Consider the following 126,263-nt stretch of genomic DNA (forward strand, 5'->3'; position numbering starts at 1 on the left):
GAGGGACTTGGATGCAGTTTGGAAATCACTCTGCTGTACTGTGCGTTGGTCCTGTCCGCTGAGGGCATCTCTGTCAGATTAGGAATATGGTGACCAGCAGTGAGCAGAGATGGACCAGCACAATCCCAATCACTGAAAAGGTGTAAATGTTCCCGCTTGCTTTCAGTCTAAGTGTTAGTGTGGCTCCCGTCTTTGTGAGTAGTGTGAGGCTTGGATTGGATGTGATTGTACCTGAAGATTTTTCTACATCCTGAGTGCTGGCATTATGTATTTTCATCTTTAGCATGATTCTATGCTTTTGATTTGCCAGCTGTGCCCCGTACTCCTTGAAATTGAACCTCTTACCATACCGTCCGGTGATACGCTCAATCCAATTAAGGTAAGACTTGGTCACAGTGAAGACTCCAGGCCACCGCTTCTCACAATCGCTAACCCAGCTTACCGACCCTATTAAGAAATACTGTTGTGTTTCATTGACTTTACAAACTAAAGGGCCTCCACTGTCCAGGTGACAACCGATGGTCTCATCTTCATCGAAGTCCATGCACATCATTGTTGGTTGGAGATTGCCACCGAAAACTGTAGCATTGCATTTTCTGAAGGAGATAATCCTCACAGGGGCTTCCTGCAGAGTGTCCGTGGTGTCTTCGCCTGTCTTCATCCAGCCTGTGATTTGACAGTCGATCCAGATATTCCCAAAGAAGATCTCATCATTTGGGAAGCACACAGGCATGGCATATCTTCCAAAAATGATGCGCTCACTCACTCTAACCAGTGCGAGATCATTTGCCCCTGTCTCCTCATCGAATCCTTCATGTAAAATGATGCTCCGAGGATTGGAATAGTGTACCCAGGTTTCCGGTGTCAGTTGCTTGTTCAGTCCAATGACCACCACAATCTCCTGCAGGGACTGTGTTATTGGCGGCATGAAGCAATGGGCGGCGGTGACAATCCAGAATTCATTGATGATCACCCCACCACAGAAGTGCTTGTTCTCCAATGCCAGCTCAATGCTCACTTGCCAAGGCCAGATACTGGACTGGGTTTCCCCTGGGAAAAGTTTGCTGTTATCCCATCGGATTCCACACGTGGCGCGGTTCGCAGTCAAAAACGGGACAGCCAGGAGAAACATCAAAATTGCCAGAGCACGGAGCGAGACCAATGTCATCGCGTCTTTGTCTTAACACATTTTCCTTTTGGTCATAGAGAGGCAGTTAAGCCTTTCAGACGTGAGGCCAGTTTGAGTGTTTTGGCTTGTATTGCTTTGGGTGTGTGCTCTATTCTGTAACGGGGGGGGGGGGTGGGGGGTTGCTGGTGACATGATGATGAATGAGTTTTGCATGAGCTGGAGGTTTGTGTTTGTGAGGTCACACCTCTTTAATATAGAGAAGGTCATGTGATCAGTCAGCACATGATGACATCACTGGGAATTATGATGTCACTGCAGGAGATGCTTCATAAATTGAAGCTATTTGGATCTTTCTTTCTTTTCATTTCAACCCCCACCTGCCTCCATAACCAAACCTCCATCAATGTCATGACTATTTAATCTTACCCTATCAGTGACTTGCACTCTCACCTCTCAGGTGGAAAGAAGGTCATGGATTCAAACCTCATTCCAGAGATTTGAGCAGAAAGTCCAGGTTGACAGTTGCTGGGAAACTATTGGAGAAAATTCTGAAGGAGAGAAAGGCTTGGGTTAATTAGGGATAGTCAGCATGGCTTTGGCAGAGAGAAATCAAGCCTAACAAATCTAAGAACATTTTTCAAAAATGTGAACAAGTGTTTGGATGAGGAAAGTGCATTTGATGTAGTTGATATGGATTTGTCAAAGCGTTTGACAAGGTCCCACGTGGGGTATTGATCAAGAAGGTTGAAGCACTTGGAATTCAAGAAAACTTGGTGAGATGAATCCAAAACTGGCTTCGCAATAGGATGCAAAGGATGGTGGTAGAAGGCTGTTCGAGTGACTGGAGGCTGGTGTCTAGTGGTGTACCACAAGGTTCAGTACTGGGACCCTTATTATTGTTATATACATAAATGATATAGATGAGAATGTGGGGGGAATGATAAGCAAGTTTACAGATGACACCAAGATTGGTAGGATGGTTAATAGTGTAGGTTACAGGAAGATATGGATGGGTTGGTCAGATGGGCAGAGCAATGGCAGATGGTATTTAACCCTGATAAGTGCACGGTGATGCACTTTGGAAGAGGTAAGAAGACAAGGGAGTATTTAATGAATGGCAGGACATTGGGAAGTTCAGAGGAACAGATGGATCTAGGGGTACTTATTCACATATCCCTGAAGGTGGCAGAGGAGGTGAATAGGATAGTTAAGAAGACATGAGTGACACTTGCTTTTATCAGTCATGGCATAGGATATAAGAGCAAGGAGGTAATGTTAGAGTTGTACAGAATGTTGGTTAGGCCACAGCTAGAGTCCTGTGTGCAGTTCTGGTCACCTCACTATTGGAAGGATGTGATAGCACTAGAGGGGGTACAGAGGCTGCCTGGGATGGAGAATTTCAGCTATAAGGAGAGACGGGATAGGCTTGGATTGTTTTCTCTAGAGCAGAGAAGGCTGAGGGGGGATGTGATTGAGGTGTATAAGATTATGAAGGGTATGGACAGGGTGAGTAGGGAGCAGCTGTTCCCCTTGGTTGAGGGGTTAGTCACGAGGGGGCAGAGTTTTAGGCGAAGGGGCAGGAGATTCAGAGGGGATTTGAGAAAAAGACTTTCACTCAGAGGGTGCTGGGAATCTGGAATGAACTGTCTGGGAAGGTAGTGGAGGCCGGAAACCTTACAACCTTTAAAAATTATCTGGATGAGCACTTGAAACATCTTAACATTCAAGGATATGGGACAAGTGCTGAAAAATGGGATTAGCGTGACTTTAGTGGTAGTTATTGTTGGTGCAGACCCGATGGGCCGAAGGGTCTTTTCTGCACTGTACGACTCTATGACATCCCCAATGCCGGTACAAAGGAAGACTTTCCCTGTCAGAGGGTCAGTACTGAGGGAGTGCTGCACTGTCAGAGGGTCAGTACTGAGGGAGTGCTGCACTGTCAGAGGGTCAATACTGAAGGAGTGCCGCACTGTCAGAAGGTCAGTACTGAGGGAGTGCTGCACTGTCAGAGGGTCAGTACTGAGGGAGTGCCGCACTGTCAGAGTGTCAGTACTGAGGGAGTGCTGCACTGTCAGAGAGTCAGTACTGCACTGTTAGAGGGTCAGTACTGAGAGAATGCTGCACTGTCAGAGGGTCAGTACTGAGGGAATGCCGCACTGTCAGAAGGTCAGTACTGAGTGAGTGCTGCACTGTCAGAGAGTCAGTACTGAGGGAGTGCTGCACTGTTAGAGGGTCAGTACTGAGAGAATGCTGCACTGTCAGAGGGTCAGTACTGAGGGAGTGCTGCACTGTCAGAGGGTTAGTACTGAGATAATGCTGCACTGTCAGAGGGTCAGTACTGAAGGAGTGCTACACTGTTAGAGGGTCAGTACTGAGGGAGTACTGCACTGTCAGAGGGTCAGTACTGAAGGAGTGCCGCACTGTCAGAGGGTCAATACTGAGGGAGTGCCGCACTGTCAGAGGGTCAGTACTGAGGGAGTGCCGCACTGTCAGAGGGTCAGTACTGAGGGAGTGCCGCACTGCCAGAGGGTCAGTACTGAGGGAATGCCGCACTGTCAGAGGGTCAGTGCTGAGGGAATGCCGCACTGTCAGAAGGTCAGTACTGAGTGAGTGCTGCACTGTCAGAGAGTCAGTACTGAGGGAGTGCTGCACTGTCAGAGGGTTAGTACTGAGATAATGCTGCACTGTCAGAGGGTCAGTACTGAGGGAGTGCTACACTGTTAGAGGGTCAGTACTGAGGGAGTACTGCACTGTCAGAGGGTCAGTACTGAAGGAGTGCCGCACTGTCAGAGGGTCAATACTGAGGGAGTGCCGCACTGTCAGAGGGTCAGTACTGAGGGAGTGCCGCACTGTCAGAGGGTCAGTACTGAGGGAATGCCGCACTGCCAGAGGGTCAGTACTGAGGGAGTGCCGCACTGTCAGAGGGTCAGTACTGAGGGAGTGTTGCACTGTCAGAGGGTCAGTACTGAGGGAGTGCCGCACTGTCAGAGGGTCAGTACTGAGGGAGTGTTGCACTGTCAGAGGGTCAGTACTGAGGGAGTGCCGCACTGTCAGAGGGTCAGTACTGAGGGAGTGCCGCACTGTCAGAAGGTCAGTACTGAACGAGACCTGCACTGTCAGAGTAGAATACTAGCATTGCCCTGCCCTGTTGGAGGGTCAGTAATAAGCGAGCAGTGCCATGTTGGAGGGGCAGTACTGAGGGAGCGCTGCACTGATGGAGGGGCAATGCTAAGGGAACAGAACACCTTCGAAGGGGCAGCACTGAGGGAGAGTTACTTTTTCAGGGTGGGAGTACTGAGGGAGCACTGCACTGTTGGAGGGTCAGTATTGGGCAAACGCCACACAGTCATAGGTAGCACTGCATTGTTGGAGAAGCTGAACTGAGGGCATGCTGCATTGTTAAGGGGTAGTACTGAGGAAGCACTGTAGTGTGATATAGTGAAAGGTCACTCGATTGCCCCCTGGGGTGAGAGGATTGGCCCACAATGAGAGGCTGATTGGGCTTATCTCATTAGAACTTAGAAGAATGTGAAGCAATCTCATTGAAACCTGCCATTATGTTTTGTAAAGCAATGCATCTCTGTGTGATTAGTCACATGACATGCTGTGACATCACCAGAGGCAGTCATGGGTTTTTATCTCTCTTCCTGGACTCCATTCAGGCAACACCTTATAAATAAAGCTGCATTGGGTTGTTTGCACAATGTGGCACCTCAGAAATCCTTTCTCCTTGTTGTCAAATTGGTCACATTACACAAATACAGCAAGGAAAAACTGGCGACGAGGTTGATTTTAAACAGAAATTAACCAGGTTCTGAAGTTTTTCTTTCAAACCGTGACTTTGGCGTAAAACGGAGTATCGACATCGGGAAGACAAAAGATAAAAATAATTCAACGCCTCGGCTCTGACGCAGGTCGGAAAAAGACCCTCCCATGCAAGAAGACCTTGAGTAGATCAAGAAGAATGAGGAGCGAGCGAGTGAGCGTTTACCTCCATTGTCACATAGAAGGACATTTATGACCTTGATAAGAGCAGTTTTTGTTCTGTGGTGAGGCCAGAAACTTGACTGGAGTGATTCATGAGTTCTGGGAAAGATGGGAACAGAATTTGGAAGTGATAGTATCTTCAAGGACCTTGAAGGGGAAAGAGAGGTTGGAGATGGAATGGTAATTTGCAAGGATGGTGGGGTGAAGTGTTGTTACTTTTAGGAGAGGTGGGCAGGCATAGGGAGCGCACAGACAGAACATTCCCTGTAACACAATGACCAGCCCCCGGTGACTACAGCTCGACTCACTCAGCAGTGTTTTAGATGAGCTGAAATCTAGAAGATTGGGGCCAATGTGGGAAGCACTAGAATAGCTACACCGGGAGGCAATAAAGATAACGATAATGCTTTCAACAGCAGATGGACTGAGGCAAGTGTGGAGTCAGGCAATCTTACAGTTGGGCATATCAGTGGCTCTGGTAATGCGCAGATATGGTGTGGAACATTTGGTTTGGCCTGAGACTGCAGTCAGGGAGTGGGATGCGTTATGGTTCAGGTCAGAAACTCCAAAGTGTCTTATGGAGCCGCCTGGATCATAAGTTTTGCATCTTGAATTTGGTTAGGATAAGCATGATATGTTTCACTTCAGGTGTGATTCAAATGACCCACTGGGGAGCTTTTATCAAACAAAGTTTATTTAAGAATATAGTTAACATGTGTAGTAAGAAAATTAGCAAGAACTTTTATCAATTACAAACAAGAAACAGAACAACCACTAAAATGTATAACCCTTAACAAATATATCTAATGTGTTCCAATCAAAACCAAAACCTTCCATAGACAAAACCCTTTAAACAGGTTCAACACGGCAAAGACTAATGCTCACGTGATACAGGAAATTGAGTCCTTTGGTTGAAGTCTGCCGTCCTCTGGATTCACTCAGAACAAATTAAAGTCAAAACAGCTCGTCAGAACCCCAGGGAGAGACTCTCTGGTCAAGTTACCAACTGCAGAATCTTTACTGTGGGAAGGTAAGACCTTTCTTTCAGATAACTAGCAGAGTTTTCTAAACAACAGGGAAAGAGGGAAAACATTCCTTTTTAGCTTGCTGTCCCTTCTAAAACTCAACTCTAACTGCAGCCAAACACAAAATGAAACCTTAAACTTACTGGAAAAAAACTGTCCAAAAACATATGACTGTCCTCTTAACAGTGCAGGATCGTAAAACTTTAATCCCAGAGTAAACACCAAGAACCTCATTTAAGCCACTTAAGTAGCAATAATAGGACATGTCCAGTCAAGCCAGCAACAATGACATCACTGAAATTGTGACAGCTGCAGAAATCATGATTTAAAAAAAAATCTCCTGAAGGTATACTAACGTTACAAGTGGCATTCATGGTATGTGCAAATCTACCCATTTATTTCAATTTGTCCTTTTGTCTGCAATCATTTACTCATGATTACTTACTGTTGTGTGAGGGGAGTTGCACAGGTTGAAGGCAAAAGTTTTGATCCCTAAGATAGGAAAATGGCAAAAAACAAAAATAGAAAAATAGAAATCTTCACTGTAATTGGTTATTCCTCTAATTAAACCAGAAACTCAGTGAAGGAGACATTGCAAAGATATTTATTAAATATTTTCTTTCTAATTAGACATTCGCTCAGGAAACTGCTTCTGAATTTTCAGCTGAAATTATTGTTTGGTGATTAACCCAAAGAGAAGGAAAGAAAGTTTGGATTAAAATGGAGAGAAAAGAGACAAAAAGAAAAAGTCAAAGAAGATATTTACTTAAGTTTTCTTACTTTAAATTTCCAGCAACAGTTAAGTTGTTGCTTGGTGGAAAAATTTGAATATTACAGAAAAAAAAGACATGTTACTGAAGCTTTTTATTTGCACTGATCAGGCCAACCGCATAAACATCAAATCCCAACCCATCACAACAATTCCCTGTAGTATAAATTGTTGTGAATATTTGAAATTTGACATTTTTGCATTTGTCCTGATGAGTGCAAGATGAAAAACTTTGGCAATGTGTCTCTCTTTACAGCAGTAACAATTAAATTCCAAAGGAATGAGATTCCACAATAGAACATAGAACATAGAACAGTACAGCACAGAACAGGCCCTTTGGCCCACGATGTTGTGCCGAGCTTTATCTAAAGATTAATTTTCAATGTGATTGTGTGTGTGCGGGTGTGACTTAATGTGTATCTGAGTGTGTGTGTGCCTGCATGTGCGACTGTGCATGTATGATTTTGTGTGTGTGTGTCTTAATGTGTATCTGAGTGTGTGAATGTGTGAGAGTGTGTGTACACGATTGTGTGTCAGCATTCATGATTGCCTGAGTGTGTGTGTGAGTGTATGTGTGTGGGTTTGTGTGTGTGAATGTGTGAGAGTGTGTGAGTGTGTGTGTGTGAGTTTATGTGTGTATGTGTGCGTGAATGTGTGTATGTGTGTGTGGTGAACCATCGTTGGTTACCACTGTGGGTTGTTTCTATGTTACTGTTGGGTTAGGGTGTTGCCACTGTGGGGGTTGTATAATGTTGTTGGGTTAGGGTGTTTACCTGTGGTAAATGTTGTTATGGCACATCCCGGTCGGGCCCCGCCTCCTGGGGAGAGGTATAAGACCCTCTGCTCCGGCGGGACCCCTCCAGTCTGAACTGGTGTACTCGTGTTAGTTAGTTCCATTGTTTGCTAATAAAAGCCTTCAATAGCTGAAGCCTTGCTCCACGTGCTTGATTGTCGCGCATCAGTGTGTGAGTGCATGTGTGTGTGAGTGTGTGAGTTTATGTGTGTGAGTGTGTGTGTATTTTATAATTGTCTAATGTTGGGGTACTTTCTTATCTGATATTTATACTGTGAAAGTTCTGGAAAGTTAAGCAATATTTATATTAGATCTCATTGTGTAGCTTGTTTTTATTAAAGTATTCCTTTAAAACCAACTGTCCGTGTGTCACCTCCATGACTATCTCAGTCTTCTACCTGTAGGTGGCAGTGTACCAGGCCATTGAATGGCTGCTAATGTAGACAAACACAAACTTTTCAGCTGAGTTTAGTGCATATTGCTAAATACAACAACGCCCTTCCCTAGTGAATTTCTCAGCGAGACATTATTAGCGTGTAGCTTCTGGAAGAACAGGGCATCTCAGACAGCAACTTCCTGATTTCCACATTCATATTGGAGCGAGAGAGAGAGAGCAGTGTCCACATCACCGTCACTTCTGCAAAACCCAGTCTGATGTGATCTCTCATCCACCAGATGGTGGTGTTGTACACATTAGAATTCAGCATCAAGCCAACTGGTCTATACTGGACTGCATGTTTTAACAAGTCTCCTCCTATCCCTCCATCTCATACCATCAACATTGCTATAATAGCATAAGATATTAAACTTAAGAAATTTCTGTTCCTTTCTCCTTCATTTATTTATGTAACTTGCTTTAAATGCGTCAATACTATTCACCTTAACTGCTCCCTGGGGTAGAGACTTCCCCATTTCTCCTGAATTCCCTGTTGGATTTGTTGCTTACTCTGTTATATTTATGGCACCTAATTTTTATTCCCCACACAAGTGGAAACATTTGCCCGATATTGATCTGCTCCAACCCCGTCATAACGTTAAGGACCCCTGGTCAGGTCACCCCCTCAGCCTCTCTCTTCAGCGTGTTCCTGGTAGGCATGGCCTCTGCATTTCTGGTTACATAGGGCGTCCACATCAACCACAGCAGCGAGAAGCCACAAACACAAAATGAGTGAATGCCCAGACAAACTGTTTCTGCCCATATTGTCTGAGGGGTGAATATTGCCAGTGTGTGCATCTCTGTAAGTAAACGCACCAGATTCGTGCCAGATTCTCTATGGTTACTCATTCTGCTGTTTCTTGATAAGCTGTGCAATTTCCTCCAGAAAGGAATCAAAGTAAAAGTTTATTTATCAGTGTCACAAGTAGACTTAGATTAACACTGCAATTAAGTTACTGTGAAAATCCCCCAGTCACCACACTCCGGTGCCCGTTTGGGTGCACTGAGGATGAATTTAGCATGGTCAATGCACCTAACCTGCACATCTTTTGGACAGTGGGAGGAAACTGGAGCACCCGAAGGAAACCCATGCAGACATGGGGAGAACGTGCAAACTCCACACAGACAATGACCCAAGCCAGGAATCGAACCCGGATCCCTGGCGCTGTGAGGCAGCAGTGCTAACCACTGTGCCACTGTTAAATCACCCCCAGTCCGCAACCTATGGTCATCTGGGACTGTGGTGACGTTACTTTTTACCTATTTGACCAATCAAATAGTTAGCATAAGAACTAGCCCCCTCGAGCCTCCTCCGCCATTCAATAAGATCATGGCTGATCTTTTCGTGGACTCAGCTCCACTTACTCGCTCGCTCACCATAACCCTTAATTCCTTTACTGTTCAAAAATGTATCTATTCTTGCCTTAAAAACAAACGAAAGGGTTCACTGTGATACAGATTAAGAACACTTTGTGGGAATCTCTGGAATTAGGGTGTTGGTCCCTCAGAAAGAAATTGCAATTAAAGAAAACATTGATATCACTGCTTTCATATTGTTGAGAAATCCTCCAGTCCTGGTAACCGGAGTATGGCAGATAATGGTGAAATTAACGGCCAGTCCATCTGATTTGGATGAATGATAAGTATTGATCAGGAAATCGGGAATAATTCTTCTGTATGAGCTATAAGGAGAGGCTGGGCAACCTCAGTTTGTTTTCCCTGGAGCGGCGGAGGCTGAGGGGAGACCTGATGGAAGTCTATAAAACTAAAGATAGAGTTGGCAGTGAGAATCTTTTTTCCAGAGTTGAAATGTCTAATACTAGGGGGCACGCACTTCAGGTGAGAGGGAGAAAGTTCAAAGGAGATGTGAGGGGCAAGTGTTTTACACAGGGGGTGTCTGGAACATGCTGCCAGGGTGGTGGTGGAGGCAGATACGATAGGGGCGTTTAAGGGGCTTTGAGATAAGCACATGAATATGTAAGGAATCGAGGGATATGGACCATGGACCAAGGACAGGCAGAAAAAATGTTAGTTTAACTTGGCGTCATGTTCAACACAACATCATGGGCCGAATGGCCTGTTCCTGTGCTGTGCTGTTCTATGTTCTTCTTTCTCAAGTGTCATGAGTTCTTCTGCATCCACATGAACAGATAGACAAGACCTCAATTTAACTTTTCATCTGAAAGGTATCACGGTGGACAGTGGTATTAGGAGGTGGCATCAGCATGGATGATGGGTTGAAGTTTCTGGAGTGGGCCAGGACTCCACGATCTCCTGACTTCAATGAGAGAGAGCCACCCACTGTCTCAAGCTGACAATATTTTGTATTTTTTTATGGAGTTGGCCAGGATTTGTTAATGATCCTTAATCACCCTCGAGAAAGTAGCGATGAGCTGCATTCTCAAACCACAGCTTTCCATCAGATATCAGCACAAAAATGATCAAACTATCTACCTGACCCAACATAAGCAAGGACAAATTGGTTAACAGCTGTTTAAACTTCCTTTACAATGGATGCTCTTTACAAGATGGAGCATATGGAACAAACTTGAGAGACCGAATGGCCTGCTCCTATGCTCAATTTTGAGAGTTGAGGATTTCTACTGTGATCAGTGTGTAGACATGTCATAGAATCCCATAGAATCGCTACAGTGCAGAAGGAGGCCATTCAGCCCATCAGGTCTGCACCGATCACAATCCCACTCAGGCCCAATTCCCATAACCCCATGCATTTACCCGAACTCGTCTCCTGACACTAAGGGGCAATTTAGCATGGCCAATCCACCTAACCAGCACGTCTTTCAGACTGTGGGAGGCAACCGGAGCACCCGGAGGAAACCCACGCAGACACGGGGAGAACATGCAAACTCCGCACATACGGTGACCTGAGGCTGGAATTGAACCCGGGTCACTGGCGCTGTGAGGCAGCAGTGCTAACCACTGTGCCACACACATTGCACAGTCAATAACTAATAGACAATTTGAAGCATCCCAAACATGTTGGGTAGCACGTCAGAAAGGATGAAAGCAGCGAGTTGTGTTACAGCTCATTACATCCCTCATTACTCTGCATCTCTCAATTAGGAATGAAAATCTTTGCACAGCAAAACCACAGAAAAACCTGAAACCCAAATACTGTTCAGAGGATCTCAGAGATCAGGAAAATATTGAGGAGATAAAGAATTGGTGACATAGCAGAGTAGCTATGGAGCTGGACTAGAATTCCGGAGGCCCCAGTGATGAGTTCTGACTGAAACAGGAGGGGAATTTAAATCCAATTAAGTAAAATCCAGAATAAAAACCTAGTAGTTTCAGTAATGACGACCATGTAACTAGTCACTTGTTGTAAAAACACACCTGGTTCACTCATGTCCTTTAGGGAAGGAAATCTGCGATCCTTACCCGGTCTGGCCTACATGTGACTCCAGACTCACAGTGATGTGGTTGACTCTTAATGGTCCTCTGAAATGGCCCAGCGAGACACTCCATTGTCAAGAAGGTGCCAACGGGCAGGGTTGCAATGGGCGGACAATTGGCTGCCAGCTACTTCACTCCAGTGCCAAATTTGAATTCCACCCCAATGGTCTTTCAGCGAAGCAGGGTCAGAGTGCACGGTAAGAATTACATTTAAAGACGGCACAGTGGTTAGCACTGCTGCCTCACAGCGCCAGGGACCCGGGTTCAATTCCGGCCTCAGGTCACTCTCTGTTTGGAGTTTGCATGTTCACCCCGTGTTTGCATGGGTTTCCTCCGGCTGCTCCAGTTTCCTCTCACAGTACAAAAAGATGTGTGGGTTAGTTTGATCAACCATGCTAAATTGACCCAAGTGTCAAGGCATTAGCAGGGTAAATATGCGGGGTTACGGGAATAGGGTCTGGGTGGGATTGTGGTCAGTGCAGTCTCGATTGGCTGAATGGCCTCCTTCTGCACTGTAGGGGTGGCACGGTAGCACCGTGGTTAGCATTGCTGCTTCACAGCGCCAGGGACCTGGATTCGATTCCTGGCTTGGTTCACTGTCTGTGTGGAGTCTGCACATTCTCCCCGTGTCTGCGTGGGTTTCCTCCAGCTGCTCCAGTTTCTTCCCACAGTCTGAAAGACATGCTGGTGAGGTGCATTGACCCAAACAGGTGCCAGGATGAGGCAACTAGGGGAATTTCACAGTTACTTCATTGCAGTGTTAATGTCAGACTACTTGTGACTAATAAATAAACTTTAAAAGGGTTTCTACGATTCTATGAACTATTACAAAATGTGTTTGCCAAACATTTTTTTAAAATTTCAACAATACCCCTTTAAATCTCCCGTGCTGACAGAGACAGGCGGCACTAGGACCCATGGAGAGCCTATCTATGTTCCCCTCTCTCTGACCACAGTAACAGTGACTGATTATTTCCCCCTTGCTTTTGTTCAAACCGCAGACATGCAACGCAGAGTCCTGCCCTTCTGGCCAGTTGAGGGCTCAGCCTTTGTCATGTCCTGTAGCAGTTGTCCAGATCTGGCAGCCAATTCCCAGCTCACAGCATGGATCAGTGTTCCATCCTGGTGAGGTTCCTCAGGCAGGTACAGCGCAAGAGGAGCAGCGGCGAGGAGAGCATTCCAGGGGAATTTCTGGTAAGTCTATCGGTGCGTTTACTGTGCAAAGAGTTTTGAAGGGAGCCAGCACAGCGCACGCAACAAGTGCCGGGCTGACTGGAAGCCAAGGTAGAGAAGAGGCTGCATGGGGTGGGCAGAGGAACTGCTTTCCCGTCCAGTGAGAGATCTGAACCAGGGGACCTCCTGAAACTTCATTCATCAGAATGTCTGTTTCCCCTCTCTGAATGACTGACAGAGGAATACATTTCCTGCACCGTCAAAAGAACATAAGAAAGGTTTTTTTCTGCAGTGGGTCATGGAGCCATTCCGGCCCAGGATGAGGCCATTCAGCCCATTGATTTCATGCTGGCTCTCTGTGGAGTCAATCCCATTTGATGACCTGTCTTGTAGATGTTTGGATTGGTGGCCCAGTCAATTGAGTCAGTTTTTCTAGGGGAAAGAGAAGTGAGTACTCTGAAGGACTCTCAATAATTGGAGGGTTACCTTGGAATGTTAATAATTGCTGTGGGTGTGAGAGTGTGTCTGTATATACAGGGAATCTTTGTGAGTATGTGCCAGACCTTAGTGAGAACCACATCTGGAGTACCGTGTACAGTTTTGGTCACCTTAAGGAAGGATATAACTTCAATGGAAGTAACTCAGAGAATGTTCACTCGACTGATTTCTGGGATAACGGGGTTATGTGGAAAAAAGTTGGCACCGGAGCGAGGCGACTTCTTGCAAGCTGTGCCCAGCATACCTTCTAATTCTATCTTTTACTCTCGTTCGATGTTTCTCAAACTTTATTCTAATTCTTTTAAACTCTCTAACAATGCTTTAATGCAATATCTTTACCTTGCATTAAGTTGATCTTTCTCTACACCCTAGCTATGACTCTAACACTACATTCTGCATTCTCTCATTTCCTTCTCTATGAACGGTATGCTTTGTCTGTATAGCGTGCAAGAAACAACACTTTTTACTGTATGTTAATACTTGTGACAATAATAAATCAAATCAAAGAGTGAACAGTTTGGAGTTTAGAAAAATGAGAGGTGATCTTATTGAAACATACAAGATAGTGAGGTGATTGTGAGTGGATACTGAGAGGATGTTTCCCCTTGTGGGACAGTCTTCAACCCATTAAAAAAATTAGGGGTTTCCCATTTCCGACTGAGATAAGGGGAATATTTTCCTCTCAGAGGGTTGTTAGTCTGTGGAATTCTCTTCCACAGACAGCAGTGGAGGCTGGGTCATTAAATATATTCAAGGCTGAGTTATACAGAGTTTTGATCGACAAGGGAGTCGAGAGTTAGGGGGGACAGGCAGGAGAGTGGAGTTGAGGCCACAGTCAGATCAGCAATGATAAAGAACAAAAAACAAAGAAAATTACAGCACAGGGACAGGCCCTTCAGCCCTCCAAGCCTGCACCAACCATGCTGCCCCGACTTAACTAAAACCCCCGACCCTTCCGGGGACCATATCCCTCCATTCCCATCCTATTCATGTATTTGTCAAGATGCCCCTTAAAAGTCACTATCCTATCTGCTTTCATTATCTCCCCCGGCAGCGAGTTCCAGGCACCCACCACCCTCTGGGTAAAAAAACTTGCCTCATACATCTCCTTTAAATCTTGTCCCTCGCACCTTAAACCCCTAGTAATTGACTCTTCAACCCTGGGGAAAAGCTTCTGACTATCCACTCTGCTCATGCCCCTCATAATCTTGTAGACTTCTATCAGATCGCCCCTCAACCTCCGTCGTTCCAGTGAGGACAAGCCAAGTGTCTCCAACCTCTCCTCCTAGCTAATGCCCTCCATACCAGGCAACATCCTGGTAAATCTTTTCTTATCCTCTCCAAAGCCTCCACATCCTTCTGGTAGTGTGGCGACCAGAATTGAACACTATATTCCAAGTGTGGCCTAACTAAGGTTCTATAAAGCTGCAACATGACTTGCCAATTTTTAAACTCAATGCCCCGGCCGATGAAGGCAAGCATGCCGTATGCCTTCTTGACTACTTTCTTCACCTGCATTACCACTTTCACTTTCATCTGTACACCCAGATCTCTCTGCCTATCAATACTCTTAAGGGTTCTGCCATTTACTGTATATTTCCTATCTGTATTCGACCTTCCAAAATGCATTATTTCACACTTGACCGGATTAAACTCCATCTCCCATCTCTCTGCCCAAGTCTCCAACCGATCTATATCCTGCTGTATCCTCTGATGGTCCTCATCGCTATCCACAAATCCACCAACCTTTGTGTCATCCGTAAACTTACCAATCAATCCAGTTACATTTTCCTCCATCTTATCAAACGGCAGAGCAGGTTAGAGGGGCCAAATGGCCTATTCTTAAATCTCCAGTGTCAATCATTATCGTTTTTTTGAGGTGCTTCCACACAGAAAAAGGCCTGAAAACTCGACCTTTGGAGTTAATCTTTGCAACAATCCTCCTCTACAATGTAAAGATAATGTGAAATTCTGGTCAACGTTGGTCCAAACCTTTTTTAATCAGGACTTTTGTCTGAATATAATTTTGTCTCTCCATAGCGTTCTCTGACCATCTGAAAGGGGTTTGAAGATAGTTTTGAAGATAGGTTACTGGTTTATTTTTAGTGCTTTTGTAGTGTGTGACTGCTCATAGACGGCTGTTCCGTATAATGGAGGGTAGTTCAAAACGGACATCTAGGCTACAGGGACTAACAGACAATCTAGATGAATCATGTAATCTGGCTAAGAATGTAGAGAATCCAGACTCATGAAAATATCTCTTGCAGTCTTATATATATATGTGTGTGTGTGTATATAAAATTATATAGTACTGAATAGCTCATGCTGATAAAGCAGACAAGACCATTTGGCCTATTGTGCAAGTGCTAGCCCTTTGAAAGAGCCAATCACAGCGCCAGGGACCCGGGTTCAATTCCCGGCTTGGGTCACTGTCTGTGTGGAGTTCGCACATTCTCCCCGTGTCTGCGTGGGTTTCCTCCGGGTGCTCCAGTTTCCTCCCACAGTCCAAAGACGTGCAGGTTAGGTTGATTGGCCTTAGTATCAAGGGGATTAGTTGGGTGAATATGAGGGGTTACGGGAATAGAGCCTGGGTTGGATTATGTTCGGTGCAGACTCGATGGGCCGAATGGCCTCCTTCTATGATCATTTAGATCCATTCCCCTGTTCTTTCCCCGTGCTCCTGATAGTTTTGTATTTATCCAGTTCAGCTTTGAAAAATTACTATTGAATCTCCTTCCGCCGTCGTTGGAAGGGATATCGATTCGCCAGAATGTTAGTGGGGCTCCAGTTATAGGGAGAGATTGTATTCCCTGGAATATAGAGGGTTAGGGGGTAATTGTGATTGCAGTTTTTAGGGTTTTGACAGGAATTGGTAGGTGTGATAGCGTGACCCCTTTGAGGGGGCGATCGGTCGTGGGTCACATGACCAACCCAGGACCTATCGAAGCAGAGTGTGCAAATCATGGTTTATGGCGTGGTAGAGCATGGGTCTATCAAGAAGAGACTCAAATTGCAAGCAAAGGAATCGAAGGGACAAGAACTGTATCTGAGCTGAGCTTGTACATATTGCGTTGCTGCTGGTGTTTAATAAATCACCATTGTGATTTAAAGCTACCTTATCTCGTATTATAGAACAACAATAATAGGGTAGATAGAGAGAAAGTTTCTGCTGGCAGCTGTGTGTAGTGCCAAGGGACATTATGTTCAAAACAGACAATTCTGGAGAAAATTTGCAAAGCAAGTCTTCAGGCAAAGACTGTTGGAAATGTGCAACATTCATCCATAAGAAGCAATAGATGCTCAATTAATGATTTTAAATCAGAGATTGATAATACATAAACATATGAACTATGAGCAGGAATAGGCCACTCATCCCCTTGAATCTGTTTCCCCATTCTATAAGATCATGGTTCATCTGTTTGTACGGCATGGTGGCACTGTGGTCAGCACTGCTGTCTCACAGCTCCAGGGACCCGGGTTCGATTCCTGGCTTGGGGCACTGTCTGTGTGGAGTCTGCACGTTCTCCCCATGTCAGCGTGGGTTTCCTCCGGGTGCTCCGGTTTCCCCTCACAGTCCAAAGATGTGCGGGTTAGGTGGACTGGCCATGCTAAATTTCCCCTTGGTGTCCCAGGATGTGTAGGTTAGATGGATTAGTGGGGTAAATGTGTGAGATTGCGGCGATAGGGCCTGGGTGGGATTGTGGTCGGTGCAGACTCGATGGGCCGAATGGCCTCCTTCTGCATTGTTGTGATTCTATAATAAGCCTCTTTTTCATTCTTTAAGCCAAAATGGATCATTTCACATTTGCCTACAATGTGATCCACCTGCCAGATCTTTGTCCACTCATTTAAACTATCTATATCCCTTTGTAGCCTCCTTATGTCGTCTTCACAACTTACTTTCCCATCTATCTTTGTGTCATCAGCAAATTTAACAAACATCCCTTCAATCCCTTCATCCAAGTCATTTATATAAATTGTAAAGAGTTGAGGCTTCAGCAATGATCCCTGTGGCACACCACTAGTTACATCTTGCCAACCAGAAAAATACCCATTTATGCCTACTCTCTGTTAGCTAGCCAATCTTCAATCCATGCCAATGTATTACCCCCTACACCATGAGCTTTTATTTTCTGTAATACCCTTTGACATGGTACCTCATCAAGTATTTTCTGGAAGTTAAAGTACGTCTCCTTTATCCACAACACATGTGACTCCTTCAAAGATCTCCAATAAATTGGTTAAACATGATTTGCCTTTCACAGAACCATGTGGACTTTACCTGATTGCCTTGAATTTTTCTAAGTGCCCTGCTATAACATCTTTAATAATAGCTTCTTAACTTTTCCCTCTGACAGATGTTAAGCTAATTGGTCCGTAATTTCCCATTTTCTGTCTTCCTCCCTTTTTGAATAAAGGAGTTACATTTGTTATTTTCCAATCAAATGGAATTTTCCTTGAATCTAGAGAATTTTGGAAAATTAAAACTAATACATCAACTGTCTCACTGGTCACTTCGTTTAAGACCCGAGGATGAAGCCGACCCGGGAATTTGTCAGTCTCAAAAGTTTGCTCAGAACCCACTCCCCTGGTGATTGTAATTTTCCTGAGTTCCTCCCCCACTTCTTTCCATTTCCTGATTTACAGCTATTTCTGGGAGGTTATTTGTATCCTCTATAGCGAAGACTGTTGAAAATACCAGTTTAATTCATCTGTCATCTCCTTGTTTGCCATTATCAATTCCCCAGACTCATTTACTATAGGATCAACACTCACTTTTTTAACTCTTCTCTTATTTAACTATCTGTAAAAGCTCTTACTCTCTAGCTTTATATTTCTAACTAGCTTTCCTCGTACTCTAATGTTTCCTTCCTTATTAATCTTTCTTGGTTGTTCTTTATATTCTGCCCAATCTTCTGACTTGCCACCCATCTTTGTGCAAAAATATGCCTGTATTTTAACTTTGATATGGACTTTAACTAGTTTTAGTTAACCATAGATGATGGGTCCTTCCCTTGGAATTTTTCTTTCTCTTTGGAATGTGTCTATTCTGTGTATTCTGAATGATCTCTTTAAATATCTGCCCCTGAGTTTCTATTAACCTATCCCATAACCTCATTGGCCAGTTCACTTTAGCTGGCTCTGCTTTCATGCCCTTGTAATTGCCGTTATTCAAGTTTACATTTATAGGGAAGCCTTGCTAACATTTTACAGGGTTTTGATGAAACCACACCTGGAGTACTGTGCTCAGTTTTGGTCTCCAGATTTAGGGAAGGATATAGTTCCTCAAAGCCTTAACATACAGTAGTTGTCACCACCCTCCTGTACTGCAGTGAGACCTGGACTATGTCAGTGGTATATAAGAGTGCCAGAGAAATGTTATCAGCAATGCCTCCACCACATCCCCAAGATTCAATGGGAGCCACGGCAAGCAAACACTAGTGTATCTCTTGAAGCCAGCTCCACAGGTCTTTAGATAAAACTCCTGAAAAATCAGTTTTGATGGACTGGACACTGTGTCCAAATGGTCGAAAACAGTGGCACAGTGATTAGCACTGCAGCCTCACAGCGTCAGGGACCTGGGTTCAATTCCAGCCTCGGGTCAATGTCTGTGTGGAGTTTGCACATTCTCCCCGTGTCTGCGTGGGTTTCCTCCCACAGTCCAAAGATGTGCGGGTTAGGTTGATTTGCCATACTAAATTGACCCTAGTGTCAGGGGGATTAGCAGGGTAAATGTGTGGGATTACAGGAATAGGGATCTGGGTGGGACTGTGGTCAGTGCAGACTCGATGGGCCGAATGACCTTCTTCTGCACAGTACAGATTCTAAACCATCTCCCCCTGCAGGTCCTGTTTTCTCAATTCTCAAATGGTCAATATTCCAGGGAAGGACAAAGAAAATATTAGGCTTAGGCGCACTCTTCTATCCCTCAAACTGAATGCAAAATTCAATGATATTAGGATCACTGCTACCTTGGGGTGCCTTCACTATGAGATTATCAATTAATCCTATCTCATTGCACAATATCAGGTCTAGTATAGCCTGCTCCCCAGTTGTCTCCAAAATGTGCTGCTCTAAGAAAACTCTCCTTAAAACATTTCATAAACTCCTCAGCTGGGTTACCTCTGCTTACCTGATTTTTCAAGTCTATATGTAGATGAAAACCCCCATGATTAATGCCATACCTTTCTGGCATGCTCCCAATATCTCTTCCTTTATACCCTGTCCTACTATGTGGTTACAATTAGGGGGACTCTCGATCACTCCCACAAGTGACTTCTTAGACCATAAGACATAGGAGTAGAATTCGGCCACTCGGCCCATTGAGTCTGCTCCGCCATTCAATCATGGCTGATATATTTCTCATCCCCATTCTCCTGCCTTTTCCCCATAACCCCTGATCCTCTCATTAATCAAGAACCTAAACCTCGTGCCGTTATTATTTCTCATCCCAACCGAAACCACTTCTACATCCAGGTCATCCCTCTCTAATGTGCTAACACCATCACTAATTAACAAAGCCACCCCTCCACCTTTTCCTAGCTTCCTGTTCTTCCTAAACGTCAGGTACCCTTCAATATTCAGGCCCCAATCAATGCCATCCTGTAGCCATATCTCTGCAATTGCTATCAGATTGCACTCATTAAGCTCTATTGTAACATCAGTTTGTCGGTTTTGTTTCGAAAGCTTTGTGTGTTTAGATACAAAGCCTTTACGTTTGTTCTTTTATTGTTTTACTAACTTCTAACCTTATCTGCTGATTTACTCTTAAATTGGCGCACTCTGTTCCTTCCTGTCAAGGCCTGTTTATCATTTCCCAGATTAGGTAAATTCCTCTCCACCCTGAAGAGATGTCTCGATCACTGCTTCTGGACAGGAAACACAGCTTCAATACAACACTCTCGCTCCATGCTACAGAGAACAGTGTCAATCCCCCTCACCATACTGTCCCCTACTACCACTACACTCCTTTCTGCTTTCCCCCATTTGAATGGCTTTCTGTATCATGGTGTCGTGGTCAGTTAGCTCATCCACCCTGCAGCCCCCATTCTCATCCCAACTAGCTGAAAGAACCTCAAACCCGTTGGACAATTACAGAGGCTAACACGCCTGCCTTCTGGCTCCCCTTACCTGCCTCAGCTGCAATCACACACCCCTGTCCCTGACCGCTTTCTAAGCCAGAAAACCCTTTCCTAAGGTGTGTGACCCACCTCCTGAAACAGTGTCCAGATAACTCTCTCCCTCTCTGACGTGTCGCAGTGTCTGCAGCTCAGCCTCCAGCTCAATGACTCTCAGCCGAAGTTCCTCAAACCGCAAACACTTACAGCAGAGGTGTTTGCCCTGGATCACAATGTTACCCAGGAGCTCCCACATGCTGCAGCCTTAGCACATCACCTGTCCTGCCATCCTCTTGTGTTTTAATCATTTAATTGAAGTATTTATTTTCTTTTATATATTTTCTTAATCTTACCACAAATTCCTGTGCTTTTTTAATCCTTAAAAACAGAATGGAATCATAGAATCCTACAGTGCAGTAGGAGGCCATTCGGCCCATGGAGTCTGCACTGACCACAATCCCACCCAGGCCATATCCCCATAACCCCATGCATATACCCTAGTTAGTCCCCCTGACAGCTAGGGGCAATTGAGCATGGCTAATCCACCTAACCTGCACACCTTTGGACTTTGGGAGGATACTGGAGCACCCGGAGGAAACCAACGCAGACACGGGGAGAACGTGCAAACTCCACACAGACAGTGACCCGAGGCCAGAATTGAACCCAGGTCCAAGGCACTGTGAGGCAGCAGTGCTAACCACTGTGCAGCCATGCCGCCCATATGGACCTTAAACCCTCACCGAACAGTTAGCTTCTTCCTTCATAGTAGAACAAGAACCAATTCATAAAGAATGAAAAAGTTAGAAATGAGAAGGAGCTCCTCTTTCTAAACTCCCTCAACTCGCCAAACTCCAGCACTTCATTCAAGGTCACAATTCAATTATATGTTTATGCTGCACAAGGGTACACTGTGAAGCCAAGTCAGGTAGATGGGGTTAGGAGACTAGATCAGCCACAAGAACACAGTAAGATCCAAGGAAACAGGAGCAGCAGGCAGCCATGTGGATCTTTGAATCTGCTCTTCCATTCATTACGATCATGGCCGATCCTCGGATCAGCTTCACTTTCTCATCCACTTCCCGCACATCCATTGATTCCTCGTTCCCATGTTCCAGATTCACCAACCAAGGGAAATAACTTCTCAGTATATCCACCCTTCAGCATCTTATTTGCTTCAATCAGATCACCTCTCCTTCTTCTAAACTCCCGAGAATGTAGACCCAAATATTCAGCCTATCATCTTAGGAGGGCCCCCTCACCCCGGGGTCAATCTCGTGAACTTTTGCTGTACTGCCTCTAATCTAAGTCATCATCGCCATTGTTGGTTGTCCCTCAATTCGAAGGTGACATCTTCTCGAGGTCACAGGTTTCTGCAAAGCGTCTTCGTGTGACTGAACAGGCCAATTAATGTCCCAAAGATATTTGAGAAATGGGGCAGGACGTTCCATGAGATATTGGGATTCTGGAGTGTAGAATTTGCTTCCTTTTCTTTCCTTCTCTGCCTCATCATTAAGATGTTGTGACTCAAAGCGTGGTGCAGTTTCATAGAATTATACAGCACAGAAGGAGGCCATTTGGCCCATCGAGTCTGCACCAACCACAATCCCACCCAGGCCCTATCCCCATAAGCATTTGCCCTAGCCCTGACACTAAGGGACAATTTAGCATGGCCAATCCACCTAACCTGCACATCTTTGGGCTGTGGGAGAAAACCAGCGCACCCGGAGGAAACCTACGCAGACACGGGGAGAACGTGCAAACTCCACACAGACAGTGACCCAAGCTTGGAATCGAACCCAGGTCCCTGGCATTGTGAGGTAGCAGTGCTAACCACAGTGCCATTATGCCACCGTGGATGGACAAATGATCCTCATTTTGAATGCTTGGTAGCAAGTTCCTCCCAGTAATTAATGCCAATAATGCCGTGCTTCCAGGAGATCTTCAGAGTGTCTTTGAAGTATTTTCTTTGTCCTCTCCTGGGATAATAGTCATTTGAGAAGACAGGACCTGCTGGGGAGATGGTTTTCGCCATCTGGGCACAGTGTCCAGTCAATCAAAGCTGATTTTTCAGGAGTTTTACCTGAAGACTTGTGGAGCTGGCTTCAAGAGATACAGTAGTGTTTGTTTGACGTGGCTCCCATTGAATCTTGGGAGTGTGGTGGAGGCATTGCTGATAAAATTTCTCTAACACTCTTATTTATCACTATCACAGTCCAGGTCCCACTGCAGTACAGGAGGGTGGTGACAACTACTGTAAATTAGGACTTTGAGGAACTATATCCTTCCTTAAATCTGGAGACCAAAACTGAGCACAGTACTCCAGGTGTGGTTTCATCAAAACCCTGTAAAATTTTACCAAGGCTTCCCTGTTCGTGTCTTCCAATTTCCTTGCAATGAGGCCAATATGCTGTTTACCTTCCTAACCACTTGCTTTAACTGCGTGCGAACTCCCTGTGTTCCTTATACAAATGTGCCCAAACCTCTCTGAACATCAACATTTTCAAGTTTCGTGCTTTTTTATTTTTTAGTACCAAAGTGAATAACCTCACACTTCACCACACTATAAACTACCTGCCACCTTTCTGCCCACTCACTTAGCTTTGCCTATGGGTGGAAGGTTCTCTAAACTTGGCAAAACGACAGTGGGTGGACAAAGCGGGCTTGCATGGCTTTCTCTGCTGTACCATTCGGGGCTTGAATAAAGCAGCAAGAAGCAGGTCCCAAGACATCACGCAGACAGTGGGGACCCCAGAAGCAAGGGTGCATCATCACCCCGTGAATGATATTATTGTTTGATTAATTACGTTTCCTTTGACATTTTGATTTTTTTTACAGTGTGTCATTTTCATTTAGTTTACTGATCTTTTAAGTTATATTCAAAAAGAGCATATATAAAGAGAGTGAACTGGGACACTGAGTGCATAGTTAGGAGGCAGAGATCTATAATGACGCATCCTACGAATAAACCTAGTATCAAGGAAAGGATCAAAGTCACAGGCGAGATTTTCCAGCCTCATGCGCCCCAAGACCGGAAATTAACCCCCTGAAGTCAATGTATCTTTAAATGGTCCACCGAATTTTCTGCCCCCACTCGCTACGATTCCCGTGGGGGGCTGGATGGGAAAATTCCAGCCCTTGTTTCACACTTTACCATCTGGCTTCAATCCTTCTGCTCCTATTTCCCACCATCTTTCACTGACGTGGACGCAGTCGAATTTCTGCAGGAAACACAAAAATAATCATAAAACATAAATTTACAAAGACTGCTCCAAATTAGCTGCTGACGGAGATCGCACGGTTACATTGAAGGGGAAGTTAGAAGCAGACAGGAGGGAGAATGGAGTAGAATGAGACAGCAGATTAGTTGTGAAGACGTAATTAGATTGTAAGGAAGCTCTGGTGTATCAGCCCCGGCAAAGATATCAAACCACTATCAGGTTTCCTTGAAAGGATCCCCAGACTGCTAATCTTTCCTAATAGCTACACACTCTCGATTCTGCTAACATCCTTGGTAATCTTTTCTGTAGCTTTTCCAGGCGGGCAGCACGGTGGCAGAGTGGCACTGTGGTTAGCAGTGCTGCCTCACAGCGCCAGGGACCTGGGTTCACTTACCGGCTTGGGTCACTGTCTGTGCAGAGTTTGCACATTCTCCCCGTGTCTGCATGGGTTTCTTCTGGGTGCTCCGGGGTTTCCTCCCACAGTCCAAAGACGTGCAGTGGATTAACCATGCTAAATTCTCCCTCAGTGTACCCAGACAGGCGCCAGTGTGTGGCGACTGGGGGTTTTCCACACTAACTTCATTGCAGTGTGAATGTAAATCTACTTGTGACTAATAAAGAAACTTTACTTTCCAGTATTTCAGTATTCTGTTTCTGTTCTGCGGCCACATCTCCAGTTATGTAAAATATGCCACCAGTTACACACACAAACAGTTCTTCCTGTTTTGGTTTGGAATTATCTAATCAACGTGTCTTAAGAACAGCCTTTCCAAACCTCCTCAGAGTTCAATCAGGGCAAACTGGCGACTTCCTCACTCATTGGCTTCAGAGCTGGTGAGAGCCCCGCATCACCGCCATTCAGGAAGTTCCACTGTATTGAGTGCTGGTCAGCCATTAATCGGGCAATGGTGAACCAAGGATCAAGAATCCCTGGGAGGTGGGGGGAGGGGTGTGTATGTCCTGTCCATCAAGAGCTATTGATCAATCAGAGACCACCAGCTCTTCATTGATTGGCAACATCACTGGATAGGCGGTGTCTGCTGTCCACCCGCGGTCTAGAGTCATCACTAGATCCTGGATCACCCCCTCCCCTCCCCCCCGCCACCCTCCACCTAAAGCTCACAAGCAAACACACCAGGGCTTTGGGCTTCCAGCAGGGCAAATTGGGCGACACGGTGGCACAGTGGCTAGCGCTGCTGCCTCACAGTGCCAGGGGCCCGGGTTGAATTCCCGGCTTGGGTCACTGTCTGTGCCGAGTCTACAGGTTCTCCCCGTGTCTGCGTGGGTTTCCTCCGGGTGCTCCAGTTTCCTCCAAAGATGTGTGGGTTAGGTGCATTGGCTGTGCTAATTTCTCATTCAGTTTACCCAAATAGGCGCCAGAGTGCGGCGACTAGGGGATTTTCACAATAATGTAAACCTACCTGTGACACTAACAAAATAAAAGAAATACCCCACTTGCCATTGGGTGAATACCAGTGACAGTGGGTTAAGGCCCTTAATGGACATTAATTGTCTACTTTAGGGCTGCCGTTGGCTATGGGACAGAAGGGCCATCTACAAACCTTTTGGCCTCAGATTTAATCGGGTCCCCGCCCATCTGATTAAATGCTCCCAAACACACCCAGGGAGGGGGCATTACATTCCACCCGTAGGGACCACACCAGCTAAGGGTGGCATGCAAACTGAGTTTAAAAACAAACTTGCGGAACCAATCAACAGCACTGCCCTGCACCCCCTACATGTCCAAACCCCACCCACCTGTATTATGTTCAGTTGTCCAAACACTGGAATGAATTCAAAAGAACATTGAACACTGTATAAAAAATTGAGTCCATTTTAAATTCACAGATCCAATCATAAGCACCTTTCCAGACTCAATGGTCAGGATTTTACGAACTCACTCGGACAAGACTCGTAAAATCCAGCCCAAGGCCAACGGAGAATTCCGTTCTGTGAGCCTGGATTCGGGATGGGCTAGGCGATAAAATTCTGGTCAATGTGGCATTAAATTCTTTGGTATAAACACTGAAATTAATTAACAAGAGCACCAGCCAATGTATGAACAATTTAATCCACTTGAAACCACTTTAAAATTAAAATCAAATACTGAGTTTATAAGTTTAGAAACTTTTACTTGAGTATTGCTGAAAAAAGGTCATTTTGTCAAAGCTTTTTGTCTTGCGCTCATCAGGACAATTGCAAGAATACCAATGTCAGGGGTAACAACAGCTTTATACTGTATGAGAAGATGGCGTTGATTGGTTGGCAAGTGGACTCTGACTGGTAGAGCTGGTAAGAAGTTTAACAACACCAGGTTAAAGTCCAACAGGTTTATTTGGTAGCAAAAGCCACACAAGCTTTCGAGGCTCTGAGCCCCTTCTTCAGGTGAGTGGGAATTCTGTTCACAAACAGAACTTATAAGACACAGACTCAATTTACATGAATAATGGTTGGAATGCGAATACTTACAACTAATCCAGTCTTTAAGAAACAAAACAATGGGAGTGGAGAGAGCATCAAGACAGGCTAAAAAGATGTGTATTGTCTCCAGACAAGACAGCCAGTGAAACTCTGCAGGTCCACGCAACTGTGGGAGTTACAAATAGTGTGACATAAATTCTGATTCTAGGATCGCATGATAAAGACTCAGCACATCACAAGTAGAGCTGTTGCCATGGAGAATGCACCAGTTAATGGTGCCTGACAGTTAACTGCCAAACATTGTTTGAAAATTTAAACCAGGCAGCTTGACACTGATTGGTTAAAGCATTGCCCTGAGGAATAAAACAGTGAATGGCTGTCACGTATCCTGTTTAAAACGGGCACAATGTGCAGACAGAAAAAGCACGTACACACACATTGCGTATAAAGTTGTTGTTTCCACTGACATTAGCATTCTTGCGATTGTCCTGATGAGTGCAAGACAAAAAGCTTCAACGTAATGTATTTTTTTAGTAACAATCAAGTCCTGCATTGCCAAACAATGATTGAACTTTTACTTATTCTGCTAGGCTATACTTATAATATTGTAAAATACACTTTACCATTTATTTCATTTAAGTATTTTGAAATTCATTTCAAGACTTTTCTATGTTGACTTACAATAAGTTGAAGGTTGTATAAATTCATAAAGGCGATTAAAAAGTCTGAAAGATTAAAAGTAGTTTAAAAAATGCTTAAGAATGTGAACAAATATGCACTACAACATTACAAGGTTGCTGACCTCAAGGGGAACGTGGCCTCAGCACTCCTGGACCTCACCAGTCCCTCTCATTGTTCTCTCCAATGACCATTGCAATCTGCAGCCAATAGAAACAGCCCCTAAAGCTCCAGCACAAAAAGATAAGGCCGTAGTTTAAATTGTAGCCAACGGTGTGTGCCCAAATTCCAAGCAGAAGGTGGCGCCTTCAACAATGTAGTCCTGCAGTTGGGATGTTATCTGAGAATCTGTGCTCCCGTGCTGCAGTGGGTCTTGAACTTATGATCTTGAACTGATGCTTCTCAATTAATCACTGATTGTTGGTTGAGCGAATTAGTTTCTGGCTCTGGTAGTGCAATGGTAGAGGCTTTTCCAGTGTTCTTCCCTGCTATGTTCCTGTTCTGATGCCGTATCCACTCCGTCACCAGGACTGTCTCAGCCCTCATTCAAAACATCCATAATAATATTGCCAGACTTCACTACTCCAATGCTATACTGACCAGTCTAACGTCTTGTTTCCTCCATAAACTTGAACTTATCCCAAATGTTAATGTTCATATCCCAGCTCACACCAAGTCCTGTTTACCTTTCACCCCTGTTTATGATGAGTTACATTGACTCCAGTTCAAGCATCAATCACCTCAATATTAAAATTTCATCTTTGTTTTCAAACTCCTTGATAATCCCACTCCCGCTCTCTCTTTGTAACCTCCTCCAGCCTGACAACCTTTAATATCTCTCTGCTCCTCCAATCTTGGACTCATGCGTGACCTGGATTTAGATTGCTCCATCACTGGTGGCCATGTCATCAGTTGCTAGACTGTAAACTCCTTCACTAAACCTTTCCACCTCTCTCTCCTTCTTAAAACTTGCCATTGTTGCCCAGTGGGTCACACTCTCACTTCTGAGTTAGAAGGTTGTGGATTCAAATCCCACTTCAAAGACGTGGGTATAAAAATGTAAGTGTCAAACCACAGTGCAGTACTGAGGGGGTGCCGCACTATTGGATGAGGCACCTTTTGAATGAGACGTTAAGCCAAGTTCCTGCCTGCCCTCTCAAAGGGATGTAAAGTTTTCATGTCACCAGTTCAGAGAAGGGTAGTGGAGTCTCCCCTAGTCTGCTGGAAGCCTATGTAGGGATGAGGAAACAAGGTTCAGATAGCTCGATTGAGGGTTACAAGTTAGCAAGGAACGAGCTGAAAAAGGAGCTTAGGAGAGCTAGGAGGGGACATGAGAAGTCCTTGGCGGGTCGGATCAAGGAAAATCCCAAGGCTTTTTACTCTCATGTGAGGAATAAAAGAATGACCAGGGTGAGGTTAGGGCCGGTCAAGGACAGTAGTGGGAACTTGTGTATGGAGTCAGTAGAGATAGGCGAGGTGATGAATGAATACTTTTCTTCAGTGTTCACCAAGGAGAGGGGCCATGTTTTTGAGGAAGAGAAGGTGTTACAGGCTAATAGGCTGGAGGAAATAGATGTTCGGAAGGAGGATGCACTGGCAGTTTTGAATAAACTGAAGGTCGATAAGTCCCCTGGGCCTGATTAAATATATCCTAGGATTCTTTGGGAGGCAAGGGATGAGATTGCAGAGCCTTTGGCTTTGATCATTGGGTCCTCGCTGTCCACAGGGATGGTGCCAGAGGACTGGAGAGTGGCGAATGTTGTTCCTCTGTTTAAGAAAGGGAATAGAAATGACCCTGGTAATTATAGACCCGTTAGTTTTACTTCGGTGGTTGGTAAATTGATGGAAAAGGTCCTTAGGGATGGGATTTACGACCATTTAGAAAGATGCGGATTAATCCGGGATAGTCAGCACGGATTCGTGAAGGGCAAGTCGTGCCTCACAAATTTGATAGAATTTTTTGAGGAGGTAACTAAGTGTGTTGATGAAGGTAGGGCAGTTGATGTCATATACATGGATTTTAGTAAGGCGTTTGATAAGGTCCCCCATGGTCGGCTTATGATGAAAGTGAGGAGGTGTGGGATAGAGGGAAAGTTGGCCGATTGGATAGGTAACTGGCTGTCTGATCGAAGACAGAGGGTGGTGGTGGATGGAAAATTTTCGGATTGGAGGCAGGTTGCTAGCGGAGTGCCGCAGGGATCGGTGCTTGGTCCTCTGCTCTTTGTGATTTTTATTAATGACTTAGAGGAAGGGGCTGAAGGGTGGATCAGTAAATTTGCTGATGACACCAAGATTGGTGGAGTAGTGGATGAGGTGGAGGGCTGTTGTAGGCTGCAAAGAGACATAGATAGGATGCAAAGCTGGGCTGAAAAATGGCAAATGGAGTTTAACCCTGATAAATGTGAGGTGATTCATTTTGGTAGGACTAATTTAAATGTGGATTACAGGGTCAAAGGTAGAGTTCTGAAGACTGTGGAGGAACAGAGAGATCTTGGGGTCTACATCCACAGATCTCTAAAGGTTGCCACTCAAGTGGATAGAGCTATGAAGAAGGCCTATAGTGTGTTAGCTTTTATTAACAGGGGGTTGGAGTTTAAGAGCCGTGGGGTTATGCTGCAACTGTACAGGACCTTGGTGAGACCACATTTGGAATATTGTGTGCAGTTCTGGTCGCCTCACTATAAGAAGGATGTGGAAGCGCTGGAAAGAGTGCAGAGGAGATTTACCAGGATGCTGCCTGGTTTGGAGGGTAGGTCTTTTGAGGAAAGGTTGAGGGAGCTAGGGCTGTTCTCTCTGGAGTGGAGGAGGCTGAGGGGAGACTTAATAGAGGTTTATAAAATGATGAAGGGGATAGATAGAGTGAACGTTCAAAGACTATTTCCTCGGGTGGATGGAGCTATTACAAGGGGGCATAACTATAGGGTTCGTGGTGGGAGATATAGGAAGGATATCAGAGGTAGGTCCTTTACGCAGAGAGTGGTTGGGGTGTGGAATGGACTGCCTGCAGTGATAGTGGAGTCAGACACTTTAGGAACATTTAAGCGGTTATTGGATAGGCACATGGAGCACACCAGGATGATAGGGAGTGGGATAGCTTGATCTTGGTTTCAGATAAAGCTCGGCACAACATCGTGGGCCGAAGGGCCTGTTCTGTGCTGTACTGTTCTATGTTCTATGTTCTAATAGTTATCTCTCAAGCAAGATCACAAAAATAGATTACCTGGTCAATATCACGTTGCTGTTGTGAGACCTGGCTGATGTGTTTCCTGCATTGCAACAGTAACTATGCTTCAAAACTTTTCATTGGCTGTAAAGGATGTCTTGCGGCATTTAAGTTGCTTTATGAATGCAAATCTACTCACCTTCCTCTACCTTTAACCAAGCTTTTGGTCAACTGTCCTAAAGTCTCTCTATATGATTCTTCAGTTGTTGTTAGATAATACTCCTGTATTTGCCTTGGGATGTTTTACTACATTAAAGATGCTATATAAATGCAAGTTGTTGATTTTACTCCAAAGTGAAAAAGATGATTGCCTATAACTGGCACTCGTCCCCTTTAAAGGGTTTAAAACGATTGAAGTGTTTAAATTATCAGGTTGTATTGGAGGTTGTTAGTGAGGTTCCTGGTTAACAAAAGCCTTTGTGTAAAACAATAAGTATAAGCTTCTATCAAAATGTAATTGATGCTATTTTTGATGTTTCTAAAATAAGCTCAGTTTATAGAATGCTACAACATAGTTTCTTGTCCTTGACTTCCTTTCAAAGGGGCCAGTAGTTTGCTAAATGCCTTTCAAAAGCAGAAAAGAGTTTGTGTTTGATCTTGCATCACCTGTACTTTTTTTTAAATCCATAGAATGGGTTACTAACCAACTAGCCATGCTAACTATTTGATTGGTCAAATAGGTAAAAGGTAAAGTCACCATAGTCCCAGATGACCATAAGTTGCTGACTGGGGGTGATTTAACAGTAGCACAGTGGTCAGCACTGCTGCCTCACAGCGCCAGGGACCTGAGTTCGATTTCCAGCTTGGGTCACTGTCTGTGTGGAGTTTGCACGTTCTCCCCGTGACTGCGTGGGTTTCTTCCCACATTCTGAAAGACGTGCTGGTTAGGGTGCATTGACCTGAACAGGCGCCGGAGTGTGGGAATTTCACAGTAGCTTCATTTGCAGTGTTAATGTAAACCTTACTTGTGACTAATAAATAAGCTTAAACTTAACTTGAGATCACCACACCTCAGGCGAGAGGCAAGGTTGAGAAGGCCTTCATGAATAACCTCAAGTGGGTATAGGAATTGAATGGTGCTGTTGGCATCACCGTATTATGAACCAGCTGTCCAGCCAACTGAGTTAACTGACTCAAATAAGGTCTACCACACATCCTGTGATGAAACTATTGTAATGTGGTTCCTTAACCATCTCTTCAATTCAGAATCCTGTATGCTGTACCTGCACAAATAATGTTCCCCTCCTCACCCAACTCAACTGCTGTACACTCAAAGAGAGGCACTGAAAGGTGTGAACCTAAAGATCAAGGAGTTCAAATACATAATTCCCCAAAGTATGGGGACAGATACATAAAGGTACGAGAAAAAACCAACAGCAATAGAATGCAAGATTTAAAGATGGCAGAATTCGAGAAAGATATTGGTCATGCCAAAGTTAGAGCCAATTTGGACAGCCCATTATTGAAGAATAATGAAACCATTGAGAGTGAAAACTGTAGATTCACCTGGAAGATACCAGAGATGGGGAATAGAGTTACAAGAGAGACCTTGGAAAACGTGACTATGCCCATTAGAGAGAATAAGATTAAGATCAGATGGAGTAAGAGAATTTTTAAATCACCAAGTGTTTTGAAAAAATTGTTATTTTGGAGGAGTCGGTGAGGAGGAGTCATCAATTTCAATTTCTTCACTGTGGGAATGAGAGGAGAGATTAAGGGAAATTTGTTTACATACAGAAGGTTGATGAAGCAGAAAAAGACCAGTCATCTGTTAGGGGAAAATCACAGAAATCCTACAGTACAGAAGGAGCCCATTCGGCCCATCGAGTCTGCACCGACAGCAATCCCACCTGGGCCTTATCCCCGTAACCCCACATATTTACCCCACTAGTCACTCTAACCTACGCATCCCGGGACACTAAGGGGCAATTTACCATGGCCAATCAACCTAACCCACACATCTTTGGAGTGTGGGTTAGAAGCCGAGGAAGATACAGAGCTACATGGAAACACCAGGGCAGTGGAGTTCGTTTGGGATTAATGTCTCACAGAGGTGGAACGGTCGCACTCGGTGATATTCTTAAGTTTGGTTAATAGTGGAAAGTAGGTGGTGTTGCATTGGGGACCCATTCCACTGTCGACAGCCTTTCAATCAGGTTCAATAAAAAGGAAACTTGAGTGGGCTGTGTAATTAATGGCCAATTCAATATTAGCCAACTTATGCCATGGTAATAGCTATTCACCCCTTTCGAAATGAATGGCCTCCTGTACTGTAACTTGAGGAGAATTTATTATGGGGAATAGAGCAATGGCAGAGAAGCTAAATGTTTATTTTTGACTGTCAACACTGAGAAAGATAAAATAAATCTCCCAAGATTAAATCTTCAATGGAATAGTGAAAATGAGGAATTGAAGAAAATTAATATCAGTAAGGAAGTTGTTTGGAAAAAATAATGGGACTGAAGGTTGATTAATCCCCATGAAGTGTCTGGTGACCTTCTTCCCAGAGTGTTGGAAAATGTTGCTATGGAGGTAGTGGATGCATTAGTGGTCACCTTTCAAATTTCTATAGACTCTGGAATGGCTCCTGCAGATTAGAAAGTAGCAAATGTAACCCCACTATTTAAAAAAGGAGGGAGAGAGGAAACAGGAAACTACAGACCTATTAGTCTAACGTCAGTCAAAGGGAAATTACTGGGATCCATTTTAAAGGATGTGATAACTGAACACTTAGATAATATCAGTCTGACTTTGCATTGTCAACATGGATGAATGAATGGAAAATCATGTTTGATTAATCTGTTGGAGTTTTTTTAAGGATGTTGCTCACACAATTGACAAACTGGATGTAGTATATTTGGATTTTCAGAAGGCTTTTGATAAAGTTCCCCACATGAGGCTGATTAGCAAAATAGGAGGTAATATCTGCCCATTGAAGTAGTGGAGGCTACCTCGTTGAATATGTTTAAATCACGGGTAGATAGATTTCTGATCGATAAGGGAATTAAGGGATATGGGGAGCAGGCAGGTAAGTGGAACTGATTCGCCTCAGATCAGCCATGATCTTGTTGAATGGCGGGGCAGGCCCGAGGGGCTAGATGGCCTACTCCTGCTCCTATTTCTTATGTTCTTATGTTCTTATATGCTGGCATGGATCAAGGATTTGTTAACAGGCAGAAAACAGAGTAGGAATAAATGGGTCATTCATATATAGGCAGGCTGTGCCGAGTGAAGTAATAAAAGGATCAGTATGTGGGCCCCAGCTGTTTACAATACACCAATGATTTGGATGTGGGAACCAAATGTAATATTTCCAAGTTCACAGATAACATAAAGCTAGGTGGGAATGTGTGTTGTGAGGAAGATGCAAAGCGGCTTTAAGAATATTTTGACAGACTTGGTGAATAGGCAAGAACATGGCAGATAGAAAATAATGTGGAAGAATGAAGAAGGGCAGCACAGTGGCACAGTGGTTAGCGCTGCTGCCTCACAGCGACAGGGATCTGGGTTCGATTCCCGGCTTGGGTCACTGTCTGTGTGGAGTTTGCACATTCTCCCCGTGTCTGTGTGGGTTTCCTCCAGGTGCTCCTGTTTCCTCCCATAGTCCAAAGATGTGTGAGTTAACTGGATTGGCCCTGCTAAATTGTCCCTTAGTGTCAAAGGGACTAACTAGGGTAAATACATGGGGTTATGGGGATAGGGCATAGGTGGGATTGTTGTAAGTGCAGACTCGTTGGGTTGAATGGCTTCCTTCTGCATCACCTGGAGAAAAGGTTTAAGTTAAGTTTAAGTTTATTTATCAGTGTCACAAGTAGGCTTCCATTAACAGTGCAATGAAGTTACTGTGAAAATCCCCTGGTTGCCACACTCCAGCACCTGTTCGCGTACACTAAGGGAGAATTTAGCATGGCCAATGCACCTAACCAGCACCTCTTTCAGATTGTGGGAGGAAACCGGAGCAGCCGGAGGAAACCCATGCAGACTCCGCACAGGCAGTGACCCAAGCCGGGAATCGAACCCGGGTCCCTGGCACTGTGAGGCAGCAGTGCTAACCACTGTGCCACCGTGTCATCCCACTACCAGTATCCACTATGAACAAGATGAGCTAAATTACCTGTTTCCTAGTAATAGTTACAGATTCGGTCAGTAGAATTGGAAACTCATATGAACCCCTAGTTACTGTCTGAAGGTTTTGGTCTGAGGAAATCCTGCAGATGTCCAAGAGTTTGTAAACTAAGAGAATCCTGCTTCCAAAGGATGTAATTGCAAGAGGAAGGCTTTGCTAATGCAAGTTCATATGGCACCAGTTTATAAATCTGTCTGTGTTGTTCACCCTAAACTCCCGCAGAGATTGAAAAGACAGTCAATGAAAAACAAGAATGACAAACTCTATCCGGCGGGTCATGCAGAGAAACAAGACAACACCAAGAAAAATCGCTACAAAGATATTACGCCTTGTAAGTCAACAATTTCCATTTCAAATGTCCTGGTGCTTTTCACAGGCCGCTCTGATCCTGCTGCATTCCAGAGAACTTTTCCGTTTTTAACTTCTGCTCAATGTTTCTCGCCTTGAAGTCATTACCAAGGATCTTGAGTAGCTTGCAGAGAGAGAGAGAAACTCACTGCATTTGGAGGGTATCATTGGATGCCTAGTCATACAAGATGGGCTAAATTTGAAGCACTTGCTCTAAGGCCTGGGTTCTCACGCCGGGATCGATAGTGCAGAATCTGGACGTTTCACAATTCTGACTGGGGGAAAAATGCCCCAGAAGTAGGGATTTTCGTTCCGGGATGGTGGGGTTGTCTGTAAGCTGGGCATGATGCCCCTGGAACGAGTGAACAGGCTGCCAAGTGTGGAGGTGGGCTGGTAGTAGACCTTCATCTGTGTTCTGGTATTCTGCTGAAGCTTTTTTAAAACTACAGTAAAACATTAAAAAACCCTCCAGCTTCACCCCTCATATCCCTTCAACCTCCCCTCCCTTATCCAAGCTAACCAATGCCCCCCACACCTCCCCCCAATGGTCCTTCATACCCTCTGTGACATGTCATGCCTCTCTGCCCACCCCCCGTAGCCCTTATGCCAACTTAGTGCCAACTCATTCCCACCCATTTCCCCACCACCACCCTTTGCCCTAACACCTACCATGCCAACTCATGCAGTATCCACCATGGGCAGATCTCAGGGGCCATGCTGAGATAAAGTAAAGTGAAAGTATCTATTGATGAATTCAATATTTATTTACGAAACCGTCTCAGTCATAAAAACGCATTGCTACATTTGCATTCCTTCAACTACATCCTTATAAAAACAAACATTTCATTCAAGTCATTACTCCCCAATAAAAACAAGCTTCCAAATTCACAGTCCTACTTCAAAGAGTCTATAATCCCTTGAAGTTGTCAATCAAAATGTGAAACTAAAGGCGCCTACTGTGAAAATTGATGGTTGTAAAGTCAGTCATGCAGCACTAATCCAGTAGCAGTAGCTCTTAGGCTTGCTTCAACAGACAAAGTGGGAGAGCAAGCAATGATCTTTTTAAACACCCAGACATTTCTTTTCAAAGATTTGAAGTGCAGGAGTATTAAATGCCTTTGCCAGTTCCTTTTGACAGTTAATAGGTTTATGCATTTTGATGAACATTCATGCCTATTTTTAACAATCCCAAAGGCACCTACCCCAAAGAACACCTCACCTGACCCAAAGGTGTCCTGAGAGCATATCCAAAGTGATAAACTACCTCTCTAAAAGCATATCCCACCTCTCCAAAGGACTCCACAAATTTCAGACCAGCCCCTACCAGGGCTAACTTTCACTTGGCGTGTTTCAGACACATCTGCTGGAATATTACCATCTCGCCTGCCCGAGGCTCGTAAGATCCCGTCCGAGGCCAACGGAGAATGTCTTTCTGCGAGCCTCACCCGCCCTTCTGAACCATTTTTACCAGCCCAATTCTGGGGCGGGCGTGCCGGTAAAGTTCCGTCAATCAGCTCACCAAAATCACATGAGTGGAGGCAGCCATTGATTTAGGTTAGTAGCTGCCTCTGCAAGATACGCATACGTGAATCCTGATCCAGGCCCATTCTTGCCTCCACGAAAATGCAAGGCTCCATGTCCGAGGTGAGACTTCCAGCTTTCGGGCTTGTCCACCATTTTTGCAATGATGGAGAGCACCTCTACCAGGCCTAACAGTTCAGTCAATGTTTCGGTAATGGGGACCTTACCCTGTGCAGGATGCCAGGGAATGATTTTTCTTTGCATTTTGACAGAATCGGGCAGAAGGTTAAAATGTTAATAATCTGAAAATGAAGGCAACCTACCTCAAACCTGCATACTTGTTGTCAAAGACATTTAATATTCCTGTCCTTCAAATCTTTGAAAAAAAATGTCTGGATGTTTAAAAAGATCTTTGCTTGCTTTTTCACTCTGTCTGTTGACATAGACCTAAGAGCTACTGCTACTCGATTAGTGCTGCACGACTGATTTCACAATCATCAGTTTTCACAGTAGGGTGCCGTTAATTTCACAGTTTGATTGACAACTTCAAGTGGTTATAGACTCTTTGAAGTAGGACTGTGAATATCTGAAGTTTATTTTTATAAGAGATTAATGACTTGAATGAAATGTTTGTTTTTATCAGGATGTAGTTGAAGGAATGCAAATGTAGCAAGTGGAACCAGGAAGGGAGGTTGAAATCATTATTGAGGAAGTCTGCGTGCACCCATTTGACAAGATTTCTATTTTAGCCCATGCTGGATAGGGGCCACTTTGGAATAACACCAGACAATGGACCCAGAAAACATACATCATCTTTCATTGCCGGACATTTCTAGTGCGAGGTACCATTTTCGGGGCTAGTAAAAGTGGTTCAGAAGAGCCAGATCCATCAGCTAATTGAATTTATGGTACTGCTTGTGGGCCAATAGGAACAATAGTGTTTCCTCCTAATCCAACATAGTTACCTGTAACCAAGCTCTGCCTCATATATATATAAAACAAAAGAACAAAGAAAATTACAGCACAGGAACAGGCCCTTCGGCCCTCCAAGCCTGCACCGACCATGCTGCCCGACTTAACTAAAACCCCCTACCCTTCCGGGCACCATATTTCTTTATTCCCAATAAGGCTTCATGTATTTGTCAAGATGCCCCTTAAAAGTTATGATCGTATCTGCTTCCACTACCTCCCCCGGCAGCAAGTTCCAGGCACCCACTACCCTCTGTGTAAAAAACAACTTGTCTCTTACGTCTCCTTTAAACCTTGCCCCTCGCACCATAAACCTATGCCCCCTAGTAATTGACTCTTCCACCTTGGGAAAAAGCTGCTGACTTTCGTTAGGATCATTTAAGACTTATCTAGATAGTCACATGAACAGACTGGGAATAGAGGGATACAAACGGATGGTCTAGTTAGGAACACATGATCGATGCAGGCTTGGAGGGCCGAAGGGCCTGTTCTTGTGCTGTATTGTTCTTTGTTCTTTGTTCTTCATCCACTCTGTCCTTGCCCCTCATAATCTTGTAGACTTCTATCAGGTCTCCCCTCAACCTCCGTCGTTCCAGTGAGAACAAACCAAGTTTCTCCAACCTCTCCTCATAGCTAATGCCCTCCATACCAGGAAACATCCTGGTAAATCTTTTCTGTACCCTCTCCAAAGCCTCCACATCCTATAATATATATATAAGTGCTCCAATGTAATAAGATGGACACCAAACTATATCTGCCCCAATCATCAATCCTGCCTGATCACTGATTCCTCCACAGTCACCAATACCCTAAATATCAGCAAACACCTCACCTACCCAATCCTCCCAATCTTCACCCTCCACCTCCTCCCCAAAATCCCCATCTTCCTCCCAGATAAAGTTAAAGTTTATTTATTAGTCACAAGTAAGGCTTACATGAACACAGCAACACAGTTAGTGTGAAATTCCCCTAGTTGCCACACTCCAGGGCCTGTTCAGGTCAATACATCTAACCAGCATGTCTTTCAGACTGTGGGAGGAAACCGGAGGAAACCCACGCAGACACAAGGAGAATGTGCAGACTCCACATGGACAGTGACCCAAGCCGGGAATCAAACCCGGGCCATTGGCGCCGTGAGGCAGCAGTGCTAATCACTGTGCCACCGTGCAGCCATACCCAAGCCTCCCTCTAGTCTCTCCCTGCCTAAGAATGAGCTTCATAAACCTCCTCCACCCACCCCCACTATCACCTCTAGCCCCAACCATTAATCCTGGCTGCTCCTATGTTGCTGCCCTCCTGTTGCAGGATTTTCTCATTTGACAGGCAGCCAAACTACTCAATTTGGCCGTCTTTCACGCTGGGAGCCAGTGTAAAAAGCATGTGAGGAATTAAAACTAGTGGACGCCCAATGAAATGCTGACCCCATGACTGAAACTTGTACAAAATGTGTATAAGATGTGAACATTTCTGAATTTGAATGGAATGTGTTTTAGTTTCTGATCACTCGCTGTCTGTCAGTTTGTGGATTTTGATTCTTGGAACCTGGTAGCTTCCTTTCTGTGATCACTGCTATACTTGGCACCAATGTCGAGTTACCCTCAAGCTGAATTTTATCCTGTGGCTTAAAGATCTGAAAAGATAACACATCTGTGAATATATACCTGTGGTTAAGAGCCTCTTTTCCCCAAATGATGGAAATAATTGATGCAACTACACTTAGAATACTGAGTATGGTTCTGGTCACCACTGCACAAAAGAATAAAAAGGTGGCACAGTGGTTAGCACTGCTGCCTCTCAGCGCCAGGGACCTGGGTTTGATTCCTGGCTTGGGTCACTGTCTATGCGGAGTCTGCACATTCTCCCCGTGTCTGCATGGGTTTCCTCCCACAATCGTGCTGGTTAGGTACATTGGCCATGCTAAATCTTCCCTCAGTGCACCCGAACAGGCGCCAGAATGTGGCAACTAGGGGAGTTTTACAGTAACTTCATTGCAGCATTAAGGTAAGCCTACTTGTGACACTAATAAATAAACTTTTTTTTAAATATTGTGGCTATTGAAAGTTTGCAGAAGAGAACGAGCAGAGTGATTGAGGGACTGGATTGTGAGGAACATCCATGTAAATCGGACTTGTTCCCGGTGGAAATGAAGCTGTGAAGAGGCCAGCTAAATGTTATTTTTAAGATTCTAAAGGGACTAGATAACAAGCAGTGGACCCAGATAACACTGGGTCTGAAGGGGTTAAATTATAAATTAATTTGTGTGAGTAAGTGATCAACCAATGGATCGGGGAAATGCTGGAAGCAGTTAATACAGACTCAAATACAGATTAGACCGATTTCTTTCAGAAAATAATACTTGGGGCCCCAGTACCTGAACACTTCGAGACATGACGTGCAGTGAGTGTAACGTGCGCGAGAGGAACAGATGACTTTAGACCTACGGGCTGGAACTCTCCCATGCTGGGAATTTCCAGTCCCGCTGCAGTGAATGGAGTTTTGGCTGAGCGCCAAAGCTCTCCCCCACTGGGGTCTCTCATCACCTCATCTCTGGATCTGTTGGAGACTCATTGATAGAGTTTGATCACTGTGATTAGTCAATACCTGCAGTATCATTTGGGGTGGCACGGTGGCACAGCGGTTAGCATTGCTGTCTCCCAGCACCAGGGACCCAGGTTCAATTCCGGCCTTGGGTCACTGTCAGTGTGGAGTTTGCACATTCTCCCCGTGTCTGCGTGGGTTTCCTCCGGGTGCTCTGGTTTCCTCCCACAGTCCAAAGTTGTGTGGGTTAGGTTGATTGGCCATGCTAAGTTGACCCTAGTGGCAGAGGGATAAACAGGGTAAATGTGTGGGGTTATGGGAATAGGGGCTGGGTGGGATGTGGTCAGTGCAGACTCGATGGGCCAAATAGCCTCTTCTGCACTGTATGGATTCTATGATCATTGGCTTGGGCTGACAAGTGGCAAATAACATTTGTGCCAAACAAGTGCCAGACAATGACCATCTCTGACAAGAGAGTATTTAACCATCACCTCTTGACATTCAATGGCATTATCATCACTGAATCCCCCACTATCAACATCCTAAAGATTACTGTTGTCTGGAAACTGAACTGGCTTAGCCATATAAATACTGTGACTACAAGAGCAGGTCAGAGGCTAGGAATCCTGCGGCGAGGAACTCACCTCCTGACTCTCCAAAGCCTGTCCATCATCTGCAAGGCACAAGTCAGGATTGTCATGGAAAACTCCACTGCCCAGGATGAGTGCAGCTTAAGCAACACTCAAAGAGCTCCACACCATCCAGGGCAAAGCAGCCCGCTTGAATGGCAACACATCCACAAACATTCACTTCCTCCACCATCAACACAGTGACAGCAGTGTGTACCATCTACAAGATGCTGTGCAGGAACGCACCAAGGCTCTTTAGAGAGCACCTTTCAAACCCTTGATCACTACCACCTAGAAGTACCTAGGGCAGCAGATACCTATGAACACCACCACCTGAAAGTTCCCCTTCAAGTCACTCACCACCCTAATTTGGAAATACATCGCCGTTCCTTCACTGTCGCTGGTCAAAATCCTGGAACTCCTTCCCGAACAGCACCGTGGGTACATCTACACCATATAAACTGCAATTGTTCAAGAAAGCAGCTCACCGCTACCTTCTCAAGGGCAATTAGGGATGGGCAATAAATGCTGGCCTAGCCAGTGACGCCCACTTCCCATGAATGAATAAGAAAAAAGTCATGTGACTACCAGAATGGTGGAAGGTGAACGAGATGGAGTCTGGTCTTTCATTGTCTAGCCTGTGTTTCTATGACATTGTAACAAAGAGCCGTGGGTGCAGATTGTGGAAGGCTCATAGAGTCATAGAGGTTTACAGCATGAAAACAGGCCTTTCGGCCCAACTTGTCCATGCTGCCCTTTTTTTTAAACCCCTAAGCTAATCCCAATTGCCCGCATTTGGCCCATATCCCTCGATACCCATCGTACCCATGTAACTGTCTAAATACTTTTTAAAAGACAAAATTGTACCCGCCTCTACTACTACCTCTGGCAGCTTGTCCCAGACACTCACCACCCTCTGTGTGAAAGAATTGCCCCTCTGGACCCTTTTGTATCTCTCCCCTCTCACCTTAAACCTATGCCCTCTAGTTTTAGACTCCCCTACCTTTGGGAAAAGATATTGACTATCTAGCTGATCTATGCCCCTCATTATTTTATAGACCTCTATAAGATCGCCCCTCAGCCTCCTACACTCCAGAGAAAAAAGTCCCAGTCTATCCAGCCTCTCCTTATACCTCACACCATCAGGTCCTGGTAGCATCCCAGTAAATATTTTCTGCACTCTTTCTATTTTAATAATGTCCTTTCTATAATAGGGTGACCAGAACTGTACACAGTATTCCAAGTGTGGCCTTACTAATGTCTTGTACAACTTCCAACAAGACATGCCAACTCCTGTATTCATTGTTCTGACCAATGAAACCAAGCATGCCGAATACCTTCTTCACCATTCTGCCCATCTGTGACTCCACTTTCAAGGAGCTTTGAACCTGTACCCCTAGATCTTTTTGTTCTGTAACTCTCCCCAATGCCCTCCCATTAACTGATTAAGTCCTGCCCTGGTTCAATCTACCAAAATGCATACTCAACTCTGCAATAACCTGTTCACCAGACTCCAGATGGGAACTTATTGTCCAAGCATCATGTCTGCCTTCGGAGCCCTTTCAGGAGATGATTCTACTCCATTCCAAAAGCTTTATGCTGTTGGATAATCTATTTCATGCGACCCTGGGTACATAGTCATTGGTTCACTGATTTTAAATTTCTGAAATTGCCAAGTTGATGGAAACAACAGCAGTCTCTGTGTTAAATAAGTCGCTTAGCTCCTCTTAGCTCAATGGGCATAGCAAGGAAATGGAAAATGTGTGTTGGGTGTGTGCGTATGATTTGCATTTTGTTTTTCAGTTGATCACAGCCGAGTGCAGCTGTCACTGATAATTTCCGACAGTGATTCTGATTATATCAATGCAAGTTTTATCAAGGTATGCATTTTCTAAATGGAAATAGTGCTGTAAAATAGCCAGCGCCTTTCAGTTGAAACCATCGCCAATGTCGCTATAGTTGGGGGAGGGGAAAGGTGTTTTTCACCCGCAGGTGAAAGTAACAAAGTCTGGAAAAACCAAGGTTCTTTTTACCGCAGAGAAAGTTAAGAGGAGATTTAACAAGAGTTGTTCAAAACTGTGAACTGTTTTGATCGAGTAATTAAAGAGAGACATTTTTCAGTGGCTGAGCTTGGCAAACAGAAGGTATAAATTCAAGACAATTGGCAAATGAGCACACGGTGACATCAGGAAACATTACCTTACTCAGTGAGTTGTTGTGGCCCAGAATGCACTGCCTGAAAGAGTGGTGGAAGAAAATGCAATAGTAACTTTCTCAGTAGAATTGGAATAAACATTTGAAAGGAAAATGGTTAAGGGCAGGCAGGGTGGCACAGTGGTTAGCACTGCTGCCTCAAAGCTCCAGGGACCTGGGTTCGATTCCTGGCTTGGGTCACCGTCTGTGTGGAATCTGCACATTCTCCCCATGTCTGTGTGGGTTTCCTCCGGGTGCTCCGGTTTCCTCCCACAGTCTGAAAGACGTGTTGGTTAAGCACATTGGCCATGCTAAATTCTCCCTCAGTGTACCCGAACAGGTGCCGGAGTGCAGCAACTAGAGGATTTTCACAGTAACTTTATTGCAGTGTTAATGTAAGCCTACTTGTAACAAATAAATAAACTTTAACTTTTGTTGCAGGGCTATAGGGAGAAAGCAAGGGAGTAGGACTAAGTGGACACATCTACCAAATTACTGGCACAGGCATGATGGGCCAAATGGCCTCCTTCTGCGCTGTATCATTCCTTGATTTCATGAGTTGCAACAATACACTAGAGACAATAATTAGAAATGAGGAAACATAAAGGTAGAGACAGTGGCATAGTGGTATTGTTGGTGGACTAGTAATCCAGAGATCCAGGGCAATTCTCTGAGGGCCTGAGTTCCCACCACATCAGATGGCAAAATTTGAACTCAATAAAAATCTGAAATTAAAAGTCTACTGATGATCATGTAACCATTGTCGATTGTTGTAAAAACCCCTCTGGTTCACTAATGTCATTTAGGGAAGGAAATCTGCCGTCCTTACTGGTCTGGCCTGAATGTGACTCTAGAGCCGCAGCAATGTGGTTGAATCCTAAATGCCCTCCGGGATGGGTAATAAATGCTGGCCAGCAAAGCCCACACCCCATGAATGAGTAAAAAAAAGACAGGACAGGATTGGCAGTTAATTATTGCAGTCTAGAGTAGGGCATGGGGTAACTTAATCAGAAATAATAAAATGGATGTAGCAGAATGAACTTAACTAACAAAGATATAGAGACAGAATCCAAATGGATTAAGATAAAGGTTAAGAAAGGATCATTCACACAAAGAACAAAGAAAGAACAAAGAACAATACAGCACAGGAACAGGCCCTTCGGCCCTCCAAGCCCGCGCCGCTCCCCGGTCCAGGATTGAATCCTGAATCCAGGATCCCCGCCCAATTTTCCAGCCTATCTACATACCAATATCCTATCCACCGAGCTGTCCCTCACAGCTACAGATTCATTGCAGACAACCAATTGGTGGAAAGATTATGGAGGGAGAAATTTGTAGGAAAATATGACATGAGGAAACATCATAGAATCAGAATCATTGGAGGTTTCAACTAACCACAGATAAACTGTTGGAGAGAAGGAGTGACAGCGGAGAAAGGGATGGAGTTTTTGCATTGTGTATAAGATGGCACAGTAGCACAGCGGTTAGCACTGCTGCTTCACAGCGCCAGGGACACCGGTTCCATTCCCGGCTTGGGTCACTGTCTGCGTGGGTTTCCTCCGGGTGCTCCAGTTTCCTCCCACAGTCCGAAAGACGTGCTGGTTAGGTGCATTGACCCAAACAGGCACCGGACTGTGGCGACTAGGGGAATTTTACAGTAACTTCATTGCAGTGTTAATGTAAGCCTTACTTGTGACTAATAAATAAGCTTTAAACTTTTACCCAATACGTAAGAAGCCCAACAAGAAAATAAACATTGTCGGACCTGGTAATGGAAAATGAACCAGAGCAGATAAGAGAAGGGGAGCATCTGGTAATAGCGATCATAATATTATAACATTTATAAGACAAAGATAGAAAGACAAAGGTAGTAGTAATAAGATCAAAGTAATAGACTGGACTAGAAGCCAACAGTAAGGGAATAAAAGTAGAGCTAAGGATGATAAACTGGAAAAAATTGAGAAATAAAGAGATAAAACAACAGTATGCAGTAATTCAAAGAGAGATTAATGGAGTTCATGGCACATCATGTGAAAGCCATCGTATCTGATAATGAAGATCGCTTTCCAGTGTTACGTTAAGGATTTTCTCCATACTTTGTACACCTCTTGGTTACCTGTTGGAAAAGGACCAAAAACTCACAACCTTCTAACTCTGAGGAGCAAGTGGTGCTGGCTGAGCCAGGCTAACATTCACCTCACTACAAACCTCAGAATAGATCACCACACCTCGAACTAGATAGCTAGCAAAATACGTCCTTTGCTATGATAAATTCCGTGACTTGTAGTTCTTTTGATAAAGCATGTTTTACAACAGCCAATTTAATATGGGCAGCATTTCTAAATATTTTTGTCTCAGGGAGTGTACGGACCAAAAGCCTACATAGCAACGCAAGGTCCTTTGCCCCATACAGTGTCGGACTTCTGGAGAATGCTGTGGGAGTATAATGTCCTGGTAAGTTTTATATTTGTTCAATCTAATTCTTGAATTCCATACTGTCTAAAATTTGTAAACTTCAAGCAAAATATCGTGATTAAACAATATTGCAGTTCTCAATGAAAGCAAAATACTCCAAATGCTGGGAATCTAAAATCAAAAAGAGGAAAGAGTCCCCAGTAAGAAAGAGACGGAGTTATAAGGGCAGCACGGTGGCACAGTGGTTAGCACTGTTCCCTCACAGCTCCAGGGACTTGGGTTCGTATTCCCGGCTTGGGTCACTGTCTGTGTGGAGTTTGCACGTTCTCCCCGTGTCTGCGTGGGTTTCCCCGGGTGCTCCGGTTTCCTCCCACAGTCCAAAGATGTGAGGGTTAGGTTGATTGGCCATGCTAAATTGCCTCTTAGTGTCCCAGGATGCGTAGATTAGTGGGGTAAATATGTGGGATAACAGGGGTAGGGCCTGGGTGGACTGCTGTCTGTGCAGACCCGATGGGCCGAATGGCCTCCTTCTGCACTGTTGGGATTCTATGGAATTCTATGAGTTAAAGTTTGAGGTCAATGATCTTTCATCAGAATGTTAGAAATATAACTGTGGTTTAAGGTAAATGCTAGTTTTTATTGTGTAATTTTGAATATTGAGGATTCTTTAATTAGAATTAATTCTCTGGCAAGGTCTGCGTTTATTGCCCTTCCCTAGTTGCAATGAATTGATTCACCTAGTTAGTTACTGAGGCATTTCCGAGAGTAGTTAAAGGTTAGTTGTGTTGGTGTGTGTCTGAAGTCAGGGTGAACCCCCTCCTTAAAAGATGTTGGTGAACGGGTTGGGGTTTTATGATACACTGACAGATACACTGGTCACTTTTTCTGTGAACAGAACTCCCACTTATCTGACGAAGGAGCAGCGCTCCGAAAGCTAGTGGCTTTTGCTACCAAATAAACCTGTTGGACTTTAACCTGGTGTTGTGAGACTTCTTACTTTTTCTGATACCAGTTCCCTATTTTGAGATATTTTTTTTAAAACTGAATTCACATTCTCAAGCTGCATTGATGGGATTTGAATTCATGTCCAGATTATTAATTCAACAACAGTCCAAAGGGTGACACGATGGCACAGTGGTTAGCACTGCTGCCTCACTGCGCCAGGGACACTGGTTTGGTTCCCGGCCTGGGTCTGTGTGGAGTTTGCACGTTCTCCCAGTGTCTGCATGGGTTTCCTCCGGTTGCTCCAGTTTCCTCCCACAATCCGGAAGGTGTGCTGTTAGGTGGATTGGCCACGCTAAATTCTCCCTCAGTGTACCCGAACAGGCGCCAGAATGTAGCGACTAGGAGATTTTCATAGTAACTTCATTGCAGTGTTAATGTAAGCCTATTTGTGACACAAATAAATAAACTTAAAAAGGATTGCAGGGCTGTGGGGTAAGAGCTTGCAGAGTGGGGCTAACTGGATAACTCGTTCAAAGAGCTAACACATGCATGATGGGCTAAATTGCCTCATTCTGTGCAAGATGAATCTATAATGCCACTATAATCACCGGCCTAACCTACCTCCACAGGGCCGAGTCTGTGTGAGGGTTTATTGGCTCTTTTATTTAAAGCTTATGAACAAATCGCAAAGTCAGGAATCTGTACAAACTTCATAAAAATGAACTCCAACACTTGCTGGGACTTTACTTGGTATGGGATAATTCTGTTGTGTTCTGAACACAATTCGCAACGTAAAATGAAGCAATTTCTTCATAGAATCCCTCCAGTCCAGAAGGAGGCCATTCAGCCCATCGAGTCTGCACCAACCACAATCCCAATCCCCTTAACCCCTAGCTAATCTTCCTGACACTATGGGCAATTTACGATGGCCAATCAACCTAACCTGCACATTTTTGGATTGTGGGAGGAAACCGGAGCACCCGGAGGAAACCCACACAGGCACGGGGAGAATGTGCAAACTCCACACAGAGAGTGACCTAAGCCGGGAATCAAACCCAGGTCCTTGGCGCTGTGAGGTAGCAGTGCTAACCACTGTGCCACCGTTTTGTTGCTTTATGGACTTCTGGATGAGTACATGGGATTTAATGGGATTGAGGGCTATAGATAGGCCTAGAGGTAGGGATATGATCAGCGCAACTTGTGGGCCGAAGGGCCTGTTTGTGCTGTGGCTTTCTATGTTCTATGTTCTATGATTAGATCTGAGTTTCTGGAAGTCTTGCAAGATGAGTCAGAACTGAGATCTTTGTCCAGATGCACAGTTGAGAAATGACAGTGAAAAGTCTCCAGCCACTGTGCCAATTGGTCAATGCATGTCAAAGCATTGCAAGTTGCTGCACAAATTGATGAAACTGGGCAAGGAGCAGTTAAAGAGGAACCCTTCCCCTGTATGTTTTTGTATCATGGTTTGCTGCTTATTACATGGACAGTATGATAAATGTTATGATGTTTTCATTTACGGAACTACAAATAGAATTGTTTTTATTAAAAAGTGCAATGAATTTGCAGAATGTTCAGGACATGAGCCTGTCAGGAAAAAAGTTTTGGCAGAAGTGATGGTAGCCAATTCCACAACTTCTCTTTTTTTAATTTGTTGGTACGGATGTAGACGTCACTGTAGGATGGAGGATGTAGGCGTCACTGGCTAGGCCAGCATTTATTCCCCTTTTAATGGAGCTTCCACATTCTTTGTTCCTGGTTTTGAGGTTTAAAAGCAAGAAATTCAAATGATAATTTAACCCTTTTTGCAACACTGTGCAGTAACCCAGAGCCCACTTTCACAACTCAACTTACTTTTAGAAAATCAGGAAATAAAGAATTGGTCGCAGGTGAAGTGACCATGAAGCTATTGGATTTTTGTAAAATCTCATGTGGGTCACTAACATCCTTTAGGGAAGGAAACCTGTTGTCTTTGGTTTGATTTGATTTATTATTGTCACGTGTATTAGTATACAGTGAAAAGTATTGTTTCTTGTGTGTTATACAAACAAAGCATACTGTTCATAGAGTACATAGGGGAGAAGGAACGGAGAGACTGCAGAATGTAGTGTTACAGTCATAGCTCGGGTGTAGAGAAAGATCAACTTAATGCAAGGTAGGTCCATTCAAAAGTCTGACGGCAGCAAGGAAGAAGCTGTTCAGGAGTCGGTAGGTATGTGATCTCTGACTTTTGTATCTTTTTCCCAATGGAAGAAGGTGGAAGAGAGAATGTCCGGGGTTCTTGGGGTAATTGATTATACTGGCTACTTTTCCGAGACAGCGGGAAGTGTGGACAGAGTCAATGGATAGGCGGCTGGTTTGCGTGATGGATTGGGCTACGTTTACAACTCTTAGTTGGTTCTTGTGGTCTTGGTCAGAGCAGGAGCCATACCAGGCTGTGATACATCCAGAAAGGATGTTTCCTATGCATCTATAAAAATTAGTGAGAGTCGTAGCAGGAATGCCAAATTTCCTTAGCCTCCTGAGAAAGCCTTCATCCAGTCTGTCCTGTACATGACTCCAGTCCCACATCAACATGGTTGACTTTTAACCACCCTCTGAAATGGCCTGCTAAGCTACTTAGTTGTATCAAATCTTTATCACCGTTTCAAAAAGAAAGCAACTCAACGCCACTTTATCAGGTCAATTAAGGATGGGCAATAAATGCCAGTATTGTGGCGCAGTGGGTAGTGCCCCTGTCTCTGAGCCAGAAGCTCCAGGTTCGAGTCCCACCTCAGGACTTAATGGCCAAGAAAGCTGCGTCAATAACGCAGTCAAACAAGTTGAGTGTGTCAACCTGTAAATCCTTCCAAACACGCCAATGGCTGGCGGTAAGAGCAGGAGAGACTTCTGGTCAGCCACACTTGACGAAGAGTGGCACCACTCGAGCTATAAGCCTCTCGTGACAGACCAGCGACTTGTTCCAGGAAAAAAACCTCACTCTGAAAACAGACGAAAGTCTGCTTTGTGTACCACTGGGTGCAGGAAGTGAAACAATGATAATAAATACCAATATTACCAGTGATGCCCACATTCCAAAAATGAATAAAATAAACAGAGTTCTTCCCCTTTTTATAATTTTGCTGAACTTCCTTACTATTTATACAGGAAAATCTTGGAAGTTAAAGTAAATTGCTAGTATGACTGACAAACTGTAAATGTGTAATTTCCTGAGATGTCATTGCCAGTACAGGGCTTGCTAACAGTGGGTGAGTTGCAGAATCAGGCCGAACCTCCATCACACTAACCCATCGAGGCTCCATGTCACCAGTGAGAGTTTGCGGAATTATCCCTTTGTTGTTCATATCTAAACCCAAAGTCCATAGGGGAATGACCACCTCCCAGTGACCTCAACCATGGCATGGGATCAGTTTCCGTAAGGAAATTTTAACTTTCTCGCATCAACCTCGACACCATGACTCCAAGTTCCAGATTATTGGAGACAAGTCAAAACTTTCTTCAGCTCACTGCCGACAAGTTCGAAGTTGTTGAAACAGGAGGAGGCCATTCAGCCCATCTCTCTCTCAACGTCAGTAAAACAAAGGAGATAGACATCTACTTCAGGAAGCGTAGTGGTGGACATGCCCCTGTCTACATCAACGGGGATGAAGTGGAAATGGCCAAGAGCTTCAGGTTTTGTGTAGTCACAACTAGTCCTGGTCACTCCACTCCAACACTACAGTGAAGAAAGCCCACCCATGCCTCTACTTTATCAGGAAGCTAAGGAAATTCAACATGTCCGCTACAACTCTCACCAACTTTTACAGATGCACCACAGAAAGCATTCTTTCCGGATGTATCACAGCTTGGTATGGCTCCTGCTCTGACCAAGATCGCAAGAAACTCTGAAGGGTCATGAATGTAGCCCAATCCATCACGCAAACCAGCCTCCCATCCATTGACACTGTCTATACTTCCCACTGCCTCAGAAAAGCAGCCAGCATAATCAAGGACCTCATGCACCCAGACATTCTCTCTTCCATCTTCCTCCATTGGGGAAAAAATACAAAAGTCTGAGGGCATGACTCAAGAACAGCTTCTTCCCTGCTGCCATTAAACTTTTGAATGGACCTACCATATATTTGGTTAATCTTTCTCCACATCCTAGCTATGACTGCAACATTACATTCTGCACAGTCTCATTTTCTTCTCCCCTACATACTCTATGAACAGTTGGCTTTATATAGCATGCAAGAAACAATACTTTTCACATGTGACAATAAATCAAAAAAAACATTATGGTTGATCAACTCAGGCCCCATCAGATGTTCCCCAACCCCTAATCACGTGTCAGGTCCAGACTTTACATGAACACTTCGTAGCTTGGGTGCACCTGTTTGCACTGACTGTAATTTTTACCCTCTGGAGTGATAAATAAAAATATAAATTTATATCAAGACTTGATCAGGCTGAGGCCACAAGTGTGGACCATTCATGTTCCATTCAATTCTCAGCTTTGCACAGAAGCCTTCATCCATCCCACACCCTTCTCAAATAATGCTGTCCTTCTGTGAATTGTTCCCTGTGACACTAAAGGCCTCTTTCATACCTTTGTTATCTCCAGAATTGATTCGTTCACAATTTGCTCTTGATCTAACCACAGGAAATCTCCACTCTATTTGCACCTTGTCCAGTAGTCCAATATTAAATCCTACACACTCTGTTATCCTATTTCTAATGATCTCCATTAGCTGTCCAGCCCTCAGTGCATCAATTCCAAAATTTTCACCTACACATTCATAGCCTCGACTCCCTCCCTCAGATTTGTCCCAATTCCCCCTTTGCTCCTTTGATTTTTATCTGTACAATCCACCTCTCTTCTCCCCCCCATCCCCTCCCACCCCCACAAACAACCATTGCCTTCAGCCACTATGACCCCATACTTCACAATGACGCTCCCTACAAACCTTTTCCTTTGCAACATATTTCCAAATTTAGAAGCATTCTGAAACGTATTGAGAGCCCAAAATGTTCCTTCCAATTGCTCTTTTGCCTCATCCCCTTAGAGATTGTTTTCCTTTACTGGGGAGACAATGGCACAGTGGTATTGTCACTGGGCTAGCAATCTAGAGACCCAGAGTATTGCCTTGGTGACACAGGTTCAAATCCCATTACGGCAGATGTCGAAATTTGAATTCAATAAAAATAAATCTGGAATTAAATGACCATGAAACCATCATAAAAATCCATTTAGGTCACTAATGTCCTTTAGGGAAGGAAATCTGCCATCCTTACCTGGTCTGGCCAGCAATGTGGTTGACTCTTAACTACCCTCTGAAATATAGTAAGTCACTCAGTTCAAGGGCAATTGGGGATGGGCAATAAATTCTGGCACAGCTGGTGATGCCCACATCCTGTGAATGGATTCAAAACAATATATATATTACAGAAACTTTTACTTCTTTTAACTCCACGTTGGCAGCTGATGCATGTCTAAAGATTGGAGCCCAATATTAGAAACTGTCACTTTGATGTGTTTGTTTTTCCTTTGCTCTGTCAGGTGGTCGTCATGGCTTGTCGAGAGTTTGAAATGGGACGGGTAAGTTGGCATTGCACACTGTGTCCCACCACTGCCCAAACCCCCATCCCTGTGCGGAGTCTGTACGTTCTCCCCGTGTCTGCGTGCGTTTTCTCCGGGCGCTCCCACATTCCCAAAGACGTGCTGGTTAGGGTGCATTGGCCGTGCTAAATTCTCCCTCAGTGTACCCGAACAGGCACCGGAGTGTGGTGACTAGGGGATTTTCACAGTAACTTCATTGCAGTGTTAATGTAAGCCTACATGTGATAATAAAATAAACTTTGAAAGTTAAAAACTTACACACACACACACACACACGCAGACATACACACGCAGACACAGACACATACACATGTCTATTCTTTTAGCCTTTTGAACAATTGAAAAAAATGTATGATTTATTATTCAAAGAAGTGAGGCCTCAGCTGGAACACTGTGCCCACTCCTGAGCATCAGACTTTAGGAAGTGTGGCGAGGGTGCGGCTGATTTACAAGAATGTTAACAGAGAGATGAGAGACTTCAGTTAATGTGGAGACACTGGAGAAGTTGGAATTATTCTCCTTAGAGCAGAGAAGGTTAAGAAGCAATGTAATAAATTATGAGAGGTCTTGACAATATAATAGGAATAAGGATCGGTGCCCCAATGGACAAATACTTCCAATGACAAAAGAATCAGAGAGAGGGGTAGGGAGTTGAATTTGTTTTACATAGGGTGGAATTCTGCCACTTTTTTGGCAAAGTGTCATCTCGGGGGTTGGGGGTTGGGGGGGTGGGGAGCAAAGGGTAGAACACCGGCAGCATTGGTGGGTTTTCCTGTCGTATTTTTAAATTGGTGGACAAATAAAATGTAAAGGGCGGGTCCCGTGACGTCATGCTAACAAGGCAGGTTCTGAGTGAGTCTGTCCCACCAGCAACTTAGGTTTCTGAAATATTGGAGCGCTGCTTCTAAAGTGCGCCCAGATGTAAAAGATTAGAAATTGAAAGGTCCCCACCTCAATGCAACCCTCCCCATCCCAGCACGGAACTCTGCCCTCCTTTCCCCCCTCCCCCACTCCCCTGGCACTTCTCCCATGGAACTAGAACCTCCCCCAACACCAACACAATGAAAACCTCCCCCACACAAAAACAGAACCACACCCCTCCCACCCCCATGGAACCCCCTCCTGGCACTGTCTGGGCACTGTCCCCGGCATTGGCTCCTGGCACTGACCCCTGGCACTACCCATAAAGAGTCGGGATTCCAGTTAGGTCATTGGCCGTGGGTGGAGACAATCGATCGGGGAAATCTTGTTGGTGTAAAAGCCATTTTGGGATCATGTCCAATTCTCTGCCCCATGGCTATTCCTGCCCCCCAAAAACAGGAGCAGAAATTCCCCCCCAGAGTTTTTTAAGTGCATCTTGACACACACTTTACCCTTTCTGGAGAATATTGGTGGAAGGATTCCTGTGCTGATTATCCATCCATTGAACCACATCATGACCACACCTTCCATGACCAACAAGTCTTGATTCGGAATGTGAACCCTGAGCTTCTATTCCAGAGGCTGGGAACACTACCAATGCGCCATAAAATCTTCATATTTTACACACTGAGTTTAATGGTCTGGAACGTGTTGCCTGAAAGAATGTTAGAAACAGGGGACTTGGATAAATATTTGAATGGGGAAAATAAATTCCAGGGGGTGGCAAAGGCGCAGAGGACAAATTGGTTAACTTTTCAAGAGGCCAGCACAGGCACCTTGGGCTGAACGGCCTCCTGTGCTGTATTTTCTCTGACTTATGTCTGTCTTTACTTTTTTTAGAAAAAATGTGAGAAATACTGGACAGACACCGGAGAGGATCCATATCGAACTGGGCCGTTCTGTGTTATTTGTGTGAGTATTTTAACAAGGGGTGAATTCTCTTCCCTCTGAATGGAAACACCATATTATCAGCTCCCTGTTTATAATATTCTCGATGACTGTCAGAAAGCATTAGGGGGCAGTGCCCATTCTATCACAAGGTTTTGGTAGGCTGTAGAAATGGGCCAGGAGCAATATGGAGCAGGGGTAATTAATAGGAGTAATTAATTGGGAGAAAACCAACTTTCATCGGATGAGAATGGATCTGAGTCGAGTGATTTAGAATGGCAATTTGCCTGTCGTATGAGGAACAGTCTAGGACTCTGGGTCTGTACTCGTTGGAGTTTAGAAGGATGAGGGGGGATCTCATTGAAACTTACAGGATACAGCGAGGCCTGGATAGAGTGGACGTGGAGAGGATGTTTCCACTAATAGCAAAAACTATAACCAGAGGGCACAACCTCAGACTAAAGGGACCATTCTTTAGAACAGAGATGAGGAGGAATTTCTTCAGCCAGAGAGTGGTGAATCTGTGGAACTCTTTGCCACAGAAAGTTGTGGAGGCCAGGTCATTGAGTATCTTTAAGACAGGAATAGATAGGTCCTTGATTAATAAGGGGATCAGGGGTTATGGGGAAAAGGCAGGAGAATGGGGATGAGAAAAATATCAGCCATAATTGAATGGCGGAGCAGACCCGATGGGCCGCGTGGCCTAATTCTGCTCCTAAGTCTTATGGTCTTATAGATGTTGGCAGAAAGGACAGTGGCTGAACAACGAAGTACCTTCAGAAAGATAGTATTGCAGATGATGTCAAGGTAAATTTCCTTGAAGGGGAATAGAAGCACAAATAAACCCAGAGGATCTGGATGACGGGAGAGATGGAGGTGAAGATGGAAGGAAGAAGTACGTGTACGACAGATGTCAGGTAGCAAACACAACTGAGAATCAGGCTGAATATAGAAGGACCAGGGGAGAAGTCCAAAAGCTAATGAGTGTGAGGTGATTTGTTTTGGCAAGAAGAATATGGAGAGACAGTATAGAATAAATGGGGAAAATCTAAATAACCTTGGTGTATATGTAGGACCTTGGTGTATATGTAAATGAATCTTGAAGATGGCAGGGCATGTTGGGAGAGCAGTTAATAAAGCATATAGTAGATTGGGTTTCATTAATAGGCGCATTGAGTACAAGAGTAAGGAGGTCATGTTGAACTTGTATATGACACTAGTTCATAGAAATCATCGAAACCTTACAGTACAGAAAGAGGCCATTCGGCCCATGAGTCTGCACCGACCACAATCCCACCCAGGCCCTACCCCTACATATTTTACCCGCTAATCCCTCTAATCTACGCATCCCAGGACACTAAGGGGCAATTTTAGCAGGCCAATCAACCTAACCCGCACATCTTTGGATTGTGGGAGGAAACCGGAGCACCCGGAGGAAACCCACACAGACACAAGGAGAATGTACAAAACTCCACACAGACAGTGACCCAAGCCGAGAATCGAACCCAGGTCCCTGGAGCTGTGAAGCAGCAGTGCTAACCACTGTGCTACCGTGCCGCCCATAGTTAGGCTTCACCTGGAGTACTGTCTCCATATCTGGGCCATACTTGAGGAAGGATTTGAAGGCACTGGAGAGAATACAGAGGTGATTCATCAGAATGATCCCAGGAATAAACAACTGTAGCTATAGGGATAGAGTCATAGAGTCACAGAGGTTTACAGCATGGAAACAGGCCCTTCGGCCCAACTTGTCCATGCTGCCCTTTTTTTTTTAAACCCCTAAGCTAGTCCCAATTGCCCACATTTGGCCCATATCCCACTATAGCCATCTTACCCATGTAATTGTCTAAACGCTTTTTAAAAGACAAAATTGTACCCGCCTCTACGACTACCTCTGGCAGCTTGTTCCAGACACTCACCACCCTCTGTGTGAAAAAATTGCCCCTCTGGACCCTTTTGTATCTCTCCCCTCTCACCTTAAACCTATGCCCTCTAGTTTTAGACTCCCCTCCCTGAGGGAAAAGATATTGACTATCTAGCTGATCTATGCCCCTCATTATTTTATAGACCTCAAGAAGATCGCCCCTCAGCCTCCTATGCTCCAGAGAAAAAAGTCCCAGTCTATCCAGCCTCTCCTTATAACTCAAACCATCAAGTCCTGGTAGCATCCTAGTAAATCTCTTCTGCACTCTTTCTAGTTTAATAATATCCTTTCTATAATAGGGTGACCAGAGCTGTACATAGTATTCCAAGTGTGACCTTACCAATATCTTGTACAACTTCAACGAGACTTCCCAACTCCTATATTCAATGTTCTGATCAATGAAATCAAGCATGCTGAATGCCTACTTCACCACTCTGTCCACCTGTGACTCCACTTTCAAGGAGCTATGAACCTGTACCCCTAGATCTCTTTGTTCTGTAACTTTCCCCAACGCCCGACCAATTGAGTAAGTCCTGCCCTGGTTCAATCTACCAAAATGCATCACCTCACATTTATCTAAATTAAACTCCATCTGCCATTCGTCAGCCCACTGGCCCAATTGATCAAGATGCTGGTGCAATCCAAGATAGCCTTCTTCCCTGTCCACTATGCCACCAATCTTGGTGTCATCTGCAAACTTTGGTCGATTGAAAAGGTTGAGTCTTTTTTCCTTGGAGAATAGAAGGCTGAGAGGAGACTTGATGGAGATATTCAAGATCCTGAGGGGATAGGGTAAGTAATGAAAAACTCAAGAGAGCATCAAGAACTAGAGGACACAGATTCAAAATAATGGACAATAGGAGTAAAAGTGATGTGAGGAAATATTTTTTCGCCCGGAGGGTGGTTGGAGTCTGGAATTAACTTCCTGTGAGGCAGGTTCGATTGAGGTATTCAAAAGCAAATTGGATTGTTACGTGAAAAGAAAGAATGTGCAAGGTAGCGGAACTGGGTAGGATGCTCTTTCAGAGAGCCAGTGCAAACTCAATGGGCCAAATGGCCTCCTGCTGCACTGAAAAGATTCTGTGATTCTGTGAAATTTGTTTTTGCTTGCAATCAGGAAACAATGGTTTATCGTCTTTATTGTAAAGGTGTTGGAGTATAAGAGTTAGCAGTTATGTACAGCTTTAGTAAAACTACAGCTGGAGTACTGTCTACAGATCTGGGCCGGAATTCTCCGGCCGATCAGACCCCGCCGGCACTGCAAGCGAGGACGGAGAGTTTGGCACTCAGACTTGGGACCAGAGAATCCCGCCGGCGTGAATGGTTGGGAAATTTCGGCCCTGAAATCCACACCTAGGGAAGGATATACTTGTCTTTGAGGGGATGCCACCAAGCTTAATAGAATTGACTCATGGGATGGGAGGGTTGACCCATGAGCAGAGATTTAGTGGAATCAGCCGATATTCTCTAGAGTTTAAAAGAACGAGAGGTTAACTGATTGAAATTTATCAGTTCTGAGGGTCAATTCTGAGAGGCTGTTTTCTCTGGTTAGAGAGTCTACAATGGGGTTCACAGTCTCAGGATAAAGGGGGCGGACATTTAAGACTGAGATAAGCAGAGGTTGCTTTACTTAGAGAGCTGTGAATCTTTGGAATTCTCTACCCCAGAAAGCTGTGAATACTCAGTTAATGGAAAGGTAATGAAAATGCCCATTATATTTACAAAAGCACAAAGGAAGACAGTTATTTAATACTGAGCTTTATATTTACTGATGGGGTTCCCCACTCTGGATATGTTCCTGGAGGGTATATCACATATTAAAATTTTAGAATGTTCGAATTTTAAAAGGGGAACTGGATGAATATTATGAAAATGAAAGATGTACAGGACTACAGGGAAAGAGCAGGGCAGCGGAACTATGGGGCGGCAAGGCAGCACAGTGGTTAGCACTGCTGCCTCACAGTGCCAGTTCGATTCCTGGCTTGGGTCACTGACTGTGCGGAGTCTGAATGTTCTCCCTGTGTCTGTGTTCCTTCAGGTGCTCCGGTTTTCTCCCACAGTCAAAAGACGTGCTGGTTAGGTGCATTGGCCATGCTAAATTCTCCCTCCATGTACCTGAGCAAAAGTCAGAGTGTGGCGACTAGTGGATTTTCACAGTAGCTTCATTGCAGTGTTAATGTCGGCCTACTTGTGACACTAATAAGTAAACTTAAACAGTTCCCTTCACTTTATTAATGTTCACTCAGAGTCTCTCTCTCATTCTGCAGGAAGAAGAGAGGACCAAACCGGAATATATCATTAGAACATTGAAAGTTCAATTTCAAAATGTAAGTAATATGATTAAAGGAATTGTGGTTAAATTATTATGATAAAAACACACAGTGGTCACCATCAATCTGACATTATTAATTCTTAAGCTGCTGGTTTCTTGGGACACACAATTTTCTTTAACGTTTTCAGCACAGGTTATGAAACATTGATATGGTCACTAATGTTCGAGTGAAAATATACTGGCTGCTATTACTGTCAATTCAGTGAAGTCATAGAGTCATAGAAGTTTACAGCATGGAATCAGCTCCTTCAGCCCAATTTGTCCATGCCGCCCCTTTTTTTTAACCACTAAACTATTCCCAATTGCCCGCATTTGGCCCATATCCTCCATACCCATCTTACCCATGTAACTGTCTAAACGCTTTTTCGAAGACAAAATTGTACGTGCCTCTACTACTACCTCTGGCAACTTGTTCTAGACACTCACCACCCTCTGTGTGAAAACATTGCCCCTCTGGACCCTTTTGTATCTCTCTCCTCTCACCTTAAACCTACACCCTCTAGTTTTAGACTCCCCTATCTTTGGGAAAAGATATTGACTATCTAGCTGCTCTATGCCCCTCATTATTTTATAGACCTCGATAAGATCACCCCTCAGCCTCCTGTGCTCCAGAGAAAAAAGTCCCAGTCTATCCAGCCTCTCCTTATAACTCAAACCATCAAGTCCCAGTAGCATCCTGGTAAATCTTTTCTGCACTCTTTCTAGTTTAATAATATCCTTTCTATAATAGGGTGACCAGAACTGCACACAGTATTCCATGTGTGGCCTTACCAATGTCTTGTACAACTTCAACAAGACGTCCCAACTCCTGCATTCAATGTTCTGACCAATGAAACCAAGCATGCTGAATGTCTTCTTCACCATTCTGTCCACTGTGACTCCACTTTCTGGAGCTGTGAACCTGTACTCCTAGATCTCTTTATTCTATAACTCTCCCCAGACCCTATCATTAACTGAGTAAGTCCTGCCCTGGTTTGGTCGACCAAAATGCATCACCTCACATTTATCTAAATTAAACTCCACCTGCCATTCATCAGCCCACTGGCCCAATTGACCAAGATCCTGCTGCAATCCTCGAGAACCCTCCTCACTTTCCACTATGCCACAAATCTTGGTGTCATCTGAGACCTCACGAACCAAATTGTCTTACTAAGTCAAATTGTACATGAAATTGTAATGACTTCAATCAGGCCATTGAGGTTGGCCTATAGGAGTATGAACTCCCTGATCAAGGAGCCAATTGATGGGCCAATCAGGGAGTCTTTTCCTTGTATTTAACTGAGAGTGTCAGTTCCTCTGGCACTCTCGAAGGTAGACTGCTGCCTGATCGCACTCTGTGTACTGCTGCTGGAATTGTAAATAAAGGAATTTTGATGAAGGGACTTCTGCCTCCGAAGACTTATTACAAAAATATAAAACACAAAATATAAATCTCTGTCCTGCTCTTTCTCTGACTAACCCTCCTCTCTCTTAGTGTCCATTTTCTACCTTTTCAAATCTTATTCTCCCACTCACTCTGCATTCTTTCTCTTTCACCTTGATTTTAATCTTCCCCCCATTTCCCTCCAACCCCCACCTCGTTCTCTGAGCCTAACCTCTCCTGATGTTCTGTCCTCCCATCCTGTCCCTCCTCACCTTGTGTTGTCATCCACACTCTCACATCCCCGGAAGACTTGGGGAAAAATGAATCTTCAACACTGGCCTATCGCAATGACTTTCCTCTCCTTCCACGCCTTTGGAAACGGTACAATGCCAGCTGAAAAAGAACTGTCCCGTCTAATCCCACTTCCCAACTCCTGGTCCACAGCTCTGTAAGCGACGGCACCTCCAGTGCACATCCAAGTGATTTTATGAAAGTGACCAGCATTTCTGCCTCTACTGCCCTTTCAAGCAGTGAATTCCAGACCCTCATCACTCTCTGGGGGGGAAAATATACTCCACAACGTCTGTTTAATCCATCTGCCGATTACTTTAAATCTACGCCCCCAATTATTGACCCCTCAAGAAAAATAGATCCTTCCTATCCACTCAATCCAGGTATATCATAAATTTAAATAATTTGTAAACTGCCATTCTTGCTCAGTCACGCTGACATGTGACTCCAGACCTACAGTAATGCGATTGACCCTTAACTGCCAATCAAGCCACCCAGTTGCACAGGGAAGCACAATAAATGTTGACCTTACCTGTGACATCCACATGGCATGAATGAGTAAAAGCAACGCAGTCATTTACCAAGTGCCTAGCTTCAGCCTACATATTCCTACACAGTGTAAGGTTTGGTAGCCTTTCTCTGGTGCTCTCGGTGCTTTTCCTATCTCTGCCGTGTTAATTATATTTCATTGCAGTACAGCCTTCAGACCAATGCAATCCAATGCCAACATTCAGCTGTGTTGTGTTAGACACTTTTCACTGAAGTCTGTGCCTGTGTCTAAAGCAGTGGTGGCTGTAGCCTGTGGTTTATCAATGAATTCTATTGAAAAAGTACTGCAACTTAGACCGTGCTGTCTATTTCTAATCCAGATCTGTCGGACTGTGTATCAACTCCACTATATCAATTGGCCGGACCATGGCGTTCCATCTACAATAGATCCCATCTTGGAGTTGATCAAGGACATGCGGAATTATCAGTCGCATGATGACATTCCCATCTGTATCCACTGCAGGTAAACAGCACAAAGGATGACTGACAGACCATAATAAATATACAGGACAAGCTCAAGGCCAGTTCACATTACTCTCCAATAGCTTATGGCTTGTCAGAGGGGAGAAACCCAGCAGTGAGAGAAACTCCCTTGGCAATATTTCATTTTCCGCTGTTGTTTCTACACAACCTAATAAAAAAAGCTGCTTGTGGTTTACCCTCCCTATACTGGCTTACTAGCCCTGAACCGTTCTAATCAATATTTGCTGCTTGTCTGGGTTGGGAGAATAGCATTGTAATTTTAGTTCTGATCCCCTGATTTATATTGTCCGAATTTAATTTCAAAATTCCCTTTTCCCCACTCAATCTTTATTGCCTGTTCCTAATTGACCTTCAGAAAGTGGTGGTGAGCCAATTCCTTGAACCACTGCAGTCCATGTGTGAGGGAGTTCCAGATTGTTGATGCAGTGTCAATGAAGGAATGGTGATATGGTTCCAGGTCAGGATTGTGTGTGATTTGGAGGGGGAAGTTGGAGCTGATAATGTTCCCCTCTGCCTGTTTTCCTTGTCCTATTGAGGATGGAGAGGGCAGTGGGGTCATTCAGGGTGGGCATGGTGGTGCAGTGGTTAGCACTGCTGCCTCACAGCTCCGGAGACCTGGGTTCGATTCTCGGCTAGGGTGACTGTGCGGAGTTTGCACATTCTCCCCGTGTCTGCGTGGATTTCCTCCGGGTGCTCTGGTTTCCTGCCACAGCCCAAAGAAGCGCAGATTTGGTGGATTGGCCATGCTAAACAGCCCCTTAATGTCAGGGGAACTAGCTCGGGTAAATGCATGGGGTTATGGGGATAGGGGCTGGGTGAGATTGTGGTTGGTGCAGACCCGATGGGTCGAATGGCCTCCTTCTGTACTGTAGAGATTCTATGATTTCTATAATTTCATTATAGGGGTAGAATATTCACTTAATGCACACGCGACACATCTGCTCAGTCTTAAGGACATGTCCGGGTTGCTTGCTGCAGGTAAACAAAGATCTCCTAAATACAACAAATTCAACTTGAATAGAGTCCCACTGTCTTTGTGATACAGTCAAGTGACTTTCACTGTCTGTAAATCCAATCAGAGCGAGCCGGCAGCAAACAGAATGGTGGGTGGGCGAGAAAAGTAAGTTTTTAAAAAGAATTCCTCTGGACCTCACAAGGAAACTGTGAGGCAAATTCTATCCCCCAATCTCCCAGCCTCCTGATTGGATGACTTGCTTTACCTTGTATTGGGAATGACCAAGGGCATTTCTTCAACATTAGTGGCATTTAAGGGGCAATTAGATGAATACATGAATAGGATGGAAATGGAAGGACACGGACTCTGTAAATGCATACGGTTTTAGTTCAGGCATCATGATTGGTGCAGGCTCGGAAGGCTGAAGGGCCTGTTCCTGTGCTGTGCTGTTCTTTGTTCTTTACATTGAATGAAGTATCAGCCCGGAGTCTGACGTCCTGAAACCGGGATTTGGAAACTGTGGCTCCGGGCGCCCACAACCAGGAACAATAACTCTGCCACCAAACCCATCTCACACTGAAATAATCCTGGCCCTCGCTGAGGAGAGCAATGGCAGTTTTATGTGGGATAGGAATGGTTGTCCTCTGTTTGACCCTCTCCTAATGTGTGTCTCTAACTCTCCTCTATCTGACAGTGCTGGCTGTGGAAGGACGGGGGTGATCTGTGCCATTGATTATACCTGGAAGCTGCTGAAGGATGGGGTAACGTTATCTTTTTATCCTATTTGCATACGTGAAGCCAGTTTGAGTAGCGTCTCTGCACCACAACAAGGAACTGAGAGATCTAAAAACGCACTCGGCTAAAATGTCTCACTGGGACCTTATTGAGGCTCTTTGATTGGAAAATGTTTGAAGTAAATACATTTGTTGCAAGGACAGCTGGAGAAATTTCTGAGAAACACATCAGTACATTTGTTCTCAACTTCCCTGATCACTTTACAACCAAGGCCACAACATAAGAATTTAAGAAATAGAAGCAAGGAGTAGGCCATTTGACCCCTCTGGCCTAATGCATCATTCAGTAAGATCATGGCTTCCCTGCTGCTATCACACTTTTGAATGGACCTATCTCGCATTAAGTTGATCGTTCTCTACACCCTAGCTATGACTGTAACACTACATTCTGCATTCTCTTCTTTCCTTCTCTATGAATGGTATGCTTTGTCTGCATAACGCGAAAGAAACAATACTTTTCACTGTATGCTAATACATGTGACAATAATAAATCAAATCAAATCAAAGGTTAATCTTCTATCTCCACTCTACCTTCCCACCCAATTCCCTAGAGACATAGAGTCATAGAGGTTTACAGCATGGAAACAGGCCCTTCGGCCCAACTTTCCATGCCACCCTTTTTTTTAACCACTAACCTAGTCCCAATTGCCCGCGTTTGGCCCATATCCCTCTATACCCATCTTACCCATGTAACTGTCCAAATGCTTCTTAAAAGACAAAATTGTACCCGCCTCTATTACTACCTCTGGCAGCTCGTTCCAGACACTCACCACCCTCTGTGTGAAAAAATTGACCCTCTGGACCTTTTTGTGTCTCTCCCCTCTCACTTTAAACCTATGCCCTCTAAGAAGTCTCACAACACCCAGGTTAAAGTCCAACAGGTTTATTTGGAGTCACGAGCTTTCGGAGCACTGCTCCTTCACCAGGTGAGTGGAGACATATGTTTCACAAACATATATGTTCTCACTATGCCCACCCCAGTCCGAGGCCGGCATCTCCACATCTGTGCCCTCTAGTTTTAGATCATTAGGATTGTCACACAGTCTCAAATTCTCCTGAATCTGAACTTCTCTTTCTCTCCCCTCCCTTAAAACAATAAGAACAATTCACATCTTTTCACACCAAATCTCTATTTTCTTTTCACTGAGAGTGAGGGGTTTGATTCTATTTCAAAGACAGAGTCAGTGCTGATGAAGGACTGTCCCATCCTGTGAGGGGGCAAATTTATTAGAGGTTTTTTGAGGGTGTAAACAGTAGGATAGCACCCGTAGACACGGTATACCTGGATTTCTGAAAGATATTTGATAAGGTGCCACACCCAAAAGATAATACACAAGATAAGGGCTTGTGACTTTGGGGTGATATATATATCAACAAGGATAAAGGATTAGTTAGAGGACTAAGGAAGCAGGGTGCATTTGTACAAGGAACAGAGAAAATTAACATGTCGACACAACAAGAAATTAGGAAGGCAGTTAGCATGTTGGCCTTTATTGCAAGGGGATTGGAGCACAGGGATAAGGGAGTCTTGCTGAAATTGTAAGGAGCTTTGGTGAGATCACATCTGGAATACTGGCGCAGTTTTGATCTCCACATTTAAGAAGGATATACTTGCTCTGGAGGTGGTACAGCAAAGATTCATCAGATTGGTCCTTTGGATGAGAGGGTTGTCCAGTGATCTGGATTTCAGAAGGATGAGGGGTGGGATCTCATTGAAACATTCAAGATTCTGAAGGGGTTTGACAGGATATATACAGAGAGGTTGGCCAGTTGCCCCTACAGGAGGCAAGGAAAGAGGTGGGCAGTCCTCAGAATTTGGCTGGTTGGCATTAAGACCCATACCCAATGTTTTCCAGTCTCCACCAGAAATAGATTCTGGGTGAGAAGGCCCATAGTCGACCTTGCTGCCTGCTTTATACAACTTCAGCATAACCTCCTTGCTCCTGTACTCTATGCCCCTATTAATAAAACCTATATAATACTATATGCTTCATTAACTGCTCATCTCCACCTGTCCTGCCAGCTTCAATGATCTCTGCACAGATACACCCAGGTTCCTCTGCTCCTGCACCCCCTTATAATTTTACTCCTTATTTTATATTGTCTTTCCATGTTCTTCCTACCAAAATTCTATGAAAATGCATCATTTCACACTTCTCCGCTTTGAACTTCATCTGCCCCCCCCCCCCACCCCCCTCTATATCCTTTTGAAGTCCTACACTGTCCTCTTCACAGTTTACAAAACTTTGTACCATCCGCAAATTTTGAAATTGCCCCCTGCATACCAAGATCTACATCATTATTATATATCAGGAAAAGTAAGAGTCCCAATACAGACCCCTGGGGAACACCAATGCAAACCTTCCCCCAGCCTGAAAAATATCCATTGACCATTCTCGCTGCTTCCTATTAATCAGCCAATTTGTTTGAATATCTGGTTTGAACCTGACTCCACCACCCACAGGAAGTTCATTCAAACTGAACATTTTTATTGATGTTTTTCCATTTCAGATAATTCCAGAAAATTTCAGTATTTGTGACTTGATTCAAGAGATGAGAACTCAGAGACCATCGATTGTACAAACCAAGGTACTGGTGAAGTTATAAAGGGTGTACGAGAGGTCCAAGGAGCATTGACGTGTCAGCACTTTACAACAGGATCATAATATCTTTCCTTTTCTCTTCCTTTTCTTTGTTTTGCATTTCTCTTTCTTTATAACTTTTTCTCATTCATGCTTGCTTCTTCTTGCTTACTTTCTCTTTTACATTTTTTCACGGTGGCACATTGGTTAGCACTGCTGCTTCACAGCGCCAGGGACCTGGGTTCGATTCCCGGCTTGGGTCACTGTCCGTGTGGAGTCTGCACGTTCTCCCCGTGTCTGCGTGGGTTTCCTCCGGGTGCTCCGGTTTCCTCCCACATTCTGAAAGACGTGTTGGTTAGGGGCATTGACCTGAACAGGTGCCGGACTGTAGCGACTAGGGGAATTTCACAGTCACTTCATTGCAGTGTTAATATAAGCCTTACTTGTGACTAATAAATAAACTTTAACTTTTCTCTCAGTTTTCTCTCTTTCTTTTGCTATCCCATTCTCTTCCTTTCTCTTTTTTCTATCTCTCACTCTTTCTCACACTTTTACTTCTCTTTATCTCTTTTCTTTACTATCTTCTGCTCTTTCTCATCGTCTCTCATTCCCTTTTGTTCTGGACCTTGTTTAAAAAGCTGGCTTTGGTGTTGATCAGACCTCTGTTCTTTTGTCACCAGTGGAAAAGTTTAATGTTCTTCTGCGTGCTGGAGGTTGCTGTTGGGGTGAGAGTGAAGCAGCTTTTAACATTGATATTGATATGTTTTTTTCACTCTGGATGGAACTGTTCAGAAGTTAAAGTAGTAAAGTGGAAAAGACCTAGACTTTAATATCTGTATCAAATGACTTAGTGCTTTACGCCTTAAAATAACCTTTACACCCAAAATAAAATAGCAGTTCCACAAGTTGTTTCGGATGATAAAACTCTTTCATGTGTGAGCTTCCTGCTCTGTATCTGAAAATAAATCTGGCTAAGCAGCGTCACTCTTACGGAAAGGTGACTTCAGCAGAAACTTGACTCAAACTGGAACATTCGACACTTCACACCTTGGACTGAACCTGCCGCCTGCCTACCCTTCCATTCACTGAAATATCAAACCTCGAGGTGTGTTCTGTCTCAGCACTGCTGAGCTGAATCAGGACAGCCATAGAAACTAGAGGAGGCCATTCTTCCATCCCACCCACTGCCCTGCATGAAAGGAACATGGTTCTCTCCCAGGAGTTTTGACTTGGGGCCAGGAGGAGGCCATTCAGTCCCTCAAGTCTGTATGCTGATCTGTCTCTCACCTCCATTTACCCACTTTTGCCCCCAATCCCTCGATAATTTTATCAACAAAAGTCTATCAAACTCAAAGGAGTGGCACAGTGGTTAGCACTGCTGCCTCACAGTGCCAGGGACCTGGGTTTGATTCCCGGTTTGGGTCACTGTCTGTGTGGAGTCTGCACGTTCTCCCCGTGTCTGTGTGGGTTTCCTCCACGTGCTCCGGTTTCCTTCCACAGTCTGAAAGACATGCTGGTTAGGGTGCATTGACCCGAACAGGCACCGGAGTGTGGCGACTAGGGGAATTTCACAGTAACTTCATTCCAGTGTTAATATAAGCCTTATTTGTGACTAATAAATAAACTTTACTTTACTTTATTGAAAGATCCAAATTGTCCCCACAATGTTATCAGATGCAGAGAAATTTGAGACGAGAATTCATGTCCAGAGAATCCAGGGAGATGGGAATAATCCATAAAGCAGAAATGAGATAGGAGATCAGTCAAGATAGTATTGAATAGGGGAGCAGGCTCAAGGGACCTTATACCTTCCTCCTGCTCTTTTTGTTCTTATGGAATAGGAAAGGCCATTCAGCCCCTCTTTCTCTCTTCGAGTCATAGAGGTTTACAGCATGGAAAAGGGCCCTTCGGCCCAACTTGTCCATGCCGCCTGTTTTTTTAAACCCCGAAGCTAGTCCCAATTGCCCACATTTGGCCCATATCCCTCTATACTCATCGTACCCATGTAACTGTCTAAACGCTTTTTAAAAAACAAAATTGTACCCGCCTCTACTACTACCTTTGGCAGCTTGTTCCAGACACTCACCACCCTCTGCGTGAAACAATTGCCCCTCTGGACACATTTGTATCTCTCCCCTCTCACCTTAAACCTATGCCCTCTAGTTTTAGACTCCCCTGCCTTTGGGAAAAGATATTGACTATCTAGCTTATCTATGCCCCTCATTATTTTATAGACCTTTATAAGATCACCCTTCAGCCTTCTACGCTCCAGAGAAAAAAGTCCCAGTCTATCCAGCCTCTCCTTATAACTCAAACCATCAAGTCCTGGTAGCATCCTAGTAAATCTTTTCTGCACTCTTTCTAGTTTAATAATATCCTTTCTATAATAGGGTGACCAGAACTGTACATAGTAATCCAAATGTGGCCTTACCAATGTCTTGTACAACTGCAACAAGACATCCCAACTCCTGTATTCAATGTTCTGACCGATGAAACCAAGCATGCCGAATGCCTTCTTCACCACTCTGTCCGCCTGTGACTCTTATCGAATTTAGTCATGTACTGTACAGTCTGAGGCTCACAAACCCTGGCAACGCAGCCCTTGAAGCCCAGGCAACTTTTATTTGACTTTATTCATTCATAGGATGTGAGGATGTGTGCATCGCTGGCTAGCATTCGGCTAGCGTATTGCCCATCCCGATCTCACTCCTATATTGGGTTGACATTTTCCACTTGCTGGCTTGACCTGTTGGAGATTCCCAAGGTTTGGGGCAAGGGCTGCTTTTAGCTTTGTCGGAAGCCTCATGGTTGATCCTAATCAGAACCCCAAATTCTGTCAGTATCAGCAACCGGAAATCTCTCGAGGTTCATGAGTCAGGGAGTGAAAGCTAATGTTGAGGCCTCCAAGGCTCTCCAAGTTCCCATGAAGATATTAAACGTGGACAAGTGAATGAGTAAATTGAATGATTCGGGTTCTCAGTGAGGAACTGCACCCACCGGGAGTACAGGTTGTGTATTTAAGTCCTGTATTCTGTGCTCCCCAATTCCTTTCTTCCTGTCTGATTTACAGCACTTTACCATCGGCAGCTTAGGCCCGAAGCCATGGTATTTCTTCCATAAACCTGTCCCCCTTTTTATCCCCCTTTAATCTATCTCTTTGTCCAAGCAGTTGGCTAAGTGTCCGAATATCTCCTCATGTGGGTTGGTATAAAATTCCTGTCAAATCACTGTTAAGCTCCTTTTTTTCTCCATAGAATCCCAACAGTTCAGAAAGAGGCCATTCATAGAAATATAGAAGATGGGAGCAGGAGGAGGCCATTTGGCCCTTCGAGCCTGCGCCGCCATTCATTACGATCATGGCTGATCATCCAACTCAATAGCCTAATCCTGCTTTCTCCCAAAACCTTTGATCCCATTCGCCCCAAGCGTTATATCCAGCCGCCTCTTGAATACATTCATTGTTTTGGCATCAACTACCTCCTGTGGTAACGAATTCCACAGGTTCACCACTCTTTGGGTAAAGAAATGTCTCCTCACCTCCGTCCTAAATGGTCTACTCTGAATCCTCAGTCTGTGACCCCTGGTTCTGGACTCCCCCACCATCGGGAACATCCTCCCTGCATCTACCCTGTCTAGTCCTGTCTGAATTTTATAAGTCTCTATGAGATCCCCCTTATTCGTCTGAGCTCCAGCGAAACAATCCTAACCTAGTCCATCTCTCCTCATACATCAGTCCCGCCATCCCCGGAATCAGCCTAGTAAACCTTCGCTGCACCCCCTCCTTCCTCAGAAAAAGAGACCAAAACGGCACACAATTCGGCCCATCGCGTCTGCATTGACTCCAACTCTTGTGGAGTTCAGGATATTCATTGATTTGCACAATCAATCATGTCTATTTAATGGACACTTTTTAAACTTTAATCATGGGTCTCTGATTAAGAGCATTGTGTGGTTTTGTGACTTGCATAGTAAGAATCATAGAATCCCTACAGTGCAGAAGGAGGCCATTCAGCCCATTGAGCCTGCACCAACCACTATCCCACCCAAGCCCTATTCCCGTAACCTCACATATTTACCCTGCTAATCCCCCTGATACTAGGGTCAATTTATCATGGCCAATCAACCTAACCTGCACATCTTTGGACTGTGGGAGGAAACCGGAGCACCCAGAGGAAACCCATGCAGACACGGGGAGAATGTGCAAACTCAACACAGACAGTGACCCGAGGCTGGAATTGAATCTGGGTCCCTGGCACTGTGAGGCAGCAGTGCCAACCATTGTGGCATCATGCCATTAAGGTTCTAGAGGTGTGACGTTGATACAGCAACTTCCCATTTTAACTCAAATAGAATTAAGCGGCATTATTTCCTGCAGACTGATCCACTCTGAAAACCTTATTCTCCATGGTAATAGATATGAGCTGAGTTCTCACCACTGCACAGCTGAGTTGTGGCCATTAACTGTACAATCTGGATTAATAAAGCACCCTGAGTACAGTAACTCATCACAAGATATTTCACAGGAATGATTGTCAAACAATATTTGACATTAGGTCAAAGAAGGAGAAATCAGGGCAGGAAGTCAGAAGCTTGGTCACTAAGTGTTTTAAAGAGTGTTTTCGGAGAGGAAGGAGAAGTAGAGAGATTTCGGGTGTGAACTCCAGACCTTTGGCCTTGGCAGCTGAAATTCAGGTGCAGAGACTTTAAAGGGTTAAATTAAGAGGACAGTTTACTTAAAATTGGTTTGTTTCCCTTGAGTTTTGAAATTTCCAAGTGACGGTTTTCAAGACGGTTATAGTGATAAAGGACTGCGGTAAGGTGGGCTGAATGAAACTATTTCCTCTGGTGGGACAGTCCAGAACAAGTGAAGAGATTTTCATGCTTATTCTTCAATGACAGTCCAAAGATGTGCAGATTAGGTGGATTGGCCATGCTAAATAGCCCCTTAGTGTCAGGGGGACTCGCTAGGGTAAATGCATGAGGTTATAGTGCGATTGTGGTAGGTGTAGACTCGATGGGCCGAATAGCCTACTTCTGCACTGTAGGGTTCTATGATTCTATCTTAGATTGCTGGCTGCTGTACAGCTAAAATCCAGAAAGTTCCAGCCCGTTAACTGAAACATCTCAAACTCTGAGGAAGGTTGGAACTCAAATGGAAATGGGTAGGAGGTAGGAAAAGGGAAGAACAACATGATTTCTGAGTGTTTGTGTGTATGTGCATCTGTGTATGTTTGTGAATTTCTGTGTGCGTGCGTGTGTCGGGTGTGCACGCGTGTGTCGAGTATTCGGGCGTGCGTGTGTCAGGCGTGCGTGTGTCAGGCGTGTGTGCATGTAGTTCAGTATCAAATATCAACCAATGATTTAATGGCCTTTTCTTCTTGTTTAGATTATAACTTGACCAGAAGTGCACAGTTAGTAAGTCTGTTGCGTTTCTCTATTGCAGGAACAGTACGAGCTGGTTTACAATGCAATCAGTCATCTGTTTGAGAAGCAGATAGAATTCCTGAATACCAACACAAGCTTCTGTGAAGATGAGGTGAGCTTATGTCTTCCTTAGAACCATACAACCTTTGAAAATACTTGGGCACTTGAAGTATTATAACATCCAAGGATACGGGACAAGGATATGGAAAATGGGATTAGTGCATCTTCAGGGGCAGATATTGTCTGTGCAGACTTACTCAATGGGCTGAAGGGCCTTTCTGCACTGTGTGACTCTATATTAGTTCTGTGCTTTGTTACTGAATTTTCCACTAGAGTCTCTTCAGCAACCCACACTTTGAAATCATCACTTGACATATTTCCAGTTTTAGACCCATTCATGATTTCACAAACCCTGCAAGACTCCATTACCTTCCCTGTTTAGAATCATAGAATCCCTACTGTGCAAAATGAGACCATTTGGCCCATCAAGCCTGCATCGACCACAATCCCACCCTGGCCCTATCCCCGTGACCCCATGTATTTACCCCACAAATCCCCCTGACAGTAAGGGACAATTTAGCATGGCTAATCAACCTAGCCCGGACATCTTTGGAGTGTGGGAGGAAACCGGAGCACCCGGAGGAAACCCACACAGACACGGGGAGAACGTGCAAACTCCACACAGACAGTGACCCAAGGCTGGAATTGAACCTGGGTCCCTGGCACTGTGAGGCAGCAACGCAAACCACTGTGCCACCCCCAATTTAATTGAAAAGAGGTCCAATTCTGACATCCATAATCGATACAGTCTCCACCATGTACCACACCAACATTTAACACAGGCAGTGGATTGCGTTGCACAGAAAGCGATGACCATTATCCATTTGCATCAGCTTCAGGTTTAAAGTTGCTGTATTTAGTCTTTAAGAGCTGTTTATTTCAGACAGAAACAATTCTGTTACTCGCTATAATAAAAACAAAGAATGCTGGAAAAACGCAGCAAGTCTGGTAGCATCTGTGGAGAGAGAAAACAATTAATGTTTCCAGTTCCTGTGACTCTTTTTCAGAGTCATCTTTTGTTCCAGATTTCCAGCATCCACAGTATTTTGCATTTATTTCAGTGTTACTCGCTAGTTTGCACTGTGTTAAGATGCACTGAATACCAAGCAAACATAAGTTAATAACACAACAACAACATGCATTTACATAGCACCTTTAACATAGTAACCTCCCCACTCAAAACACTTCACAAGAATGATGACCAGACAATATTAGACTTGGTCAAGAGGTAATTTTCAAAAAATGTCTTAAAGACAGAGAGAGAGATTTGATTTTGATTTGATTTATTATTGTCAGATGTATTAGCATACAGTGAAAAGTATTGTTTCTTGCGCGCTATACAGACAAAGCATACCATTCATAGAGAAGGAAACGAGAGAGTGCAGAATGTAGTGTTACAGTCATAGCTAGGGTGTAGAGAAAGATCAACTTAATGCAAGATAAGTCTATTCAAAAGTCTGCAGCAGCAGGGAAGAAGCTGTTCTTGAGTCAGTTGGTACGTGACCTCAGACCTTTGTATCTTTTTCCCAACAGAAAGAGGTGGAAGAGAGAATGTCCGGGGTACGTGGGGTCCTTAATTATGTTGGCTGCTTTGCTGAGGCAGCGGGAAGTGTAGACAGATGGATGGGAGGCTGGTTTGCATGATGGATTGGGCTACATTGACGACCTTTTGTAGTTCCTTGCGGTCTTGGGCAGAGCAGGAGCCATACCAAGCTCTGATACAACCAGAAAGAATGCTTTCTATTGTGCATCTGTAAAAGTTGGTGAGAGTCGTAACTGACATGCCAAATTTCCTTAGTCTTCCGAGATGAATGGGATGAAAAGGTTTAGGAAGGAAATTCTAGAGTTTAGGGAGAGCTTCAGGGTTTAGGGTTCAGGTTTAGAGTTTAGAGGCATAGAACAATAGATTATCTACAGTGCAGAAGAAGGCCATTTTACCCATCGAGTCTGCACCCACTCTCCAAAAGAGCATCTTACCCAGACCCTCCCCGCTGCCCTATTCCCGTAACCCCATGCATTCACCATGGCCAATCCACCTAACCTACACATCTTTAGGATTTAGAGTCTTGGGTTTAGGTATAGAATTGCACAGTTTAAAGTTCACAGTTTAGGGATGAGGGAGGAAATTCAGAGTTTCGGGTCAAGGCAGCTGAAGGCATGACCATCGATGGTGGAGCAAGAGGCTAGGCTCTCGGAGGGTTGTGGGGCTGGTGGAAGTTACAGTGATGGGGAGGTGAGGCCATGGAGGGATTTGTAAATAATGATGTGATGGATTTGCTGGACTCTGAGCCGGTGTAGTCCAGAGAGCGTACGGAGTGATGCGTGATTGAAACCAGGTGCAAGTCAGGACATGGGCAGCAGAATTTTGGATGAGCTGAAATCTATGACGGGCATTTGGAAGGCCAACAAGGGATAGATTAGAATAATCCCTCTTTAACCTTCAATTACCTTTAGTGGGTTTAAATCCTTCTAATCCCCTCTAAATGGTATGTGTGGAGTTAGAGTTTGTATAAGCATTGGTTAAATAAAGCTGCTGTCCAGAGTAAACCCGGGAACACCTGCTCCAATGGCCGCTTATACAAAGGGAACATTTTTGTCAGAAGTAGTGGACTGACGTAATCAATGCTGTACTGAATATGGCATAAAGTGGGCAAATCGTGTTCACATGAACATGCTCAGTATAAGCAGGGGGAACCTGTACCTCTCATTCCTCACAAAATTCGCTGTCCCTTATCCATGACTCCATAACAAAGAACAAAGAAAAGTACAGCACAGGAACAGGCCCTTCGGCCCTCCAAGCCTCTGTTGATCACGATGCCTGCTTAAACTAAAACCGTATGCACTTACGGAGTCCGTATCCTTCCATTCCCATCCTATTCATGTATTCGTCCAGTTGCCCCTTAAATGACGCTATCGTACCTGCTCCCACCACCTCCCCCAGGAGCGCGTTCCAGACATTCACCACCCTCTGTGTAGAAAGCTTGCCTCGCACATCTCCTCTAAACTTTTCCCCGCGCACCTTAAACCTGTGTCCTCTAGTACTTGACTTTTCTACCCTAGGAAAGAGCAGCTGACTATCCACTCTGTCCATGCCACTCATAATCTTGTAAACCTCTATCAGGTCACCCCTCAACCTCCGTCATTCCAGTGAGAACAAACCGAGTTTATAAGTTTTCTATGATGCACTGTCCAGAATTTCACCATGCCCCAATCGAAGCTAACCAATATCAGATACAAATCCACCCCCCCATCCCCCCAACTATTTTGAAACCCTTTTCCTCGATGTGTTTCTGGTCAGAATATCTCCACACTCTCAGATCCTCCCTCGGGGGTTGTATTTTTCAAATCCCATTCTCTGTTGCTCAATCCTGGGAGAAAATTGTTTCTGAATTTCTAATGATATGTTGACAAAACAATAGGGCAAATTTTCTCGTCCCACCTGCCATGGGAATCGTAGCGGGCGGGACACTGACCATGCAAAGGTTCATTGATCTTGGGCGGGATTTTCCAGTTTCAGGGCAAGCGCAGCTGGAAAATCCCGCCCAATGGGTATCATGTTTCAGAATTTGATTACATTTTTCTTGCTTGATTTCCTTTCCAGGCAGTTCAATCTCTGCTCCTTTCCCTGGAGAATCTACTCCACCTTTTCCTGGTTAATGAGATGCCAGCTTAGCCGGTCAGGCAACATCGGTGAGGAGAAACAGAGGAAGGAGGTGGAAGAGAGAATGTCTGGGGTGCATGGGGTCCTTAATTATACTGGCTGCTTTGCCGAGGCAGCGGGAAGTGTAGACAGAGTCAGTGGATGGGAGGCTGGTTTGCGTGATGGATTGGGCTACATTCATGACCTTTTGTAGTTCCTTGCGGTCTTGGGCAGAGCAGGAGCCATACCAAGCTGTGATACAACCAGAAAGAATGCTTTCTATGGTGTATCTGTAAATGTTGGTGAGAGTCGTAGCTGACATGCCAAATTTCCTTTGTCTTCTGAGAAAGTAGAGGCTTGGTGGGCTATAGTGTCGGCATGGGGGGACCAGGAAAGGTTGTTGGGTGATCTGGACACTTAAACGCTTGAAGCTCTCGACCCTTTCTACTTCATTTCCATTGATGTGCATAGCAGTCTATCGGGCGTTAGTTGTAAATAACATGCTTTCTCTCAAAGTATCCACTCAGCTTCTTTGGGAACATACAGCGCTGGCAGGGTGACAAGTGCTTATTTTTGTAATGCCTTCTATTTGTCAACTTCCTCCTTGAATGAGCTGCTGCAGAACAGCGCAAAGGGCTGTGGTTTCTGCACAGTGCGAGTCTTCTATGATTGGTAGGCAGACACGCATGCCGGATGTGGTAAAACAGATGGTAAGCAAATAAACAGTTCTGCTGGAGAATCAGCCCTGTACTCAAAAGCAGAACATTTATATTTTAACGAAAAAAACATGAAGTAGCTCTTCTGTTGAAGTCTTTACTTTAATCATTTTCTAACGCTGTCTAAGATTTGCCATGGGGGTATGGCGAGGCAGTGGGGTGGCTTGGGGAAAAGCCAATGTGCTAAGACTGCGCCACAGCTCTCGGGTGCAGAGAAGGGTCAGCAACTTCCGGATCAGCTCCTGGGATTAAACTGGCCAGAGTAAGACCAAAATGAGAAACATTAAGTTACCTTTGTAACAATCAAATAACCTGTAAAATTCTCATCAAAGTCTTTTCAAATCTTCAGTCGGATGCACAGGTTACAACCAGCCAGTCAAACCGCAACCAAAGATTGGGATCTGTGAGATGTTGAAAGATGAATCCGCTGTTTACAAAACACGGGAGATTAGGCAAGGAGCATTTCAAATAGACTATTTTTCTACATTTTTAAAAAACTTTAATTTGTTAGTTGCCAAGGTGTTGGGAGCAAGAGGAAAATGTACAGGTGAAAAAAATCATCCATAGAGTTTATCTGCCTTCCAATTGGTGGAAAAAACAAGTTACAACAAGAATGGACCAATCCCTGGAGTTCGGGAGTGAGGTGATGGCTGTAGGTCACATGATGAGACCTCCGGATATACAACCAATCAAAGTTGGCATTCCTGGTGTCGAGGCCAATACCCGGTATACATAGCACTCATGCACTACTGTACCCCCAAACCCCTACACTGCTATACCCCAAAATCCCTACACAGCTGTACCCTGAACCCCTACAATACTGTACCCCAAACCCCCTACACTGCTGTACCCCAAAAACCATACACTACTGTACCCTGACACCCCTGCACTGCTGTACCCCGACACCCCTGCACTGCTGTACCCCAAAGCCCCTACACTACTATGCCCTGAACCCCCCTACAATACTGTACCCCAAAACCCTAAACTATTGTACTTCAAATCCTTACATTGCTGTACCCTGAAACCTCTACGCTACTGTACCCTGAACCCTCTACAATGCTGTACCCCAAAACCCCTGCACTACTATACCCCAAAATCCCTTCACTGCTGTATCCTGAAACATCTACACTACTGTACCTCAAAACCCCTACACTACTGGAACCCAAAATGCTGACACTACTGTACCCCAAAACCTCTTCACTGCTGTACCCTGAAACCCCTACACAACTATACCCCCAAACCGTACACTACTGTATCCCAAAACCCCTACACTACTGTACCCCAAAACTCTACACTACTATACCCCAAAACCTCCCCACTGCTGTATCCTGGAACCCCTATACTACTGTATCCTGCAACTCCTACACTACTGTACCCTGCAACCTCTACAATACTGTACCCTGAACCCCCCTACACTACTGTACCCTAAAACCCCTACCCTACTAGACCCCAAAACCCCTGCAATTGTACCCTGCAACCCCTACAATGCTGTACTCTGAAACCCTTCCACTATTTCACCCTGCAACCCCCATACTACTGTACCCTGAAACCCCTGCACTGCTGTACCCTGAAACCCCAACACTACTGTACCCCAAAACCCCTAAACGGCTGTACCCTGAAACCCCTACACTACCGAACCCTGAAACCCCTACACTACTGTACCCTGAAACCCCTACACTACTGTACCCTGAAACCCCTACACTACTGTACCCTGAAACCCCTACACTACTGTACCCTGAAACCCCTACACCACTGTATCACAAAACCCCTACACTACTGTACCCCGAAACCCCTACACTGCTGTACCCTGAAACACCCTACACTACTGCACCTCAAAACCCCTATACTACTGTACCCTGAACCCCCTTACACTACTGTATCCTGAAACCCTGCACCACTGTACCCAAAACCCCTATACCACGGTATCCCAAAACCCCTACACTGCTGCACCCTGAAACCCCTACACTACTGTACCCTGAAACCCCTACACCACTGTATCCCGAAACCCCTACACTACTGTACCCTGAAACCCCAACACTGCTATACCCCAAAACCCCTAGACGGCTGTACCCTGAAACCCCTACACTACCGAACCCTGAAACCCCTACACCACTGTACCCTGAAACCCCTACACCACTGTACCCCAAAACCCCTACACTGCTGTACCCTGAAACTCCTACACTACTGCACCTCAAAACCCCTATACTACTGTACCCTGAACCCCCCAACACTACTGTATCCTGAAATCCTGCACCGCTGTACCCCAAAACCCTTACACCACTGTATCCCGAAACCCCTACACTGCTGCACCCCAAAACCCCTACACTACTGTACCCTGAACCCCCTACACTACTGTACCCTGCAACCAATGTACCCCCAAAACCCCTACACTACTGTACCCCAAAACCCCTACACTGCTGTAACCTGAAACTCCTAAACTACTGCACCCCAAAACCCCGACACTACTGTACTCCGAAATCCCTATTCTGCTGTAACCTGAAACTCCTACACTACTGTACCCTGAAACCCCTACAATACTGTACCCTGAAACCCCTACACTATTGTATCCCAAAACCTCTACACTACTGTATCCTGCAACCCCTACACTGCTGTACCCTGAAACCCTTACACTGCTGTACCCCTGAAACCCTACACTTTTGTCCCCTGAAACACCTACACTACTATACCCCAAAAAGCATACATCGAGATACCCTGAAGCCCCTACACTACTTTACCCCAAAATCCTGACACTGCTGAACCCCCAAACCCCTATACTATTATAACCTGAAACACCTACACTACTGTACCCTGGAACCCCTACACTGCTGTACCCCGAAACCCTGACACTACTGTACCCCAAAACCCCTACGCTACTGTACCATGAACCCCTTCACACTGTACCCTAAAACCTCTACACTGCTGTATTTTGAAACCTCTACATTGCTGTACCCCAAAACCCCTACACTACTATACTCCAAAACCCCTCTACTACTATATCCCAAAACCCGTACAATGCTGTATCCTAAAGCCCTACACTACTGTACCCTAAAACTGCTACACAACTATATCCCGAAACCCCCACTCTATTGTACCCCAAAACCCCTACACTACTGTACCCTGAAACCCCAACACTACTATACCCCAAACCCCTACACTGCTTTACCCCAAAATCCAGTCACTAGTGTACCCTAAACCCTTACGCTACTGTACCCAAAATAGGGCAAGAGGGAGAGCCTGGGTAAGATAATATGTCAGGGTCTGTGGAATCTTGATGGGCTGAATGGCCTCTTCTGCACTGTATGGATTCTATGATTTTGTGAAAACACCCACACTATTGTACCCCAAAACCGCGACACTGCTGCAGTAATGTAGCCTGTGACTGAATGTCCAGTGGCCGTGATGTCATATCCTGGGTACAGTTTAATTGTACCAAGATGCTTTCTTTACCAGTTTGGATCCATTATGTTTTCTTTGTTTCCTTCTCCCTTTTTCCTTTGTCTCTTTCTTTATTTCTCTTTCTTTCATTCTTCCTGTCTTTCTTCCTCTCTCTCTCTATGTGGATATATATCTTTTTCTTTCCTTCTCTCATGATTTTCTTTTTTCTATTTCATTCTCTCACTTTCATTCTTTTTCTCTTCCATTTTCTTCCCCTTCTCCTGTCTCATTCCTTTTTCTTTCTCTTTCACTTTCTCTGTTTCTTTCCTTCTATTTCTCATTTCCGTTTCTGTTTGGCAGCTGGACTTGGCAACTGACCAAGAATGAACAACATTTTTGTGAATGTCGCTGGCAAGGGCAGCATCTGCTGCCTTCCTCAATAACTGCTGGCCTTGTCAGTGATGCCCAGATCCCATGGAAGAATTTTTAAAAATTGGTCTCTCTCGGTCTGTGAACAATCTACAGTGAAACTCTTGATGTTGAATTTATTGGGATTCCCAAAATTCAAAACAGAATTTGGGGAGTTGGGAATAAGAAGGGGAGAGTCTGGGGAACATTTGCACCACAAATCAGTACCAAGGCAGGAGAGTGAAGCGGACAAAATGGGCATGAGAGACAGCAGGAATGTTAGTATTGGCACAGCAGAATGAGAAAGGGGTCAGCGAACCAAAACCATGATCCTGCCTGTTTCAGGGAACTCACAGGCCACTGTGTGTGTCTAAGATGAACAACTTCAGCCCCTCATCCCTCACTAGGTTCAGCAGCCGAGATCCAATTCAGTTTTGCTAATGTGCAACGCACGGATTCTGCACGCACAATCCTCACGTTTAACCTGCTTTCTCTTTAAGTGAGTACAGTTGATGCTGATTTGAACGGGTGGGTTTGCGAGCAGCTTGTTACTGAGGGTGTTGAGTGACTGCGGTTTCAGTCAGGAAGTCACACTGAAACTAAAACTGCAAATGGCATTGCTTACAGGAAGACGCTGACCCAATGCATCTCCGTTCAGGCTATAGATGGTTGTGAGTGCATGCAGGTCAGAGTGTGTGTGTGTGCGTTGTGTGTGTTTGTGTGTGTGTGTGTCTGTGATTGTGTGTAGCTTAGTTACGGGCAGAAACTTATTCTCCACCCAGTATTAGTTGACGTTTCCTACCTGTGCTGCCGCTGCTCTGATCTCCTTTCACCCTTCTTTGTCTTCTGAAAAACACTTCTTACTCTTTCCCAGTACCCAATGAATTCTCACTCATCGTCACCCCTCAATCTCTTTCCTGCTTCCATTATTCGATTTGCTACAGCATAACCCACTGGCTCTTTTGGCTGCCCAGTGATGATGTCTCAGGTGTTGTGTTTTTGCTCTCACAAGCCTTCACTGTAAAGTTTTAAATAACCTGCATTCTCGAATTGAAACCTGACCTTGCTACTTGATCATTTGTCTGCAATTGGTTTCAGAATCTCCTGGGTGTCAAATTGGTCTCTGCCAGTGAAACAAGCTGGTGGCAAGTTGCCAGTTGATATTTTACCATGCCTAATCTTTCCCTCACAGAACAATAGTTCAAGCTGTCTCCTTTTTTTTGGGAACTAATTTTCTATTCAGGCTGCCACATTTACTTGATTTGAAATTGTTGCCAGTATTTTACAGGTTAATGGAAAGTAACTCCCAGCGTGTAGAAAATCAGCTGCAGATTCACTACAAGCCTGATTCACATGGCTGGCATGAACCAATTTCACTCACGTTTGAGTTTCGATAAATCCTGTGCTCAGTGATGTCGAGGAGGCTGGGTTCACTCATGGTTTGATTTTGTGTTTTTACTCCAACAGGCTGATGAGCCATGTGTGGCATTAGAGAGACCTCGGCAACTGCCAAACCCCATCCCTCTCTCGGCAAACTCATCACGTCACAGGTAACATATGCATGGTGCCCAATAATATGGATCATAGGCCTGTAACTTACTGTGGTATGTCAGTGTTTCCCTATCTCTGTAACCTCTCCCAGGCCTACTATTACTCTGGAATTCTCCAATTCTGGCTTCTTGTCCTTCTGCAGAGTCCTTCACCCCAACTTTGGCAGCCATGCCTTCAATTTAGACTCTAAGCTCCCGAGGTCTCAGTCCTCCTTAAATCCCATATCTTTGACTAAACCTTTGGTGACCTGTTTTAATATCACTTTATGTGGCTTGCTGTAAAATTTTGTTTGATAATGTTCCCGTGAAGTAGTTAATTTGAATATATTAAAGGCATTATATAGATACCAGTAACTAGTAATGGAACCAATTCAGTAATCAGTCATGGAAATCAATCAATAGCAAGGCATGGAAGCCTCTATGTCACTGGTGTGGAAGGGAGGAAGTCAGTGACTAGTCATGGAAGATCGTAAGTAACTAACTGATTGGGTTAAATTGTCTTCTACTTTCACACACAACTATCTATGTTGTGTTTGTTGGCAACACTCCAACTGCACGTTACAGCATGAAACACTGACCTCCCCCCCGCAAACCTCGCTCCATTAATCAAATGATTCAATCCTGTCAGTCGGTCATGTTAAGAAGTTTAACAACGCCAGGTTAAAGTCCAACAGGTTTATTTGGTAGCAAAAGCCACACAAGCTTTCGGAGCTCCAAGCCCCAAGGGGCTTGGAGCTCCGAAAGCTTGTGTGGCTTTTGCTACCAAATAAACCTGTTGGACTTTAACCTGGTGTTGTTAAACTTCTTACTGTGTTTACCCCAGTCCAACGCCGGCATCTCCACATCATGACGGTCATGTGGCAGGGATTTGCTGCAGTTCCTGAATAGTCGGTGCTTTTTGCCACATTGACAATAAACACGAAAGTCAGCTTTTCAGTTAGTGTCTTATCAACAGAGCTGGATAAGGCAATCGTGCAGCATTTATGGAGACACTCAAAAAATCATCAAACAGCAACCACTTCGGACAAAGATTAAAGCACGAACATAAAGAACATGATGGAATAGTGTCCACGGCAGAAGGACACACCCCTTCCCACATAGACCTGAATCCATATTTGCATTCTGAATGAGAATAAATATCCTCACTGTTAGAGACATGGATAGGCTGACCTTAATCCTAGCAGCTCAACACGGCTTCATATCGTTTCTGAATACATGCTTAAAATTTTGAGGACAGAACCTCATGCATTGGCCAAGAACGCAGCTGTTTAACAAAGTGTCCTTTCAAGGTTGGTTTCGATCACGCCTCAGATGCTTCAAGCTAATTTCATGCTGTACCTGCCGTGGGAGTGTTAGATGGGGACAGTGTAGAGGGAGCTTTACTCTGTATCTAACCCTGTGCTGTACCTGTCCTGGGAGTGTTTGATGGGGACAGTGTAGAAGGAGCTTTACTCTGTATCTAACCCTATGCTGTCCCTGTCCTGGGAGTGATGATGGGAACAGTGTAGAGGGAGCTTTACTCTGTATCTAACCCCATGCTGTACCTGTCCTGGGAGTGTTTGATGGGGACAGTGTAGAGGGAGCTTTACTCTGTATCAACCCCGTGCTGTCCCTGTCCTGGGAGTGATGATGGGAACAGTGTAGAGAGAGCTTTACTCTGTATCTAACCCCGTGCTGTACCTGTCCTGGGAGTGTTTGATGGGGATAGTGTAGAGGGAGCTTTACTCTGTACCTAACCCCGCGCTGTACCTATCCTGGGAGTGTTTGATGGGGACAGTGTAGAGGGAGCTTTGCTCTGTATCTAACCCCGTGCTCTACCTGCCCTGGGAGTGTATGATGGGGACAGTGTAAATTTGACTGGAACTCAGTTTAGTGGGTTTCTGCTAAAATGGGCCAGCATCATTTCCTGCCTGTTAATTGCGTGGTTAAATTTTATGGCTTGAGTGATTTTATTACTCTGTGACCACGCACAGTGTATACGGCTCAGAAACACCTTCTGCTGCCTGCGTCTCATGCTTTGGGTATTGCGCAATGCTACCGACCAAGTATAAAATCGACTCCACAATCCAACGCCTCGATAATCTTTCCTTAACCCAAAAGTTAAACATTTGAATTAGGAAGTAGCGTCAAATTTGACTTCAATCGATGAGTCGTGTATTTTAAATGAAAATGTTATTGGTCAGTATTTTTTGAGTTTTCAGATGAACTGAATGGCAGGTGGGGCTTAACTTTGATCTCGCCAATTCAGTGTTCAGACAGACATCTGGAAATTGATGCCCAAATGCAAAACGTAATCAAAAAGGGGATTGAAATGTTGGCTTTTATCTCGAGGGAGGCTGGAATACACAACAGAGAATAATATCGAGAACCTTCATCCAATCTAACTGGAGCCATGCATTCAGTTTTAGACACTGCATCTCAGGAAGGATATAAAAAGTTAGAAGTTAAAGTTTATTTATTAGTCACAAGTAAGGCTTGTGCAATGAAGTCACTGTGGAAATCCCCTAGTCGCCACCGTCAGGCGCCTGTCCGGGTCATTGCACCCTAACCAGCACATCTTTCAGACTGTGGGAGGAAACCGGGGCACCCAGAGGAAACCCACGCAGACACGGGGAGAGCATGCAAACTCCACACAGACAGTCACCCAAACCGGGAATTGAACTCAGGCCCCTGGCGCTGTGAGACAGCAGTGCTACTGTGCCACCTGCCCTGTGGAGAGGCAACATAGATTTGAGAATATTTACTGCCTTGAGTTTTGGAGATTTGGGGATGAGATCATTAAGGTGTTTAACTTGATTCAGGGATTAGGCAAGAGAGAAACTATTTCCCCTGATGTGGGGAGCTCAGAACAAGGGGACAGAACCTTAAAATTCACGACAGGTCATTGATTTACACCCAAAGGACTTTGGAAACCTGGAATGTTCTAGACACAAAATAGGGTGTGGATTCTGGGATTCAATTCTGAGCTTTCAAGACAGTGATGCATCGGGTTTTGTTCAGTAAAGGGACATGGAACAATGCAGGTAAGTGGATTTGAGGTACAGATCAGTGTTGGTAAATGTGAGGTCATCCATTTTGGTAGGAATAACAGCAGAATGGACTATTATTTAAATAGTAAAAAATTGCAGCGTGCTGCTGTGCAGAGGGACCTGAGTGTCCTTGCGCAACAATCACAAGGAGTTGGTTTGCAGGTGCAACAGGTAATTAAGAAGGCAAATGGAATTTTGCCCCTCATTACTAGAGGGATGGAGTTTAAAAACAGCAAGGTTATTTTGCAGCTGTATAAGATGCTGGTGAGGCCACACCTGGAGTACTGTGCACAGTTTTGGCCTCCTTACTTGAGAACGGATATACTGGCACTGGAGGGGGTGCAGGGGAGGTTCACTAGGTTGATTCCGGAGTTGAGAGGGTTGGCTTATGAGGAGAGACTGAGTAGACTGGGGCTATACTCATTGGAATTCAGAAGAATGAGGGGAGATCTTGTAGAAACATATAAGATTATGAAGGGAATAAATAAGATAGAGGCAGGGCAGTTGTTTCCACTGGAGGTGAAACTAGAACTAGGGGACATGGCCTCAAAATAACAGGATTTAGGACTGAGTGGAGGAGGAATTTCTTCACCCAAAGGGTTGTGAATCTGTGGAATTCCCTGCCCAGTGAAGCAGTTGAGGCTACCTCATTGAATGTTTTTAAGGCAAGGATAGATACATTTTTGAACAGTAAAGGAATTAAGGGTTATGGTGAGCGGGCGGGTAAGTGGAGCTGAATCTACAAAAAGATCAGCCGTGATCTTATTGAATGGTGGAGCAGGCTCGAGGGGCCAGATGGCCTACTCCTGCTCCTAGTTCTTATGTTCTTATGTTCTTGACAAGTTCCTGGTCCTATGTAAGGTTGTTCAATCAGTTTTGGTGCCACTACTAATGTTCCTTAGAGTTGCAAATCCTCCATGATTGTCTTGGAGTCTCCAGGAATTGGAGATGGTGGCTGGAAATTTCCTTGGGGAAGAATTACTGATACATTAAATCCATGATGGCGTTGGTGGAGGGGAGAGGGTGGGGAGACTGTTTAACCAACTGTCAACAATCATCCAATTGCACAAAGACAAGTCTGCTTCCTTTCCAGTTGGAGTGAGGAGATGGGATATTGTGAAGATGGACTGATCGTAACAGTGGGCTAAATTTGGGCCCAGCATTCCCCCCGTCTTACCAGAAAAATACCGAAGAAGCTCCTTCCAGCAAAAAAGGAAAAACTTTCAGGATAATGGTTAGAGGCAGGAGGGGCTAGTTGGATAATACTTTTCAAAAAGTTGACAGAGGCATGATGGGCCGAATGGCCTCCTTCTGTGTTTTGCAATTCTACCAATAAGTAGATCACTCACGGTTCTTTAGGGGTGAACCAGAGAACGAGGTTGCAAGACAGTGACGCAGATACAGAATTCTGAGAGACACAGCGATCACACAGGGAGGTGAGAAAGTGTAAAATTTAAGCTGCTCAGCAACTTGCAAACTCTTCCAAAGCGTTTTATTACACACGAGAAAACACAAATGGCCAAGGATTGTGCTGGCAGGCTCGTGAACAATATCCCCCATTAGTTAATCTCCCGCCTGCCTGTTTAATATCGAGGATAATTTTGCTGTATTTGACAGAGATGTGATGCTGCGCGCCCTATGGGGCAAGTGTGCCGCCTTAACAAATCACATTGAAGGATTGTTACAGCTGCGTCTGTTAGAGAAGGCGAATTCAATGTAAAATTTGTACAGAAATAAAGCCATGGGATGTGGAGATGTCGGTGTTGGACTGCGGTAAACACAGTAAGAAGTCTAACAACACCAGGTTAAAGTCCAACAGGTTTATTTGGTAGCACAAGCCACTAACTTTCGGAGCACTGCCCCTTCATCAGGTGAGTGGGATTTCAGTTCACAAACAGGGCATATTGAAGTCAGTAAATATACCTCTTGAGGCTGGTATGAGTCAAAATACAGTCAGGCTTTATTCTCACAAGCTTATGGGAGAACTTGACCCCTTGAAAGCGGAAGCCAAAGTTCTCTCTGAACACAAGAAGTGTGGACCTTTATACATCAGGGTTCCCAATACAAGTCATGAAGCAAAGTCCAGTTAACAGTCCTTGATCATAAATTGTAGTTCCTTTAACAGCTTCTGATAGTCTCTGGATCATGGTTAGAGACTATCTGGTATCCTTGGGTCATAAAGCACAATTCTCCTGGTCGTTGTAGTCAAGGTGCCACCTCTGGTCCCCTGCTCTTCCCGCAGCTTTTCCTTTGAAGTGACTGTGTGTGATTGCAGCTGTCCCAGTGGGAGTCCTCCTTCAAACGGCCATTCTCGCACTCTACCATTTGGTAGCTGCTTCCTTTGTTTAAATCATACACAAGCCTACGGAAAAAGTAAGACTTACAATCCTACATCTACATTTAACTGTCTGTTTTATCAGAATGATATAAACAAGCAAGGGAACCATGAACAAATGGCTTATACTACTAAAAGTTAAAGATGAAAGACATGAACAAATGGCTTATACTACTACCAGGAGCAATATAAACAAAGGGGTGACTAGCCATAAGGAAGGGTTATGTTTATGATACATTCCAGATACAAAGTTCAACCTTTTAGGCACAAAATACATTGAGCACAAAAAAAAAACATTAACCCTTTCCCTTCTTCAATCCCCCCTTTTGGTTAGAGGCCAAATGCAAACATGGCCCCATGACCAACTCAGAGCCAAATGTTACCAATATATATGGGCCTACCTCCTTCATCAGGAAGTCTGCCCCTTCTGCCTGTACACTTGCACATAATTCAGGCTGTTTGTTCAATAATGTCATATAAATACAACAAGCGATAACAATGACAATTAATACAATTAACCCGTGCTTCAGATATGATTCCCACGACCTGAACCATTGCCCCAGCCATCCCGAGGGTTATAATTATGATATCGGTTCCCTTCACCTTGTATTGTCATCGTCACTCGTTTGATATGATCTGCCAAACGAGTTATATTTTCCGAAACATCTGGGATATACGTGCAGCATTCGGATTCAATTATAGCGCACGTTCCTCCCTGGAAAGCCAACACATAATCAAGTGTCAATCAGTTCTATAAAGCAACAGTCCGGATAGCTACAACCTCGGCTGATACTTCAGAGAAGGCTGTGCTCACCTCCTCGAACCTGTCTCTAGTTTCATTTGCAATTCTCTCCAAGGTCGAGGCCATATGTATACGTTCCTGAGCTGCTTTTGCTGTCCCATAAAGTGGGAAAGCTATCATAAAGAACCGTTCTGTCTCACTAATGGTGAATATAGGGTACCACATATGCTAAGTAACATGATCCTACCCAATCCCAAGGAAGCCATGGGTCGGCATTGTTTCCACAGACACAACAGGTACCGTTATATACAGTCATGCTGCTCATATAAGTAGAGGAGAGGCTGACCAGGACATCAGCAGTGGGGCAATGGATTGTAATCTGTTGCACCAAAGCCCAGGCACCACTGGTGACATTAACCTGCTGGGTACAGTAGCTACGGCCAATAATTATGGTTCCGTTTCTTACCAAGCAGATAGATCCCCCCTTGTTGGTTTTTCACAACATGCCTGATGGGGTTTTTAAATGTCACTTTCCTTGTCCCATTGTGGGTTCCATTCTGATTCGAAATCCCCTCTACCATTCCCGGAGTTGACAAAGGGATAGGGAATAAAGGACTTTCCCCCCTTTCCTTCGTGCATGGGAATATGTAAGCAGACCCAGCACTTGCTCAGAATTTTGACTGCAATACATATAAGTGAGACATATACATGAAAGTGTTCATGTGATAGGGTCGGATTTTAGAGGATTGGTACAATGATTGCTTGGATCGACCAAATCTCGTGTTGATGTACACATCCTCCGGAGCCCTCTGCTGTTGCCGGGTACAGATCCATCCCGGTCCCTCAGCTAAACACCAAAAATTCCAGTTACACCACATTACATTGCATGGGAGACCCCAATCACCTCGCCCCTCCAACAGAGTTAGCAACATGGCATGGTTAAGGAATCCCAAGCAGCGGTCCCTACGGGTTACCTCCCAGGGACTTATTCCATGTGTCGGAAGATTACAATAGACAGAGCCATTGTTACAGAGATGCTTGCGATGTTCTATCCTCAAGTCTACACAATTCCATCTATACCTCCCCTCCGTAACTAGCAGAGCAAGGGTCATGAGAAGCAGCAAGAAAATCATCCTATCACTTAACTAATAACCCGCGCGACCATTATACAATGGTCCAAACGCTATACCGCCCATGCGCCACTGCCCGCGAACCCGTTCAGCTTGCTTGGAGATCAACCGTCTCGCATATCTGTGAATTAAGCACACTACACAATTTTAACTTTATAGGGGCCCTCCCATTTAGGGGCGAACCCAGGTTTATCAAGTAGTGCTTTTACTTGGACGCAACTTCCCGCCCGTCAGGGAGCATTTCAAGCTCTCTCTCTCTCTGTGTCTCTTTGTTCCGGATTGTCTTTTACCAATTTGCGCATCCCTTTAAGTTGGGTGCTTAGTTCCAACACATATCTCCTGAATTCATCTTTTAGTGAACCTACATCATCACCCATTCTGTCATTAATTCATAAGGGGTTAATCCGGTTGTTCGGTTTGTGGTAATTCTTAATCTCATCAGTATAGTGGGCAATACCTCTGTCCACAATTTCCCGATATCTGTATGGCTTTAGCTAGTACATTATACAGTTAACTACACACCCCCCTTCTATAGAAAGCTTAGTGTGAATTAAATAACACTTTACACTGGGTTTTGGCTGCAGTTGGACATCTATTCATTTGTATATAATCTCATCAAAAAACATCGCATTCCCCATTAAAATCACATACCATACAGCTCCAATCTTTATATAATGTACCCTGACATTATCTCTAGTTTAATTATTTGTATGGTGAGGAAAACAGGAAGCTCCTACAGAATTATGTTTTATCAATACACAACATATAATATATAACTATATTATACAAAATTGGTGAAGGCTTTTCAGGATTTGATTTTATTTTCGGGTCTATATAGCAGTGCTATACTGTATAATAAAAATAATCAAGCGGCAGTTGTATCATACCTTACACACCATAACTGTGATATCCAAACCCCTTTAATCCAATCCTTTTCCAATTTAAACCGAGCTCCAGATCAAACCCGCCCCCCCCCCCCCCCGCACTCGAGGAAAACAACAGGCGCCAAATCAAAACCAGTAGGTACAATACATACTAGTTAATTAATCAGTAATATTTCGGTTTGATTTTAACTGACTAGATTTTAAGCTTGACAGTGCTCAATATTTGGCAAACTTTGAACAATAGATAGCACATAAAATTCCAACGGCAGTACATAATTTTAACCAGTTACAGAATATTAAACTATCAGACATTTGTAAGGGCAATTTGTATTGGCAACTAAGATTTAATTGATTAATCTCCTGCTGGAACTTGAAATAAGCAGAATTACAATTCATTTCACTTAACTTAATATATTTTAAACTGACTCATAGACAGTACATTTACCTCATTCTTTTGTTCTTGCTTATCTACTTTTCCATAAAATTACTTAATTTCTTCTCCCAATTTCTCAACTAACTCTCTCATAATCTTCACTTTAAGACAAAGGAGAGAGCACATGGTTCCCTCCAAGGTTTAAATCCTTTCTTAACAAAATTCAAACACAGGTTTAATCAAAATTCAATTTATGTACTTTGATTTTGAAATTTCAATTTACCTTCTAATTTTATTCAAACTCTGTATCAAACCCACTGTTGTAAAATCACATCAAAACAAACAACTCTGTTAAACACACACAGACACACATGGAAGCTTCCAACACTCATTCAAACTTAACATCTTAAACTGAGATGTAAGTAAAACATTTAAAAGAATACAGAACTTGGATTAAGACAGTCACTTTTATTCTTCTTTCTTCCAAACTGTAATTAAAACTCAAAACAGAAGTAATTGCAAGAAATCTTATCACTTTAATCTTTAACAGTCTTAACACCTCCCCAGCTCTCCTGAGGCTAAACTAAGGTCATTTACTACCCGCAATAAACACTCCACAAGAACAAACAAAGGCTTCAACAATTCCTGCTGTCAATTTAATACAACAACAACCACCTACATTCGACTAGCATATAGATCACACAAACACACTGAAATACAAAGACTAAGATCTCTCCTATCCACCTCCAGGTATGCCATTAGCCCATTCTACCAACTCATCATAGTTCGGGGTACTGAGAATTCCCATTTTAAGGATTTTTTGGTGGACACTAAAGAATTCATCCTTAAAAGCCTGGATGAACGCTCTATCTCCTCGACCTGGGTTTCCTTGTCCAGAGCACTCCTGATGTACCTGGAACAACTATCCCCCACATTCAGAAGCTCCTTCCACTTTTAGCTGTTTCATTGTGGTCATTCTGCTCCAGTTAGTGGGAGCATTCCCTAATACTCTCAGAATTTCAACCTTAAACTGGGTGAAGGGTGTCTGTTGGGCATCTATCTCTGATGTTAGGGTGACTACATGTGTCCACCGTCCCCCACTATAATCCTGTGCTGGAGGAGCGGCGGGTCCACCTGCTACCTGTCTCCACTTATCCGCTGGACAGGCTGCCCTGACCAGCTGGTGTACGTGTCTCAGGTGTAATAGGTGTCCTACCCAGATTGTGTCTAATTCTTCCCAGAATTTACTGTTTGCGCTTCTAGGTTGTAATTTACCCAGGGAAGCCATTATCTGCTGCCTCTCACCTGAGATGAATGGTTCATAATTTACTTTTGGCTGTGCATCTGTTCCCCCTCGAGTTACTGGCACTAAGTTGTGTTCCAGGGCTTCCCATTCCTCTGGAAGAGCATTTAGTCCCTGTTGTGTGGACTCATAAGGAGGCAGAGGAATGGTTTCCCCTCTCCATTGCTTTCCTTCTAATACTTGGTTTTGTTTCTCTAGTTCCCTTACTCTGCATTCTAACTCCCTAATCCTTTCTTTATCCTCACTCCACTTCTGAGTAGAGGTGACTACTTGCTCAATTAGTCCAGCTAGCTGATGTATTAACAATACTCCTATTTTCTTTGTCATGTTTCTCTTTTCTTTACCCAACCACTTATTCTGTTGGCCCAGAGGGCAGGATAAGTTCCACCCCCCTTTTCTAATCTGTTTAATGAATTTGTTCCTCTCAGTCATACACTCATTTATCAGGGATCCCGAAGTCCCCATTGTCTTTGTGCTTGTGATCCCGCCATAATACAGATAAGTTTTATACTCACCACCTGGAGCCTTCTATTCTCCCTTCTCGCTCTCCCACTCCTCGGTCGCTCTTATCAGAGTCCGGTGTTACCTGTCAGGGGTGATCAAATCCCTCCGTACCACCGCTTACACTATTAAGCTTACACTATTAAGCTTACTTCTACTCCGGTGATCACTTAGACAGTCTCTCTCTCACACAGACAGATTCTTTCTCAACTCACGTCTGAACATCACACCTCAGGCAACGTTTCTCCAGTCTTTACACTCACTTGAGAATCCATAACAGACAAATGCCTCCTTGTCCGCATGTGTTCAGCTCAGATGTATTTCACTCTCACACTCTCTCATCACATATGATCAGCCCACTGTAGTTTGACTCACCCTATTAGGTTCAGAACTCTATTCCAGTGCCCAGATTGTGGCCATTCAACCTGAGCCCACAAACAGAGTCCCCGCAAACAGATCCGGGGGTCTCCCGGGTTTCGGCACCAAATGAAGTCGGTAAATATACCTCTTGAGGCTGGTATGAGTCAAAATACAGTCAGGCTTTATTCTCACAAGCCTATGGGAGAACTTGACCCCTTGAAAGCAGAAGCCAAAGTTCTCTCTGAACACAAGAAGTGTGGACCTTTATACATCAGGGTTCCCAATACAAGTCATGAAGCAAAGTCCAGTTAACAGTCCTTGATCATAAATTGTAGTTCCTTTAACAGCTTCTGATAGTCTCTGGATCATGGTTAGAGACTATCTGGTATCCTTGGATCATAAAGCACAATTCTCCTGGTCGTTGTAGTCAAGGTGCCACCTCTGGTCCCCTGCTCTTCCCGCAGCTTTTCCTTTGAAGTGACTGTGTGTGATTGCAGCTGTCCCAGTGGGAGTCCTCCTTCAAACAGCCATTCTCACACTCTACCATTTGGTAGCTGCTTCCTTTGTTTAAATCATACACAAGCCTACGGAAAAAGTAAGACTTTCAACCCTACATCTACATTTAACTGTCTGTTTTATCAGAATGATATAAACAAGCAAGGGAACCATGAACAAATGGCTTGTGCTACTAAAAGTTAAAGATGAAAGACATGAACAAATGGCTTATACTACTACCAGGAGCAATATAAACAAAGGGGTGACTAGCCATAAGGAAGGGTTATGTTTATGATACATTCCAGATACAAAGTTCAACCTTTTAGGCACAAAATACATTGAGTACAAAATAAAACATTAACCCTTTCCCTTTTTCACATATAAAGACACAAACTCAATTTACAAAATAATGGTTGGAATGTGAGTCTTTACAGGTAATCAAGTCTTAAAGGTACAGAGGTTGTCTGTACCTTTAAGACTTGATTACCTGTAAAGACTCGCATTCCAACCATTATTTTGTAAATTGAGTTTGTGTCTTTATATGCCCTGTTTGTGAACAGAACTCACACTTACCTGACGAAGGAGCAGCGCTCTGAAAGCTTTTGCTACCAAATAAACCTGTTGGACTTTAACCTGGTGTTGTGAGACTTCTTACAGAAATAAAGAGCAGGAAAGAATGATTGGATTAAGATAGAGGAGAAAACAAAAGACAGAAAGGAAAGGTAAAAACATTTAATTCGTTATTTTTAAAATCTTCAATTACTAAAACCTGAAGGAGTGAGACTCTACACTTGTAAGAGTAAATTTTCAGTTCCAGAGAAGTTGACTGGCAGTAATTAGCACTTGTCAGATTGTTAACAGAACATTTTGACTTGAAATACTTTGACTTGCCATGGCAAGACTGCAAGTAGAATGACATCACATGGGGAGGCGATGGCCTAGTGGTGTTATCACTAGACTATTAATCCAGAAACTCAGCTAATGTTCTGGAGACCCGGGTTTGAATCCCGCTATGGCAGTTGGTGGAATTTGAATTCAATAAAAAATATCTTGAATTAAGAATCTACTGATGACCATGAAACCATTGTCGATTGTTTGGAAAACACCCACCTGGTTCACTAATGTCCTTTAGGGAAAGAAATCTGCTGTCCTTACCTGGTCTGGCCTACATGTGACTTCAGAGCCACAGCACTGCCCTCAGGCAACTATGGATGGGCAATAAATGCTGTCCCATGAATGAATTTTTAAAATGTTCAGTGAGTTTCATTAGCAGGACAATGAGACACCATTTTTGTGAAAAGGACAGCAACATTTACTCATCCTCACCTGACGTTGCTGTGACATTTTCGCATAGATAAAAGTGAGCGCCATTATCCTCCATGTTACTTGGCAAATGTGGATTTTGCCACTTTGGTGGCAAAAACAGGAAGGAAGATTATTATCTGAAGGGTGGTAGTTTAGGAAAAGGGGAAGTGCAACCTGACCTGGGTGTCAGGGTGGAACAGTCGCTGAAGATTAGCATGTAGGTACAGCAGGCGGTGAGGAAAGCTAATGGCATGCTGGACTTTATAACAAGAGGATTTTGAGTATAGGAGTAAGGATGTCTTGCTGCAGTTATACAGGGCCTTGGTGAGGCCACACCTTGAGTACTGTGCGCAGTTTTGGTCTCCGAGTCTGAGGAAAGACATTCTTACTGTTGAGGGAGTCCAGCGAAGGTTCACCAGACTGATTCCTGGAATGGCAGGACTGATATATATGGGGAGATTGGGTCATCTGGGCTTGTACTCATTGGAATTTAGAAGAATGAGAGGGGATCTCAGAGAAACATATAAAATCCTGATGGGACTGGACAGGCGAGATGCGGGAAGAATGTCCCCGATGTTGGGGAAGTGCAGAACTAATCTAAGAATAAGGGATAAGCCATCCAGGACTGAGATGAGGAAGAACTTCTTCACTCAGAGAGTTGTGAACCTGTGGAATTCTCTACCACCGAAACCTGTTGGGGCCAGTTCGTTAGATATGTTGAAGAGGGAGCTGGACGTGGCTCTTGTGGCTAATGGGATCAAGGGGTATGGAGATAAAGTGGGAGTGGGATACTGAGAGTGCATGATCAGCTATGATCATATTGAATGGTGGAGCTGGCTCGAAGGGCTGAATGGCCTACTCCTGCCCTTATTTTCTACGTTACTTTGAAGTGAAATCTTGGGCCAAAATATTCACAATGAACGAAGAAATGAAAATAATGTGACACAGGAATTTTGTCTATGATAACTGACTAAAAGTCCTTTGTAACTTTCTTCAATGCATTATCCTTACCTTTACAGCTCACCAAAACAGGAAAAGAGTTTGCGATTCACGGAACAAGTGATTACTGATTTACAAACCTCAGATCAACACACAGAATTTGGTTTTTGCCCCCTTGGACATGAGCAGTCTTACAGATTAATAGGGGATTTGAACAGTAGCCCTAGTGCGTGTGGAAATGCCTCAGGGCCCCAGGACCCCTCCTCCTGCATTACAAGATTCACCCCAGAAAGAAGGCTAGAAAGACAGCTGAGCTTGGACGTTGAAGGGACACTGTGGGGGGAAGTGTCCCAGTACTCAGCAAGACTCCCTCAGGAGGCGCAAGAGTTTACGAGCAAGACCTCCCTAACCAGGGCCAAGTCAAATCCCTTTTCTACCACCAGTCATGATATCGAACATTCCACAGAACCATTTAAACCACATAACCCCTTTGCTTCTCTGGAAGACCTGCTGAGTTCCTCTTCAAGTGGATATTCGTCATCTAAATCAAACAGCTTGCCAGCTGTAGGGAAGACCTGGAGCTCCTCTCACTGGGAATCTGCTCAGGAAGAGAATACCAACATTCTCGAACACCCAGACAAGGGGTACCTCATGCATCTCAGTTCCCCTGCCCAATTCCTCTCCTCTTATTTTACTGAAGATCCCTATTTCTCACCTCCAAACTCGGCACAACTCCAATCCCCGGATAACAACACTCTTTCCTGCCTGGATGCTCCCTGCCATTACCTCGATAATCTGATTCTAGCTGGTTGTCGGTCTGAGAATGAATACAGCGAGTTACCACCTGTCCCAAGGTACATGGAACCTCCTCTGGCCCAGCCACTGGAAGAGAAACGTCGACACAGTGCTGCTGAAGCAAAACGAAATGGTAAGTTCGAATCTCAACACTGCCAGATTTTTTATTTGTATTGTTAAATATTGTATTGTCCTGATTAATAAGGGGATCAGGGGTTATGGGGGAAAAGGCAGGAGAATGGGGATGAGAAAAATATCAGCCATGATTGAATGGTGCAGCAGACTCGATGGGCCGAGTGGCCTAATTCTGCTCCTATGTCTTATGGTCTTAAAGCAGTTTGATTGCCCCAACTGGTTCAACAATATCTTTCAGAGCGGGAAACCTGCCAATCTTACCTCCCCTGGCTTTAATGTACAGCAAGTAGTCTCACAACACCAGGTTAAAGTCCAACAGGTTTATTTGGTATCACGAGCTTTCAGAGCACTGCTCCTTCATCAGGTGAGTGGGGAGTTGGGTTCACAAACAGGACATATATAGACAGAGACTCAGTTGCAAGATAATGGTTGGAATGCGAGTTTTTACAGGTACAGATAATGTGAATGGAGAGAGGGATTCGACGAACTGTCCTGGCTTGAGACAATTCACACCTCTTTAACCTGCGATTATCCCTCGTGATACCAAATAAACCTGCTGGACTTTAACCTGGCGTTGTGAGACTTCTTACTGTGCCCACCCCAGTCCAACGCCGGCATTCCACATCCTGCTTTAACGTAGTTGACTCTTAAATGTCCTCGGACACAGCTGAGCAAATCAGCCAAAACATTGCAATACCGTGGAAGCAATTTAATTACACAGATCACAAAGGTGTCAGTTGTGGGTAACACTCTCACGTTTCTGAATCTGGAGGGTGACGGTTGTGAAATTTGAACGCTTAATCCAGGCTGATACCTGCAGTTTTAGGCCGGAGTTTTACTGGCACACCTGCCCGATTCCGGGGACGGGCGAGGCTCGGTGATATCCAGTGCCATACCCAGGGAGCGCTATGTTGATAAATTTAAACCAAATGTTTGCCCTCTGAGCTGAACATTAAAAAAATCTCATTCAACTGTTTTGATGAAGAACAGAGGTCAATATTTATCCCATGACCAATATCACTAAATTGTGGGAAATTATAGGGTTGTAAAAGGCACTATACAAATGCAAGTGGCACGGTGGCACAGTGGTTAGCACTGCTGCCTCCAGGGACCCGTGTTCAATTCCGGCCTTGGGTCGCTGTCTGTGTGGAGTTTGCACATTTTCCCCGTGGATTTCCTCCGGGTGCTCTGGTTTCCTATCTGAATCCAAATATGTGCAGGTTAGGTGGATTGGCCATGCTAAATTGCCACGGGATTAGCAGGGTAAATACGTGAGTTACGGGGATAGGGCCTGGGTGGGTTTGTGTTTGGTGCAGACTTGATGGGGCCAAACAGTCTGTTTCTGTGCTGTAGATTTCTATGATTCTGCTATGAACAGAAATTAGCCCTCATAGAGCTGCCAAATCTTGTGACACAGTTTGATTTGATTTATTATTGTCACATGTATTAACATATAGTGAAAAGTATTATTTCTTGCGCGCTGTACAGACAAAACATACCGTTCATAGAGAAGGAAATGAGAGAGTGCAGAATGGAGTTAGGTGGTTGGTTGTAGAGAAAGATCAACTTAATGCAAGGTAAGTCCATTCAAAAGTCTGACATCAGCTGGGAAGAAGCTGTCCTTGAGTCGGTTGGTATGTGACCTCAGACTTTTGTATCTTTTTCCCGACGAAAGAAGGTGGAAGAGGGGTGCGTGGGGTCCTTAATTATGCTGGCTGCTTTGCCGAGGCAGCGGGAAGTGTGGACAGAGTCAATGGATGGGAGGCTGGTTGAGGGGAGGAGGTGGGTGGATCATCCCTTTAAGATAATGCATGTGTGTGAACAAATATATATCAGGAATAAGAGCATGAGACCCCTCAGGCCAGCTCCACCCTTCTCTAAGATCATGGCTGAACTTTGACCTGAACACACTCCTGCCTGTTCCCCATTTCTCTTGATTCCCCAAGAGATCAAAAATCTGTCCAGCTCAGTCTTGAATATGGAGACTTGGGGCGGAATTTTACCGGCACATCCACCCGAGGTTCATACGCTCCCACCCGAGGCCGATGGAGAATGCCTTTCTCTGAGCCTCGCCCGCCCCCGGAATCGGGGCGGGCATGGCGGTAAAATTCCAGCCTAAAACTGCAGACTGTGCTCCAGGTATGGAGTCGACAAAGCCCTGTCCTGTAGCAAGACGACCTTGTTGCTGAACTCCAGCCCCTTTGCAATCAAGTGCAAAAGAATTTGAAACCCTACTCTCACCCTGTATCACTGCTCCCCTTAATTCACTGAGAGATCAGAAGCCTATCCATCTTAGTTTTGAATATAATCAATAATGGAACATCCACAAGCCTCTGGGGTAGAGATTTCCAAAGGTTCACAACCCTTTGTGTGAAGAAATGTCTCCTCATCACAGTCCTAAATAATTGATCTCTCATCCTGAGACTGTGCCCATGTGTTCTAGATTACCCAGCCAGTGGAAACAATCTGACAGTGTTATTTGTCTAAATTCCAATGAGTATAGGCCCAATTACCTCATCCAAGGTCAATCCTCTCATCCCAGGAACAAACCTTCACTGCCCCATCACCAAGGCTTGTATATACTTCTTTAAATATGGAGACCAAAAATGCACGCAGTATTCCAGATATTGCCACACCAAAGCCCTGTACACTCGTAACAAGACTTCCTTGAATTCCACTGCCCTTGTAATAAAATGCAAAGGGTTTTTAAACCCTGCTCATACACTATGGCCTGGGTTTTCACTGAGTCTGGGTCATTCAGGAGCCCATTAGAAACGGCGGGCAAATCCCTATTCCAGGATTCCCAATCCCATTCCTGGGCTGTCTGATTTTTGGGAGTGCCTTTAAAGGGTGTGGGCTTGTTCATGACAAAAGCCCCCGGGCGGTACTCCCGACCTGGCCAGCTCCATTGTGGAGATAGGCATCTTCTGCTACTCCACAATTTCCATGGAATCAGGCCAGGATTTTAAAGAGTCACGGTCCGCTGCCTCTCAGAGGAGCTTGCATGATGGGACCTTTTGAAAGATAAGCTGAAAGGTCCTCCTTAAGTCCCCTATGCCGAGCTCTGCCCTTTCACCCACTTCCTATGCCCCCCCCCCCCCCCATGCTCCCTATTTCAAGCTTTCTGCTTCTATCCATTCCCTATGACCACTTATTTCCCCTAAGTTAAGCCCATCTTTTCCACTCCCTATTGCCCCTCATGCCCCTATGTCAAGCTCTGCCCTTCCACCAACTTCCTATGGCCAGTCACTCCGCCTATGTTAAGCCCAATCTTTCCACCCCCACCCCCCATAGCCCCTCACACCCCCATGTCAAACACTGCCATTCCATCCATCTCATTTGTCCAATCTGTGGCCCTTCCATGACCATTGGCCCACTCACTATCCACTATCTAGAACCAATGAACCTTATAGTGACAGTACAATGTGTTAAAACGCTTTCTGTAAAACAAATAATTCATTCATAACTTTCTACCATGTTTTTAAAACATCAGTTCACTTAGAAGACAATAAATGTGTCCAATTATCCAGACCCTTCAGAGTATCGATAATGAAAAGCACAAACCCTTGAAACCACTTAATGTGGTATGAACAAACATTCTGAAATTGACAGTAGAGATCAGAGAACCTGAGCTGTCAATCAAACAATGTTTTCCCTGGGGCACAGCTGTTTCAATAAGAGCAATGGATATCTGTACTCTGAGCCAAGCCTCATAAATGTGCAAATTCTGAATGCAAGTCTTCCTTCTGTTCTGTAATTTCCTGATTCTCCATTATCACTCACTGCAGACCTTTGCAATGTTAGTGCAGAGCACCTATAATCTACATGCCCTTAACCTGCCACAATGGAGGGGTGATGGGGATGAAGATGGAAGATTTTGGAAATGGGTTGTGACCCAATAATTGTTTGGTATGGCACCCTCTGAGTGTACACGGCTCAATAAATTAACTGGTAGTGCGGACTTAGCTCAATTATGGTTTGTGCAGTTTTCAGAGATTTGTGGTAATACTTCAATGGATGGCCTTTGGTTAAGTGTTGACTAAAATTAATTCTCCCCTTCAATTCGGTTTTTCAGATTCCGATGAAGATATCCCTCCTCCTCTGCCTGAGAGGACTCCTGAATCCTACATCCTTGCGGATGACCCTGGTAAGTGGATTTCTCACCTCTCTCGAGGACACAGATTATAACTTGTTACAACTTGCAACAGGAACAACTGTGAGAACATTTGTGTCACAGGAGTCCAGACCGCAAGCTGGAAAGATCTGGAATGATTAGATTCTAGTTTACCCCAAGTAATGCAGGGAAGTGTGAGGCTATTCACTTTTGGTGAAAGCAGGATACTGTTTTAAATGCGCGAAACTTTTAAATGTTGATATTCAGAGAGATGTGGGCATACCTGTACAAGGAACACGCAAATCTAGGATATAGTTACAGCAACTGATGAGGAAGGCAAATGTTGGCCTTTATTGTAAGGAGATTTGAGTACAGGAATGAAGAAATCTTGCTTCAATTGTACAGTGCTTTGGTGAGATCCATACCTGGAATAGTGTGAGCTATTTTGGTTTCCATATTTAGGGAAGGATGTACCTGCATTGGATGCGCTACATCAAGCATTCACTAAATTGCTCTCTGGGCGGAGGGGGTTGTCCTCTCGTAAGAGGCAAAGTAAATTGGGTCTCTATTCTCTGGAGTTCAGAAGAATGAGAAATTATCTCATTAAAACTATAGCTCTTGGGGCTAAAGGGATTAAGGGATATGGGGGGGAAGGCAGGATCAGGATATTGAATTTGATGATCAGCCATGATCAAAATGAATGGCGGAACAGGCTCGAAGGGCTGAATGGTCTCCTCCTCCTATTTTCGATGTTTCTATGAGGCTTGACAGAGTAGACGCTGAGAGATTGTTTCCCCTCGATGGGGTGTCTTGAACAAGAGGTCAGAGTTTCAGGATCCAGGGCCAATCATTTCGGACTGAGATGAGGAGAATTTTCTTCACTCAACAGGTTGTGAGTCTTTGGAATTTTCGACCCCAGAGGGTTGTAGAGGCTCCATCATTGAATATATTAAGGGCAGAGAAAGACGGATTGTTGGTCTCTCGGGGAATTAAGGGAGTGGGCAGAAAATGGAGTTGAAGCTCAAGATCAGCCAGGATCAGATTGAATGATGGGCCGAATGGTCTACTCCTGTTGCCATTTCTTTAGTGAGAAACTGCCTCACAACCTGTGGTATCAATGCTCAATAAGATAGGACAAAAAAGTAGTCCCGTGCCACCAGTGCACATTTTGAAACTAAAGTTACTCCTGTACTGACAGGAAGCATGGTTAATCATTGCCTGGTTCACTCTCCTCTGATACAGAGCTTGTGTCAGTTCCTCCAACATCTAGGAAAATTGGAACATCTTCCGAATGGAGTGGATCCACCCAGCCCAAGATCTTCGTAGAATCCACGAATGTGAAGACACGGAGTAAGGTATTGGACACAGGTTTCCAACTCAGCGTTTAAGTAACTTAAAGCAACAGCACTGGGCGGGCAATCCGAGGCCATTCCAAATGCCTGCACGGGCAGAACCTGGAATGCTTGTGTTGGTTTCTTGTGGGTGTAAAACAGGGGCAACCCTGACAGATTCAGTAACCGGATGTCCAGTGCCCAATCTGCAACAGAGATCAGACCACTGTGAAAATCTTTATGACATCCCTAGCAGCCACCCAGACAGGAGTTGAGCCTTCTCTCGCTCAGTGAGGAAGTCTAACACATGTTCAAGGACTCCTCTGAGAAATGAGTTTCTGATCAGCAGAACAGGGAACGGCCCAGTGAGTGTCTCAGCCTCATCACATCTGACCAATTCAGGCCTCGTTGGGTGATTGTCATTCACTCCGGGAGTGTTTGATGGGAAGAGTGCAGAGGGAGCTTTATTCTATATCTAACCCCGTGCTGTACCTGTCCTGGGAGTGTTTGATGGGGACAGTGTAGAAGGAGCTTTACTCTGTATCGAACCCCATGCTGTACCTGCCCTGGGAGTGTTTGATGGGGACAGTGTAGAGGGAGCTTTACTCTGTATCTAACCCCGTGCTGTACCTGTCCTGGGAGTGTTTGATGGGGACAGTGTAGAAGGAGCTTTACTCTGTATCTAACCCCGTGCTGTACCTGTCCTGGAAATGTTTGATGGGGACAGTGTAGAGGGAGCTTTACTCAGTATCTAATCCCGTGCTGTACCTGCCCTGGGAGTGTTTGATGGGGACAGTGTCGAGGGAGCTTTACTCAGTATCTATTCCCGTGCTGTACCTGTCCTGGTAGTGTTTGATGGGGACAGTGTCGAGGGAGCTTTACTCTGTATCTAACCCCATGCTGTACCTGTCCTGAAAGTGTCTAACTATATTTTCACTATTTCAGTGATCCCCCATTTAACCCTATAGCATCTCTGATTCTGAAGCTCCCAGCACCTGCATCCTATCCAAACTGAGGCATTCTCACCCATTCAATCAGATCTCATTGGCCATCATTGATTTATATGTCCTCTGATGTTCTGCATTCAAACTCCGTTTCTGTATTTATCAATCCATCCCCAGCCACCTCCAAATGTCGCTGCTGCCTTTGGGTCCCATCTGGCATGCATCGTGTGGAAATCCCTCCCTTAACCCTCTATCCACTCTGTGAAGAATCCTGCCTCGGCCCTGCCAGCAGCTCCAATGCCGGGCGACAGGGAAGAATTTGGCAGGACTGCAAAAATCAGCTTCCAGCCGGTTTGAATTTCCCACGGGATCTTCTGCTGGTGCCCGTCCTGACGGATCAGGAAACCTGCCGGAAGCCGGCATGAAGCTGTTTTGCATCCCGCTAATGGATGCAGGTGAAAGCCCGGCTGGAATCCCCCCTGTCCGCCGCCCTCCCTCACTCCCACAGACAGGATTTTCCACAACACCAGCAGAAAACACACCTGTCCAGAACACATCTGGAAGAACATGGTGTGCAGATGTTGGGACCCACCCAAAGAATGCCTGGGGCTGTCTCCCGAGTTTGTGATGGAGGCCGCCAGCAGCCCTGGACCCAGGAACACCACAGCAGTGGGAGGGGAGAGCATTTACAGGTGGGACTTCCCGATTCAGTGTCACCGATGAGGCTCATCTTCCAATCTCGCGCGCTCCCGGAGATCCATCTATATTTTCAGGAGATCCATCTTCTTTCTTCAATAATGGGTCAGTGATGTTGGGCGTGTTTTCAATATGACACACGGATATGACATAGAAACATGGCAGATAGGAGCAGGAGGAGGCCATTTGGCCCTTCGAGCCTGTTCCGCCATTCATCACAATCATGGCTGATCATCCAACTCAGTAGCCTAATCCTTCTTTCTCCCCATAACCTTTGATCCCATTCGCCCCGAGTGCTATATCCAACCGCCTCTTGGATACATTCAATGTTTTGGCACCAACTACTTCCTGTGGTAATGAATTCCACAGGCTCACCACTCTTTGGGTAAAGAAATGTCTCCTGACGGTGGACTATGTCCCCTCAGCCCTTCTCCACCTCAGAATATGGTGCAAAACACCTGTTTGCATAATTAATTAGGGTGGTGCTGGAAGATATGCAGATGTGGGTTCCTGCTGGCCTCTGCAGTGGGAAAAACTCCACGTTCCTGCCCCCACCTGGTGACTTATTCCCAGATGAGAGAATTCCATGCACTGTTTCTCCCCAGCCTTTGAGAACCACACTCTATCCAGCACCTCCCCTTAACGTTACACTGTACTTTCTCCACACCTTGCTGAGCTTCCTTGTTCAGTCTATCCACAGGATAATAACACTAATATTTCTGGAAAATTCCATTTATTTCACTGTGTTGTTAGCTGATTGATAAAGTTAAACTTACGATTCATTGCATTGTTTTTTTTTTCAGAGTTTAAAGTTGAGAGCCTTTAGGTTGGGTGAGTGTTGTAGATAATTATTTCATTCAGCTTTTCTCTCTTATCATTCCTGGGTCTATCCTGTGGCATCAGCAGGACTGACCTATCAGAGGTGGCGGCATGATGGCATACAGTCAGGAGGGAATGTTGGCGGCACGATGGCACAGTGGTTAGCACTGCTGCCTCACAGCGCCAGGGACCCAGGTTCGATTCCCGGCTTGGGTCACTGTCTGTGTGGAGTCTGCACATTCTCCCCATGTCTGCATGGGTTTCCTCTGGGTGCTCCGCTTTCCTCCCACAGTCCGAAAGACGTGCTGGTTAGGTGCATTGGCCACACTAAACTCTCCCTCAGTGTGCCCGAACAGGCAGCGGAGTGAGGCGACTGGGGGATTTTCACAGTAACTTCATTGCAGTGTTAATGTAAGCCTACTCGTGACACTAATAAATAAACTTTTACTTTTACTGGGAGTTCTCAACATTGACTCCATGCCCCAGGAAATCTCAGGGCATCAGGTCAAACCTGGGCAAGAAAACCTCCTGCTGGTTACCACCTATGCCAAACTGTAAAAATTGTGACAAATTGTAAGTGTGTCAAAAATTTGTAACCATATTAATAAACCTAGTAAGCGTTCAGAGTCATTGGGCAGAATTTTCCAATCCCGCCCACCACGGGAATCGTAGCGGACGGAACACGAACCATGCAGAGGTCCGTTGACCTCGGGTGGGATTTTCCGGTCTTGGGCAAGCGTGGCTGGAAAATCCTGCCCATTGAGTCATTACATAAGAACATAACATAAGAACATAAGAAATAGGAGCAGGAGTAGGCCATCTGGCCCTTCGAGCCTGCTCCGCCGTTCAACAAGATCACGGCTGATCTGAAGCGAATCAGTTCCACTTACCCGCCTGCTCCCCATATCCCCTAATTCCCTTATCGATCAGAAAACTATCTACCCGTGATTTAAACACAGCGTAGAAGGAGGCCATGCAGCCCATTGGGACGATGCTGGTAACCTAGCCATTCTAGTAACCATGTAAGTGACTTTAAGTTAAGCTTTGGGATTTCTTTTGGGCCATTTACCCACGGATTGGGTTAGAAAGAAAGAGGTGCTTCTACACTGGATCTTTTAAAAATCTGTAAGATTCAGACAAGTTTCTCTGAGCAGAGTGAGAGGGTCAGTCACAACACCTTCCAAACTTACAAGCACTACCACCTCGAAGGACAATGGCAGCAGGCGCATGGGAACACCACCTGCAAGCTGCCCTCCAGATCACTCACAATCCTGACTTGGGACTATATCGCTTTTCCATCATTATCTCTGGACCAAAATCCCGGAACTCCCACCCAGCCCTGCAGTTGTATCTACTCCGCACAGACTGCAGTGAGCTCACAAACGTGGCTCCACAACACCTTCCCAAGGGAAATTAGGAATGGGCAGCAGATGGCAGCTTTAGTAGTGATGCTCCAATGATTAATTTTTCAAAATTTAAACACGGCATGATTGATGTATCTTTTGTTGTTTAAAGGACATTTCTAGCTGTGAATACACTGGAGTCAAGAATTTGGTTGTCTTGAATCTGTTTAGTGTCACTGCTCTTTGCAACTCTCCCCGGTATTAATTTTCAGATGATCAAATATTTTGGAGAGGGTTAGTGGGTGAGGGGTGCTCAGCTAATGGGCAGAATTTTCCTAAAAAATGGCAGTGTCAGATTTCAACTGAAAACCAGCAAGTCTCTCCCCAGAGAAGCAGTGCCATTTTTAAAGGGCACTCCAATCTCAAGTTAAAGTTAAAGACCCCATTCCCCATCATCCCCCACCCCACAGACATCGGGACCACCAGCAGACAAGGGGAACACCCCAACCCTCAACCACAGTGGGGCAAACTTCCCAACACTTAATGAGGGGGTCACAAGTCACACCAGCCATCATCGCAGGCATTGGGACATTAACGTCAAAGCCACCCGCACCCCCCCCCCCCCCCCCCCCGCAATGCAGGCACAACCCCCTCACCATTGAGGGGGGCACGGTGGCACAGTGGTTAACGCTGCTGCCTCTCAACGCCAGGGACCCAGGTTCAATTCCGGCCTCGGGTCACTGTCTGTGTGGAGTTTGCACATTCTCCCCGTGTCTGCGTGGGTTTCCTCCGGGCACTGTGGTTTCCACCCACAGTCCAAAGATGTGCGGGTTAGGTTGATTGGCCGTGCTAAATTAACCCTGAGTGTCAGGGGGATTAGCAGGGTAAATGTGGGGGTTACGGGAATAGGGCCTGGGTGGGATTGTGGTCAGTACAGACTCGATGGGCTGAATGGCCTCCTTCTGTACTGTAGGGATTCTATGATTTCTATGATTTCATTGCTGCATCCCCCACCCTCTCCCCGCTAGGTTGGTACCGACAGGGTGCCAATAGCAGGTTACTGACCAGCAGGAGGCTACACCAGCCTCCTTGCCCCCGGTGTGGTCAGCTCAGCTCAGCTCAGCTGCTGGAGAGCAGTAGCGATTCCTGCTGATGTGGCGTCATGCTGGCGGGGGAGCATCTGAAACAACAGCATAAAGCCATTTCTGCATTTTAAATCTATTCAAAATGATGGTAATTTGGTTCACACCCTCGTTGGGCAAGAATCTGATTACATCGCAGCGGGGTCGGGCAAGATCTCATTCTGAGATCACTGCAGCGCAAATCCTTTATGGCTTTCTCATGAGAGTTTACGGCCATAACGGGATTTGCGCCGATGGTGAAAGGGCTTTTGGAACCCCTCCCAATGTCAACCAAAATCTGATGCTACAGATTTACACCGTCAATTTTCCTTCGGCAACTTACTCAGTCTTTATCTCTCCTACAGAAAGAAAGTGTGACTCGTTATCAGTTCCAACTTCAATTGGTGAGTGTTTTCTCTCTCCTTTTCTGTGTCTCCCCAACATCCTCTGATTTTATACAGTAAATGGCAGAACCCTTAGGAGTATTGATAGGCAGAGGGATCTGGGTGTACAGGTACACAGATCACTGAAAGTGGCAATGCAGGTAGAGAAGGCAATCAAGAAGGCATACGGCATGCTTGCCTTCAGCGGCCAGGGCATTGAGTTTAAAAATTGGCAAGTCATGTTGCAGCTTTATAGAACCTTATTAGGCCGCACTTGGAATATAGTGTTCAATTCTGGTCGCCACACTATCAGAAGGGTGTGGAGGCTTTGGAGAGGGTACAGAAAAGATTCACCAGGATGTTGCCTGGTATGGAAGGCATTAGCTATGAGGAGAGGTTGGAGAAACTTGGTTTGTTCTCACTGGAACGACAGAGGTTGAAGGGCAACTTAATAGAAATCTACAAGATCATGAGAGGCATGGACAGAGTGGATAGTCAGAAGCTTTTCCCAAGGTGGAAGAGTCAATTACTAGGGGGCACAGGTTTAAGGTGCGAGGGGCAAGGTTTAAAGGAGATGTACAAGGCAAGTGTTTTACACAAAGGGTGGTGGGAGCCTGGAACTCGCTGCCAGGGGAGGTAATGGCAGCAGATACAATAGTGACTTTTAAGGGGCGTCCTGACAAATACATGAATAGGATGGGAAATAGAGGGATATGGTCCCCGGAAGGGTAGGGGATTTTAGTTCAGTCGGGCAGCAAGGTCCGTGCAGGCTTGGAGGGCCGAACGGCTTGTTCCTGTGCTGTAATTTTCTTTGTTCCCTGTTCTTTGTTCTATAAAAGTTGGCAGTGCCCAATCACCATGGCCTGAATTTTACGTTGCGAGGATGGGCACACACCCAACCTGAACACGTTTAAAATTGTGCAAAATGATGTCGGGCGTGTATCCTGATGTCATCGGGAAGGTGTGCAACATTGAGGTTGACGGGCACGTGTGAGAGTCGGACCCACTGGCAATTAATGGCCCAGTTAATGCCATTAAAAAGCCTATTTTATGTTGCCCGTGCGATTTAGCATTTGAGACATGGTGCAGAGAGGATGAACAGACGTTACATTCTCATCAATTTGTCATCCAAGGGCGGAATAAAAGACCCCGGAACACGAGCACTTCTATTTTATGTGTGTATTTTGTTGCTGACACATTTCCTTTTGGTCGTGTTAATTTTCTCAGTCTGTTTACCTACAGATCTGTGTCAAAGTTCGAACAATATCGATCACTCAGTCCAAACAATGAAAACACTTTTACAATGAAAAGACGTTTACAAAAGCCTTGAAAATCAAACGCCATTTGGCATATAGCCACTGTAATTATAGTGGGAGCAGGGAGGAGGGTAGGAGGGGTGGAGGTTGTTGAGCTGAGGGTAGGGGCTCTCTGACCCTCAGTCTCCCTGTGACCCAGCCTTCATTCTGACCCAGCACAGACACTGCAGCTTTCGGAGGCATCCCCTCTGACCCAGCAGCCGATGGACAAAATGACCAAATCCCAGCATTAAAAAAAACAGTTTTTTAAAAAAGGATTTCCCTACAAAGGGGAACAACCAATCTTCAATTGCAGCCCCGAGTACCCCCTCCCTCACTCTGCCTCCCTCCCTCACCTTGCCCATGAACTCTAGCTGTGCCACCTCTGCTGGGCAGTCCAGAGCTGCTGTAATATCAAGTGGAGCAGATGCCCCCTTGATGCCATTGGGGTGTTCTGTTCTCTGGAGGTCAGTGGGTTATGGGTTCAAGACCTTCTCCAGAGAGTGCTGAGCGAGTGCTGCACTGTTTATGGTGCCAGTGTTCAGGCAAAATGTTCATCTACCCTCTCAGACTGATGTAAAAGACCCAACATTGCTGCCTATGGGATCTTGCTGTGCACAAAGTGACTGGCCAGCACATTTTCCACATTTTAGCAGTGGCCATACTTCATAAAGCAGCGAGGCATTCTGGGACATCCTGAAAGCTGCTGGAGAAATACCGATTCATTCAAATTCATTCCCCTGTTGTCGGGACTGTCTGTTTTCCCACAGGAAGTTTAATTGAAGTTACCGAAGTCCTGGGACCCGGGCCCGACTCATTCCCCCGCCCACACTGTCAGGCCAACCAGAAGATGTGTTTCACACTGGGTGGGCCGTAATTGGCCACCCAGCATGGAATTACATTGAGAAGGCAATCTCGGCTGGGAGCAGATTCTACATCTGCTGCGGGGCCGATTTCACACACACGCCAGGCGTGAAATTCAGGTCCATGTTTCAGAATCACTCCCAATGTTACAAAATAACATTGGGACTTTATTCCCTGGAGCGTAGAAGATTGAGGGGAGATTTGATAGAGGTGTATAAGATTTTGATGGGTATAGATAGAGTGAATGCAAGCAGGCTTTTTCCGCTGAGGCTAGGGGAGAAAAAAACCAGAGGGCATGGGTTAAGGGTGAAAGGAGAAAAGTTTAAAGGGAATATTAGGGGGGGGCTTCTTCACGCAGAGAGTGGTGGGAGTGTGGAATGAGCTGCTGGATAAAGTGGTAAATGCGGGGTCACTTTTAACATTTAAGAAAAACTTGGACGGGTTCATGGATGAGAGGGGTGTGGAGGGATATGGTCCAAGTGCAGATCAGTGGAACTAGGCAAAAAATGGTTCGGCACAGACAAGAAGGGCCAAAAGGCCTGTTTCTGAGCTGTAATTTTCTATGGTTCTAAAATAGAACTACCCGGCATTGACCAAGGCTCCAGAAAGGACAAAGACACAACCTGCCCAGTCAACCCTGCAAAGCATGGGGTGGCACAGTGGTTGGCACTGCTGCCTCACAGTGCCAGGGACCTGGTTTGATTCCCGGCCTCGGGTGACTGCCTGTGTGCACCTTCTCCCCGTGTCTGCATGGGTTTCCTCCGGGTGCTCCGGTTTCCTCCCACAGTCCAAAGATGTGCAGGTTAGGTGCATTGGCCATGCTAAATTCTCCCTCAGTGTGCCTGAATAGGCACCGGAGTGTGACGACTAGGGGATTTTCACAGTAACTTCATTGCAGTGTGAATGTAAGCCTACTTGTACTAATAAATAAACTTTAACTTTAGCACCCCTTACTAATATCTGAGGACTTGTGCCAAGACTGGGAGAGCTGTCCCAAAGATTGGTCAAGCAACTGCTTGACACAGTCATACTTAGCCAATCATACCTTACAGACAATGTCCCAGACACCACCATCACCATTCCTGGGGATGTCCTGTCCTACCAGTTGGACAGATCCACCAAATGTGGCAGCACAGTGCTACACTGTTGAGAGGGAGTTGCTCTGGGAGTTCTCAACATTGACTCCCAGACCCTATAACGTCTCATGCCACCAGGTCAAACAGGGGCAAGGAAACCTCCTGCTGGCTCCATGACCGTGTTGTGAATCTGTGGAATTCCCTGCCCAGTGAAGCAGTTGAGGCTACCTCATTAAATGTTTTTAAGGCAAGGATAGATAAATTTTTGAATGAAATTAAGGGTTATGGTGAGCAGGCAGGTTAGTGGAGCTGAGTCCACGAAAAGATCAGCCATGATCTTATTGAATGGCGGAGCAGGCTCGAGGGGCCAGATGGCCCACTCCTGCTCCTCGTTACTATGTTCTTCTGTAGATGTGCCAACTGTAAGCACCGACTATACTTGTGCTACATGTTTGGAGAATGAATCCACCATCTAGTTCTGAGAGCTTGCTGGCAGGATATGAACTTTATCACAGAACTGTCCCCTCTGAATTTCTCCAACCAGCCCTGTGCTTCCGATGGCATTTTGTTTCTCATTAATTTTTCCAGTGTAAAGAAAATAGATAAATACAAGATGTGCAGTCATCAAATGTTTTTAAACTGTCAGGATAGTAGAAATTCACATCCTAGATAGTCCCTGGGTGCGAGTCTCTAAAAATGGTGTATCCTAATGTTTCCCTGGTCTGTGTCCTGGTCATTCCAGGTGATTCCCAGTCATGTCTTGATGCCTCCTTGTTTCTTCATTTCATCTCCAGCTTTGCCACAATCAGCCTCTGGGCCACCTTTATCACCTGAGACTGACAATTCCAGATTATCAGCTGATTCCAACAAGCCCTTCGTGAGGAGCAAGGTGAGGAAGATCTGCTCCGTGACCGTGTTTAATCCTGCTCTGTGAATGTCATTGGGACTGAGTTTTCATCAATCAATTACAGGAAATTTGCAGATGAAACAAAATTTGGCTGTGTAGCAGATAATGAAGAGCTGTTGTCTCTAGAATTATACCAATGGTTCGGTTGAGTGGGCGATAAAGTGTCAAATGGAATTCAGTCCGGAAAAGTGTGAGGTGATGCACTTAAGGGGGCAAACAAAGCAAGGGAATGCTCAATAAACTGGAAGATATTGAGAGGGATTGAGGAGACGAGAGACCTTGGAGTGAGTGTCCATGTTACTCACGATAAACGGATCCGGTGGAAGAATCACTTCACACTGGTCTTTTTTTTTTATTCATTCATGGGTGTTGCTGGCTGGCCAGCATTTATTGTCATGATGTGGAGATGCCGGCGTTGGACTGGGGTAAACACAGTAAGACGTTTAACAACACCAGGTTAAAGTCCAACAGGTTTATTTGGTAGCAAAAGCCACACAAGCTTTCGGAGCCCCTTCTTCAGGTGAGTGGGAATTCTGTTCACAAACAGGGCATATAAAGACACAGACTCAATTTACATGAATAATGGTTGGAATGCGAATACGTACAGCTAATCAAGTCTTTAAGATACAAACAATGTGAGTGGAGAGAGCATCAAGACAGGCTAAAGAGATGTGTATTGTCTCCAGACAGGACAGCCAGTGAGACTCTGCAGGTCCAGGCAAGCTGTGGGGATTACAAATAGTGTGACATGAACCCAATATCCCGGTTTAGGCCGTCCTCATGTGTGCGGAACTTGGCTATCAGTTTCTGCTCGCGACTCTGCGCCATCGTGTGTCATGAAGGCCGCCTTGGAGAACGCTTACCCGAATATCAGAGGCCGAATGCCTGTGACCTCTGAAGTGCTCCCCAACAGGAAGAGAACAGTCTTGCCTGGTGATTGTCGAGCGGTGTTCATTCATCCGTTGTCGCAGCGTCTGCATGGTTTCCCCAATGTACCATGCCTCGGGACATCCTTTCTTGCAGCGTATCAGGTAGACAACGTTGGCCGAGTTGCAAGAGTATGTACCGTGTACCTGGTGGATGGTGTTCTCACGTGAGATGATGGCATCTGTGTCGATGATCCGGCACGTCTTGCAGAGGTTGCTGTGGCAGGGTTGTGTGGTGTCACAATGGATATCTCGGCACTCTACACCAGCATCCCCCACGACAATGGTATTGCTGCAACGGCCTCAGTACTCAGCGCCGACAACTGCCAGTTTCCAGATGCAATTTTACAACTCATCCGCTTCATCCTGGACCACAATATCTTCACCTTCAACAACCAGTTCTTCATCCAGACACACGGAACAGCCATGGGGACCAAATTCGCACCTCAATATGCCAACATCGTCATGCACAGGTTCGAACAAGACTTCTTCACCGCACGGGACCTTCAACCGATGCTGTACACTAGATACATCGATGACATTTTCTTCCTTTGGACTCATGGTGAACAATCACTGAAACAACTATATGATGACATCAACAAGTTCCATCAGACTCACCATGGACTACTCTCCGGAATCGGTTGCATTCTTGGACACACGCATCTCCATTAAGGACGGTCACCTCAGCACCTCACTATACCGCAAGCCCACGGATAACCTCACGATGCTCCACTTCTCCAGCTTCCAACCTAAACACGTTAAAGAAGCCATCCCCTACGGACAAGCCCTCCGTATACACAGGATCTGCTCGGATGAGGAGGATCGCAACAGAAACCTCCAGACACTGAAAGATGCCCTCATAAGAACAAGATATAGCGCTCGACTCATCGATCAACAGTTCCGACGCGCCACGGCGAAAAACCGCACTGACCTCCTCAGAAGACAGACACGGGACACGGTGGACAGAGTACCCTTCGTTGTCCAGTACTTCCCCGGAGCGGAGAAGCTACGGCATCTCCTCCGGAGCCTTCAACATGTCATTGATGAAGACGAACATCTCGCCAAGGCCATCCCCACACCCCCACTTCTTGCCTTCAAACAACCGCACAACCTCAAACAGACGATTGTCCACAGCAAACTACCCAGCCTTCAGGAGAACAGTGACCACGACACCACACAACCCTGCCACAGCAACCTCTGCAAGACGTGCCGGATCATCGACACAGATGCCATCATCTCACGTGAGAACACCATCCACCAGGTACACGGTACATACTCTTGCAACTCGGCCAACGTTGTCTACCTGATACGCTGCAGGAAAGGATGTCCCGAGGCATGGTACATTGGGGAAACTATGCAGATGCTGCGACAACGGATGAATGAACACTGCTCGACAATCACCAGGCAAGACTGTTCTCTTCCTGTTGGGGAGCACTTCAGCGGTCACGGGCATTCGGCCTCTGATATTCGGGTAAGCGTTCTCGAAGGCGGCCTTCACGACACACGACGGCGCAGAGTCGCTGAGCAGAAACTGATAGCCAAGTTCCGCACACATGAGGATGGCCTCAACCAGGATATTGGGTTCATGTCACACTATTTGTAATCCCCACAGCTTGCCTGGACCTGCAGAGTCTCACTGGCTGTCCTGTCTGGAGACAATACACATCTCTTTAGCCTGTCCTGATGCTCTCTCCACTCACATTGTTTGTATCTTAAAGACTTGATTAGCTGTACGTATTCACAATCCAACCATTATTCATGTAAATTGAGTTTGTGTCTTTATATGCCCTGTTTGTGAACAGAATTCCCACTCACCTGAAGAAGGGGCTTGGGGCTCCAAAAGCTTGTGTGGCTTTTGCTACCAAATAAACCTGTTGGACTTTAACCTAGTGTTGTTAAACTTCTTACAGCATTTATTGCCCATCCCTAGTTGCCCTTGTTCAGAGGGCAGTTGAGAGTCAACCACATTGCTGTGGCTCTGGAGTCACATGTAGGCCAGACCGGGTAAGGACGGCAGATTTCCTTCCCTAAAGGGCATTAATGAACCAGATGGGTTTTTCCGACAATCGACAATCGATTCATGGTCATCGGTAGATTCTTAATTCCAGATATTTTTTTGAATTCAAATTCTACCATCTACCGTGGTGGGATTCGGACCCGGGTCCCCAGAAAATTAGCTGAGTTTCTGGATTCATAGTCTAGCGATAATACCACTCGACCAAAGCCTTCCCCTTAGGTACAACCTATTTTATTGTAAGCCTCTACTTCAATGCTGCAGATCTACAGGGATCCCAAAGTGTTACAGCTGTTTCCATTTATAACACAATCAACGTTAGAGGGTTTACTGGCAATTATTTTAATGAGGTGATTAGTAGTACATTAACAGGTCGCAGGACAGGTCAATAAGCTGGTAAAGAAAGCAGATGGAATGCTTTCCTTTACTGGGCGAGGTATTGAATGTATTGATGGAAATATATAAAACGCTGGTTAGGCCACAGCTGGAATTTTGTGTACAGTTCTGGTCACCCCGTTACGGGAAGGACAGAATTGCTTTGGAGGGAGTGCAGAGGAGATTTACAAGAATGTTGCCAGGGCTTGAAGGGCTTGCCAGGGGTGGCACTGTGGCACAGTGGTTAGCACTGCTACCTCACAGTGCCAAGGACCCGTGTTCGATTCCGGGCTTGGGTCACTGTCTGTGTGGGTTTGCACGTTCTCCCCGTGTCTGCGTGGGTTTCCTCCGGGTGCTCCGGTTTCCTCCCACAGTCTGAAAGACGTGCTGGTTAGGGTGCATTGACCCGAACAGGCGCCGGAATGTGGCGACTCGGGGCATTTCACAGTAACTTCATTGCAGTGTTAATGTAAGCCTTACTGGTGACTAATAAATGAACTTTTTTTAAAAATGACAATATATCGGGAATAATTCAGAACATCACACCAGTCTTTTTAAAGAACCTATTTATGATTCTCTGTCCCTCTCTGTTTACAGAGTATGAAAATTCTACGAAATATGAAGAAGAGTAAGTGGAATTAAGTTTGAAATAAAACTAATAATGGTGCCATTGAGATATAGGGTCATGAACTTATACAGCCGAGAGGTTATTTGGCTGTGCCAGCTATTCGAAAGAACTATTCAAATTATGCCCCTCCCCTGCCATTTCACATTGGCTGCAAATCCTTTCCTTACCAAATATTTATCAAGGTGATAAAGTTTTGACTGTCCATGACCGCAGCAACTGACAGAACCTCTGACATGCTCACTTTAGGAGTGTCACAGTACATCTGAAAGCAGGGTTAATCTGAGCCGAGCTCACTCTCTTCAGTGCACTGTCTATTTAACATTCTATCTCAATAGAATGTTGTTAGCTGTATAGTGTGCCTGTGCCAGTTCATTCAACAGGTGTTTGTAGGATAGTCCTCTGGGCAAACTGGCTGTTTTGTTTGCAGTGGCTCAGTACCACTCTCACCGCTGGGTCTCAAGGTTGTAGGTTCAAGTCCCACTCCAGAGACTCGAGATCAGAAATCCAGACTGACACTTGCAGCGCAGTAACGAGGGAGAGCTGCACTGTCAAAGATACTGGGGACAATATTATGAAAAAAAATTCTAAGTGCGTGAAAATGCGAGAGAATCACACCATTTCTTTTCGGTGAGCTCCCATACGCTATCTTATGGCACTTAAGACAAAAAAAGATTCCAAACGTGATTCTCACCAGTAGGGGGAGAGGGCGGAGTCTATTCATGCTCGCCGGTAATGACCTCCGCTGGGGAGGTCGTTAAGGCAAGTGAGCCTGGATGATTGCGTCCAGGGCTCACTAATCATATTTAAATAAACATATAAATATTTAAATCAGTCGCACACTCTTCCCGGGTACGAAGCTGATTATGCTGGCAGACCAGGGCTGGTAATATCCCGAGAGGTGAGAAACCACTTGCCAGCTCGCCACGCCGATCGTAAGATCGACCCCCACCTTCTTTCAGGAGAGACAGTAAAACCAAGGCCCCACCTGCCTTCTCAGGTGGGTGTGAATGATCGCACAGCAGTATTTGGAGAAGATCAGGGGAGTTTTCCCTGGAGTCCTGACCAATATTCACCCCTCAGCTAACATCAGTAAAACAGGGTTATCTGGCCATTATCGCATTGCTGTTTGTGGAAGCTTGCTGTGCACAAATTGGCTGCTGCATTTCCTACAATACAACAGGTAGTCACTTTAACCGCTTCATTGGTTGGAAAGCTCTTTGCCATGTCTTGAGTTGTTGAAAGGGTGAACAAGTCTGTTATTGACAGCAATTTGTTGGGGTGAATTACTGTCACATAAAACAAAGTGCATTAATACAAGAGTGACTCCCTGCAGTGAACATAAAACAGATCCATTGACAACCTGGAATCTATCAGCTTCTGGAGCTGGGAATTGCTCAGACTGAAAGCGATTTGTAACAAGTTTCTTCTCCGGAAAATTGTCACCGTATTTCCACAGACCAGAAACACATAGGGTGCTTATTATTTATATTAGGACTCTGAACTCCAGGTTCATAGAGTTTCCCGGGCACTGATTCCAGAGTAAAGCGAATGCTCCCAGTGCAGTGCTGAAGGAATGCCACACTGTCAGAGGTGTCACCTTTCAGGTGCGACATTATACCTGCCCTCTCAGGTGGAATTAAAAGATTCCATGGCACTAGTCAAAGAAGATACCCCCCCCGGACTCCCCGTGTCCTGGCCAATACTTATCCTTCTGTTAGCATCAATAAAACGGATTATTGAGTAATTTTCACAGTGCTGTTTGTGGGATCTTACTGAGCATAAATTGACTGCTAAGTGTCGAACGTTACAGCAATAACGATACTTCAAAAAGTACTTGATTGGCTGCAAAATATTTTTAGGCATCTTGGAGTTGTGAAAGATGTTACTTTAAAACATCACACACATGGTAAAAATGTTTCTTTAAAACATCGCTCACTAATTCAATCTGTGAAGGACTACATTGATCGACTGTAAGGAGGAAGTTTATCTTTTCGGCCTTTTAATTAGAACTTTAACTTTGTGAAGAAGGACATTACAACTGAGCCAGTGGAACATTGTATTACTGTTTATGATTAATGTTTCTATACGCATGTCTCTATCTCTCTCTCTCTGTCATCAGCCATAACCAGCGTCTCCTCACTGTCCAGGACTCCAGAGACGGAAGCAAGTACAGAGCACACTCGCTCCTTTCTGAGTTTTGGTGAGTTTATCGGTGTTTACTGAAGCCGATATTTGGCACCTTTGTGACTCTGAGTGGATGGTTGTAGCACCTGTTTATTACAGAAACAGCCCCGGCGCACCTATTCAACACTCTAATTGCTACAATCTGGTTAGAGACGCTTAATGTTTAAAGAGAAAATCTGAACATTCAGAAATAAACCAACAGAACTACACCTTAAGATTTCACGGGGCCGGGATTCTCCCAGCCCCCTGCGCTGCTTTGGGGAGGCATCAACAGGGGGTCCTCTTGCAAGATTCGTGCGAGGCCCTTTTATTTAACATAATCAGCTCCGTGCCAGAAATCGGTGCCAAGCTGATTACCAAATGGAAAGGTCAAGTTTCCACTAGCAGGATTTACAACTACTCCCCACTAACGAGGAATAGGCATGCTTACCATGCTGGTGGCGGCAGAGGCCATTGAGGCCCCCCCTCCCCAGGAGGTTGGGGGCAAGAGGGGTGCCCCTTGGGCAATGTCAGCCTAGCAGTGCCAGCCTGGCACCCTGGCACTGCCCAAGGGGCACCCTCACCCTTCCCATCAGGCACCTTGGTGCTGCCCACCAGGCACCAGGCAGTGCCAAGGTGGCTGGGCTAGAGGGGTCAGGGCATACTGGGGGCAGGGAGTATTGGGGGGTGATCAGTGGTGGCGGGGGGGGGTCACGCTGACACTCTGCAATAGGAGCAGTTGAGGAGGGAGTGAGGGGGTGATTGGGGATGGCCATGGCAGGGGGAGATCGGCCATTGGGGAGTGGGGGAGGTGGGTCTGGTAGGCCAGTTATCAGGGTGGGGTGTCGGGAAGGCCAGCGATTGGGTGGTGTGTTGGGATGTCAGCAATCATGAGGGGGGGACCAGAGATCAGGGTGGGGGTTCGAGAATAAGCTGGAGGCCAGCAATCGGGAGGTTGACGATGGTGCCGTACTCCCAATGACAGATCAGCGCATGCGCAGTGGCCCGCTCAGCACTATGGTGCCGGCCTCTCCAGCGGGACTCACTTTCCAGCGTCAATCACCCTAAGGCACTCTTCATTACACACAGTGTCGGAGATTTGTTGCGGTAAGTTCTCCCAAAGAAACGACGGGAAATTCGCCCATTTTCCCACCTGTTGGCTATTTAGTTTTGTTTTGGGAGAATCCCGGCCCACATTTTTAAACAATACCTATCATAAAGAATTAAGCAAAGAAAGCAGTATTAACTTAATGCTGTACCTTATAAAGACTTAGGCTCTAAGCTCAATTCTACTTTTTATGAGTTCCCATATTTTATGTAATCTTTAACATAGAAACATAGAAGATAGGAGCAGGAGGAGACCATTCGGCCCTTCGAGCCTGCTCCGCCATTCATCACGATCATGGCTGATCATCCAACTCAATAGCCAAATCCCGCTTTCTCCCCACAACCTTGGATCCCATTCGCCCCAAGTGCTATATCCAGCCGCCTCTTGAATACATTCAATGTTTTGGCATCAACTACTTCCTGTGGTAATGAATTTCACAGGCTCACCACTCTTTGAGTGAAGAAATATCTCCTTAACTCCATTGTAAATAGACTACTCTGAATCCTCAGACTGTAACCCTGATTCTAGACTCCCCCACCATCAGGAACATACTCCCTGCATCTACCCTGTCCAGTCCTGTTTTCCTGGGACCATCTCGAAAAGATATATCGCTGTTCTCCAGAACTCGATCTGATTTCTCTTCAGTATTCCAGCTATTTGTCAAGGTTCAAGATTTCATGGGAGTTCTTCCATTAACTTTTGGCAAAGTGACCCTCCAAATTCCTCACAGTCTGAATTCTAAACTGCAGCATGGGTCTCCTTGTGACTCATGCTTAAAACATTAGAAAATACTTCTGGTTACCAATAGCCATATTTCAAACTGCAACCAAGCTGATTACTTCCTGAACTCCAACTGAAACAAGATTAACTGCCATTTACTGAGAGGATTACTGTAGATTTATTCCTTTAGCTTCCAGCTAAACAAATTTTCTTGTCATTTACTATTTTCAATGTTATCTTAAACTGAATACCAGCTCCCAATCGCAGGCTGCTTCATGGACAATAAATCTCCTCTACTTCAGATATAGGTCTGACTTTACCTCTTGACTTCCCAGTGAGCTATAAGCTACATCAAATGCAAAGCAGATCCAGTCTCTTAGTTACTTCTCTCAATCAGTCTTGTTGCTGCCTAAACCTTAACCGAATTTACAAAGATAAACTCAAAACAAAGAACGTCACTAAACCCCACCAATCTTCATGGTAATGTGACGCACACAGCCTGTTCCCAGGTAGAAGTACAAATTAATTGGGGCGGCACGATGGCACAGTGGTTAGCACTGCTGCCTCACAGCGCCAGGGACCCGGCGATGGTCAAATCCTCTCATACTGGGAAATCAAACTGGACAAGATATGATTATTGGGAACGGGCTCATCTCCTGACTCATTCAATCCCGGCCTCGGGTCACTGTCCTGTGTGGAGTTTGCACGTTCTCCCAGTGTCTGCGTGGGTTTCCTCCAGGTGCTCCGGTTTCCTCCCACAGTCCAAAGATGTGCGGGTTAGGTTGATTGGCCATGCTAAGTTGACCCTCATGTTAGGGGGATTAGCAGGGTAAATATGTGGGAGTTACAGGAATAGGGCCTGGGTGGGATTGTGGTCGGTGCAGACTCGATGGGCCAAATGGCCTCCTTCTGCACTGTGGGGATACTTACATTTTATGTAACTTTTAACATACAAACATAGAAGATAGGAGCAGGAGGAGGCCATTCCTGGCCTCTTTTAATTCCTTATCTTTTCATTCCAAAGCTTTCCTTAATTCTGGAAACCACATGAATAGCTTATATCCTTTCCTGGAATAACCGCAAACATCATATCTCCAGTTCTTTAGCTCAGTAAGACTACCTGCTGTTTTATGATTCCCATTCTTTAACTCTGACTTTATCCAGTTAGCATGTTACCTTTTGAATTGTAATTACCTTAAGTCTGTGAGATTTGCCAACATCTCACTGTTTACCAGGATCTATGCTCCACTGAATTTACACTTAAACATCAATTTCTAAAACTAAAAGCTGCACATCTAAAATGCATGAACTATGACATTAGGCAATATAACAAATTGAAGATCAAAATATTTATGTGATTTGTAAATGCCATCAGATTCTAGACAGGAAAAATATTTTTTAAAAACATGCTTGCACTCCCCAGATGAATCAACACCCTCAGCAGCATTCAGAACTGATATATCCCTGCTATGTCCCTGCAATTTACAAAGTAAAGGGGTAATTTGAGGAAGTATTCAAGATATTCAGCCAAGAGATAGGGTAAATGGTGAGAACCTATTTCTTCTAGTCAGGAAGTTTAGGATTAGGGAAACTCTGTAAAAATTAGAGTCAGATCTTCCAGAAGTGAATTTAAAAATACACTTCAATATGCAAAGGGTGGTCAGTGTTTTGAACTCTCCTGCCATCAGCATTGATTTATGTTAGATCAATTGCCAATATTAAAATTGAGATTGGTAGATCCTAGGCTATTAAGAGATATGATGCAAAGGCGGGTTTTTGCAGTTCTGTCATTGGTGTGCCATGATCTTTATAGAATGGTGTTACAGGGCTCAATAGCCTCCTCCTGTTCCTCTATCTGCTGACTTACAGTCCAACACTGCATCAAATTTAAAATTCTTATCCCTGTGGATTTTTCCACCATATCTCATTACCTCCTCCAGCCCTTTGACCGATCAAGGCCTCCTGTGCTTTCCCCACTCCCTGCACTCTGACATCAGCAGCTGGGCCTTCAGCTGCACGGACCCTGAGCTCTGGAAGCCCATCCATAAATCTTTCCGTTTCCGTGCTTCTCTCTCCTTTTGAAGATGCTCTTTAAAATGTGCCTCCTCGTTCAGGCATTTGGTCGCCTTTCCTCGTGTCTCCCTATGTGACATTGTGGCAGTCGAGACATTCAAAAGGGAATTAGACTGTTATCTGAAAAGGAAGAATGTGTAGGGTTACGGGGAGAAGGCAGGGAAATGGCACAAGGTGAATCACTCACTCGGAGGGCTGGTATAGACATGATGGGCCGAATGGTCTACTTCTGTGATTCTGTGACTTGGCAAATTTTGTTTAGTAAACGCCTGTGAAATGCCTCAGGAAATTTTATGATGATAAAAGGGCTATATAAATGTAAGGCATTTTAGTAATGTGCGTGTCTACATGCTGCTTGAGTGTTGCATTTGGTGAACATGTATTGTGATGTCTAACTGCTGGAATCAGAGAGAGACATGAATATAAAAGGACAAGAGGAGACCACATTGACAGCAGTTTCTCCCCAAAGCGAATATTCACTTCTCGTTCCTTACTTTGTATAAATCGCAGAACGATGTTGTACATTAACAGTCATATAGTCATAGTTTAAAGAAATAGTTCTTTTCTCATTTATTTTAGGGAACCTTCTCCTGGATCAGTGCGTTCCTATTTCCTTCCCTCCCTTAAAATCTGTAAGACCAGCTAGGCGATATTTTGTTACAGTATCAAGTGGAAAGCTTGGAGCCAGCAACTTCAAGAGGACAGAGAGCATGAATGCATACTTATCTGGCAGGGGTGAAGCCATAAACCATAAGCCACAATCATGGTCAATTTTTACATGATATTGACTTTTACGTATATATAATATATAAGATGCGGATTATTACCGAGTGAGAATTTGGAACCCGCCACCACAGCGGGTAGTTGAGGCAAGTGGCAAAGACCGATTTAAGAGGAATCCAGATAAACACACACGAGGGAGAAAGGAATAGAAGGATATGATGATCGGGTGAGTGAAGTGGGAGGATGTTCTTCTGGAGCATAAGCACCAGCATGGTGCGCTTGGGCCACATGGCCCGTTTCTGTGCCGTAAATATTTTGTAATTTGAAGTTATTTATTATAGGATTCAAGAACCGCTTTGCGAAACCCAAAGGACCAAGAAATCCCCCTGAAGACTGGGTCTGAAGCAGCCTCATGGTCGAATCCTCTCACACCGGGAAATCAAACAGGACAAGATGTGACTATTGGGAACGAGCTCATCTCCTGACTCATCCCAGCAAAAATGCCACCTCCTGGGGAATGCGGAATCCTCTCGCAAGGAGACGGAGGAATTCCTCCTCTCTGCCATCATAAACGCAGGGTGACTGACGTTGCGTTCCCGAGCTTTGCTTCCCCATGGCATTATCCACAAGTTCCCAAGAGGAGGGACGAGTCTGACATTTTAGGAAGAGAGAAATTGCACTCCCTGCCTGAGGATGACTGACTGATGCACAATTCAGGAACCTCAGAATCACAGTCAGATCTCATTACATATTTGAATCTTAAATCATTGCACTTCTTAAAGACCTGGAGCTCATTTCTGCTGCTCCTGGGTAGAAGCATTGGTGCGCGATCGGGAAAATGATCATTTGAGCACAGATATCGGGTGTGTGTGTGTGTAGCCATGATGTGGAGATGCCGGCGTTGGACTAGGGTGAACACAGTAAGCAGTCTCACAACACCAGGTTAAAGTCCAACAGGTTTATTTGGTAGCAAATTGTCTGTGTAGAGCAGGGATGGGGGTGTTTGTCACTCTTGACAGTAGGAAGCTCAAACCGCTGGATGGCACTAAGTCTTTGTCCACGATTTATTTGTACATTTTCGGTGGGTTGAGGGATGAATCTGTAATAAATTTACTTGAAGGACATCAATAAAGGTTTCCTGTGATTTGTATTTTCACTGAGATTTTTCTTTTTAAATCACAAACAGCAACAGGGCAGATTCAGTATGCTGTGGCGGGGGGTGGGGAGTGGGGGGGGTGGTAACACAGGTAATCCAGTTCAGTAATGGGGCGAGTGGATTTTAAAAAATTTTTTCCACGGGACATGTACATCACTGGTAAGGCCAGCATTTAATAAGTTCAGTAAGTTTATTTATTAGTGTCACAAGTAGGCTCACATTAACACCGCAATGACAGTTACTGTGAAAGTCCCCTAGTCGCCACCAGGTTCTAAAGTTAGGGGGAGAGAGCACATAAAAAAGGCGCCACGACGCATACCAAATAATTTTAAATTCATTATAATGGCAATCATGTCGCATCCGTAAACTCATTAATTCATTGGCTATGCTCGAGACACAGCTAGCTCAAAATAACCAGTGCTTAAAATGGACAAAGCAATCAAATGTTCATGCAAACGGAGAGATACAAGGTGCCAGATTCTAGTTCAGCTTTGGAGTAGTTTAATTCTAATGATACACAGTATTGCATGAATGGTGACTAAAACTATAAATTACGCGCCGAATATTTTCACTAAACCATTCCTGCGATGTCATACTCTTGTTCTTGTTCTTTGCTATGTGCTTAAATGAGCCGGTTTATTTAAATTAAAGCTGCCAATGTTGGACTCTGTAGTGGTTTAAATTCTTCAAGTGATAATCACCAAATCTATTTACTCACCCACTCTCGGCTGGTGATGCCCGTCGGCGAGGGATGCTTGGTCTCGACTGCTCTTCGTCGCGGTGGCTGCATATTTATGTCCTTCGCAGTCTCTGCAATTATCCTCGTGATTGCAATGTCCTCTCGGGAGATTGCACGCCTTCCTCGCTGCCTGAAGTCCCCGCATCCGTATCGCATCCCGCGATTGCAGTACACAGATCGAGGACTTCAGATCTCGGGAAGAGATCTGAGGGGCCCGTGAGGAACACCCCGTTGAAAAGGTGCCACTTTTGAAGAATGTGCTCAGGGGGAGCGGTCGTTCCCCCTGCTCCCCCTCTAGCTACGCCACTGGATCGCCACACTCCAGGTACACTGAGGGAGAATTTAGCATGGCCAATGCACCTAACCAGCACATCTTTCGGACTGTGGGAAGAAACTGGAGCACCCGGAGGAAACCCACGCAGAGAACGTGCAAATTCGGCACAGACAGTGACCCAAGCTGGGAATCGAACCCGGGACCCTGGCGCTGTGAGGCAGCAGTGCTAACCACTGTGCCACCATGCCGCCCATTTATTGCCCATCCCTAATTGCCCCTTGAAAAGGTGGTGATGAGTTGCCTTATTGAGCCACTGCAGTCCATGTGGTGTAGGTACACCCACAGTGCTGCTAGGGAGGGAGTTCCAAGATTTTGAGCCAACAACAATGACGGAATGGTGATATATTTCCAGGTCAGGATGGTGTGTGACTTGGAGAGGAACATCCAGGTGGCGGTGTTTGCATGTGTCTGCTGTCCTTGTCCTTTGATAGAGGTCACAGGTTGGAAGGTGCTGTTGAAGGAAGCTTGGTGAGTTGCTGCAGTGCATGTGATGGTATACACAGCTGCCATTGTGTGCCAGAGGTGGAGGGAATGAATGTGGTGGATGGGGTCCCAATTAAGGTGGCTGCTTTGTCCTGGATGGTGTCAAACTTCTTCAATGTTGGAGCTGCACTCATCCAGGAAAGTGGAGAGTATTCCATCATATCCTGACTTGTGCCATGTAGATGGTGGACAGGCTTTGGGGAGTTAGGAGATGAGTTACCCGCCACGGAATTCCCAGCCTCTCATCTGCTCTTGTCGAGACAGTATTGTTATGGCTCGTCCAGTTCAGTTTCTGATCAAAGTTAACCCCCAGAATTTTAACAGCATGGCCAGAATTTTCCAGCCCCACCCCTGGTAGCAACGTTCAAGGCGTACCTTGATAGACACATGAATGGGAGGCAAACAGAGGGTTAGAAACCACGTATCGGCGCAAGCTTGGTGGGCCGAAGGGCCAGCTCCTGTGGTGTATTGTTCTTTGTACGGTGTAAGCGGACTAAGCTTGTTCTTTGTTGCAATTCAGACGGGGCAAACTCACTTTCAGCAGTGGGAGCTGAGTAATTAATTAGATAATTGGTTTTAGGGGAGGCAGTAGCATAGTGGTATTGTCGCTGGACTAGTAATCCAGAGACCCAAGGCATTGCTCTGGGGACAAGGGTTCGAATCCCACCATGGCAGAAGGTGAAATTTAAATTCAATAAAAATCTGGAATTGAAAGTCTAATGATGACCATGAAACAATTGTCGATTGTCCTAAAAATAAAACCCATCTGGTTCACTAATGTCCTTTAGCAAAAGAAATCTGCCGTCCTTTCCCGATCTGGCCTACACATGACTCCGGAGCCACAGCAATGTGGTTGACTCTTAAAAGCCCTCAGGGATGGGCAGTAAATGCTGGCCCAGCCAGCGACGCCCATGTCCCATGAACGAATAAGTAAAAAAAAAAAATCAGGTTCCTGTAGCCCCAGTTCAGTTTTCTATAAATTCAGAGTCTTTAGTGCAGCCTCAGTGAACAGAGTGCAGCAAGGAACTGAGTGTAAGCTTGGAGTTTGGTAAGTGGGTGAGTTCAGTAATGAGGGGAAGGAGATGTTTGTTTCTCTTTGTCTTTTTCATCTTTCTCACCCTCTAGGATTGGTCCTTACTCTATTACAAGGAGAGGAGCTAGATGTTTGGTGAGAACCTGGTAAGTCGGTAAGTTCTACTCTATCCCTGATGTTTTAAAAGAGTGCACAATTTGGTAAAGTTAATAAAATATATAAAAAGCACCATAAGTAGGTAAATAATTTAATTAAATAATTATTTGAAACACATTAAGGATGGCTGGATAAGTGATGGGCCAAGGCTGCAGCATGTGGGAGCTCCTGGACCACAAACAGTAAGTGTCTGCGACTTGAGGAACTTTGGTTCAGAGTCATTGGAGTTCAGTAAGTGGAAGAGTTTAAATTGTACAGCTGAGCTGTAGACACTGATTTGATTTTGATTTGATTTGATTTGATTTATTATTGTCACATGTATTAGTATACAGTGAAAAGTATTGTTTCCTGCTCGCGATACGGACAGAGCATACCGTTCATAGAGAAGGGAAGGGGAGAGTGCAGAATGTAGTGTTACAGTCATAGCTAGGGCGTAGAGAAAGATCAACTTAATGCGAAAGTCTGACAGCAGCAGGGAAGAAGCTGTTCTTGAGTCGGTTGGTACGTGACCTCAGACTTTTCTATCTTTTTCCCGATGGAAGAAGGTGGAAGAGACAATGCCCGGGGCGCGTGGGGTCCTTATTTATGCTGGTCGCTTTGCCGAGGCAGCGGGAAGTGTAGACAGAGTCAATGGATAGGAGGCTGAGGCACATCTAGGAGATACCAAGATGCTTTTGTTTCAGGAGGTGATCACACCCCTTAGGATGGGGTCTTCTGATTTGTTAAGTGGTCAGGACAGGAGAGTGTGACTGTGAGTGAGACAGGTTAGGGTGGGAGTCGCAACCTCTGTAATTGTCCAACAGGTTTGAGTTCTGTCAGCTTGTTGGGATGGGAATGGGGCTACAGGCTGACTGATGAGCTGACTGACCATGGCATCATGATACAGGAACCCATTCAAGTGGGGGAAGCATGTAGTGGTAACATGGGACAGTATAGTGAGCTGGATTGACACTGTTCTATGGAGCATGGAGCAAGAGTCTAGATGGCTGAGTTGCTTGCCTCATGCCAGGGTTCGGGGCATCTGTTCAGGGTTGGAGAGGAACTTGCAATGGGAGGGGGAGGATCCAATGGTTGTGGTCTGTGTAGGTACCAACAACACAGGCAGGATGAGGAATTAGGTTCTGTACGGTCAGTATGAAGAGCTCGAGACCAAATTAAGAAGTGGAACCACAAAGGTGATCATTTTTGGATTATTGGACCACGGGCATATTGGCAAAGGACAAATAAGATTAGCCAAATGAATGTGTGGCTCAGAGACTGGTGTTGGAGAAGTGGGTTCCAGTTTGTGGGACTCTGGAACCAACTAGGAAAATTGGGATCTGTACAGTTGGGGTGGTCTACACCTCAACTGTACTGGGATTGACGTTCTAGTGAGTGCATAACTAAGGAAGTAGAGATGAGTTTTAAACTGGAGAGGGGGAGTGAACTGGCAAGGTATCAAATTTGGGAAGATGTGGTAAACCAAAGAATAAAGACAAGGCAAGAGAGAAAGGTATTAAACTGGGAAATGATAAACAGAGTACAAATTTAAGAGTAAATCAGCAGATAAGGCTAGATGATACATAAATAGTAAAAGGATAAAACTAAAGGTTCTGTATCTAAATGCACTTAGGATTGGAAATAAAACAGGTAAATTGAAAGTGCAAATAGAAATTAATAATGATTTGTAGGCATTACAGAGAACTAGCGACAGGATGACATAGATTGGGACCTGAGTATTAAATAGTATGTGACATTTAGGAAGGGCAGGAAGTTAAGAAAAGGTGGAGGGATGGCTCTATTAATTAATGATGGTATTAGCACATTGGAGAGGAATGACCTGAGTTCAGGAAACCAGGATGTAGAAGCGGTTTGGGTCAAGATGAGAAATGATAAAGACAAGAAGTCATGTGGTGGGATAGTGTACAGGCTCCCAAGTTGTAACTACACGGTAGGACAGAGTATAAATGAAGAGATAATGGGAGCTTGATAGAAAGGAACAGCGATAATCATGAGGGATTTTAATCTAGCATGGATGAGGAATTCACAGAATGTTTTTGGAATAGTTTCTTAGAACAGCATATTCTGGAGCCAACCAGAAAGAAGGCTATACTGGACCTGGTATATGCAATGAGATTGGATTAATCAATAACCTCATAGTGAAGGCATCTCCCCCCCCCCGATGGCCATCCCCAATCACTACCCCCCACCTCCCACTGCCACTCAGCCCGATTGCAGAGTGGCAGCGGGTCCCCCACCCCCATCGATCGCCTTTCATCAGGCCCTGCCCCCATTGGGCCCCACCCCCTTGGCACTGCCCTATGCCTGGCGAGCAGTGCCACGGTGCCCCTTGGGCAGTGCCAGGGGGCCCATGCTGGAATTGCCAAGGTGGCAATGCCCAGGGGGCATCTCCCCAGCGCCTGACCCTCTAGGGGGCCTCGATTGCTGCCCCCTTCACTCCAGCGGGGTTGGGCTGTCAGTCCCCGCAAGTGGGGAGCTACACTAAACCCTGCTGGAGTGAAATATCCCTGGCGGGGGTGGGGGGAGATTTCAGTCCCAGGCTTACTAATGAGACTCAAATACGTTGAAATTCTAATTTGAACAAATTATGCAGCTCCGTGACGATTTCTGGCAGGGAGTTGACGGAGCCGGAGATCTGGCTCCCGGAGATGCACAGAGGTTGTGCACCCAGTGGGGAGCTTGCGAAACGGCCTCTGCTCGAGTCTCCCGGCCTACTGCGTTACAAAAGCAACGCAGTGGGATGGGAGAATCACCCCCTCTGTGATTCCTAGTGCATGAATCACAAAAGGCTAATGTGCAGGAACAGCAAGTAACTAGGAATGCTAATAGAATGTTGTTGTTTATTGCTAGGGGAATTTATTATATGTTATGCTTCAGTTGTACAGGGCATTGATGAGACCTCATCTGAAGTATTATGTACAGCACTGGTCTCCTTATTTAAGGAAAGATACAAATAGATTAGAAGCAGTTGAGAGAAGGTTTACTAGACTAAT

At 45.0% G+C, this 126,263-nt stretch overlaps 2 protein-coding genes across 3 annotated transcripts; one reads left to right on the forward strand and one right to left on the reverse strand.

Moving 5' to 3' along the window:
- Positions 1–73: 73 nt before the first annotated feature.
- Positions 74–1,168, reverse strand: LOC144511701 (serine protease 27-like). Its single transcript, XM_078241928.1, has one exon. It carries the CDS (start codon positions 1,166–1,168, stop codon positions 74–76), a length of 1,095 nt encoding a protein of 364 aa, XP_078098054.1.
- Positions 1,169–12,543: 11,375 nt separating this feature from the next.
- Positions 12,544–120,524, forward strand: LOC144511761 (tyrosine-protein phosphatase non-receptor type 22-like). 2 transcript variants are annotated; one of them, XM_078242012.1, is made up of 21 exons: positions 12,544–12,750; positions 34,234–34,342; positions 41,820–41,896; positions 44,568–44,663; positions 51,106–51,144; positions 52,927–52,998; positions 57,166–57,225; positions 59,754–59,896; positions 61,566–61,632; positions 64,177–64,254; positions 69,691–69,783; positions 79,338–79,420; positions 92,897–93,744; positions 97,822–97,893; positions 99,115–99,215; positions 101,635–101,662; positions 104,480–104,518; positions 108,527–108,621; positions 112,552–112,582; positions 114,702–114,782; positions 119,711–120,524. In XM_078242012.1, exons 1-21 carry the CDS (start codon positions 12,661–12,663, stop codon positions 119,770–119,772), a joined length of 2,364 nt encoding a protein of 787 aa, XP_078098138.1. In that variant the 5' UTR covers positions 12,544–12,660; the 3' UTR covers positions 119,773–120,524. The 2 variants fall into 2 exon arrangements, with proteins under 2 accessions (XP_078098138.1, XP_078098137.1); XM_078242011.1 differs by having other exon boundaries at positions 12,574–12,750; positions 99,103–99,215.
- The last annotated feature ends 5,739 nt before the right edge of the window (positions 120,525–126,263 follow it).

This window comes from Mustelus asterias, chromosome 25, assembly GCF_964213995.1.
Source record: "Mustelus asterias chromosome 25, sMusAst1.hap1.1, whole genome shotgun sequence".
Taxonomy (NCBI): domain Eukaryota; kingdom Metazoa; phylum Chordata; class Chondrichthyes; order Carcharhiniformes; family Triakidae; genus Mustelus; species Mustelus asterias.

Coding starts and splice junctions, on each gene's coding strand:
- LOC144511701 (XM_078241928.1), bottom strand. CDS start 1,168: ATGACATTGGTCTCGCTCCGTGCTCTGGCAATTTTGATGTTTCTCCTG.
- LOC144511761 (XM_078242011.1), top strand. CDS start 12,661: ATGGATCAGTGTTCCATCCTGGTGAGGTTCCTCAGGCAGGTACAGCGC. Junction 41,897..44,567: donor TCAATGCAAGTTTTATCAAG/GTATGCATTTTC, acceptor TTTTTGTCTCAG/GGAGTGTACGGACCAAAAGC. Junction 57,226..59,753: donor TGAAAGTTCAATTTCAAAAT/GTAAGTAATATG, acceptor TTTCTAATCCAG/ATCTGTCGGACTGTGTATCA.